Below are 144,179 nucleotides of genomic sequence, written 5' to 3'. Positions count from 1 at the left end.
AGGCATTGATCCTTATTTGGTTCACCAACAGTAGGCTATGACCTTTATTTGGATCAACTAAATGGTGACAAAGAAGTGAGCAAGCTTTTGAATTCTTTAGAACTCTTCAAAGTGGGCATCCAACATAAAAGCATAACAAAAATGATGGGGTAGAGTAAGGGCCATTACAGGACAAGATGAAAAAAGCTCCAACTTTATGCAAATGGTCATAATCTTACGTTTTTATATATTAATTACATTTCTATCCTGCCCGTCCCCCAAGGAGCTCAGTGTGGCATGCATGGTTTGTCCCCTCCCCAACTAACAACCCTGAGAGATAGGTCAGGCCAAGGTAGACTTCCCCAACCTGGTGCCTCCAGATGTTTTGGACTTCAACTCCCATCAGCCCTATCCAGCATGGCCAATGGTCAGGAATGCTGGGAGTTGTAGTCCAAAACATCTGGAGGGCACCTGGTTGGGGAAGGCTGGGCTAAGGCATAATGACTGGCCCAAGGTGGGATTCACAGCAGGGCAGGGGTTTGAACTTTTGTCTCCCCAGTGTCTGTCCAACACTCCAGCCATTACACCACATGGGAGACGTTGCACAGGCTTAATCAGGAAATGTTACGCTTAGCAAAAAAAATCTCGGGTTGCACCAAAGACTATAGGGATGGAGAAGCACGTTTGCTCTCCTGTTTGAAAAGCTTTAAAAAAAATGGCACTTACTCAGCTCTGACTCTAGCGCTAATTGAAATACATGGGATCCCTTGTGAAGAATTGATAGGGGCCCCATATACACGATGCCTTTACCCCAGGGCGGGTGCAAGTCGAGGTCCCTCGTGATAGATGACACAGCTGCGACTTCTGTTTGGGAAACGAACAGAACGAACTTGAACTCTTAATACAAGAGGGAAATTATGACTTGGTAGGTGTAACTGAGGCTGCGGTGGCTTAGTGGTTAAGACGCTGAACTGCAGACTGGAAGGTCGGCAGGCCAGCAGTTCGAGACCCGGGTGCCATGTGATGGAGTGAGCTCCTGTCTTCAGTCCCAGCTCCTGCTTTGGCGGGAAAGGTAACAGCATTCCGTGCACCTCGGTGTTCAGTCATGCTGGCCACATGACCACGGAAGCGTCTTCGGACAGCGCTGGCTCTTCGGCTTAGAAACGGGGATGAGCACCGCACCCTAGAGTCGGACACGACTGGTTGGGGACACCTTTACCTTTACCTTTAGGTGTAACTGAGACTTGGTGGGATGACTCTCATGACTGGAATACAGCAATTGAAGGATATAACTTGTTCAAAAAGAACAGGAGGAACAGAAGGGGAGGTGGGGTTGCACTATATGTGAAAAATACATATCTCTGCACAGAAAGACAGGAGGATGAGCTTGGTAGCCCCATCGAGAGCATCTGGATCAAAAGAAATGGAGCAAAGAATAGAACCTGGTGGTCGGAGTCTACTACCGGCCACCGAATCAAGGAGAAGATGAGGATGAAACTTTTGAAAAGCAAATAGCCAGTGTTTCAAGGAAGCATGATGTAGTAGTAATGGGAGACTTCAATTTCCCCGATATTTGTTGGGAGACAAATTCTGCAAAACATGGCCCCTCCAGGAAATTCCTGACTTGTGTGGCGGATAACTTCCTCCTACAGAAAGTAGAGGAAGGAACTAGAGGATCGGCTATCCTTGACTTGCTCCTAACCAACAGAGATGACTTAGTGGATAAAGTAGCAGTTACAGGAACTCTGTGGGAAAGCGACCATGTTATACTTGAGTTCTTGGTTCTAAGGGAAGCAAAAGCCGAGTGTAGTCAAACACGTACCCTGGATTTTAGGAAAGCTGATTTTAATAAACTCAGAACAATGATAAGTAAGGTCCCATGGCAAGCGACTCTTACGAGAAAAGCAGTCCAAGATGGGTGGGAGTTTTTAAAAAAGGAAATTCTCAAGGCACAATTACAAACAATTCCGACAAGGAGAAAATGAGAAAAGGAGGAAGACAACAGAAAAGCCAATGTGGCTTCACAAAAAGCTTAGAGATGACCTGAAAACAAAAAAGGACACATATAGGAAGTGGAGAGAAGGCCAAGCAAAGGAAGAGTACAGGCAGGTAGCACAGAATTGCAGGGATGGCGTCAGGAAGGCTAAAGCTGAGAACGAGCTGAGGTTAGCAAGGGTTGCTAAAAGTAACAAAAAGGCTTTCTTCAGATACGTGCATAGTAAAAGACAGAGGAAAGAAATGGTGGTTCAGCTATTAAATAAGGATGGCAAAATGATAACAGATGACAAAGAAAAGGCAGAAGTGCTCAATTCCTACTGTGGCTCAGTCTTCTCCCAAAAGAGGGTCTATGACACACCCCCCCCAGCAAAGGCGAAGTACAGGCTGAAGGGGCAGGATTGCAGCTTGAGATCGATAGGCATATGGTCAAGGAACACCTAATTACTTTGAATGAGTTCAAATCTCCAGGGCACCCTAGAGTAATAAAGGAACTGGCAGAAGAACTCTCAGAACCACTGTCTATTGTCTTTGAGAAATCATGGAGGACGGGTGAAGCCAGATGACTGTAGGAGGGCTAATGTTGTCCCTATCTTCAAAAAGGGTGAAAAGGAGGAACCTGGGAACTACAGACCAGTCAGTCTGACATCAATTCCTGGGAAAATTCTGGAGCAGATGATAAAGCAATCCATCTGTAACCACCTTGAAAACAATGCAGTGATGACTCGAAGCCAGCATGGATTTGTCAAGAACAAATCCTGCAAGACGATTCTGATCTCATTTTTTGATCAAGTAACCTCCCTTATGGACTGTGGGAATGCTGTAGCCATAATATATCTCGACTTCAGCAAAGCTTTTGACAAAGTGCCCCATGATATCCTGATGAGCAAACTAGCTCCAAGTGGGCTAGATGAAACAATGATCCAGTGGATCCACAGTTGGCTACAGAATCGGACTCAAAGAGTGGTTATCAATGGGACCTTCTCAAACTGGGGAGAGGTAACGAGTGGGGTACCACAGGGATCAGTCCTGAGCCCAGTGCTCTTCAACATTTTTATTAATGACTTGGAGAAGGAGGTGCAGGGAATGCTGATCAAATCTGCAGATGACACAAAATTGGGCGGGATAGCTAATACTTTGGAAGACAGAAACAAAATTCAAATTGATCTTGATAGGCTGGAGCGCTGGGCTGAAAACAACAGAATGACAGAATTTAATAGGGATAAATGCCAAGTTCTGCACCTAGGAAAAGGAAACCAAATGCACAGTTACAAGATGGGGAATACCTGGCTCAACAACACTACAAGCGAGAGGGATCTTGGAATTTTTGTCGATCACAAGCTGAATATAAGCTAACAATGTGATGTGGCTACAAAAAAGGCAAATGCTCTTTTGGGCTGCATTAATAGAAGCATAGCTTCCAAATCCCGGGAAGTACTAGTTCCCCTCTACTCAGCATTGGTTAGGCCTCATCTGGAGTACTGTGTCCAGTTCTGGGCAGTGCACTTTAAGAAGGATGCAGACAAACTCGAGAGGGTTTAGAGGAGGGCAGCAAAGATGATCAGGGGACTGGAAACAAAGCCCTCTGAAGAGAGACTGAGAGATCTGGGCATGTTTATCCTTGAGAAGAGAAGACTGAGGGGAGATATGATAGCACTCTTCAAGTACTTGAAAGGTTGTCACAGAGAGGAAGGCCAGGATCTCTTCTCGATCATGCCAGAGTGCAGGACACGGAATCATGGGCTCAAGTGACAGGAAGCCAGATTCCGGCTGAACATCAGGAAAAACTTCCTGACTGTTAGAGCAGTACGACAATGGAACCAATTACCTAGGGAGGTGGTGGGCTCTCCCACACTGGAGGCATTCAAGACGAGGCTGGACAGCCATCTGTCTGGGATGCTCTGACTTGGATTCCTGCATAGAGCAGGGGGTTGGACTCGATGGCCTTGTAGGCCCCTTCCAACCCTATTATTCTATGTTTCTATGATTATCCGTGGTTTGCGTCCAGAAAAAGCGGATTTCCAAGGAGTCATTTTACTGCGATTTTGGGGGTTTGCTGTGGGTTCCCCTGTGGTTGTGGGCTGTCTGTTCCTTCCCCAAACTGACTTCACATCTTACAGTGGGCTTGTTGTAGGTGTGCGTAGTGCCTGCGTCACTCTGTGATGCTCCTTTACTCCAGCTGCGCAGTTACAGAGGCACAGAGGGGCATTTTTATTTATTTAATCACATTTTTGCAGCTTCCTATCTTTGCAACGGTTGCTTTTGGACTCAGTACCCAAGGGCTGGGGAGGGTCTGGGGGGAGGAACAATATCGCTCCGGGCACCATTTCGGAGTGATGGCTAGGCACGTAGCAGTCACGCTTGTGAGTGCGGACCATCGCGAGAGTCTCAGGCTGGGGAACTGACAAACTGATGGTGTGGAAATGAAGGAGCACAAAACACCCAATTTTTATCTAAAACAGGGTCAGAAAGACACAGCAGAGCCCCTCAAATATAAAACAGTCACTGAAGTGTTGCCCCCCACACACACACTCTCATGGGACTGCACAGCTGCGCAATTCATTCGAAGGCAAAAAAAAGGGCACGGCAAGTCTCTTAGGGAAGCGCGCAATACATCGCGAGTGTATCGCAGGGCGTGGTGATTTGAAGCCACATTGCATTGCAGTTGCGACGGGGTGGGGGGTCAAAGCAGTGCTGTATAGATGGGGTCCAGGAAGAAAAGTAACTGTGGTAGCCGTTATATTAGCAAAGCAGGAGATTCATTTCTGGTAGTGCACTACATCTAAAACAAATAAAAGCCAAGCTAAGCAGTCTAGCCATATCTTCACCCTGGATTGTGCTAATATACCTGGAGGATTCCCTAAGAATGCAGAGGTCTATACAGTGAAATCCACGGTCGCTTGGGAACTATATAAAGTATTCTCACTGCTCCAAGGATCACATTATTTTTACTACTTACATTTTATTTGCTCCCTGTATTTTGCCCTTGGGAATGTCAGTACTGTACTGGAAGGAATTTGAAACACACCAGAATATATGCAACAGTTCTTCCAGTTCTTTTCTCTTTGGCTTGTAGGTGGCTTTCACACATCCTTCTCTGCTGTCCTTGTCTTCTTTGTCCCATGGCACTGAAAAGGAATAGAAGGGACAAACGCTTATGTGCATCAAAGCAGAGTTTCAGTGTGATGGTGCCACATGCCTTGGGTGAGGTGTTAGGATGAAGAACAGACCAAAAGATGGGACACAGGACAGCAGACTTTGGAGAACCAACATACACAAAAATAAGTAAATTTCTTTCTTAGCAGCAGAACCAGAAATTTTTGCTTCTATCCTTTAGAAAGATTTTCTAAATTTGAAAGCACCAAAATGCAAATGAACAACAGTGCTTCACAAAAACATATTGGTCCCTTCTGCTTCCATAAAAATTAAAAATTCAGTGGTGTTGGGTCAGTAGCCGTGGACAAACTATAAATGTGTGAAGTTTCACTTTCCTAGCTAATCTGCAAGATAGTTAGAATGTGGGTATATTGTCACATATAAGTAAGAAATCTATTTATTCATCTCATATAGTAGTGGGCAGAAGGTAGATCTCCAGATGTTTGGCCTTCATCTCCCAGAGGCCCCTGCCAGCATGGCCAATTGTGAGGAATGCTGGAAGATGAAGTCCAAAACATCTGAACCTCTACCTTCTGCCTGCCCTGATCTAATAGTCCAGAAGGAAGCAGAAGGTAGATCAGGATCTACTAGTAGACCGCTAGATTATTTCCAGTAGCTCTGCAAGCGATTCTTGACTGCCAGTTGTTTAACAAGAGTGACCATATATTTTCCTCTCTCTGGGCTAGGCTGTTAGCATCCCTGATCTGTAGTAACTCAGATGCAGATTTGTACTTGTGTATATACAGATCATGCTAGTCTATGTGTAATGAAGGAGTAATTGGCTGTGCCCCTTGATCCACCATTTTGCATCTGGCTCTCTGCCCCCAAGGCACTAATCCTGTTTGGTGGATCTTGGGGTTCCAGTAAAGGACACAGTGAGTTAATCTGGCTGTGAGCCTGAAGTCTGTTCACACCTGTAATAAGCAGTTCTCTACATTCTGTCCTTTTCTCATGCTCTAGGTCGGGTTGGGCCACTTGTAGATGTTTTGTCCTACAATTCCCTTCAGTCCTAGCCAGCACAACCAATAGTAAGGGATCTTAGGAGTTGTAGGCCAAAACAACTGGAGGGCTACAAGTTGCCCACCTCTGTGCTAGGTTGTGGGGCTAGAAATGCATCAAAGACCTAACTTGGGGGCGAGGAGGGGCTATGTATGGCTGACTCTTTCCCTCCAGTCTGGAAGCTGGGTTTGGGGATGAAGGCAACGTTATTTGGGAAGCTCCTGAACTGGTGAGGTTATTTTATTTTATTCCCAAAATGTGTATCCCACCTTCTGGCTACAAGAGCCCCCAAGGTGGTTTACAACATAGTTGTGCTTTCAAATGGGAGCATGTGGGCTCTGGTAGTGCCGCGTGGGGGTAGGGATTGAGCAGTGAGGATGATGAATGGGGAAGGCTAATGGGAATGAGGTCTCCATTCCTAATTAATGGGGGAAGCAATCCTATGCCCCCCAAACAGCATCTGGCGGGACATAGGATTGTTTGGTTTCCTGGCTTCAAGCTCGTAGTCAGGGCTCTGAGCTGAGAGCCAGGAAACTGCACTTCCCTCCCCCTCCCCCTCATAGCCGGTGTGGAGAGAACCGCGCCAGCTACCTCTCCTTGCTCTCAAACCAAGTGCAGAGATGGGGAACAGGAGGTATTCCTTGGGGCGGGAAGGGGAGGATGGGGACTTGGGGCTACGAGATATCCCCAGCCCCCTTCTGCCCCCAGCCCCCTTCCAGGACCCCTCCCTGAAGCCTCCCTAGACAGGCAGAATTGCCCATCTAGCCGAAACACAGAGCAGGAGGCACGAGGCACCTCCTGCTCTGTACTTGATACTCATCAGCCTACCGAGGGCAGATCCCACAGGGTTGCGCTGTAAGCCTATGTAATTGCACAGGACTCAACTAATTCCAGAAGAGTAGCTGTATTAGGGCCGCGGTGGCTTAGTGGTTAAGACGCTGAACTGCAGACCGGAAGGTCGACAGGACAGCAGTTCGAGACCCGAGTGCCGCGTGATGGAGTGGGCTCCCGTCTTCAGTCCCAGCTCCTGCCAACCTAGCAGTTCGAAAGCAAGAAATTGCAAGTAGATAAATAGGTACCGCCTCGGCGGGAAAGGTAACAGCTTTCCATGTACCTTGGTGTTCAGTCATGCCGGCCACATGACCACGGAAGCGTCTTCGGACAGCGCTGGCTCTTCGGCTTAGAAACGGGGATGAGCACCGCACCCTAGAGTCGGACACGACTGGTTGGGGACACCTTTACCTTTTTAGCTGTATTAGTCTGTTACAGGAAGCACACACAAAAAGAGTCCCGTGGGGCCCTAGAGACTACTGTGGCATAAACATTTGTGCACTGGAGCCCACTTCCTCTGATGCTTGATGTGTATTCCACAATTGGGACACACACACAGAGAGCAAGGGGCCCTGGTCCCTCGGGGGAAGGGCGGCAGGGACAGAATGGTAAACAGGGAGTCCAAAAGGCCATGGAATGCAAGAAGTAATGTCTGTGTCACTTCTATGCAAAGTTCGAAGGTTGTATATAATGCCAAGGAATCTATATGAGGTCCTCCTGAGGCCAATAGCACACTATATTTTTGCTACTAATGCTTTCTTCCCATTCACTGCTTGCAATTATCCCCCTGGGTCTCTCTTTTTAACAAAATCTCCCTTTCACTGGCTGCAAACTAATACAGCTTGGGAAAATGAAGTTGCAGTCTTTTGTTTCCATTGCACTAAAACCATGCCAGTATTTCCTAATCTCTCTCAGTTCATACATATTATTTGGCTGTCCTCACGGGTGTATCCAACACCTCCCAATTTAGTACCAGCCATAAGATTTACAGGCTTAGTTACGTGCCAGTTAACTTGGCTTTGAAGACCCTGATAAAGATACTAAGTAAAACTAGGCCTAACACCAGTCTGGGCAGCAGCCTCCTGTACACTCACACCCAAGGTCATTATCTGCCACTTAGCATTATCCTTCAGTTACAGCCCTTCAGCGTGTTTCTCGGTATATTCGGCAGCACTCATAAACATGGATGTGAGCTTTTGAGTTACATTTTGTGTGATGCTGCATACAAGTCAGCTGCTTCACAGTAATTGTGGTATTTCAGAGCACCTCAGAGATGGCAAGCCACTTTGGGACTGTTGATCAGCACATCTGCGGTATAGATTTATTATAGTTAAGCATCCTGCTTATTTCAGTGGATTTTTAAAAAATAAGAAGACAGGACTGATGGCTGCCATACTTTACAGTAGCAGTGCAGGAACCACTTTTTAAATTTTATCGCAATTCTAGGTTGGTCTACTCAGAAGTAAGTTCCATTGAGTTCAGTGGGACTTATTCTCAGGTAAGTATGCCTAGGGTTGCAGCCAAAGGAGGAAGGTAGAAGCTGGATTAAGGGTCTGGTGCAAGAAGACTTTTTAAAGTGTTGGCCAGGATGGGAGGGCATTTGGGCTTTGCTTTGAGGAAGGAAAATGTGTTGTGCCTGCACTGGATACCATTAAAAGCATAAAGAAATGGGGCAACCTCCTCAAAGGAATCATTGATGGCACCATGCAAAGATGCCTCGGGAGAGAGTTCCAGGCTGGATGCCACTGCAAAAGAGACCCCCTTGGTGGTAGCGACCACTTAGTTCTGAAGGCTAAGCCATTTTTCCATATGTTCATCCAGCGATTTTGCTATAGTGCTGCCTTCCCCAACCTGGTGCCCTCCAGATGTTTTGGATTACAATTCCAGGCATTCCTGACCATTAGCCGTCTTGGCTGGGCTGATGGGAGTTGAAGTCCAAAATATCTGGAGGACACCAGGTTCGGGAAGACTGCTATAATGGTTAAAGGCCCAGAACTACACAGGCTGGGCCAGCTGTGTGAGTCCTTATACAATTGTTACCCAGCCACAATCAGGAACAATTCTGTGATAAGCACCTGTATGATCGGTCCCAATCACATAGTGCAAGGCTTTTAAATGTTACAATAACACCATGCGATGAAACCTTGGAAAAGCAGTTCCCAAGGCACTTCCGTAACATCTAACAGGCACCAAAGAGAAGCAGCATCAGTATATCCACCTTGAAGAAACATCCTTATTTAAAAACAAACAAAACAGAGAGATGTCTTAGCATCAACTACTCCTTTGTACAATGGATATTACAGCATCTGAATTTTGCCTATCACAAAATGATTTTATTTATTTATTTATTTATTTATTTATTTTATTTCTATACCGCCCAATAGCCGAAGCTCTCTGGGCGGTTCACAAAAACTAAAACCAAACAACACACAATAAAACAATTTAAAATATATAGAACATTAAAACCACAATATAACAATACAACCACAATAAAACCTAGCAGCAGTACAGGAGTTTAAAATACAGATTTAAAACAGCAAAGATAAAAATTTAGAAAGCTAAAATGCCTGGGAAAATAAAAAGGTCTTCACCTGGCGCCGAAAGGAGTACAATGTAGGCGCCAGGCGAACCTCACTAGGGAGCTCATTCCAGAGCCGGGGTGCCACAGCAGAAAAAGCCCTCCTCCTAGTAGCCACCCGCCTCACTTCCTTTGGCAGGGGCTCACGGAGAAGGGCCGCTGATGATGACCTTAAGGTCCGGGCAGGCACATATGGGAGGAGGCGATCCTTCAGGTAACCTGGCCCCAAGCCGTTAAGGGCTTTGAATGTTAACACCAGCACTTTGAATCGGGCCCGGAAATGGACCGGCAGCCAGTGCAGCTGGAAAAGTACTGGCGTAATATGAGCTCGCAGGCCAGTCCCTGTTAACAATCTTGCTGCCCTATTTTGGACCAGCTGAAGTTTCCGGACCGTTTTCAAAGGCAGCCCCACGTATAACGCATTGCAGTAATCCAGACGAGAAGTTATCAGAGCATGGATAACTGTAGCTAGGCTATCTCTGTCCAGATAAGGGCGTAGTTGGTATACCAGCCTAAGCTGATAAAAAGTGCTCCGTGCCACTGAGTTCACCTGTGCCTCAAGTGACAGTTCTGGATCCAAGAGCACCCCCAAACTACGAACCTGATCCTTTAGGGGGAGTGCAACCCCCTCCAGAACAGGTTGATTATCACCTAGCCGGGCAGACGAACCACCCACTAACAGTACCTCCGTCTTGTCTGGATTGAGTTTCAGTTTATTGGCCCTCATCCAGTCCATTACCGTGCCGAGGCACTGGTTCAGAACAGCCACTGCCTCACCTGGTTTTGATGAGAAAGAGAGGTAGGGCTGGGTGTCATCCGCATATTGATGGCACCTCAGCCCACACCTCCGGATAACCTCCCCCAGCGGTTTCATGTAGATGTTAAACAGCATGGGGGATAGAATAGAGCCCTGTGGAACCCCATGGCACAATTGCCATGGCACAGAGCAATAATCCCCCAGCACCACCTTCTGGAATCGGCCATCCAAGTAGGAGCGGAACCACTGTAGTGCAGTGCCTCCAACTCCCAACCCAGACAACCTATCCAGAAGGATACCATGGTCGATGGTATCAAAAGCCGTTGAGAGGTCCAGGAGAATCAACAGGGTCGCACTCCCCCTGTCCCTCTCCCGGCAGAGGTCATCCCACAGGGCGACCAAGGCAGTTTCCGTTCCAAAACCAGGCCTGAAGCCCGATTGAAATGGATCTAGATAATCCATTTCATTCAAGAGTGCCTGGAGCTGTCCTACAACCACCCGCTCAAGCACCTTGCCCAGGAAGGGGATGTTGGCCACTGGCCTATAATTGTTAACATCCTCTGGGTCCAGGTTAGGCTTTTTCAGGAGTGGTCTAATTACTGCCTCTTTTAAAGCGGCAGGCACCACTCCCTCTCTCAAGGAGGAATTTACAACCTCTTGGACCCAGCTGGACAACCCCTCCTTGTTTGATTTAATAAGCCATGAAGGGCAAGGGTCAAGCACACAAGTGGTCGATCGGACTTGGCCAAGCACCTTGTCCGCATCCTCAGGCCTCAGTAACTGAAACTCATCCAATAAAACTGGACCAGACGGTGCTCTGAACGCCTCTACCAATGGAACTGCATTAATGGTGGTGTCCAATTCATGACGAATCTGAGAGACTTTATCCTCAAAGTGCCGCGCAAACCCGTCACAGCGTGCTACCGAGCGTTCCACCGTCTCTCTCCCTGGCCCAGAATGTAACAGGCCGCGAACCACTCGGAAAAGCTCCGCCGGGCGACACTGAGAAGATGCAATGCTGGTGGAAAAGAACTGCCTCTTTGCCACCCTCACCGCCACAGAGTAGGCTCGATAGTGGGCTCTTACCTGTGTTCGGTCAGACTCAGCACAAGTTTTCCTCCACCTGCGTTCTAGCCGTCTCCCCTCTTGCTTCATTGCCCTCAGCTCAGGTGTATACCAAAGAGCTGGCCGGGCTCTGCTCAGAGGGAGAGGGCGCTTGGGTGCGATCGTGTCAACCGCCCGAGTCATCTCTGCATTCCACAGAGCGACCTGGGCTTCAACAGGAGCACCAGCCATACCAGCAGGAAAATCCCCCAGAGCCCTCTGGAATCCAACGGAATCCATTAATCTCCGGGGGCGGGCCATTTTAATAGGTCCCCCACCCTTGCAGAGGGGAAAGGCTGCCAGAAGTCTAAACCTCAGCAGGAAGTGATCTGACCATGACAAAGGGACAGATGTTAATTCCTCTACTTTCAGATCACCATCCTCCTGCCCAGTCAAGAAAACCAGATCAAGCGTGTGTCCTTTTATATGCGTTGGGCCAATGACATGTTGGGACAGCCCCATGGTTGTCATGGCGGCCATGAAGTCCTGAGCTGCCCCGGATACAGCGGCCTCGGCATGGAAGTTGAGATCCCCCAGGACCATCATCCTGGGGGTCCTCAACACCAAGTCCGAGACCACCTCCGTCAGCTCAGGCAGGGAGTCTGATGGGCAGCGGGGTGGGCGGTACACCAACAGAATCCCTAATCTGTCCCGGGTACCCAACACAAGGTACAGACACTCAAGATCTGCACTCGAATGAGCAGGAAGCCTGGAGAGGGAGATTGAATTCCTATAGACCACGGCAACCCCCCCTCCCCGACCCTCAAGTCGGTGTTGGTGCTGTACCGAGTACCCAGGAGGGCACAGCTGGGAGACAGTGACCCCTCCCAGTTCCCCCACCCAGGTCTCAGTAATACATGCCAGGTCAGCCCCCTCATCCACAATCAAATCATGGATGAGGGAGGTCTTATTTTGGGCCGACCTGGCATTCAGCAGCAGCACCACCAGACCCGAGGGCAGACTGGTAAGGCTGCCAGGAACCATCAGGTTGGGGGAAGAACCAGAAGAGGGGACAGCTGTAAGGTGTCTAGCCCCTCTTCTCCTCAGCTGGCCTGTTAATCCCCCAACGCCATACCTCCCCCTGCCCGTGACCACAGTTATGGTGGCACCTCCCCCACCCCCTGAGTTGCCCAATAGTCCTCCCAGGCACATATTAAAATATTAAGATATAAAATATACAACAGTTTAAAAGCATATAAAAGAGATAAAAGAGAACAGCAGCTAAGAAGGAGCAGATAGTCCACGTTTGCCCCTTCCCCTGGTCTTTAAAGCTGCTGCCCTCTGCTGCTATTTGCTGCTGGTGTTGTGGCTGCTGGTGTCTCTGGAGAGGCAGGTGGGTAGATCTTGCGACTCCAAGTGCGACGCCGAGGCGCACGCCGAGGCGCTGCCTCTGGCAGCCCCGCCTTAAGTACCTGTGGGCGGGGGCAGAAGCAGGCTCAGGCTCAGGATCCACCTGGTGCAGCTGCTGGCTGGTCCTCCTTCCCCAGGCTCCTTCCCGAGCAGCCTCTGGCAGCCCCGCCTTAAGTACCTGTGGGCGGGGGCAGAAGCAGGCTCAGGCTCAGGATCCACCTGGTGCAGCTGCTGGCTGGTCCTCCTTCCCCAGGCTCCTTATTTTCACCACCCTCCCAAGTCAGGAGGTCTTGGGGGCAGATTCAAGTAGCCCCGTTTTCCCACTGCAGTGTGGAGAACTTCACTTTATAGTGGAGATCCATATGGAAAGGATCCAACATGCATTGAGACCTCAAAAATAAGGTTTTCCACACTCACTTTCCAGGCCATCTATTTTAGCATTTGTTGGGCCCAGACAGCAACCAAATGTGGGCCTGCACCATGAGGTGACTATGTGGTCGAAAGAAGGGCCACACATTATTTCCACTATACAAATAAGATCATACTAATCCTTAGTCCTATTTTGCAGGGTTGGCAACCTGGGGGGAGCGGGGAATAGTGCTAGCTTGTCAAGTTCTGCTATTTATATCACCGTTGATCCCATTTTAGGTAGGCCTCCAAGTTCAAAAGAAAAGAGTGAAAGACTCTTGGCTCCCCCAAGGCAGGGAACAGGAGTTCATACAAAAAGAGTTCTCTGAAACAGGGGATTACATGGATGAGATGGCCTGCCCAAGTCATCAGTGAGTTCTCATTTGCTATTCTTTGCTTGTCAAGATCACCACTTTGTCTGGAGCAAAGAGTAAAGGAGCATTGTGGCTCTCTCATTCAGCATGTGTGATAGCACAAATGAAAGGTCATTATGGCCATGAAAACCAAGAAAGGAAAACTTCCCTCCTGTGAAAGAAAGTAACAAAAGAGGCTTCATAGCTGGGTGATCTAAAAGAAGAGCACCATAGGCCAGGTTTTGATCTGCAACTCCCATCAGCCCCAGTCAGTATGGCCAACAGTAAGACATTATGGTAGTTGTCATCCAAACCATCAGGAGAGCACCTGGCATTTGGATTGCAACATCCAGACGTGTAGACTCCCACTTTCACATTAACTGCTTTAACTCACTCAAAGTTGTGTTCTCTTCCTCTGTTGGCCACTTTGCAACTGGGCTATTTTGAGGCCAGATTTCTTAAGTACAGGCAAGATGAACAAAGCCAGTGGGGAGTTGTGGCAACCTGAAGGAGGTCATAGCACAGTGAGGCATCGCAGATTGGCCATCCATCTACTCAAGCTATGCCTAACAGAATTTTAGGCACAAGAAAGGCTACTGAGAGATAGTACTTGTGATATGCTAAGAGTGGTGTTTTGATGCGTTTAAAAACAAACACAGGACTGCAAGTTAAAGCAGACCAGACCAAAACAGGAAATACCTCCCAACCCTTAGGAATATAGCAACACAAAAACTGGGTTGGGGTTACTGGTGATAATAACTATGTACAAGCAAAATCTAATGTTAATGTTTTTTTATCTATGTCGTTTAAAAATATACACCAAAACAATAAAAGAGAAAGCACTGTTATTGTGCTATAAAAATATATCAAAACATTAAGAGAGAATACAATGTGGTTGTGTTGTAAAGGCCTAACCATGCCAAAGATAACGAATACCAAATAAACCAAACATGTTTCGACGTACAGCTTTCCTCAGTGGTCTAGTGCAAGGGACATGGTCTAGTGTAGAAAATGTATGCCCAAAAGTAAACAAACATATGCATACAGACACATTGTATAGAACACATTCAGTACAATTACCAGCATAGGACACTGCAGTATTTAGACCAGTTTATAAATCTTACCAAACTTTCCCCTACCAGCAAAGGATTGTACATGTTGTGATAATGAGTAAACTGCAAGGGGGCCAAAGGCTCCACTATAAATGACTATTTTTGAGGATGGCATGGAACTGCAGTGGTCAAACGGTAGACTGATAAGATAGCATAGGCTGAATCTACACATAGCAGTTTTATACCATTATCATACCTATTGGTGCCCATTGGTGTCATGTGTACCAATAGTTACGATAACGGTATGGTAACAGTATAACTGCTATGTGTAGATTCAGCCAGAGTAGCTCTGAATGCTGCCCGCACAAGAGCCTTCAAGCTATCCTGCAAGTTTAAGCTGCCATTCTGTGCCCAATTTCCTGGAAGTAAGCCCCATTGAACTTACTTCTGAGGAGACATGAATAGGATGAAGCTGTTAAGCAGCTTCATGCTGATTAACGTGTGTGTGTGTGTGTGTGGGTGGGTGGATGGGAGAATATAAATAAATGAAGCTGAGATTAGATAAATAGGCTGATGAGGTTGAATGTAGATGAGGCATTTCTTTATCAAGGTGTTTTGACTGGGTTGTTCCACTTTGCTATACTGTAATGGAGTAATGTAATACTTTGTTCAGAGAGAAATTGCCTTTATCTGCTTCCATGCTTAGTTTTGTGGCAGTTTTTAAGCCTATTCAATGCCACTCCTTTTGAAGCAAAGTGCTATGGGGTGGTAATCATTTCTTCTTCACTATAATTCACTTTTTCTTGCTCTCTTTCTCCAGAGGTCAGTCTCCCTATTGAGCAAAAATGGGTGACTGGAGCTTCCTGGGAGAATTCCTGGAGGAAGTCCACAAGCATTCCACGGTGGTGGGGAAAGTGTGGTTGACTGTGCTCTTCATCTTCCGAATGCTTGTCCTGGGCACAGCAGCAGAGTCCTCCTGGGGAGACGAACAGTCTGACTTCATGTGCGACACCCGGCAGCCTGGTTGTGAGAACGTCTGCTATGACAAAGCTTTCCCCATCTCCCACATCAGGTACTGGGTCCTTCAGATTATCTTTGTCTCCACCCCTTCCCTGTTGTACATGGGCCATGCAATGCACACCGTGCGCATGGAGGAGAAGAGAAGACTTAAAGAGGCCAAAGAAGGATCCAAGGTGATCCAGAACAAGAGCGATGCTTTTCACCAGCAGGAGTACCCAGCGCCAGAGAAGGCTGAGCTGTCCTGCTGGGATGAGCCCAGTGGGAGGATCATTCTTCAAGGCACTTTGCTGAACACCTATGTCTGCAGCATTTTAATCCGCACCACCATGGAAGTAGCCTTCATTGTAGGGCAGTACATGCTCTATGGCATCTTCCTTGAGACCCTCTATGTTTGTAACCGGCAGCCCTGCCCTCAGCTAGTCAACTGCTATGTTTCTCGGCCGACAGAGAAGAACATCTTTATTGTCTTCATGCTTGCTGTGGCTGGCCTGTCCCTCTTCTTAAGCCTGGCTGAGCTATATCACTTGGGATGGAAAAAAGCCAAGCGGAAGTTCTCCCGCTCCTGTAAAAACAGCCAAAGCTCAGCCAGCAGCAAACTAGAGGCAGACTCCGAAGCCAAGGTAGAGCAAAGCTGCACCCCTCCTCCTGATTTTAATCAGTGTTTGGCCAACCCTGCAGGGAAATATATCAGCCCCTTCAATAACAAAATGGCCTCTCAGCAGAACACAGCCAACTTTGCTACCGAGATGGTTCACAACCAAGATGACGCCGTTGGAGAACGCCCATTTATCCAAGTTAACTATACACAGAATCCTGAGACCAACAATAGTTCTGCGCCCGGCCTGCTGCCCAATGGCTACTTCCATGAGAAATGCAGGCTCAGCAAAACCAGCCGCACCAGCAGTAAGGCTCGGTCAGATGACTTGTCAGTGTGACTTGTTTTCCGTGGGGGCAAGAGAAAGGGAAGATTCTCTGTTATGCCTAAGACCTGCAGTTGAGCTGTTGAAATCCTGTCAATCTGAGTTCTAGCTCATCCAGTTCAACTCATTTTTAAGTGAATGGCCTGACATGTCCTGAAGAGCTTCTTTCAAAGCTTCTTTCTTGCATTGAGTCCATTATCATTCAGGAAGGAGATTGCTCCATTTCAAAATAAACAATAAACAAGCTTTTGGCTACTTCCTGGCATTCTTTGGAAGAGCTGGAGGCTAAATCTAATCAAAGTATACCTAACCCTACACATTTAAACCTCATTTAATCATTATGACTTCTGCACAGAACCCTGGGATTTGTAGATTTGTGACAGTACCCTGAAGTCTTTGTCCCAAGCCTTTTCACTGATCTACATCTCCCAGGAATTCTTGATTGGACTTAGGGTGGATTCAGTTGGTGGTGGTTTAAACTGATCCTCCATTGCAAACTTGCCGACTCTAAGGCATTTGCTATTTAATAGGGGTGGTGCCACTGAGACATGTTATGACATCCATCATTGCTATCCTCTCAGATAAAGCTCAAGCACTGACTTGCTGAACTGAACGTCAAAGATGAGGCTGGTTCTCATTTGCGGCATTGACATGATGCCATTGGACTGTGCTTTTGCTACTCTGCTTCTCTTTTGGAATCATTTTCAGACATTCTGCAAGAGCACGAAGGGGCAGCTTCCCTCCTCCTCCTGGAAAAGTGAAATATTGTCTTTATTTATCCTCATCTCTCTTCGAGACCCCACAAACAATGCCAGCTTGCCATACTTATGCCAAGTAAATTGTGCAATGAATTCTACTTGAATTTTTGATACGTTTGTCTGTCTGTAACTGTTTTCGAATTCTCAATAGCCTTATAGTACTAACTCAGGCTCAGTAAGGCGGTAATTGAAGATACTTATTAGAGTTGTTTCAACAGAAGTATTTACTCGATGCAAATGGTATTTCTCATGGAAAAGAATACTCTCATGAAGCAACTCTGTGTGGGGAAGCACACTAATAAGTTGTGGGTTTTAAAATTTTGTACTCTTTAATCCATGATTAATTTTAAGGGTAGTGATGTTGGGTGTAACGAACCAAGCCACCTTGCAGGAATACACTCAGGAACAAAAAGGCGGATCAAGTATTGGGAGGACCATCCCAACATCAGTTCTAGAGAGTTCTGAACCTTCCAGGGCTCAAACCAGTTCATCTGGAAGCACTGGCAGGAGGAGATATGAACTGGGGATGGAACATCAGGCATAGCTGGGCAGTTAGAGAAGAAGACAAGGGAGTCCAATCATGGGAGCAGGGTTCAGGAATGGGGCCTGGCCTGGTCCAGCTTATTTATACACAGCATCTCCTTAACACAAGCTGAAGTCAAGTCAAAACTACAGGAAAGTCAGTTCTCATGTGATGGTTTGAATACTATGCTACTATGGCTTCCTTAGCTTTCTGGAGTTATTGTGAAGTGGAAACCTTCTGTCCTTCACATATCCGAGTTCATGCAGGGCCTAAAGCGTGAATTATATCTGTCTCGTAAATTCTCCTCAGTTTTGCTCTGTCATGACCTTTTAGAGTGGGAGTGCTATCTTGTCATGGAGTGTCCGGAATGACTGACACTGATTCCCAAAGAAACCTGGGGTGCTCCCAGACGGACAGCTCCTAGTTGTTGTTGTTCAGTCGTGTCCGACTCTTCGTGACCCCATGGACCATAGCACGCCAGGCCTTCCTGTCCTCCGCTCTCTCCCGGAGTGTGCTCAAGTTCATATTCATTGCATCGGTGATGCTATCTAGCCATTTCATCCTCTGCCGTCCCCTTCTCCTTTTGCCTTCAGTCTTTCCCAGCATCAGGGTCTTTTCCAGAGAGTTTTCTCTTCACATTAGGTGGCCAAAATATTTGAGCTTCAGCTTCAGTATCTGTCCTTCCAATGAGCACTCAGGGTTGATTTCCTTTAGGATTGACTGATTTGACCTCCTTGCAGTCCAGGGGACTCGTAAGAGTCTTCTCCAGCACCACAGTTCGAAAGCATCAATTCTTCAGCGCTCAGCCTTCCTTATAGTCCAGCTCTCACAGCCATACATTACTACTGGGAAAACCATAGCTTTGATTAGACGGACCTTTGTCGGCAAGGTGATGTCTCTGCTTCTTACTATGCTGTCTAGGTTGGCCATAGCTTTCCTCCCAAGGAGCAAGCGTCTTTTAATTTCATGGCTACAGTCACCGTCTGCGGTGATCTTGGAACCCAAGAAAGTAAAATCTGTCACTGCTTCCATTTCTTCCCCTTCTATATGCCAGGAAGTGATGAGGCCAGATGCCATGATCTTCGTTTTTTTAATGTTGAGTTTCAAACCAGCTTTTGCACTCTCCTCTTTCACCCTCAACAAGAGGCTCTTGAGATCCTCTTCACTTTCTGCCATTAGGGTGGTATCGTCTGCATATCGGAGGTTGTTGATAATTCTCCCAGCAATCTTAATTCCGACCTGTGATTCATCCAACCCTGCATTTCTCATGATGTACTCTGCATATAAGTTAAATAAGCAGGGTGACAATATGCAGCCTTGTTGTACTCCTTTCCCAATTTTGAACCACTCGGTTGTTCCATGTCTGGTTCTTACTGTTGCTTCTTGACCCTCGTACAGGTTTCTCAGGAGACAAGTAAGGTGGTCTGGTACTCCCATCACTTTAAGAATTTGCCAGAGTTTGTTGTTATCCACACAATCAAAGGCTTTAGCGTAGTCAATGAAGCAGAAATAGACGTTTTTCTGGAATTCTCTTGCTTTCTCCATGATCCAGCGAATGTTGGCGATTTGATCTGCCTCTTCGAAACCCAGCTTGTACTTCCGGTAGTTCTCGGTTCGCATACTGCTGAAGCCTAGCTTGTAGGATTTTGAGCATCACCTTGCTGGCATGTGAAATGAGCGCAATTGTGCAGTAGTTTGAACACTCTTTGGCGTTGCCCTTCTTTGGAATTGGAATGTAAACTGACCTTTTCCAGTCTTGCGGCCATTGTTGAGTGTTCCAAATTTGTTGTCATATTGAATGCAGCACTTTAACAGCATCATCTTTTAGGATTTTAAATAGCTCAGCTGGAATACTGTCATCTCCACTAGCTTTGTTGTTAGTAATGCTTCCTAAGGCCCACTTGACTTCACTTTCTAGGATGTCCGGCTCAAGTTCAGTGACCGCACTATCATGGCTATCAGGGACATTCAGATCTTTCCTGTATAGTTCTTCTGTGTATTCTTGCCACCTCTTCTTAATCTCATCTGCTTCTGTTAGGTCCCTGCCTTCTTTGTCCTTTATCATGCCAGTCTTTGCACAAAACGTTCCCTTGAGATCTCCGATTTTCTTGAAGAGATCTCTAGTCTTTCCCATTCTGTTGTTTTCCTCGATTTCTTTGCATTGTTCATTTAAGAAGGCCTTCTTGTATCTCCTTGCTATTCTCTGGAACTCTGCATTCAGTTGGATATATCTTCCCCTTTCTCCCTTGCTTTTCGCTTCTCTTCTTTCCTCAGCTACTTGTAAAGCCTCCTCAGACAGCCACTTGGCTTTCTTGCATTTCTTTTTCTTTGGGATGGATTTCGTTGCTGCCTCCTGAACAATGTTACGGACCTCCATCCATAGTTCCTCAGGCACTCTGTCTATCAGGTCTAATCCCTGAAATCTATTTCTCACCTCCACTGTATATTCATCAGGGATATGATTTAGGTCATACCTGAATGGTTTAGTGGTTTTCCCTACGTTCTTCAATTTAAGCCGAAATTTTGCAAGAAGCAGCTCATGATCTGAGCCACAGTCAGCTCCAGGTCTTGTTTTTACTGACTGTATGGAGCTTCTCCATCTTTGGCTGCAAAGGACATAATCAATCTGATTTCGATATTGACCATCTGGTGATGTCCATGTGTAGAGTCATCTCTTGTGCTGTTGGAAAAGAGTGTTTGCTATGATCAGCGTGTTCTCTTGGCAAAACTCTATTAGCCTTTGTCCTGCTTCATTTTGTACACCAAGGCCATGCTTGCCTGTTATCCCGGTGATTTCTTGACTTCCTACTTTAGCATTCCAATCCCCTATGATGAAGAGGACATCTTTTTTTGGTGTTAGTTCTAGAAGGTGTTGTAGGTCTTCATAGAACCGATCAACCTCAGCTTCTTCGGCATCAGTGGTTGGGGCATAGACTTGAATTACTGTGATGTTGAATGGTTTGCCTTGGATTCGTACTGAGATCATTCTATCGTTTTTAAGATTGTACCCCAGTACTGCTTTTCCCACCCTTTTGTTGACTATGAGTGCTACTCCATTTCTTCTAAGGGATTCTTGCCCACAATAGTAGATATGATGGTCACCTGAATTAAATTCGCCCATGCCTGTCCATTTTAGTTCACTGATTCCCAAGATGTCGATGTTCAATCTTGCCATCTCATGTTTGACCACCTCCAACTTACCTTGATTCATTGATCTGACATTCCAGGTTCCTAAACAATATTGTTCTTTACAGCATCGGATTTTCTTTTCACCCCCAGACACATCCACAGCTGAGTGTCCTTTCGGCTTTGGCCCAGCTGCTTCACTCTTTCTGGCACTACTTGGAAATACCCTCTGCTCTTCCCCAGTAGTATATTGGACACCTTCCGACCTGAGGGGCTCATCTTCCGGCGTCATCTCTTTTAGCCTTGTGTTACGTTCCATGGGGTTTTCTTGGCAAGAATACTGGAGTGGGTTGCCATTTCCTTCTCCAGTGGAACACATTTTGTCAGAACTCTCTGCCATGACCTGTCCGTCTTGGGTGGCCCTGCACGGCATAGCTTGTGGCTTCACTGAGTTACACAAGCCCCTTTGCCACAACAAGGCAGTGATCCATGAAGGGGCAGCTCCTAGTACTGCACAGCTATTCTGTATTTTACTCCTCAATATATTTTTTCTGATAAGAAAAAAAGACAGAAGCAGCAGCAGGCAAACACAGGAGAGTTATAAAGACATCATTGTCTGCCCCCCCCCCTAAAATTCCATGAATGAGGCTGGGCAATTGCACAATAAAAGTCTTGTATGGAAGCAACCCTGCAAATGTTAATTCCCCCACCCCACCACCACCGTAGAGTCTAGATCAGATGTCCAACTGATGGCAAATACCTCTAAAGAGATCTTGTAGACTGCTGAGATAACACAGGAATAAGTTGGGGATCAGTTTGTTTAGATAAGGGAATTCATTTTGTCTTCCTATTTTAGGAAGATCTAGTATCCAAATAGCAAATGTGTTCCACCTCCCTTTCCAAAACATTCTTTTAATTTGTTTTATATAATGTTATATATGGTGATCAAATGGGGGGAGAGGAAGGAAACAGGTGCCCTCACTGCTTTAAAGGGCTACCTTGCAAGTAGGAATTCCCGCCCCTTTCTTGTGCAGGGCAAGTAAGGGCAGTCTCTCTCACCCCTTCTGAGGAAATGGTAAAGGGGTGTGAGGAGAGGCAAAAGCCTGTGTTTTAAGTTTCCATTCTTTACAGCTCTCAGTTTCCCTGGAATTCAAGCACCAGGGTGGAAATATGCATGTCCTGTTTTCAAGACGTTTCAGATAATGTACTGTGCTTTGTATTGTCCTAATAAAAGTCTGGACTACAACTCCTCTCATTTGCATCTACTGATCTCAGCAACTCTACACCAGCCTAAAATCCCACATTTAAAACTGGGCTTTCTGCTTCCATTTTAAATACAGGATCACAACGGACTCCCTTTACACGCGTTTCCTTCCCCACCCTTTCCCCCTCTTCTCCCCCCTTATCTGGGTCTTTCATATGTTTCATTATACAGCCACTAGATGGCACTGTGGGCTAGCTCCTCTTATTACAGCGTTTCCTTTTTTCACAAGGGAACTCAAGCGCTGTAATTTGATAGCTCATTATCTCCAATCTTTTAAAAAATGGAATGAAGGTCATTTAGTGTGGGAGACACCCTGGAGGTTGATGACATCACCTAAAGGACCCACAAACGTCCGTGAGTAACCAATCTCAATAGAAGGATAAAAGCTCCTGCTATTGAAAAAGCCCATAGCCAAGACCAGGAAATGAAACTCCACATAGTAGGATACACACACCGGATAATTTGTGGTCCTAGATGCTAACCTTCACAAATCATAATGAATAGGAAGTCCTCATATTTGGAATGAGGAAATTCCAGAAGGATAGCCATGTTAATTTGATGCAACAACAGTAAAAACTCCCAGGGCACTTTAAAGGTAAATAAATGTGGCACAAGTTTGCATGGCCAGAGCCATCGTCTTTATGTCCATTTCTTTTTCTGGTTTCCTTCCTAAGCAGCTCTTGCATTTCTTTGCTTGCAAGCAGAAATGGGTCCAACTCCAACATTGTAGCAGTCTGAATATGTACCAGTCTAAAGCACAAGCTCATTGCCACAAGGTTAGATTCTTGTTTTATGCAATGGCTTAGGGGTGGGCATGCCTTACACATAAGAGTAAGGTAAATCATGATCTATGGTGATGCGTGGGTCCTCACTGCTAATGTGAGAGGTATTTTTGAACAGTTACAGGTTGTCCCCAAGGTGACCCACCTACTTAGTGGGATGCCTGGTGCTTTGTTATGCCCAGCCCAGCCCAGCCCAGTAAAATTGCTGGGGGGGGGAGAAAATTTTTAAAAAGATCAGGGGTGGGTATCATGCAGGCCCATATGCACCTCTCCTGGACATTTTTCTGGCCACTACCAGCACATCACTGCTACATTTGCCACCTTACCCCAAATCAGAGCCCCCCTCATGCCATATTCCTCTGCCCAGTTTTGAGAAATCCTCTCCCCAGATTGCCACCTCCCACCCCCGCACACAGATGCTGTTCAGGAGAGTCCCCCAACCCTCAAGTGAGGCTTTTTGAGGGGCAAAGGGCAAAGAAAGGACAGGAAAGATTCACTGCATGAATGTTCTTCTCACTCAACTTTAGATCCAACCCAACTGAAAAGATAAGTCTATTCCACATTAAAACACATAAACAGACACTCAGGAAACAGTGTGTGCCTTTCCCACACTAGTATATTCTAGCAGCAAAGAGTTGTGGTGTAAATGGGGCAGACCAGGCAGGTCTTACAGCACTCCCCTGAACGTGGGGAGTATGTGAAGATGAGGTGTGCTGCACAGATGCACCTGTTCCCTGAAATAACGGCAGAGGCAGTTAAACTGATGCGGTAAAGTAGCAATTTCCCCCAAATGCGTTTTGACCAGTGGCATTCCCCAGGGACAAAGGGTGTTTGTGTGTTTTATTCCAGTACACCCGTGAAAACAGGGTATTTAGACCCTTTCCCCTGATGATGACCACAAGTCAACATGAACAATGTTACTTTGAAGAAGCAGCTTGAGCCCTGACTTTTTCCCCTTCTCTGCCCTTTTTGGATGCTGTTCTTCTCTTCCTTTCCTGCAATAAGCACTATGGGGTGGTTCCAATGTTGTGCAAGTGGACTTCTGCTCGGGCAATGGGACTTCCACTTGCGCAAGGGCTTTGCTGTCCTCTCCTCCGCCCTGGAGCCCCCCACGTATGCCCCAAATCTGCTCTAGAAGGTCTCCAAACCCTCTGAAGCAGATTTGGGGCCATGAGGGGGCTGCAGGGGAGGGGAAATTCACTCTGCTTGCGGATGATCACCATTGGATCCAGGTTGCAATCCTTATGGGGGAGAAAGCCCAATTAAGCACAGACTTACATCTGAGCAAACATGCCTGAGTAAACATACATGGTCAATTCAGTAATAATCTGAAAGTTGCTGTTTGTCTTCACCCTACTGTCACTAGATCAAAACACAACTGTGGCACTCCTGATCACCTACTACAGCCTTCCCCAACCTGTTGCCCTCCAGATGTTTTGGGCTTCAACTCCCATCAACCCCAGCCAATATGGTCAATGGTCAGGAATGCTGTGAGCTTTACTCCAAAACATCTGGACAGCACCAGGTTGGGAAAGGCAGGCAGCCTTACAGTGTGCCTGTGGCTGTTCCTTTTTATTCCAATTAGCTGTGCCCCTCATCTGTTCCTATGCCTCTCTTTGCACAGTGGAGAGGGCAAGCTGGCATACCTCCGCACACATGCATTTACTCACAGATAAGCATTTCAAGTTTGCCCTGACAGGGACTTTGTGGGAAACTTCCTCCCAGAACAACTCAGAAGTGGAGCCTTCATCAGGAATCCCACTCAGAATAAGGCAGCCTTCCCCTATCTGACATCTTCCAGATGTGTTGGAGTACAACTCCCATTACTCCCACCCATGGGTGATGGGGTTGTAGTCCAACACATCTGGAAGGTGCCAGATAGGGGAAGGCTGAAATAAGGTGTAGATGGCATCAGCTGTTCTGGACACATCATAAGAAAAACAGCTGGTGAAGACATTCATGACAGTGAACAACATATGCTTTACTAAATGCTGCCTGAGCATGAATCTATACAGCTCCTCTACCTAGCAGCTAAATTCCAGTCAAAACTACAGGAAATTTAATTCTCATGTGATGGTTTGAATGCTGTGCTTCTATGGCTTCATTCGTTTTCTGGAGTGATTGTGAAGTAGAAACCCCTGTCTCTGTCCTTCACGTATCTGAGTTCACGCAGGGCCTAAAGCATGAGCACTCTCCTCTTAGTGTAAATTGGATATATCAGCATTTGTAGTCGGCTGACAGATTTTATGCTTACAGGTTTTAGAGTAATTAATGTCAAGGCTAATGAGCTTACAGTGTAAGTATTCACGTCTACCTCTCTACCTTTCAATCCCTGCTGTCCAAAAGAACAAGTGCTGTACCTAGTCCTAGGAGACTGGGTGGCCTTGAATCAGTTTAAATCCTCCAGCGTTAATCTGACTTTTTAGGCCTATTCTTTTTCAAGAAATATGAAAGCACCCAGAACACTTTTGTTCCAGAGAATACAGATATCTTCCCTCTAGGATGTGACTCCAGTGCAAGGAACCTAGCACTGAAAACAGAGTTTGATGTTGCAGGTCTAGGACTGGGTAGAATGGTCACGTAAGCATGGACAAAAAAGAGAAAATGCATCACCCCCTCCAGAAAAGGCCAAAGGAGGAAACAGATTTGCATAAAATGTGCATATGCTAATTTATGTGCATAAATGCCAATTTAGAAATAATGGCTATAATTTAAATAGACACATATTACATCTCGCCATAGTGGGGAAGACTATGACAGCACGTGACCTTGTGCTTGCCTGTTCAACCTGCTGTCCAGCTGCTCACAGCTGATGGACAACTTCAAGGGCTCTGCTGCTCTCCCTTCTTATGGTTCTTTATCTTTAAACTGGATGTGGACTGGACAGGCCTTCAAAAAGAGTCTGCCTCCCAATAGAGGACCGTCATCTACTGAAGACACTATAGAGGGCTCTCTATTGAGGACTCTGTAGAAAACTCTCCTCTAGAGGGCTCCTTTGACAGTCCTTCCAGTAGAAGACTGTTCTCTGTAAAGTAGGACACATGGCTGCCTTAGGCTTGGGATGCTTTTTTATTACATCATGGTGTTAAGTAAAAGCAATGGCAGGAGTGCGCCTCCCTTCATATGCACAAGTCAACGTCCCACACAGACACATTTGAAAGCAGGTAGGGACCTCCTGCTTTGCAACTCTCTCCAGAGAGGTCCTGTCCCAATCAAACTGCATGGCCCAACTGTGTTGGTGCCACAACTGAAAAGGCCCTGTTGTCATGCTGTCACTGCAGAACTAGGGCAAGTGCTAAGAGGAAAGCCACTGCTGTCACTTCTCAAAAGCTCTGGCTCTCTGGTCGGGAGGAGTTTCTATTTAATTAAACACTAGCTTAAAAAATGCCCCTGAAATTCGATTTGGGGGTGAGGACAGTGAGCCTCCATGCCTCTCCTCTCCACCAGCACTGTACCTTTTCTATACATACAAACTTCCCTGTAAACTTCCTGTGGCCATCTCCTATAGCTGGCTTCCAAATGGAGGTCTGGGGAGAGGAAGGCCATCCTTCTCTAAATTGCCAGGTGAGATGTCTCTGTCCTCCCTTACCCTGCCCATGCTGGGCTCAAAGCCAGAGCTAGAATGTGGAATGGCAAGCAGAGAGACCTGAGTTCCAATCCCAAATCACCTATCAAGCTCAGTGGGTGGGCTTGGGCCAGTCACTCTTTCAGCCTCACCTACTTCATAGGGTTGTTGGGAGGATAAAAGGGAGGTATGAAAAGAACCATGAATGCTACCCTGAGTCCTTGGAAGAAGTGTGGGGAAACACCAACAACACCATGTGGCAGATAGAAGTGAAAAACTGCCTTTCATATATTGCACTTTCTGCTTTGCCGTGACTATTCCTGTATTCCTTCTAACATGGAATGCCTGAACTATTTTGCAGCACTGATTCTAAAGCTGTTTGATGATCAGCTGTTGAGATCCAAATGTCATTGCCGAGTCTGACCTACACAAGTAAGGAATTCAGAATCAAGCCAAAGACTTCAAATAAAATCTATAAAAAGAATACACACACACACAGGTGTGCATGTACACGCACCAACACATAGTTATAAAGTAACTATGATACCATCCATTCAGCCATCCCAGCAATTATTCACATCCAACTAGACTTTATGTGGGAGTTCCTTGTATTTTTATTTCTCAGGAAGGAGTGTTGTTGTTGTTTATTTGGTCAGTAGCTTCCGACTCTTCGTGACTTCATGGACCAGCCCACGCCAGAGCTTCCTGTCAGCCGTCGCCACCCCCAGCTCCCCCCAGGTCAAGTCTGTCACCTCCAGAATATCATCCATCCATCTTGCCCTTGGTTGGCCCCTCTTCCTTTTGCCTTCCACTTTCCCTAGCATCAGCATCTTCTCCAGGGTATCCTGTCTTCTCATGATGTGGCCAAAGTACTTCAGTTTTGCCTTTAATATCATTCCCTCAAGTGAGCAGTCTGGCTTTATTTCCTGGAGTATGGACTGGGTTGATCTTCTTGCAGTCCAAGGCACTCTCAGAATTTTGCTCCAGTACCACAGTTCAAAAGCATCTATCTTCCTTTGCTCAGCCTTCCTTATGGTCCAGCTCTCACAGCCATAGGTTACTACAGAGAATACCACTGCTTGAATTATGCAGACCTTTGTTGTCAGTGTGATGTCTCTGCTCTTCACTATTTTATCAAGATTTGTCACTGCTGACCTCCCAAGAAGTAAACGTCTTCTGATTTCCTGGCTGCAGTCAGCGTCTGCAGTAATCCTTGCACCTAGACAGACAAAGTCTGTCACTGCCTCCACGTTTTCTCCCTCTATTTGCCAGTTCTCAATCAAGCTGGTTGCCATAATCTTGGTTTTTTTGAGGTTGAACTGCAACCCAGCTTTTGCACTTTCTTCTTTCACCTTCGTCATGAGGTTCCTCAGCTCTTCCTTGCTTTCAGCCATCAAAGTGGTATCATTTTCATATTGGAGATTGTTAATGTTTCTTCCAGCGATTTTAACTCCACCCTTGGCTTCATCAAGCCCAGCACATCATATGATGTGTTCTGCATACGAGTTGAATAGGTAGGGTGAGAGTATACAACCCTGCCGTACTCCTTTCCCAATCTTAAACCAGTCCGTTGTTCCGTGGTCTGTTCTTACCGTTGCTACTTGGTCGTTATACAGATTCCTCAGGAGGCAGACAAGATGACTCGGTATCCCCATACCACCAAGAACTTGCCACAATTTGTGATGATCCACACAGTCAAAGGCTTTAGCATAGTCAATAAAACAGAAATAGATGTTTTTCTGAAACTCCCTGGCTTTTTCCATTATCCAGCGGATATCGGCAATTTGGTCTCTAGCTCCTCTGCCTTTTCGAAACCCAGCTTGTACATCTGGCAATTCTCGTTCCATGAATTGCTGGAGTCTACCTTGCAAGATCTTGAGCATTACCTTACTGGAATGTGAAATAAGTGCCACTGTTCGATAGTTTGAACATTCTTTGGTGCTTCCCTTTTTTGGTATGGGGATATAAGTTGATTTTTTCCAATCTGTTGGCCATGCTTGTGTTTTCCAAATTTGCTGGCATATGGCATGCATCACCTTGACAGCACCAGCTTGCAAGATTTTAAACAGTTCAGCTGGGATACCATCATCTCCTGCTGCCTTGTTATTAGCAATGCTTCTTAAGACCCATTCAACCTCACTCTTCAGGATGTCTGGCTCTAGCTCACCGACCACACCGTCAAATCTATCCCCGATATTATTATCCTTCCTATACAGATCTTCCGTATATTTTTGCCACCTTTTCTTGCTCTCTTCTGCTTCTGTTAGGTCCTTGCCATCTTTGTTTTTGATCATACCTGTTTTTGCCTGGAATTTACCTCCAATGTTTCTAATTTTCTGGAAGAGGTCTCTTGTCCTTCCTATTCTATTATCTTCTTCCGCTTCCGCGCATTGCTTGTTTAAAAATAATTCCTTATCTCTTCTGGCTAACCTCTGGTATTTTGCATTTAATTGGACATATCTCCCCCTATCACTGTTGCCTTTTGCTTTCCTTCTTTCTTGGGCTGCTTCCAGTGTCTCAGCAGACAGCCATCTTGCCTTCTTGGTTTTCTTTTTCTTTGGGACGTTTTTTGTTGCCGCCTCCTGAACAATGTTGCGAACTTCTGTCCATAGTTCTTCTGGGACCCTATCTACTAAATCTAGTCCCTTAAATCTATTCTTCACCTCCACGGCATATTCATGAGGAATATTAGTGAGCTCATATCTAACTGATCTGTGGGTCTTCTCTATTCTCTTTAGTCTGATTCTAAATTGTGCAATAAGAAGTTCGTGATCTGAACTACAATCAGCTCCAGGTCTTGTTTCTACCAACTGCATAGATGTCCGCCACCTTTGGCTACAAAGGATGTAGTCAATCTGATTTCGGTGTCGACCGTCTAGTGAAGTCCATGTATAAAATCGTCTCTTAGGTTGTTGGAAGAGAGTGTTTGTTATGCACAGTGAGTTGTCTCGGCAAAATTCTATCAGCCTATGTCATACTTCATTTTGTTCTCCCAGACCATGCTTGCCTGTAATTCCAGGTGTCGTTTGACTACCCACCTTAGCATTCCAGTCTCCTATAATGAAAATAACATCTTTTTTTGGCGTACTATCCAGTAGGTGCTGCAGATCCTCATAGAACTGATCTACTTCTGCTTCTTCAGCATCTGTGGTTGGGGCATATATTATAGAATCATAGAATAGTAGGGCTGGAAGGGGCCTACAAGGCCATCGAGTCCAACCCCCTGCTCAATGCAGGAATCCAAGTCAGAGCATCCCTGACAAATGGCTGTCCAGCCTCGTCTTAAAGGCCTCCAGTGTGGGAGAGCCCACCACCTCCCCAGGTAATTGGTTCCATTGTCGTATTGCTCTTACAGTCAGGAAGTTTTTCCTGATGTTCAGCTGGAATCTGGCTTCCTGTAACTTGAGCCCATTATTCCGTGTCCTGCACTCTGGCATGATCAAGAAGAGATCCTGGCCTTCTTCTCTGTGACAACCTTTCAAGTACTTGAAGAGTGCTATCATATCTCCCCTCAGTCTTCTCTTCTCAAGGATAAACATGCCCAGTTCTTTCAGTGTCTCTTCATAGGGCTTTGTTTCCAGTCCCCTGATCATCTTTGTTGCCCTCCTCTGAACCCTCTCGAGTTTGTCTGCATCCTTCTTAAAGTGTGGTGCCCAGAACTGGATACAGTACTCCAGATGAGGCTTAACCAGTGCTGAGTAGAGGGGAACTAGTACTTCCCGGGATTTGGAAGCTATACTTCTATTAATACAGCCCAAAATAGCATTTGCCTTTTTTGCAGCCACATCACATTGTTGGCTCATATTCAGCTTGTGATCGACAACAATTCCAAGATCCTTCTCGCTTGTAGTGTGGTTGAGCCACATATTCCCCATCTTGTAACTGTGCATTTGGTTTCTTTTTCCTAGGTGCAGAACTTGGCATTTATCCCTATTAAATGTCATTCTGTTGTTTTCTGCCCAGCGCTCCAGTCTATCCAGATCACTTTGAATTTTGTTTCTTTCTTCCAAAGTATTAGCTATCCCGCCCAATTTTGTGTCATCTGCAAATCTGATCAGCATTCCCTGCACCTCCTCCTCCAAGTCATTAATAAAAATGTTGAAGAGCACTGGGCCCAGGACTGAGCCCTGCGGTACCCCACTCGTTACCTCTCCCCAGTTTGAGAAGGTCCCATTGATAACCACTCTTTGAGTCCGATTCTGTAGCCAACTGTGGATCCACCGGATCATTGTTTCATCTAGCCCACTTGGAGCTACTTTGCTCATCAGGATATCATGGGGCACTTTGTCGAAAGCTTTGCTGAAGTCGAGGTATATGATGTCTACAGCATTCCCACGGTCTACAAGGGAGGTTACTTGATCAAAAAATGAGATCAGATTTGTCTGGCAGGATCACTGTGATGTTAAATGGCTTACCCTGAATTTGAATTGAGATCATTCCGTCATTTTTTGGATCACATCCAAGCACTGCTTTAGCCACTTTATTATTAATTATGAAGGCTACTCCATTTCTTCTGTGGTCCTCTTGTCCACAGTAGTAGATTTGGTGGTCATTTGATGTGAAGTAGCCCATTCCAGTCCATTTCAGTTCACTGACACCCAAAATGTCTATATTTAATCTTGACATCTCCCCAATAACCACATCCAATTTGCCCTGGCTCATAGATCTTACATTCCAGGTTCCTATGGTATGTTGATCGTTAGAATATCGGATTCGTCCATCACCACCAGCACCATCGGCTGCTAGCTGTCCTTTCGGCTTTGAGCTATCTGCGTCATCACATCTGGGGCTAGTTGAACTTATCCTCTGTTCCTCCCCAGTAGCATTTTGACCATCTTCCGACCTGGGAGTCCCATCTTCCGATGGTATACCGACATATCTCTGGTTGTACTGATCCATTTAGTTTTCATGGCAAGAATACTGGGGTGGGTTGCCGTTTCCTTCCCCAGGGATCGTATTTAGGAGTGTTAATTTGGATCAAAACCACAGTACAAGGGTAGGGAGGTTTAACCCTCCGCCTCCATGCCAATTTCCTGACTTAACACACAAACACTCCACCAAGCTGCTATTTGCTGCAGAGGGGGGATCCTACAGGCAAAAAAAAGGCCTTACTTAAGGCCAGAACAGATATTACTTTAAATCTAGCATAGCATCTAGCAGGTTCTTCTTTCCCCCCCATTTGTATTCTAGTGTAGGCACAGGAGGCCTGATCCAGATCTTGAAAGCCCCCACCACTGGGACCCAATTCAGATCAGGCCCCCTGTGCCTGCACTAGATTTAAAATCAGGGGCAGCGGGAAAGACATAGCTGCTAAACACAGATTTAAACTAATGTCTGTTTTGGCCCTTAGCATGGCTACTGGAGGTCTTTTATAAAGGCCCAGGAACTGAGCTCTGGACCTTCCACATGTAAAGCATGTTCTGGCCTCCCTCGATATATTTGAGCTGAGATCCACAACCATTGGTGGGCCAGAACTGGCTTGTGGAGACATAAAAAGAGGCCAAGGTCTATGCAGACTTGGCATTCTCACCTCCAGTAATCCAGCTCATAGCTACACGGTCATCTCAGCCCAGATTCTCAAACTCGTAATTCCCCACAGTCCTCATCTCTATTGAATGATATAGAAAATAAACTATTTCCCTGTGTAGAATGTCTAAGGGACACAATGGTTTTGCAAATTGGACATGCAAAAAATGTGTATACTCTTTTGGATGATATCCAACTGGATATCAATGGCTTCTTTGTTCTGTAATTTGCGATGGCATATATTTCACTCAAATGTGTAAGGGCATGTTTACCCCAAGCTCTCTTAGGGCATTTCTGCTCCAGCCTAAAATCCTGCATTTAAAACAGGGCTTTCTGCTTCCATTTTAAATGCAGGATCACCACTGACTCCTTTTACATGTCCTTCCGTTCCCCTGCCCTTCTCCCCATATCTGAGGGTGTCTCTACATTAAGCAAAAAACCCACAAAAACCCACATCCTTTCCGGAGCTTCCTGCTTTCACTTTCTGTGTGGGATTAGGAAGGGCTCCTTTACATAGCAGCCACATCGCTTGAACTGAGGGGGTGCCTCCCTCCCTCCCTGGCATTTGTGCAAAGGCGGGGGGGGGGGGTCTTGTTTTTGTAGCTTAACTTCTGCTGTACTGTTTTCTCACAGCCCCAAGAAACCTCTGACTTACTTCTGAGTAGACATAAGATCACCCTGTAAGTCTGCAGCCCTTGGCACACTTACTTGGGAGTAAGCCCCACTGAACTTAATAGGGTGCTATGAAACAACAGAGGATGTTGTTTCTGAGCTTGGTGGGGTGGGGGATCGGATGCATCTCCCTTCATTGCAGGGAGGCATTTTACCCTCTTCTCCCTCCAATGGAGAAATGCGGAGGCAGGAGTCACAAGCCCTTAACGGCTTGGGGCCAGGTTACCTGAAGGATCGCCTCCTCCCATATGTGCCTGCCCGGACCTTAAGATCATCATCAGCGGCCCTTCTCCGTGAGCCCCTGCCAAAGGAAGTGAGGCGGGTGGCTACTAGGAGGAGGGCTTTTTCTGTTGTGGCACCCCGGCTCTGGAATGAGCTCCCTAGTGAGGTTTGCCTGGCACCTACATTGTACTCCTTTCGGCACCAGGTGAAGACCTTTTTATTTTCCCAGGCATTTTAGCTTTCTAAATTTTTATCTTTGCTGTTTTAAATCTGTATTTTAAATTCCTGTACTGCTGCTAGGTTTTATTGTGGTTGTATTGTTATATTGTGGTTTTAATGTTCTATATATTTTAAATTGTTTTATTGTGTGTTGTTTGGTTTTAATTTTTGTGAACCGCCCAGAGAGCTTCGGCTATTGGGCGGTATAGAAATAAATAAATAAATAAAAATAAATAAATAAATAAATAAATCGGCAGGCGATTCTTGCCCTTGCGCTTGTCAAATCTCACCCTGACCGCGCCTCCAACAACTGAAAACAAACGTCCACAGCAGGCAGACACAGTGGTTTCTTCCGCTATTGGAGAATTTCATGGGGAGATCATGGTGGTCCTGCTCCATGAGCTGGAAAGAACACCACATTTTTTGCATTTGGGGAAAACACGAGATAGGCTGGAGACACCCTGGAGGGTAACGCCGTCATCTAAAGAGCCTGCGCACTTCCGAGAGAGTGCCATCTCGATAGCAGGATAAAAGCTCCACGTGATGAACCCCTGAGTCTTCCATTAGCTTTCATTGATCTTGCTCCTCTTCTCGCCACTTTAATGCTTTTCACGGAGGAAACTGAAGCGGAACACAAGGGGGTGATTTGATAGCTCATTATCTGCAGTCTCTTTAAAAAACGAACAAGGGGCATTTAGTGCAGGAGGGTCATCATGGCAGGGGCACGGTGTCATGTAAAGAGCTCACAAACTTCAGTGAAGGAGCAATCTCAATCGCAGGATAAAAGTTTCTTGTGATGAAGCCCTTAATTTCAGCAGCATAATTAAGGGGAGGGAAGGAGACATCTTGTTGCTGCTTTTGTTAAACAACTGGGAATCAGAAATTCTTGCAGGGTAAATCACTCAGAGATTTACCGGTAAATCCAGATCTACCTTCTGCCCATGCTTTATTTTTTTTATTTTTTTTAAGGTGGTGGTGGTGAGAAACAGACGGATGGGAACAGAGAAGGATGGGTTGGACTGGGGAAGGAGGGAGGGAGAGGAAAAGCAGAACCTAGTGGAACTTAGCTGGCAACAAAAAAAATTGTATCTTTCCTATGTAGGGGCTAGAAAGAAAAAAATGGCTTTCTGTTTTCTACCACCTCCTGAGGGAGAAGACACCTAATTCTTTGAGGCAGGAACCACTCATTCCATCTCCAGGAAGATGAAGCTGGTGATATCTGCCTGTAAAGGACATACTTGAAAGCCTGCAGCATAAATGCTTGACTGATCAACTACAGCAGTCTCAGCTTAAGGTGTGGGGAACATGAGCCCCTCCAGGTGTGGCTGGACCCCAACTCCCAGCAGCCCTAGCAGCATAGCCAATGAGCAGGGATGATGGGAGTTGGAGTCCAGGAACACCTACAGAACCACAGGTTTCCACTCCATCTGTACCACCTGACCAGCATGCTGACAGGGGACATAAGAGTATTTTCAAGGTGGAGACTGACCTGCTGACCTGCAGCGGGAGAAATGTGCTTGACATTTTCTGATAACCATGTCATTTTATGGCATTGGCATTCAAAGTTTCAAAATCCCTGAGAGCTTCTGAAAATTTCATCTCAGCCCAGCAAACTCTTGGATGGCGACAAAACTCTTTGGATAGCGACAAAAAAATTGAGAAGTTAAGAGGGTACTTGTGAGCTACAAATAGAACAAGATATTATAAACCTTTCAATGACCCAGGAAAAAAAGAAAAAAGGAGATTTATAATGGAAACTCTGACAAACTTAACTACTCTTGCTTTCCAGCCAGACACCATTGCGATCCACAGCATCTTTAAAATCATTTGGAGCCATCATATATATACATACATACACACTAAAAATACATGCAGAAGTGGGGAAATAGACATTGTTAAGGAAGAAACAGGTGCCGCCTGGAAGCAAAATTTGAAAAGGGACATACCCGTGATTTAATACATTCTGATGGCCATTCATAAATGCAGTGTTTCTGAAGGCCATTTGGAAGGAAACAGAGCATTCCAATTGTCATTTACACTGCAATCTTATACATGTCTACTCTCAAATAGGCCCCATTGAGTTCTATGGGACTTACTCCCAGAAAAGTGTGCATAGGATTGTAGCTTCAGTGTTCTTTGTTTTAGTCTGTTGCTTTGAAAAATCCTGCACACATTTCGGATTTGCCCTCTCCCACCCAAATTATCGCCTTCACTCTTTTCTGCTAGGCATTGTTATCCTGCAGACTGAAATCAACTCTCCACAGTGTTCTTGTTTTGGGGACTCTGTCTCGAACTTTTGCACCTCAACTACCCAACATATTCACACAAATCCAACCCCAAGCCCCAGGGATTACTGAGTTTCTGAAAATAACATGCATGCAACAGCTGGGAAGACCAGCAATGTCTTGAATGCACATACCAGGATCCCTAAGACAAGGCTAAAGCCCCCTCTCTCCTTTCCATTGCCGGATTCCCCTACCCACATGAAACAGTGGGGTGGCAATTAAAATAGAAAGCAGTTCAGAGGGGGCTGAGAAAGAGGGTCTGCGCAAGAGCCATAAACTTATGCCAATTGCACATTAGATCAGTCTTATGGCAGCTAGTAAGTGATTAAGAGTGAACATGTTGTTTGTTACCTGTTCCCCACGTCCTTGAGCAATGAGAAATTGTTTTGGATGGCAGAGTACTAGAGACTTCAGGTGTCTTTGAAATATTTGCATTACTTATAAATATACACTCAGCACCTGATGAAAGCTCCTAAGAACTACAGGTTTCTCCACGAGAAACCAAGTGGAGCTGATTGAACAGGTGAACTCTGAGCAAAACAGAGGCAAGCATAGCTTGCCTCGAGTGGGCCTCCCACCTTGATTTTGCTCATGCGCAGAGCAGCACAGAACAAACAGTCCTCATTGCTCTTCTACTCTGGCCATGGGAGAGGGGACGTAGCAGGAGGTGGTGGGCTCTCCTTTGCTGAAGGTATTTCAGTATAAGCTGGATGGATGGACATCTGCCAGGGGTGCTGCAGTTGCATCCTGCATTGAGCAGGAAGCTGGATTAGATCAGGGGTCCAATCTGGGCTGGGAGCAGGAGTTGACAGCAGAATATTGGAAATAAGATGTAAATGAGGGAAAGAACAACAAAAACCGTGAGCCCTGAACTGGAGGGGTAAAAATGAAAATTCAAATTTATTTATTGAGGCTTTCCCTTGCTGCGGTGGTGGGGGTGGGGCCTTACCAGAGAGAGAGAGAGAGAGAGAGAGCGAGAGAGAGAGAGAGAGAGAGAGAGCATGTTCTGTACTTTTTTCCCTCCTTTAGAATGGGGGGGGGTGATTTGTGGCCCTCATCCTAATTTCAAAGTCCCTCTGCAAACATGCAGTTCAGTCCTCTGGCAAGAGCAATCCATTCCTCTCCCAGGAGCTCACTAGGTGGGGAGGAAGAGGGAGAGAGGAGAAAAGGAGTGCCAGAGAGAGAGAAGGGGGCAACAGAAACAGAGAGAAAGGAAAAAGGGGTGTTCTCACCCACCACCAGTATGAAGCCAAGATTTAGAAGAAAGATATGCTTCCTTGTGCTGGAAAACGGGCACACATAGCTTGCAAAGACCCCGCTTGTGAGTGTAGTGATGCCCACGGGTGTAGCATTGGAATCCCCTGTTTTATGTAAATCCCTCCAAGGCAATATTTCTTAAATGTTATGAACTTCCACATTCCTTCTAAAATAACTAAATCTCCTTCACTCTCTTTCTCACACATACACAGACTACCTAGCTCCCTTATACCCCTTTTTTCTGTTTATAGGCCATTTACTCCTAAATTATTAGCACTCTCACCATGCTTGATGAGTATCTACTATCCCTCTTTTTTTCTTATTCCCAGTTGTAGCTCTTTAAAGGAAACTGGGATTTTTTTTCTGCTCTGCACTGACAAAAGATTATTTACAAGAGAATCAACTGCTAAATCTTTTCTATGATTGCCTGTTGAAAAGAAGAAATATTATTTTCCTTATCCAGTTTCCCCCCCTGACCATTCCCTTTGGGTATACACACTTTATCTAGGGCATTCAATACAAACCCAGGATATTTTCTTTACACAACAGATTTTGCCTACGGCTTACAGGTATAGTTCATGAAATACCCAGCCTGAGTGGATGGGAAACACTGCTTTGCTTTCTCCCATATTAAAAGCTAAGAAACTAGTTTTTCCTCTTATTTTCTCTCCTCTTATTTTCTCTCCAACGCAAGGGGCTTTACCAAGCAATCCATTTCCAAATCCCACTATTGCTCTCTAGTGGACAAAAATATTACAAACATGTCATTATAACCATACTCTGGATTAATATTAAATACTGATGAAAGGCCCATCAAATTTGACTGATGGGGTAGAAAAAGGAGAGGGCTTTTTGTCAATATGCCCCGACCAGCAGCAGCAGCTTCTTGTCATTTACAGAAGGGAAAGGACAGAGAACAGATAAAGAGGTGGAGTGCTTTATGATTATTATTAATAATAATAATTTTATTTAGAATAGTTTATACCACTTAATATAATAAACTCTGTAAGCAATTTACAAACAAAATACTAAAAACCATAGTTAAAATAATATGTAATACAGTGCAATGATAAACAGTTCCACCTTGCAACAAAAATAAAAATAAAGAAGTAAAATTGAACAGTAGCATGGTTAAGTACAAGCCAGGGGAAAACTTGTGTGAGCAGGTATGGTTTCATACTGTGAGAGCGCGCTGCAGAAGCCTCAGGGCGATGATCTCTGCAGTGACAAGCCAAATAGGTTACAAGTATCCTGCCAGTGTCTTGTAGAGGCAAGCTGGCAGCAGTGTCCAGAGTGATCGGCTCCCCACTTCACAATTAACCCCGTGCAAGTCAGAGTGCTATGGGGAGGCTTAGTACAGTCAGGGCCAGAGATATTGGAGCAAGGAAAACTGTTTTGGCAGTTGGCCTCTGTACACCACCACATTGAAGTTGAAAGGAAACACACCCAGATGGGAGCGAAGGCAGGACTTTCAGCTGTAATTCAAGGGGTTTGACAAAAGTGGGCCACTAACCATTCAGGAAGGACAGCCAGTGGCATACACATACCCCCATTGTTGGGGGCTCATAAGTAATGGAACAAACCAACATCATTTCAAACTTAAGGATTGCCTTTAATACCTGGATGAAAATCCTTTGCAGTCAATGACTGCCTGAAGTCTGGAACCCATGGACAGGACCAAATGCTGAGTTTCCTCCCTCGAGATGCTTTGTTGTTGTTGTTGTTGTTGTTGTTGTTCAGTCGCTTTGCCAGGCCTTTACTGCAGCTGCCTTCAGCTGCTGCTTGCTTGTGGGTCTTTCTGCCTTCAGTCTTGTCTTCAGTAAGTGAAAGGCATGCTTGATTGGGTTGAGATCAGGTGTCTGTCTTGGCCATTGAAGAACATCCCACTTCTTTGCCTGGAGAAACTCTTGGGTAGCTTTTGCTGTATGTTTTGGGTCATTCTCCATCTGCAATATGAAGCGGCATCCTATCAGTTTGGCAGCATTCGGCTGAATCTGAGCAGAAAGTATAGCCCTATACACTTCAGAAGTCATCCTGCTGCTTTTATCAGCAGTCAGGTCATCAATAAACACCAGTGACCCGGTTCCATTGGCAGCCATACATGCCCATGCCATAGCACTGCCTCCACCACATTTGACAGTTGATGTGGTATGCTTTGGATCATGAGCGGTTCCTTTGCTTTTCCATACTTTTCTCTTCCCATCATTCTGGTACAAGTTAATCTTGGTTTCATCAGTCCCAAGAATCTTATTCCAGAACCGGGCAGGCTTTTTTAGGTGTTTGCTGGCAAAGGCTAATCTGGCCTTTTGGTTCTTGAGTGTTACCAGTGGTTTGCACCTTGTTGTGAAGTCTCTGTATTTACATTCATAAAGCCATCTCTTGACTGTAGATGTTGACAATGACATGACTACCTCCACAAGAGCGTTCTTGACCTGGCTAGATGTTGTGAAAGGGTTCCTTTTCACCATAAGCAGAATTCTGCGGTCATCCGCTGTAGTTGTCTTCTGTAGTCTTCCAGGCCTTTTGCTGTTGCTCAGCTTCTTTTTCGGGATGTTCCAGACTGTTGCATTGGCCACTCCCACTGTTTTTGCTATCTCTCTGATGGGTTTATTTTGATTCCTCAGCCTAATGATGGCTTCCTTCAGTCGCAAGGGCACCTCTTTGGACCTCATGTTGGGGGTTCCAGTGAACAGCTACCAAATGCAAATGTGACACTCAGAACCACCTCCAGGCCTTTTCTCTGCTTGACTGGTCATGGGGCACCCAGGAAACAGGACACACCTGGCCATGCAGCTGCTTGTCAGCCATTCGTTCCATTACTTATGAGCCACCAAGGATGGGTGTGTGTGTATGCCACTGGCTTTCCTTCCTGAATGGTTAGTGCCCCACTTTTGTCACACCCCTTGCATTACAGCTGAAAGTCCTGACTTCGCTCCCATCTGGGTGTGTTTCCTTTCAATTTCAATGTGGTGTACAGAGGCCAACTGCCAAAACAGTTATCCTTGTTCCAATATTTCTGGCCCTGACTGTATATAGTGGGGGCGGTAGGAGGTGAAGAAAAGGTTGTTCCAGCAAATGCCACCATACTATGGCTTGACAAGAATTTAGGTCACATTGGAAGTATATGTGTGCGCACACCTATCACAGAAGTTCAGCACAACCAAATTAAGAGAAGCCAGCAACATTATTTTATACAGATATTCCAGGGTCTCCAGTCCCTGGTGATCCCCAGTATCTAGAGCAGGGATAGGTAATGTGGCGCTTTCCAGATGTTTTGGACTACAACTGCCATAATCCGACCATTGGCCATGCTGGCTGGGCCTTATAAGAGTTGTAGTCCAAAACATCTAGAGGGCAACAAATTGCCTACTCTTGGAATAAACAATAATACAGGGCTAGATGAACCAATGGTATAAAACAGCTTTGTATGAGCACAGTGGCATCCAACCTGGACCGTTGGCTATGCTGGCTGGGGCTTATGGGAATTGTAGTTCAAAACATCTGGAGGCATCACATTGCCTACCCCTGATCTAGAGAGAGATGCAAGTTTTGTCTCCTCTCAACAGTGTCCCACGTAAGATTCCATTTATTTTGATCCATATAGGACAAGCCAGCTTCTCCTAAAATATTGAGAGAATGGCATGAAATGCTGGGAATGGCCTTTTTCTATACAAGTCAGGTGCCCATAAGGAATCATGATGGCCATTCAGAATAAACTTTTGGAAAATTGAGAAACTGTCCTGGGCACAGCCATAAAAAGGAAATCCGGTTATTTTGAAATCCGGTTTTTTTTGTTTTGTTTTTAAAGAATAACTGAATTATCACTTTTAAAAAACTATTCAGAGTTACTTAGGAGTAAACCTCATGGAAATAGGATTACAGTGTTAAAAACATCATTGATTTTTATCCACCGTGAGAATATGTAGCTACGCTTTATTTTTTCAACGCAGGGAAGGAAATAATGCAGGTGAGAGGATTTCCCCGTTTTACGGGCTGCCCAGAACGTAGGAGAGTGGGGGGAACTGGGGCAATTTACCCCAGGCTCCCGAAAAGCAAGGAGCTCCCTGCCAGCGTCCTGCGCGTACCAATTTACAGCACGAAGGGCAGCAAAAGCCAACATAAATCATACTTAGAGTAGACCCATTGAAATTAATGGGGCTTAGTCATGGCTACCTTAAATCCCATTCATTTCAGTGGGTCCACTCTAAGTGGAACTTATGTTGGGTTTTGCCCAAAATCGCCGCCAGGATTCACGAGATCTCACGCCCGCGCTCCGCGCTTATCCCCGACTCAACACCCAGGGAGGCGACAGGCAGCAGGCACAGCCCTGCGCACGAGGCCCGCCGCCCCCGCTGCGCGGGCCTCCACTCGTCGGGCCAGAGGCATCCCCGCCTCTTTTCCCACGCCGAGCACATGACCGGCTGGGAAAGAACGGCGCAGCTCCCACCCGGGGATGCTACGTCCCCGGGCCCTCTGGGACGTGTAGTCCTCGAGCCCCGCCTTGCCGGGGGAAAAGAAGCGAGCAGCGAAGGAACAAGGAGACTTCATTTCCCATGATCCACCTCTGCCTCGTAGGGATCCGGGATTCCGCCCGGGGCGAGTCGTAGCGGGACCTGGTCTCACCTGCAGCCTTCCCACGCTCTTGCTCCGCGCTGGGATTCCCGAGCACCGGCGGCGAGCGAGGAGGGCCGGCTGGCTCTGCTTCCAGGAGCAGCGCCTCGGTTCTCCGGTCGGCTGCCGCCGGCTCTGCCCGGCTCCCCCGCTCTGGGTTTCCGCGTTGTCTGCAGCGGGCGGGCGGCCGGGCTGCGTCCGGCGAGGGCTCCGGGCTGCCTCGCGGGCCTTCCCTTAGCATGAGTCTGTGGGCCCGAGCAGGCATCTTGGGCACCCTGGCTTACTGCGTGCACAGCAAGGGCAGAGCCCTGGCCGAGCCGAAGAGGGGCAGGACGCCCGGCGGCGGCGACAGCAGTGGCCGGCTGGACCTGAAACTGGTGCTGGTTCTGTTCCGGCACGGAGCCCGCACCCCTCTCCGACCCATCCCCGACGTAGAGCAGGTGAGGCGCGGGCTGGGGCGGGGCGGGGCGGGGCGGGGCGGGGGCCGGGACCATCACCCGCGCGCCTCTGCCTTCTTCCCCTGCCGCTGGGACAGAGTGAGACGGGAGCCGCGTTGGGAAGGGGCGGCCTGAGGGGACGTCGAGGGGAACGGCAGCTGCAGCATCGCCCAGCTAGTCGAAAGTGCTGGGTGGGGCGATAAAAGGAAACAGCAGCGCCTTCCTTTATATAGCGCTTTTGAAGGTTCAAAGCGCCTCGGATACATTCAGTGATCTTTGTAGCAACCACCGTGTAAGCTAGACCATGATTTTTCCATAGAAAGAACTATTTACCGATATGCCCCCTGTTGCAAATGCGGGCTGAGGCAAGAGTGCGCCTAAATATTACCTAGTGAATTCGTGCAGATAGGCCTTCTTTGAACAGGGGACTCCCTGGTTTTGGAAATTCCTGAAGCAAACGGCAGCTAATGTCCCTCCTGAACATGCCGTAGTTTTCCAGCTGAGCTAAAAGCCAGTTACTACGAGAGGTGCACGCTAAAGGGAACAGAAGTTTTGTGAGGAGCAGCAGAGGTCACTGAGGTCGCAATCCTATGCCCCCCCCCTGCCTAGGAGGAAGCCCCCACTGAATTCAGTGCTTCAGTGCATACAATGGCACTGTGAGCCTACTTGTCCTCCCTTGACAGTGCATGCCTCGCCACAGCCATGGCATGTGGGACTGAAGTATACATTGACTCGAAGGTTTGCTTTGCTCATGTGTTGATAACACATGGCAAAGTACAAAAAATATAGCAATGCCACACCTTCCTACAGCAGATCTACAGTCTCTGATAAAGGTCCACATTTTTCCCAGAAGGCCAAAGTAAAATGTAGAGAACATGGAAGCAAACTTATAGATGGTGTGTAAGGTTAAGAAAACATAGAGTGTTGCAGAGCTAAGAAAATGAGCTCTGTGTGAGATCAGCTGAATTGTGCCTGCAATGCAACGTTGCAAGAGTGCGTTTCCTGTCCTACTGGACAGGACATGACGACAGAGAGTGGTGCAGTGCTTCTTCCCTCATTCCTCGTTGTGTGCTGCAGCATCAACCTGTGAGCACTGGAAGTTATTGCCTAAGCCAGACTTTCCCAACTGGTACCCTCGAGATGTGTTGGACTGCAGCTCCCATAATTCCCAGCCAGCGTGGCTATAGCTTCCTAATCGAGCTCCTTTCCCCTTGTATTTTGAAAAGGTGGAGTGGAATCCTGCTCTTCTGGAGACCCCTGCTCAAACGGAATTTGACTACACAGTCACTGATCTCTCTGGTGGGCCAAGACCTTATTCTCCTTATGAAGAAAACTACAAAAAAATTACACTGAAGGTGGCACAATGTATTTTCCTTCCAAAACTTGCCTTTCTGCCTGCCGCCTTAACAACAAATTTAAATAGAATTTTTCTGTTCCCAGGGTGGTGCAATTGCAGGGCAGCTGACAAAAGTAGGCATGCAGCAAATGTTTGCACTGGGAAAACGGCTAAGGAGACGTTACATCGAAGAGCTCAATTTCTTGTCACCAGCATTCAGGCCTTCTGAGGTCTTGTGAGTCTCTAAATATTCCAATTTCCTTCCTAACAGCTGTTTGCTCTTTCTGCTAACTCTCTTCCCCCTCCCAATGTCGCATTATAAGCCTCAGCAGACTTCCTGTCAGGTCCTAGTTGTTTTCCTTCTACACAGGTTTAGTTCAATGCTAAGAATCTCCAGCTAGCCCTGAGAAGTGGGCATCTGGTGGTTTCGCATGTGTCCAAGAGGGTGTTCTACAGACCTTGGCATAGTCAGGTGGTTCCTGGAACTGCTGGTGGTCCATGGACTAGTGAACTCCTCATGTCTTCCCCTTGCCGGTTTGTTCAAGAAGCGGCAGCCACCTGTTTGCTCCTTTTCATTGGCTACCTTCTGTCTTTCAGTGTTCGTTCCACTAATATTGTTCGGAATCTGGAGTCAACACGGTGCTTGCTAGCTGGGCTGTTCCAACAGCAGAAAGAAGGTTAGCGATGAAGGGGAGCTTCTCACTGCTCTCTCCTCTGTCCTGCCTTACATGGTCCCCTGTCACTGGGATCCTCACTTTTTGTGCCACTTGTTCTTTTTCTAGATGACCTTCCCTCTGTTCATCCCTATCTACCCTTCCACACCCTGATGCATTCTGTTAGTCTCCACCTACACGGTAAATGAGGAGGAATTGCAGTGGTGACTTGTCTGCAAAGGAGTTCTGGGTCTCCTTGCTGTAACTCCCAGGGAAGAAGCTGTAGTGTGCAAGGTTTTGCAGCATACACGTTTCATATTTTGCTCAGTACTCCTGAGTGGGTGCCCCTCCTTGAGTTCATGCTACTGGAGGTTTAGTCTTGGTTTGATTTTTGGTTTGAAAAGCGGGCAGTGAGAAGGCAGGTTCCTTATCTGTAACTGTAGTTCTTCGCATGCGCATCTGTGCCGTCACCCAGGGGTTCTGTGCCTATATGGAGCAATATTTGGAACCTTCTAGAGCAGCCTTCCCCAACCTGGTGACCTTCAGATGTTTTGGACTTCCAACTTTCATCAGCCCCAGCCAGCATAGCCTATCGTCAGGAATGCTAGGAGGTGTAGTCCAAAACATTTGGTTGGCACCAGGTTGGGGAAGGCTGTTCTAGAGAATATTTGGAATCTTCTAGACAGGTGTGCTCAACACATGGCCAGAGGAAGCTGCCAAGGCACCTCCTCTAACCCAGGAGACAGTAGCATTGCTGGTGGCGCTGAGAATGTGCACAGTGGTATAGCTGACCTCAGAGGGTTTGGGGCCTTTGCCTTGGCTGTCGAGAGGGCTCATTCCCACAACATTGCTCTAAGGTGAGTCGACCTGTTGCGGTACATCTGCTTCATGAAGCTTTGGCAATCCAGGCAGGTATTCACTGTGACTCCTTTCACCTAGGCAGAGCAAACAATAGTCATGGCTGTCTGATAGGAGGTAAGTGGAATGTGGCGGAGGGGTGAGGGGGAAGCGTACCCCACAAACGGCACATCTCTTGAATAATGACCATTGTGCCATAAGCACCTGGCTGGCCTTGGCAAACTGAACTGAAGGGGAAACACAACGTTCACAGAAATGAAAGAAAGGGGAAGGGAGAAAACAACAAAGGAAAAGAAGTCCCTTAGCTGTCATGAGGGGAAGTTCACAATGAACTGTGCTGGCCAGAAAGGAACTAGGTGGGAAGGCTGTGGCCATGTCACTAGGAGTATCTGCCCTAAAGGAGTATGAGCCTGGGGGCAGGGGGTTGCTGCTGCCGCAAAAATGTTTATTATTTAGCTCTAGAAGATTCCAGATGATTCACTGTGGAGGCACAGAACCCATACATGGGACTGCACAGAGACCCAGAAATAACCAAACAAACATCAAATGAAACTTTGAAAGGTATGATACCAGGATGAAGTAACACACTAAATATATGTGCATTCTGCTACCCATGGGGAATTTGTTTGGAATCAACCTTTCTTGCAGCAGCTCAGTGCTTATAAAACTTGATCAATGTGGAACTGTTAGGAGGGGCGGAAGCTTCTGAGTTTAACGCTGGTTCCATAAAGCCCAGCATTTATAACAGCTGTTGTTATTAACTGTTTTGATTAAGATAATGGCATGCTGTGGTGTAAATTAATTTACAAGTAAGAGAATCCTATGGTGTAAGTTGTTATATGTAAGAGCTGAATATATCACCAGCAAGTATTTGAAGGCCTGTGTTAATTAGTAGTAATCTTTACTTAGCATTTAGCACAGTGGGCCTTATTAGTTTATAGGCATGATTTAAGGTTGGCTTGGAGCAAAAATGTAATTGGAGTAGAGACATGTATGTGTTCAAGTGCAGAGGAAGTTCCCTAATGAGGTTTGCACAGATCATGGCAGAGATGGGTAGGAGGCTGTCCTAACACCTAAAATCCAAAATGTGGCTCTAAGATTATACATGATTTTACATTGGTATGAAGTGCAAGATGAGATTTAATTCTAATATCTTAACGCTTTAAAAACAGTTCTAAGTGTATGAGAACTAGACATTTTTGTCTGTCACGCAGGACCTATTACCATAGTTACAGATGAAGCAGAATCCGAAATCCTTTATCCCAATACGCTGAACTGCCAACGGCTGAAACGTGTAAACAGGTAAGTTGCCACAGTTTTTCTGACTGTTCGGTGCCATTGTGCAGACAGAAGGTGCAGTGGCAAGCTGGAACTTAATTGGCATGATGTTTTCAGAAGGCAATGACCTATATTATATGCAAAAGCCTCTTGCAAATAACGCCAGGTTTTGTCATAGCCCAAAAGCTGCTGCAGTAAGATTGAGAGACCAGTGCAAAACATTCAAACAAAAAAGAAAAAAAGCAAAGTGTGCTCCTGTTGTATGGTAGAATGCTTGCCTTACTGTGTTACGGATGAATATGTTTAAACTAACACACCTATATTGTATCAATAGCAGGAAAAAAGGAAATCCAGCAAATAATTCGACATACCTTGGCTTTTTTTTTTTTTTTTACATTTGAATATTTCATTGGTAAGTTATAGCGGCATGGTGGTATGTCGGTTTCACCAAATTTATAGTGCCGTTCCCAGGCAGCTATTATGGAGTATCCCATGCCTGAGCCAAATGAATTTTAGGGAATAGATAATGTGCTTGCTGTAGGATCCTTAGGGATTAAAATGGAGGAGGCTTTCTAATACGGTGCTGCACCAGTGCCCAGTTCAACCCCCCCAAGTATTACCAGCTTGCATTAAAAGCCCATGGGGTAAGGAGAAAACACCAGTCTGCACTTTCCTGGTACAGCCAATACACCATCTAAAACTATCTCCCTGGACTATCCTACTTCTGTAAGAAATATGATTGGATCCAGGTTTAGGCATGTGTAACTGGGCTGGTGGAATCAGACGTCCACTCCCCTCTTCCTTGCAGCAGCCTCTCCAGCCCCCTGAAAATGGGGGGTGGAGTGGCGGACCCTGCTGAATGGGGTGAGCTGTGGTGCGGGAGGGTGGGCATCCCTGAAAAATTGGGAAGACCTTCTATGAGCAGAGCCCTTCCATTTGTGGAAGGTAGAGCCTAGATCCAATCCCAAATTTATAGTTTCCTTTTAAATTCCTTTTAAATTTATAGTTTCCTTAAGCTTGGCAAATGTAGAGATTTTGGGAGATGGCAGTAGGCTAAACTCCAGTGTTGCAACAGCTATTTAGTGATTTCTGCTGAAAGATTTCCTGCTTCTGAGCTGCTTGAGATGTGAAATTTTCACATCCTCCTCAGCAGCTCTTGCTTTTTTGTAATTCTGAATCTCAAGATCTGAACTTCCTGTGTGAATCTGTACTGGCTAAATCCATCACTTCAAACCTAACTGCCCTGCAGTCCTCGTCCTCTCTTGAGGGAGTCCAAGTGCACAAGATCACCATGCAGTGAGGGCAGCTTACTTTGCTGCCATTGTGTTCACACAGAATAGATGCTTTTCCATGCTGTGCAAAGCCGCCTTTGCCAGGTTACTGGAGAGATAGAGCCTGGAAAAGACAGGATACTTGCTGTGAACAACCTGCTTCGTTCTTTGCAGATAAAGTAGCTTGGATCTGCCTTAGTTTGGGTCTAACATCAAGGCAGGGCAGGTGGATGTAACCTTGGCAACCGCTTGTCCAGGTGTTTTGGGTACTTTTCAGGTGTCTTGAGAGGAGAGGGTGGAGTACCTGTGTACTCCACCCTTGCCCTTTCTGGATGATTAAATTGGCAAAGGTGGGACTGGCCTTATGGTTAAAGGAAATGATTATGGCCTCCTTGTGGGAGGGATGTGATCTCTCTCACTTAAAGGAGGCAGCAATGAGACCTTCATTTATTTAACCTCTCTTGACGGAGCAGACTTAGGAAATTATAGGCCTGTCTCAAATGCACCATTCTTGTCCAAGCGGATGAAGGTGGTAGCATTACAACTCAGGCATATCTGGGTGATACTGATTATCTGGACCCATTTCAATTGGGATTTCAGATGGGATATGGGACTTGAGACTGCTTTGGTCACCTTGGTGGATGATCTGCACTGGGAGCTTGATTGGGGGCAGGTGAGTGCGGCCCTATTGGTTCTCTGGGAGTTCTCAGCAGCTTTCAACATTGGTATCCTTCTGGACAGCCTAGCAAGGTTGGGACAGTGTTACAGTGATTCTAATCCTTTGTCACGTTGTGTCCAGAAGGTAGTGTTGGAGGCCTCCTGTTCAGCACTATGGCCATTGGCTTATGGTTGCCCTCAGGGTTCTGTCTTGTTCCCTATGCTTAATATATACATGAAACCACTGGGAAAGGTTATCTGCAGCTCTGGAATTAGGCGCCATCATTAGCTGATAACACCTGGCAATACAGTTCTTTGTTGCCTGCATCCAAGGAAATGGTTGATGCTCTTGAATGTTGCCTAGGTTCGATAATGGATAAAGGGGAACACACCGAGATTAAATCCAGACACGATGGAGGTGCTGCTTGTCAGTAGAAAGCTTGGTTCATAGGTTGGTGTTCAACCTGTTCAGGAAGGGGTAGCACACGCATACATATATGCGCGCGCGCACCCCCCCCCCCCAAAAGGTCAGGTTTGTACATTGTCCCTGGATGTTCAGGTGGCAAAGACTGTTGGCACAGCTACATTTAGTGAACTACCTATAACCATTCCTGAATCAGTTGATCTGGCAACAGTTATCCATGCTTTGGTCGCATTGCAGTTAGGCTATTGCAGTCTGTGTAGGGCTAGTTTTGAAGAACATCCACAAGCTTCAGTTGGTGTAAATTGCAGCATCTAGGTTGCTAACCCGTGTATGGTATCATGATCATATCTCCCCTATGTTGAAAGATCTGCACTGGTTCCAGTTGTTTCTGGGCTCAATTCATGGTGTCATCTTAACCTTTAAAGTTTGAAAAGGCTTAAGGCTTGGCTATTTGAGAACTGCCTGTCTCGTTATGAACCTGTCTGGTTATTAAGATCTGCAGGAGAGCCCTTTTGAGAACCCTCTGCTACTCACAGAGGCCTGTTCAGCGTGCATGCATGAAAAGGCTTTCTTTTCCATTGCTCCCAAATTGTGGGATAATCTCTCTCCAGAGCGAAGATTGGTCCCCATGATCTCAGATTTTTGGAAAAGCTTTTGGCTTTCTAAATTATGAGTAGTGTTTTTAATGTTTAAATGTTTTCATATAGTTCTATTGTTTTTATGCATGTATTTTTATTTGTATTGTGTACACTGCCGTGATGACATTTGTAGAATAGCAGTATATATCAATCAGTCAGGTTCTTCTCCCTCCCAGGCCTACTTCTCAACTGTAAATTGAAACATTTCCTTGTCCTTGACAGAGCTAGGTTGGCCAGTATGCATTTGCAGCCAGGCATCTCCGACGATCTGAAGACTGTTAAACAGAGCATGGGCATTGGCAGTGAGAAGGCAGTGGATTTCTTACTCCTCTTTGACAACATCTTTGCAGAACAGGTATGCTGCATCTTCATAGAAACAACCTCTGTTTTCTTTGGCTATTCAAAGAATGCGCACAAGCAGGTGGGAGAAGCTGCATGGAAGGCAGTATAGTTAAGTGACCATTCAGCTGAACAGCCCTCATTGAAGAAGTAGGAAAATGGCCGAGGCTCCTCTAGCAAGTTAGAGAGCCGCCTCTCTCCCTTCACAGCCCTTCTGAAAAACTTATGTTTTTTTGTAAGGCCTTCGGCTTCACCTTTTTAAGTTTGCATGATTGCACTTAGTCACGTTCATCTTGTTCGTTCTCTCTCTCTCTCTCTCTCTCTCTCTCATATTCTCCCATGTGTTGTCTTTTCCTTTGCCTATTTTATAAGATTGTAAGCCCATTTTGCTTATGAAACTCCACAGAGTACCACTTACACTAATCCTATGGGAATGGCTGTAAGCCACCGAATTCGGAGCTGTATAGCCATCCAAAGCAGAGCGGGAGGTGCAGTGCCTCCGTGCTCCTCCTGCTCTGAATTTTCACTAGACAGGCATTTTTTGCCATCTAGCAGAGGTGTTAGGGAGGGAAGGAGGCCTGGGGATATGATATAATCCCTCCCCTCCCACCACCACACCCCTTTTCCCTTTGCAACCTCAGGGAGGCAGCCAGCACGGTTCTCTCTGTGCCTGCTGCAAGGGGGAGGGGAGTTCAGACCCCTGGGCCTGAGGTCTGAGTGCTGTTTCCGACCTCAGGTCCAGGAATTTGAACTAGCCTATGCCTACCCCCACCACCCCCATCAGATTGCTCTTTTTGAAACATTTATTCCCTTGGTCCATATGGCTTCCCTTTACAGGTATTACCTGTGCAATATGGGACCAAATCACGCACAAGCAGTTCCCATGATGTGATGCATGAACTGGGCCTATAGTTCACTCAAAGTGTATCTGTGCTCTCCCCTTCGCCTGCTCCGAAAAATACTGATTCGGCACTAAACCTTAAACGGTGAGGAGGAGAAGAGTCTTAAGTTGAAACATCTTTGGAGTTGATAGCTGTAGAAGCAAAGACTTAATGTGAATAAATGTCCACATTTATAAATGGCAGTCAGTAAAAACAAAGCACTTAAAAGTAGCATTTCTCAATAACTTAACTCAAAATGTCCTTTCCCACTCCCCCCCCCCCAAGTCTGACTTTCAAAGTTTTTATATTCAGTGCTCCCTCTCTGTGTCTATTTGCCTGACAAACCACCTGCGCATGCCAAAAATTTGGAGGCACACTCTTAGTTCATGTGGGGTATCGGCCAGGCTTCTGGCACCTCCACTGCCCTGCATACACCACAAATGCAGCTTAAAACACACTCAGCTTGAGCAGTGCAAGGCAGAGGAAGATCAGCAGTACTGGGTAAGCTGTCTTTGTAGGAAGCTTGTCTGTCATTGAGAAGCTTCCAAGAACCCAGAATTCCCTGCAACATTGTTCAAAAACCACTCTTGCAGCATGCAACACAGCAGATCCATAAACTGTACTCCACGCTGGCACTTCGCCTTTTATGAAATAATACAAACCCAGTCACCTCATTCTAAACTACCCCTGGGCATCATCTCCAAGCAGGTTCTCTGCACATCCTGCTGCTGTAACCCTGATCCACTCACACTTGCTTATTAAAACAGTAACATAATTCTATTCATATAGCCATTTGTTCATACTACAGGGCGAGGTGGTCTTAATGTATAGCTTTAGACAAGGACATAAGCCATTCCCCTGACACCAGTTGCTCATCCAGGTTAGTACTAAACACAGACCTCAAGACACCCAGTCATGAATGCATGGATGTTGTTCATGCTTGATCTTGGTTTGCTTGTCATTGCAAGCTTACAGGCTTGTATTTTGTTTAATTCATACTATGCTGTCTTTTAGACACATGATCTTCCGAGTTGCCCTGTTCTGAAGAGTTTTCTGCAAATGATTGAGCAGAGGGCTGTGGACTCACTCCTTTATGTTACAGATCACAATTTAAGGTGAGCAGCCACAGGGCTGGTGAGGGAGGACTGAGTGGTAGGTAAGTGGGAGGATTTATATGCTTACACCTACAGTAAAGCACAGCACCAGTTAGCATTACAAAGTTAGCTTCTTGCATAAGCTAGTAACACATGCTCCTCCTAGCTACTAATCCCTTTTACTTTTAAACTACTTCTGTTCCTCTTAGCAGTTAAGCTTATCTAGAACTGTTAAAGATGTTGCAATGTGTCCTCTCTTTTTTTCCTTATAGGGAGACTCTTCCGATGGCTGTCGGTCCACTTCTAAGTGCAATAGAGAAGAACATTAAGGAAGCAATAGAGCCTTCCTCTCCTGCTGTCAAGGACAGGTACACAGATTACTGATATTTATAGCCTCTTCCTAACTTCACTTGCAAAGTTTATGCATTCAGAGTTGACATGGGTCATCCCACTGAGTACCGCATGCTGACAGAAACCCTGTGTGAGAAATGGGACAAAGCAGGTATGGGAGAAGGCCTTGAGTAAAAGGGTGGGATGGAGGTGGGGACAGGTGGCATGTTAACATTTTTCCTATGGAATTCTGGGGAGATCAGAGAGTCATGACAGTTCTAATAGCCAGGATTTGCCTTGAGATACTTACAAATTTGACAAAGGTCCCTTGTAAAGAACCCAAGTTAAACATGCATGTCCTGAACTTAGCTCACACAGGAAGTTTCAGATGAACAAGTAGAATGAGGTGCTTGCATGAAAAATGCAGATAGGAGAAACTCCACTAGGCTGAAGCTTTCGTGATTTAGTTAATACAGTCACCTTTGCCAGCAAGAACAGACACTAGCAACACAGTTGATACCCCATGTGAATGGAAAAGGTAGCTCAAAAGACTCATTGGTTATACAGTGAATATATGTCAGTGCTACTGTAAGACTGAGTGACATTCATTTTGTGTTTTCCTTTAGGAAGCTCATTCTATATGCTGTTCACGATGTTACCCTCTTCCCGTTGCTGATGGCTCTGGGTGTTTTTAATTCTAAGTGGCCTCCATATGCTTCAGACATGACACTGGAGCTCTACCAGCATTCCAAGGACTGGTTTATGCGGCTGACTTACAATGGAGAGGTAGGGATTCCATGCTGATGCTGCTACACATGCGCGCGTGCGTACACACACGCACAGCCTTGAGTGAGATCTGGGTGAAGTGCAAGCCAGAGTTTGGCATTCATCTGAATACTCGAGCAGCTTACTAAAGCTGGCACATAGGATCTCTTAATACCTGCTTCAGGCTCTCTAACCTAACTTTTGTCTATTTTTTTTAAGCAACTTGGTTTTCTTTACAAGACAGTATTGACGCTGTACAAGATGGTTTAACTTTTTCTCCCAAGGTGCTCTGGTAATGCCAAGGAGTGGTAACTTTAGATATTTTGGTTTGTTTTTCTGCAGGAACTGGTTCCAAGAGGATGCAGAACTGGTCTCTGTCCATTGGAGGACTTTCTGAATGTTCTTTCAACTTATAGTACAACACCGGAGGAATATAAAAAGCTTTGTTCCCAGACAGAAGAGGCACTTTAACAGATAATTGATAATTAAGAATCACTATGTTACAACTTCCTCTTCCTAATACCATAAAAGCAAGGCATTATTCACTTGTGGTCTAACTTGGCAGTTTGAGTAGTGTGGTGGCAAACAGCTTGCTACAGTAACTAAGGTGAACACTGCTTCCCTATTTTGGAAATAGATTTAAGTATCTGAATGAAAGTTTGCATCACTCCCCAAGGCAAGAGTTGGTGGTGGTTATCCAAAGTGTTAGTTACTGTGTAGTACACAATTCTCCTTGAAGAGAATTGTAGGTGTCTTTTAGGAAATTATGCATTTAGTACCTTCCTTCCTTTTAAGCTCTAGTGTACACTTACAAGAGTGTAGTCTTTCTTTAGGAGTTTAAAGGTGCAATCCTATGCATGGCTGCGGCATGCTTGGGAGTTGTAGGACTTTCTTCTGTCTAAACATGCATAGGATTGCGTCCTATGTGGATTTTGACTTGTGCTGAATCTATTCCTGACCTTTCTAAAGAAACAGACTGATACTGGATTTTCTAACCATCCCTTAAGACGTTAATCTGAAAGACTGTTACTCTTACAAAAATCTCCAGACGAAAGAGTGTTTGTTATAACTACAAGACTAATGATCCTTCACACAAATTCTTAATTTAACTTCCTTTGGTTTTAGAATTCCCATGTACACTCACTGCTGTTAGATGTTGCAGTCATTAGCAGGGCAAAGTCTCTTACCTTGAACCTTCTAGTCGCTACCTTATTATAAAAGGTGGGGAACAGCTAGCATTCCTAGGCTTTTAAAACATAGCTTAATTATTGGCTCATGCCGATAGGTTAGAGCTGAGCTTGCAGTGTTAAAATAAAACAATTGTGGAAGAGTGTCATTGGCTAAAATGTAAAAGGAAGTGTGGATGCTAGCTGTTGTAAGCCTGGGAAAATGTAATGGGATGCAAGCAGTTTTAAAAACACACAACTGGATGCACTTATCAGTAACCACCAACCCAAAGCTGTTAAGAGTTTAAAAACAGGTGAAGACTCACTGGGGATTACAAATGGCTGCTACCTGAAGTGACAGCAGCACTTGTGTTAAGCAATTTGTTTCAGACTGGGTTTCTGGTGTGCAAGTTACACCAATCCAAATCGACTACTGGAATTGATACAATGCTATAGCAATTTCTCTACCTAAACAAGGATGCTAGCATTAAGCCCTATACTAGTTTGAGCATCTCTCTCCACCCACCCCACTCCCTGTTTAGTATAACCGTGTTACAAAGAGCAGTCAGGACCTCTGTTTTGTGTAGCAGAAGGTGAGGAACAACTCTGAACACATAGCTTGGGAATTGATTAAGGGACCTTCCACAGCAATGTGGGATAAGGATGTTCATACAGAGGAAGCAGTTGTCCTTGCTCCTCATCTTCTCTGATGGATGTAAACAGATGCTGGGCCCATAAGTGTTCATGTGCTCACTTGATAAAGTTGCAGAAATGATTATATTACAACTGATACCAGGATTTCTCTCAGGAAATGGGAGCCAGGCACAGGTTGCTCAGAACAATGTATTAAAGAAGGACTTTTCATATAAAGATCTTGGCTTGAATTCCCCCAGCAGAGAAAAAATCCCTGGTCTAAATTACTGGTTATAAATATTTGAGAATGCTATTCATTTACCAGCCAAGAAAGAGGACAAAGTCCAGGCGATTCTCCAATGCTCTCAGAGTCTGAGAGGGCTCTTACTCTAGAAAACACACTTCAGTGTGACTGGAGTACAACGTAAGCCCTAGGCACTCATGCATAGGAGCATGGCTGTGCTGCTAGCTCTGACCCCTGCACATTCAGTGTGGCAGTTTAAAGAGGAACCCCCATGTGTGAACAGCTGCTGATGGGTAGGGGATTCTTCACCCATATTGTCATGTCCATCCACATGACAAAGGCTGGCTAGCAGCAGGCCTTCTATGCACGAGTGCTCTATGCCCAAGTAACATATGAATAGAGCCTGAATTTACTAAACTGTGCCAAGGCTGAAGATGCCTCTTACCAGGCATGTAGGGCAAAACTTAACTTGGAAGGAAATGCTCTAGAACAAACTCAGAAGTATCCAAACACTTTAACCAGCTACAGGAGGCAGGTTTAGAAATAACCCAAAGACAGAACACTGTATTTTGGCAAAGGAGAAAGGGACTGGTTCGTTATTTTTTTTTTTTTTGTAAGAAACAATATATTTTATTTTTCTGACACCACAGCCCTGGCAAGTGGTTTTGTACCAAATTTAATGGAGGTTACACATAACGTTTTACGCTGGGGAACAAAAAAAAAGATAGCCACAAAAAAAGTCAGGATAACTTTTAGTGTCTGTTCCACTCCCACATTAATAAAGTCACTTGGGGGGGGTGTTCTAAGAAAAGGAGAATAAGAAACAGTAAGACTACTGTAGAATGTAACAGTGTCCAAGTCCAGCCTCTTCCTGAAAGTGGCAACACTCCCAGCATGAGAAGGGGCTCTCCTAGATATACTCCCTAAAATAATACAATGTATTGCAGCTGCCAGAGGAGACAGTAAAGGGGTAGGGAGGACCAAGATGCTTTTTTTTATTTAAAGAGTGGGAGGGAGAGACAAAAAGGTGCTGGACAGCACTCCATAATTTGAAAAATATGTCCTTAACTTATTTTTTTAAAAGATTCCCCCTCACTGAACTTAAGTTCCTTTTGTGCTTTTCATTAATACTCTGCTCTGAGGTCGTAGTTTGGTTTTTCTATACATTGGAGTTGAAGGAAAATAGTCCAAAGTTCTGAAGATGGATTTTCCACCTAAAAGTAAACAGCCTCTCACCCCAAAGACTAAAGTCTCTGCTAAAATCCCTTTTACAATATAGTACAGTACACAAAAATAACCCCCCCAAAATAACTGAGTCCTGGGAGAAGCCAGTCCAAAGGACGTAAACATACAGAGAATGGTGCAACTTGTGACAAATGGCAATTCTCAAAATACAGCTACAGATTCTCAAAGCAGGTGCCATCACAGGATACCCAAGTACACAAAAATAATTTTTAAAAAATAAATCTTAAAAAAACAACCTGTTAAAATGAATTATTTGTTTTCAGGTAATTCCATACATTCGAGATTTCCCAAAGCATCCTCTGGTCTATTTTCACCTATTGCATGGCCAAACTGTGCTCCTGGAGCTCTCAGGACCTGGAATCTCATCTCAATGAGGATTGGAACCATCCAGTCTTTATGTAGCAGCTTAAAACATCATGTTCCCTGGGTTTCCAGGTCCTTGGCTAAATCCTCCCATTCCTACATCAGCAGCCATACCCCGGGGTCTCATCTGTGGGGGAATCATGATGTTCTGTTGGGGTCCTATCATGCCCTGCATTGACATCATCATACCAGGTGAACCCACAGGTCCTGGGTGGCCATACAGCCCAGCAGGAGCGCGATCCTTGCCTGGAATCATGCCTACTGGATTGCTCATTAGAGTGGGTTGGCCAGGCATTGTTGTTTGTGCTGGTGACATCATCCGATGGTGAGGTCCCATCATGCCTTGTTGCAGAAAGGCAGGTGGTCTCATTGGGTTATGGCCTGGCATGGATGATGCTGTTCCAAGGGGGATATCAGGTGTGCCCACTGGCCCTCCCATGCCAGGTAATGCCAGGCCCATTCTTGGATTCTGTTCTCCCATCATTCCCTGCATGTGAGAAAAACCAGGCCCAACACCCTGTGGCTGCTTGCGGCCTGGCACTTCCCCACGAGGGAAATACTGTAGTGTCTGGCTAGGCTTCTCAGATGGAATAATCCTGGACAGGTCAAATTCTGGTATTCCAGTGGCTCCAGGGCGAATCACTTCCTGCAACTCTGGATCAGTAAAAACCGAAGGCATGTTGTTTCCTAGGACAGTAAAAGAGTCTGGTCCCCCCGGACCTCCAGACTTGCAAAGTGCTGGATCTGTTGAACTTTGGGGCATGCTGGTGGGACGCCCCAGAGGTCCTTCACCATGGAAGCTCATTCCAGCTGGGAAGTTGCCTTGTCCTCCACTGGGTCCATTATGTGGAAATGGCACCTGCTGGGGAGGGGACTGTACTGGAGGAAACCCCTGTGGGAAGCCAAGGCGTCCTTGAGGTACCAATGGTGGATCTTGGGAACCATGGCTCATCATTGGGTTGTGTGACATCAGGCCAGGTCCCACAGGGACCCCATGAGGAGGTATACTGGGTCCCATAGCATTTGGAGAGGGCATCTGGTTACTGTGAGTTAGAGGCTGAGTCATTCCCATTGGGCTAAGAGTTGGCATCGGACCCGTCTGGTTGGGACCTGAAACGCGAGGATTCTGGGGATTAATGCCCATTCCTGGAGAGAATAGGGGGGGAAATGTAGAAGATTAGAACAAAGGAAGTGAAAACACAAAAACTTTTTGTTAATGGAGTACAAATGCCTTTTCTTCAGGAATCCTAGCTATCCATAGATGCCTCGCTACTGCACTAGCAGTCCTGCTTATAGCATCCTGTCAAAATACTCCAATGCACCCAGTTTCTTTTGCTTTTCACATATTAGTTTTCTTCCAGACCATTTGTATTTAGAGATTCTTATTTTCTACTAAGACAAACACAAAAGTGGAAGTCTGCTGATTAAAGTACCCCAAGAGCTGCTCAAGTGAGGGAACCCTTTCAGTTGCTGACTTCTCTTCCAAGGGTATTCTATACTGTAAAGAAAGGGTAGGCAACCTGCAGCCTTAGTGCTGCATGCAGCCATCAACCCAATTTCAAAAGCCGCCTGCATTCAATCAGCTCAGACTTCTGGCAACAGCGATCTGTTCCTTTCCTGGCAACTTGCTGCAAGGAATGGAAGAGAGAAACAGATAAAAGGAGGTAGCAAGGAGGAGGAAAAATAGGGGTGACCCACCCGCTTTTGGCTCTGGCTGTACCCACCACTGGCTCAAGAAAACCACCACCACTTCCTTCTTGCTGTGCATGGCAAGGTAAATCAGAATTAGTAATCAAGCTTCAAAGATCAGGGAAGACAGATTGCCATTACTGCTATTTTCAGAGAGGAAAACCCAGGGTTCCACAGAACAGTTTGAAAACCACCAATGTAATACAGCAGCAGAAAATTAAATTCAATCCTGTTCTAAAAGAATAATTATGCTAACTTATTCTCGATCCTTTTGCAAGAAGTCACAAGGAAGTGGTATTTGTAAGCAAGGTCTCCAGAAATAACATCACCTCCAAGAGTAGGGAGTCCAGAGCAGAAGTAGAGCCTGTCATTCTGGAGTTGCTTGGCAAAGGTCCAGCTCCTACTCCCAGAGCAGCAAAGCTCAATGTTAGCCACAACAGCCTCACTTAACTTTACTGCTGCAGGATTGTATTCACATGAACCTCTCTCTCTCATCATTTCCACCTCACTGGATAAAGAGGAAGGGGTGCCTTCAAAATAAAAGTAGTATCACAAGTCTAAGCATCTTGGAACCTCAATTAAGAACATGCACACTTTCAAGCCAAGCCCCACCATGTTATACTGTAGAAGAGAAGCTCTCACTATTCAAGTCAGTTTGACATAGCTCAACAGCTTTAAAAATTCTTAGTACCCAGAAACAAGTCCTGCAATGGGAAATTAGTAGGTGACAATTTTATTTGAATCTCTGATGAGAGTACCAACGTTACCAGTCCCAAATGCAGCAACCCGTATTTACTCACAGTAACCCAGTTTGTGCATCATGCTCAATTTCTGGGTTAAAGAACCCAGGAATTGGTGTAGCTGCATGGGAGCATGCTGCCTCCCGCATGCTTGCCACTTCTACTTTCTGGAACAACCCAGGAATGCCCCATTATTGGGTTGTTTCATGATGTCCAAACCCAGCAACTCTGGGTTGTTTTGGGATTAACCCAAAGTTAATCCAACAATCACCCATGGTTTGTTGTTGTTAGGTCTGGGCTGTTTAACCCATAAACAACCCAGTGTTTCTGGCTTCAGGAGTCACAAAACAACCCAGGAAAAGGGCATTCCTGGGTTGTTTCAGAAAGCAAAAGTGGTGAATGCATGGGAGGCAGTGCACTCGAACTCCCACAAAGCCACACTAATTCCTCTGGGTTGTTTAACCCAGGAATTGAATGTGATGTGTGAGCTGGTTCACTGGATCAACATTAGAACACTTTTTGGATTGAGAACTAGTTCTCGCTCATCTATGATAAAAGTTCTCAGGTGAAACACGACCACTTGAGAGAGTCGAGGGAAGAGAATCTCTAGTTCTTGTTGTTGGGGTTTTTTTTGCAACCCCACTTAACACACTGTAAACCCAAGCCTGCTCCATTTTAAGCAAACAGCTCCTGACACCTCAATTTTAGTGAAGTTAGTTCAGTCTTGTGAATTTTGCACGTTCACAAGACTGTTTTGCCACGTGTGAATTACATTTTCATCACATTCTCCCTATGATATTCTCCTCTCCAGACACTGCAACAGCAGAACCAGATGCTACCAGGCACCGCATGCCCAGGGCACTAGTTTCTTACCCGAAAGATTGTTCATTGGCGGTAAGTTTGGGGAACGTGCTGGAGGAGAGTCATCATCTGAGGAGGCTACGGTCTTGATAGCATCGTGGTAGAGCGGTGTAGAACTGGGCATTGCAAACTTGGACATCCGGGACATCATAATGGAGAGAGGATTTTGAGACAGGGTGGGCTCTGGGGGCATTGTGTATGGACTGCTAGAAGGAAGATTTCCAGGAAGAGTCACAGGAACAGCCTGGCTAACCGTTGAAGGGGGTGCACCACCTAAACAAACAGATAAATGCAAGTTAACTAATTGCCAAAGCCTATTTTACCTAGAGCGCTCTGGGAATTTCACTAAAAGTATATGCATTCAAGAGCTTCAAGTGGTCCAGGTTGGATGCCACTGTGCTCATATGAAGCTGCTTTATCCCACTGGTTCAGCTAGCCCTGTATCATTGTCTATTCCAAGGGTAGGCAATTTGTTGCCCTGCTGATTCTTTGACTACAACTCCCATAAGCCCTTGCCAACATGGCTAATGGTTAGGGATTGTGGGAGCTGTAGTCCAAACCTACATCACATTGATGTAGGTTTGATGATGAAGGGCATCACATTGCCTATCCCTCTATTCTGACTGGCAAAGAGATATTTCCCAGCACTGCTACTCAAAATCCTTTTAAACAGAGATGCTGGGGCAGCCTTCCCCAACCTTACGCCTTTCAGATGTGTGGCTGGGGATGCTGGGAGTTGTAATCCAACACATCTGAAAGGCGCTCGGTTGGGGAAGGCTGTACTATGGACTGAACCCGTGACCATCTGTATGCAGAATGATGCGCTCCTACTGAGCTATAGCCCTCCCAAACCACACATACGCACACACACAATTGTACGTGAAGAGCGTTTGAAAGATAATGAGGGAATTGCTTCAGAATCAGGTTGTCTACAAATGATTTAGCATCACATTCTCCATGAACATGCAGTACAGTACAAGCAAGAGTCCACTGCTTTTGATCACACTCTGCTGCAGAGAGGTACAACTCTCTGCAGCAGACCACAAAGCCGAGCTATCCAAAGCCAACCAAAGCTTCCAAGTGTTTTGGCATTCTTACACTGGGAGGGAGGAAGGGGAGAGGATTTCGACTTAAGGGGCATTTTCTCATAGTCTCACAGATAGCAACGTTGCCCCACTGGCTTCTCTACCAATATACTAAATGCTCTGTAGAAAAAGCACATGGCCCTGGAAGAGGCAGACTCTATTTGTCTCTCCCATTCTGCCTTCTATAAGGTATCTCTGAGCTGACAGCCAGCCATGACCACTACATAGCCCTGTCAGCCAATGGACATGGAACTAGCACGGGCTGAAGCTTGACTGCAAGACTAAATCTGCTGAATAAGGTCTCTGGGGGTGGCTTCTCAATACAAGGACTATAACACTGGTTCCGCGAGTAGTTAATAGGATGGTACCGTAGTTTGAAGTTATGCCTGAAATAAGATTTTAGCCCATGTGGTTTCTAAATAGATACAGATGTGAATCTAGGTTTTCAGACTAACCAATCAAGAGTTCTAACTGGGAAAAGAACAGCATGGCAGGGGCATAGGACAGAATGTATTTCTGTATACAATACATTGTATGTCTGCCTTGATAAGCCTGAAGACAGTTTACCACAGTAAGGCTTGAAAGTCCACTGAATAGCCTGCCTCACAGTTACAGGACCACTCAACTGTTTAAAAAAGCAGGCATGCCATTGTAGTGATTACTCTGAAACACCAGAGGGCAATGTAACCAAACAGTTGATTTGATTGCCTTCCTAATTCCTGGAATAATGTGATTTCACAGACTGAAGAGCTCCCAAGGCTGGCTACATCAAACAACTGCATGCAAACACTGTACACTGGGGACTTGCTTCATTAGAACCTTGCAGGATGAGAACAGCCAGTTGCCTTTAAGCTATAAATCTGGAGGATTTAAATGGGTCTTGCAATTCTGCAGGGCAAACAAGACCGCGTGAATTAACCTGGGGGGTTGGGGGGAACATTTCGCGGAATGGCAAAATCCATGAAGAATTCAACTGGCATCTGCCTAACAATTCACAACAGAACCAAATCCGTGACCCAATGTTAAAGTAACTTCCTCCGGGCAGGGATCTGTGAAGCCAAGCAAGACACAGCCAGTTTAGCAAATTCCGTTTACCGTCTAAACTGTTTTAACAAGAATATTCCTCTGCCCCGTTTACAAATTTCCTTATTACAAGACATTATTTATACAGTACTCTCTACAGCACAAAAATGCTGCAAGAATCAGCCTATGAAAGCCTGTTCTAAATTTTCCTGTGAAGAATGATCATAGCCTCAACAATAGTGCTTAGGAATTAAGCAAAGTATTCTATGCCCCACTTCAACATACTATAATCAGTACTCCCTCCAGGACAACTGCTTCAGACTAGATGGGATCCCTTAGCGTAGCCTATATGCAACGGGTTTATGTTTTTAGCAAGATTGTGTTTGATCAGCTCATGCACCAATCACTTCACAGTTTAACACACCCATACATCAGCCAGTTCTGTTACCACCATTCTTACCCCACTCCTGTGCCTTTAATAGAAGCCGCACACACAGAAGATCTGGAGCTGCAAGTTTCCCCCAAACTTCTCTCTCTAACAGAAACAGGTTGACCTGCTCAATTTCTGTGCATCAGGCTGCTGTTAAAGACACTGAAGCAGAGCCAGTTTAAGAGAAAGGTTTTTAAAAAAACCTCCCACCAACCAGAAAGATAAGAGTTTGGGGAGCGGGGGACACTGACCTGATTCAACATTTCCCATCATGGCTGGTGAAGACATGGCGAGAGACGCTTTGTGGTTGGGCGGGATTCCAGGACTCTGTAATGGGGGCTTTGGAGATGAAGTCCATCCGGGAGAAGGTGCAGGGAGGGACGGAGACTTGAGATGAACAGGAGAAGCGGCAGCAGAACCCATAACAGGGGGAGATTTGATTGAAGCAGCAGCAGCTGCAGCAGTCGGACCTGCAAGTATCCCTGCCAGCTGGGATGGAGTCTGGGGAGACTTGAGGTTCCCAGAGGGAGAACCCAGCATAGGAGACTGGACCTGGCGCATTGTGGGGGACTTCAGTGGATTTATGCCTGGAGAGTGAACCTGGCTGGCACCAACAGAAACATCCAAGGGTTTGCGTCCAAGGTTGCGCTGAACTGGAGGAGCTGTGTTGAGGCTGTTTGGGTTACTGGAGGGATTCAGAGGTAGTGGTGGCATGTGGCTAAGTCGGTTATTAGTCCTTTGGTCAGGCCCTATTTGCTCTCTGTGATTCCGGAGACCAACACCTGGGCCCTGAGACATAGGGTGGAAAGGTCTCGGGCCCATTCCATAGTCCTGCTGGGGATGCTCACCAAATGGCAAGGGCACCATTTTCTGCTGTGAGGGGAGCATTTCTGAGATACCTGGGCGCATTTTCATCATTTCCTCTGGGCCCACTCCAGCTTCCCTCATTTTTTGAGGTATCATTGGTGGATTGGAACTCATGTTGACATTCAGATTCACATCCCCCTTCATGCTACTGGGGCCCATCCCAAATTCCATCTCCCGACCAGCAGCCATCTGAGGCGGCATTCCTTTTGAGAAGTCTCCCCTGGAGGGGCTCATGGATCCTTCAAGTGGCATACGTGGAAAGATGGGGTTACTGCCAGGCTCCATGTGTCTTTGAGGGGGAATCATCCTGTTCATCTCCATGCCAGGCCTGATTCCTTCTATGCTCATGCCAGGGGGAAGCCCTAGCTGTTTTTCTGCTAACTGCTGTTGAAACATATCCTCAGGCAAACCCTGAGGATTTGGAAACCTCTCCCCTCGCCCAGGGCCACTGAAGACACCCTGCCCAGGAGGGAAGTTTCGACCATCTGGAATTTTGGGCACATCTTCTTGCCAAGGGACACCTGAAAGCCCAGGTCTAGATGTGGTGTTTGGGACGTTGGGGCCCTCTAGATCAGGGTTTATCATTCCAGCAAATCCGGGCAGCCGCATCTGACTGCCAGGTACATTGGGATGGGGGGCCATGCCCCTTGGGGGCAGTGAATGGGACATAGTCATGCTTTCAGAAAAGGGTTCTGGGCCCCCAGGCCCCCAGCCCTCACCTGGGGTCATCTGGTATGGAGGTGGGGGGCCTCTGACCAATCCTCGAGGCCCATGCTGGTGAACCATCATGTCCTGTAAAGAACACTGCTGCACAACCTGCTCTTGCTTTCTCCTCTTTTCCTCATAGAACTCCTGTTGCAGCTTCAGCCAGGCCACCTGTTCAGGAGTCACGTGATCCAGGTGGTCTGGTCCTATAGGACCAGACTGAGAGTTTATGGATGGTGGCCCAACTTCATCTGGTGAGAATGGCATATCTCTGTGCCCCTGGGGGCCAAAGGGAGCCCCTCCTTCTGTCCGGGGTCCAGGCCCTTTACCTAAACTTTGGGATTGAGCCATCATTGCCTGTATTGGCCCTTCAGATTTCTTTTGGGAACCATCCAACACCCCAGAATTTGACTGAGGCCCCCCAGTTTGCCCTCCAGCAAACTCTTTCTCATCTGGGAAAAGCATACGCTGAATATCTCGTAAAGTCTGCAGTGAACGCTCTCTATGTTCCAGCTGTTCCTGGGACAATCCGTCTGGATTTTCACCCATATTTGGTGGGTCCCCTCCAGATACCTGCTGGCTGGGACCTTTAGGGTCTGCAGTGGAACTATTACTCCCTTGGGAGACTGGACTAACTGCTCGATTATTGGGGGTTGAAGTTTGCCCAAATCCTTCAGTTTGCAGTGGGGTGGAGTTTGCAGGACTTCCTGTAGACATCACTTTACTTTCTAACCCAGGATTGTCCTGGTCAATAGGGCAAGGAGGGCCAGTAGATTTGGGTGCTGGTGCTGGCACTGGAATGGGTGGAGTCTGCTGCATTTTGGCGTTCTGGGGAGGAGTCTGCTCTTGGGAAGCAGGGAGCTGTGATGGCGCTTGGGGCTTTGTATCATTTCGGAGCGGTGGAATTTGAGTGTTCTGAAGAAAACAAAAAAACAAAAATGTTTTAAAGCAGCTCGGACTGAGAAGAAATTGGACGATAAGAAAGTCCAAATTCTGAGGCTACCTTTGACCTCTCCAGATTAACCTCTGGAGCTAGAGCATGCATTTCAGGGTGACAGCATTCTCACCCAAGCCACCAGCAGTCAGCTCCTCACCTGCCAAATTCTCTTCTTCACCTGTAAAGTTACTTACCAAAGGTACAGTGCTCCGTTCTGCCTTGTTAGAGACGTTCTGAATGTGAAAGGAGACAATGGTTTCCACATGTCCCTTCAGCACAGCTTCCGCAGCCCTAAGAGGACGAACAGATGCAGCTAAGACGTCGCTGAGCATGCCGGTCTCTCAGTCACAGAAAGTTGAGGCTCTTTACAGCAGCTGAGGACATACAGTCCGGAAGGCCAAGTGATAAAAAACCCTTCATTTATATAAGCTCTAGGATGTGGTTTGCTGGGGAAAGCAAAGTCGTACGAACCTTAATGTGAAGTTGAGCTTGGTGGGCGATAAGGACCTATTGATAGGAGGCTGCAAATGGTGCAGCCCTTGCACTTCCCCATACCTGTCTGGAAATCAAAAACTGAAAAGCGGAAGTGCTGCAGAAGACTAGGTAATTCAGAGCCACGAAATCAGGGGAGAAATGTGGAGAAACAGGTTTATGCAAGCATCCTTCGAGATTATATGTTGTACTCTTTGGATGATAGAAGTTACTTCCTAAGGTGATCCGTTAGAGCAGGGGTAGGGTCCAAATCCAGCCCTCCTGTGGTCTCAGTTTGGTACTCTGGGGTTCCTCAGATGGCCATGTTCTCTCCCCCTTGATTCCCTCAACCACAAATTATTTGATGGTTTCCCAGCCACTGTGCAGTCCCCCCACCCCATTCTAAAAGGTTCGAATGCCTCTCAAAAGGCTTTGTTACTGGTCGAGCTTTATGCTACTTATATCTTTTGTATTTTTGGCCCTGCCCCCTTGCCTTTGGAACCACCCACCATTGGAATGTAGTCCCTCCCCAGAGCTTCTGTAAAATGTTATTTGGCCCTTGGACTAAAAGAGGTTCCCTACGCTTCTGTTAGAGTTCCAAGAAAAAGAACATTTCAGGCACACATGAGAGTTCCTTCTGACATTCCTAAAACGTCTCTTGACCTGTTAAACTCCATGAGAACATAAGAAGAGCCATGCTGGTACAGACCAAGGGGCCATCTAGTCCAGTATTCCATTCACACAGTGGCCAACTAGCTGTCGACCAGGAACCCACAAGCAGGGCATGAGCGCAACAGCACTCTCCCACCCATGTTCCCCAGCAACTGGTGTACATAGGCTCACTGCCTCTGGTACTGGAGGTAGCACACAGCCATCAGACTAGTAGCCATCAATAGCCTTCTCCTCCAGGAATTTGTCCAACCCCCTTTTAAAGCCATCCAAATGGGTGGCCATCACTACATCCTGTGGTAGTGAGTTCCATAGTTTAACTCTGTGCTGTGTGAAGAAGTCCTTCCTTTTATCTGTCCTGAATCTCCCACCAATCTGCTTCATTGGATGACCCTGGGTTCTAGTAAGCAAACGTATCAGGCATGCCCTTCCTCATGTGATGTGATGGTAGTACAGGTATCTATTCCACCAGATATACTTGCAAAAGGAAGCCACGATTGTCCATACTTTCTCATCAGGTATAAGTAGCAAAAATGTCCCACTGTGATACAAGACTGCAACAGCCATGTAGGGAAATCATCCTGTGTGAAGATATCCTGTCTCACATCATGAGCTAAACCTGTAGTTGTAGATACATGCCATGGAGTCAGAGATTCACTTACTTATTAGCCATCTCTGTTGAAAAGACATAGACCACTTTGGATGGAGTCTTCTGCATGCTACCTGGCTCTGTAGTGGCGGCCTGACCATGGGAAGGCGTGGAAGATCGTGGGGCTGAGGCATTTGAAGGAGCCATGGAGTGTGCAGTATGCTGGGAATCTTGTGATTTTGCATGATCAGCAGAGCCAAGTTCTGGAAGGGAAGAATTTGAGAGGCCTCAGTCTCAAAGAGGTGCAAGAATTCCACTCCCACTTCTCCGATCACTCATGCTTAGTCCCACATTCACTTTAGATGCAGTGAAACCACTACAAGAGGAATTTTATTTTGTCATTCCCATTGGGCAATATTTCTTATGAATGCCCATCCATTACTACTTCTGGCTATTTTCACCTTAATGTGCACCACGACTTCCACTATTACACTTTACAGGCTTTAAAAAAACTAACAGCATACAGTGTATACTATACTATGGATGACATTGGGTCCAGATAATCAGTTTCCTCCAAGAATGTCTGGTGGCTGGGCAGCTTCAGATGCTCTTGGACGAAACTGAATATCTCAACCCATTTCAGTCTGGTTTCAGGCCAGGGTACGGCACTAAAACGGCCTTGGTCGCTCTGATGACCTACTCCAGGTGAAAGACAGGGGGAGTGCTACCCTGTTGATTTCCCTGGATCTTGCAGCAGCTTTTTATACCATTGATCAGAGTATCTTACTGGATCGGCTCTGCAGGATGGGAGTTGGGGCACTGTGCTACAGTGGTTCTGCTTCTACCTGCACGGCCAATTCCAGAGAGTGGTATTGGGGGATTCCTGTTCTACCCCATGGCTATTAAGCTGTGGGGCGCCACACAGTTTCGTTCTATCCCCCATGCTGTTCGACATCTATATGAAGACAATGGGACAGGTCATTAGGAGTTTTGGGGTGGGGTGTCACCAGTACACAGATGATACTCAGCTCTATTTCTCCTTGTTGTCAGAGTCAGCTGAGCAGGTGAAGGTGCTGGACCAGTGCCTGGAGGCTATAATGGGCTGGATGAGGGCCAATAAACTGAAGCTAAATCCTGACAAGACAGAAGCTCTGTGGATTGGTGGTTCCTGAGTCCAGGAACTGGGTAAGCGACCTATCCCAGATGGGGTTGCACTCCCCCTGAAGGAGCAGGTGCGTAACTTGGGAGTACTCCTAGATCCATCCCTGTCACTGGAGCCCCAGGTGGACTCCATGGCTCGGAGTACTTGGGGCCAGCCTTGGCTGATCCACCAGCTACGGCCTTTCCTGGACAGGGATAAGCTAGCCACAGTAGTGCACACGCTGGTAACTTCCCAATTAGATTACTGCAATGCATTTTACGTGGGGCTGTCCTTGAAGATAACTCTGAAGTGGCCACTAGTAAAAAATGCAGAAGCTAGACTGCTGATCGGAACATCTCATAAAGATCATATAACACCAGTTTTAAAGGAATTGCACTGGCTGCCAATACATGTCCGGTCGGAATTCAAGGTTCTGGTGATGACATTTAAAGCCCTAAGCGGCTTCAGACCTTGGTATTTGAGGGAGTACCTCTCCCTATATATGCCTGCCGGAGGACTGAGATATGTTGGAGGGACCCTCCTGCATTCCACCAGTGCGAGACATACACTATGGTGGGACGTGGGAGAGGGCCTTCTCTGCTGTGGCATCCCGGTTGTGGAATGCCTTTCCCTTGGAGGCCCAGTTGACGCATACATTGGTTTCATTTTGGCGCAAAGTAAAAACGTAACTTTTTACCAAAGCCTTTGAGGGCTAAATGCATTCCCTAAAGTAGCACACTGTTTTAACTGTTTTATTGTTTTAGATTTTAATTGGTATTAGCTTGTTTAATGGTTTAATGTGTTTTTAGCCATTTAAATTATTTATTGTTTTATACTATTTAAATTGATTTTATCTGTATGCCACCCTTAGATCTTAATGATATAGGATGGGATACAAATGTTTTAAATAAATCAATAAAAAAATTTTTTTGTCAGTCTTCACACATCCTACAAGAAAGAGTCCTATAGATCCGGTTTGCCAGGACCTAAGCAAGTATGTATGAAACCTTACCACTGGCAAAGCTACTGAATCTTTTACATTATTTAGCTACATGAAATGCTTTTCCATAGTTCGCATCAGTTAACCAAACTGAGTTGGCCTGTCCATAGAAATCTGTATATACTAAGTTTAAGAAACAATTTATTCAGAAATTCTGACCAATGTAAAGCTAACCCCATGCAAATCACTACCATCTTGTCACATCAAGAGTGACAACAGTACGTAGGAGAAGTGTTCTAAGTAGTTTTACATATTAACTGCCTTCCCCAAGAAATACAAGAGTCAAACCCTGGGGATTTTAAAAAACACAATACAAATCTCATATTTAAGCAATGTATCAGCAGACACAAACATTCTGGTTGCTTGGATTTTCCTCATCATTTTTAGTGTAACATTTGCATATTTAAATAGCTGGTCCCCTCCGCTTAAGGCAGGCCTGGGGAACCTGTGCCCCTGCAGATGTTGTTGGACTCCAACTCCCATCCAGCATGGCCAATGGTCAGAGATTACGGGAGTTGTACTGCAACATCATCTAGAGGGCTATAGGTTCCTCACCCCTGGTTTAAGAAATGGGGGTTAGTTCAAAGACTAGGAGACAGATAATTTCTGAAATCCTTTAAGAGAGACAACAACTCCACACAGTAATACAGTTTAAGGCTTTTAAGGGAAAAGAACAGTCCCACATCTGGAGGTGCAAACTTTTCCTTTGCAAAAACGTTAAGAGCCAGATAAGATAAGAAACCTGCTTCCTGACCTCATCAGCAACTCAAGTGCCAGTCACCACACCCAACTTTTTTTGAAGTGTCACTGGGTACCTGGATTCTGCACCCCCAGTAATGCTGTATAAAAGAAACACAGAATGTATAACAGGAGTTTTTTAATTTTTTTTTTTTTACTAAGTACAAAAGAGGTTCCTGGCCTATCCAAAAATTGAACACTTGAGCACAGGTGCTCAGACTCGTGTCAAAAAGGGCTGATGATGAAACAAAAAGCTACCAATAATTATGAAACCATAATGATCAAAGAACCTAAAATTACAAGGAGCTGCACAAAAATTAAACAAACAACAAGGGTCTCATATACAATCTAAAGGTAAAGGAAAGAAAGTAAAGGAGAAGGAAGGTCAACTGGGAAAACCCAGGATGAACAGATGTAATTGCATGCTTTAGCTTGGTTTACTACAGCTGGTAGCTCCCATGAGTGTCTTGAGCTTGCACAGGGCCAGCAGGTTTATTGCCAAGCAGAACTAAAGCGGACATGCTCTTTGTGTGAATGTGAAGACTGTGACTATGGAGAGTGCTGGCAGTGATCATGCAAATCATGTCAGCCACTTAAGAATGTGGAGGCACACGAGGTTCACACAAACAACACTTGCACAAGCCCAAGAGCAGCGCTCCTAAGACTAGTGTGAACTGTCCCTATGACACTCCGGGCAAAACCTTTGAGACAGTCAGATTTAGACCTGTATACACCTCAATCAAGGCTGCATTTCATGTATATAGCAATGATGGTCATTTATTAAAGGTAAAGGTGCCCCCAACCAGTCATGTCCGACTCTAGGGTGTGGTGCTCATCCCCGTTTCTAAGCCGAAGAGCCAGCGCCGTCCGAAGACGCTTCCGTGGTCATGTGGCCGGCATGACTGAACACTGAGGTGCACGGAACGCTGTTACCTTTCCCGCCGAGGCGGTACCTATTTATCTACTTGCAATTTCTTGCTTTCGAACTGCTAGGTTGGCAGAGGCTGGGACTGAAGACGGGAGCTCACTCCGTCACGCGGCACTCGGGTCTCGAACTGCTGTCCTGCCGACCTTCCAGTCTGCAGTTCAGCATCTTAACCACTAAGCCACCGCGACCCCATGGTCATTTATTACCAGCTGAGAAAATCTCCAACTACAAATGAACTAGTCTCACTAAGTTCATTTATTTATTAAAATATTTCTAAACTGCCCTAGATCTACCGATCTCAGGGAAGGATACAATAATAAAAACAATTCAACATAAAACCACAGTCAGGCATAAAATCAGCATTAATATCCAAGCAACAGATCAAAACTTTGCTACCGTCAACAAGACCCAAACACTTGGTTAAAAAGCCAGGTCTTCAGGTGGTACCGAAACATGGCCAATGTTGGCTCCAGCCATGCCTCCGAAGGGAAGGCATTCCATCACACAGGTGACACAGCCAAGAAGAGGGCCTCTTACATCTCCAGATAATGTATAGCTCCCAACTGTGTGATGCAGGGGACAGCCCCCCTTGGCAGATCTTAATACTCGGGCAGCAGGTGGTGTATCCAGAGAGGGGTGCTTCCTCAAATATTGAGTTCCCAAGTTGTCATCACTTCCACCTTGAACTCAGACCAGAAGTGTATTGGCAGGCTGTACAGTTCCTTTAAAACCACCATTATGTGGTTTCTATAAGCTGTTCTCTACAGCAATCTAGCCGCCACATTCCACATTAGCAGCAGTTTCCATGTAATCTCCAAGGGCTACCCCATGTACAGCACATTGCAGTAGTCTAAACGGGAAGTTACCAGTGCATGAACTACCAGGTCATCCTGGTCCAGGTTATCCTGCTCCAGGAATAGCTGAAGCTGGCCAAGGGCACTCTGAGCCACCGTGGCTACCTGAACTTCTAGTGACAAAGATGAATCTAGAATTACTCATAAGCTATGCACCTGCTCCTTAAGGGAGAGGGTAACCCCATCCAGGCCAGTTCCTGGACTTGGGAACCTTCAGTCCACAGAGTGTCTGTCTTGTCAGGATTCCATTTTGAGTTTTGTGGCCCTCATCCAGCTCATTACAGTGTCCAGACACCAGTCCAGTTGTTCAAGTTGGTACACACAGCACAGGAATTCCTCACTAGAGGAAAAGGGAGGTGAAGCTCCCCTTACCACTCTCATCATGTCCTGACTGTGTCAGGAAGCACAGTATAAACCCATTTCTTCCCAGACCACGAAGCACAGACAACATATCCCCCCTTCCCCCAGTATGTTGTAAGGGCTAGGATAAGGGGTCCAAAGAGCAACCCTTTTGTTTTGCAAGCTTTCCCCTTTCTTATGATACTTCTCCAAGGGAACTTATATTTTTTTATTGTAACTTTACCCACTCTATCTCAAAGATCACAGCAAATACCACCACATTAACAAATCAACTCCCCTCCCACATACACAAATTCATTGAAATAACAAAACAAATGACCATGCCTCACTTGAAAAGCTAAACTAAACAAGTTTTTAACACTTGCAGAAAAATGGACTCAGACTTCAATGGCTGCTCCTTAGGACATAATTCTGTAATCCACTAGAAATACGCAAGCACAAAAAACACGCATATTATTAATTCACTCACGTGTTTAAAGTGTGGTTTTTCCTTATAGAAGCAGAAGTCTGTTCCTCCTCCACACAATGAGAAAACTGGTCCTTAGTTTCCTGGGAAAAAGAGGCCCACCTAGGCAGCTATTGAGACTGCTCACAGCATGTTGTTGGTGGGATCTGCCTTCTGACCAGGCATAACAAAATACTCTTAAGAGGCAAACAACTTCTCTTTTGTAGAACTAAGTTGCACTGTTTAAATTTAATGACTCAGAAGGGCTCATTATGACAAGTTTTAAGAGACCTTATTTCAGGGGGTGGCCTACTTTTACTAAATGTAGTGGCCCCTGTCTGTGGAATGCAGGGAAATCTGCCTGGTGTCTTCACTGTATACATTTAGACGCAAGGTTAAGAACTTCTTCTTCCACCAGGCACTTAATTTCTAATCTGGTACTCTGGTCAATAGGGTGGTTCTTTAATATTTTTAATATTTTCATATTTTAATTCTATATTTATTGTTTTGGTTTTTAATTAATTGTTTGGGAGTTTTTAAAATGATTGTAAACTGCCCCGAGAGCATCCATCAGTTGAAGAGTATATAAGTTGAATAAAGAACTGTTCAAATGCAATTTTAGGTAACCATCTTCCTTCACGTCAATGTAGCCTACATTATTTCTAGAGCTCAGAGCAAGTCAAAAGATTACAGACAAGGAGAGGAATCCCTTACAGATGCTCTCAGCCCAAACTGACACCCACTCACATTTCTGCCCCTCCACACGTCAACATACCTTTGATTTCAGATTCATCACTGGGAGTTCCAGCATCTCGCTGTTCAAATGAGTCTGCTGAAATGCTCCTCTCTCTCTTTCCTTTCCCTTTTGAACCATTGCCAGCCCCATTCTTCAACCCCATGCTTCCTCCTTGTCCTGGGATCACTTTAGGTGTGTGGCCCCCGCTCTTGGGGTCGCAGGGAGAGGGCTGGGATTGGCCTGTTGAGCCCCCCTGTTTACCCTGGTTGGAGAATTTAGAGTCCAGCTGGGGGTTGCCAGATGGGGACATCACTGTAGGGGGACGGACCATCACCTCCTGCTTTGATTTGGGACTACTAGAAAGGAAAGAGGAGGAAAAGAGTAATTTGTAACAAAAATAAAAGAATGCCAATTTACTCAGCAGTTGCTACCAACTCAACCCCTTTAGAGAGTGTGACAGGCATCAATAAGTTAATTCATCTGTGGGCTTATCATCCAGCTGCTATTTCAGAAATGCCTTGAAAGAGTTATTATTAAGCTCAAGGTATTACTACTTGAGCAAAGAGAGCAAGGCAGCAACCACCCAGATCCTAGGAACCAGTCAGTCACATGGGGATGTACCTCTTTGACTTCTGTCAATAAAGACAATGGTTTCTATGTACAGAGACGTGCCTCACACTAAGACCAGCACAAAGTAAATAAGCAGGGCACCATAAAGTTCACAATGCCACCCATCTGGATTCAAACAACACAGTTCAACTATCAGAGAAAAGCTAATCCATAAAAGATCAGTCTGCTTAGAAGACAACTGAATTTATGCCCAACTATGAATGTTTATCCTAAATTACCAGCCCTGAAACAACGCCAATTAAAAATGACCAACTGCCTTTTCAACCGATACACAAAACTCATGTCTTTGAAAGTAAGTATAAAAGCAAATAATAAAATTGGTTGAACTCAATTTCCTATTTTGTACAGTTTCAGCTCTGAAAGGGTGGAGAGAATACACAAGAGCTGAATCTCAAGAGGTGATTCATAATTATATTCAGCAGTCACTACATACATTTAGCAACTCGCTTGAAAAGGAATGTCCATGATACCCCAAATCAAGGGGAGACTTCCTGGATAACAGAAGCTGAGCTGGGGTCATGCAAGTTCTCTCTATTACAATGCTCATGTGAGTAGACCACTTGTAGGAGCTGTAAAATACATTCAGTGATTGACTTTAAGAAGTCTATTGGTTCTCATGTGATGCACTTAGGACCAGTTATAAGGCAGAGAAGGCCACACACACACACACAGCCCTGTCTATTTCTGCCCACCCCCCGAGACACCCGTTTACTTCAGGCAAAATAGCTACATCTTCCAATAAAATTTATCTGTGTTCTAAGGATGCTTCTCTTTACCCTTTATTCTGTGTTGGTTTTTTTTTTTAGTTTTTGAATAGTCTGTGTTCCATCTGATGTGAAAGATTAGTTTTCCCCTCAACACCAAGTCACAGAACTGATATAGGAGCACTTGCTCTGTGCACCAGTATTTACTTTCCCCATAAAACAGAAGTAGCAGCATAGTGTGCTGTCAAGCAGGCTGGTCAAATCTGCCACTCCTCTCAAAGGCTGTTCTATCAAATCAGAAGATTGTGCCAGAGATTCTCAATGCAATAAAAAAAAGTCAAGGAGTATGCAGCATTAATAATTTCCCTGCCAAATGAATTCAAAACAGAGGCAGAAAAGCTTTGCTGTGTAAAGTAAAAATTATGTACCTCTGGAGAGTTTGCAAAAACAGGCCGTGCTGATGCAATAGCACATAACGCACTGAGAAAGGACCAGCATGTGAACAAATTTCTCCATATCTCACAGAGCTCAACGAGTACTCAGAATATGAAGCATGACAGGAGTCTCCAATTATTTAAATTACCGAAGGCAAACAATCTTTTGTATCCTCCTTCTTTGAAACCTCTGGGGGAGAATGAATACTACTTACCTCTGGGCATTTCCTGATGGGGAATTTCTCACTTTGGGGTTACTGGAATGCATTGACAGAAATCCTAAGCACACAACCACACACACTGACAGGCTCGTGTCAAGTTCCTCTGTTGCTGCTGGCAGTTCTGAAGCACTTTCTGTCCCGTGCTTTCCTCAGTGCCGTCGGTCTGCTTGTCTTTTTCCTCTTTGCTTCTCTCTGCTGTTGCACTGGGCCTTTCCCTCTTGCAGCTCCAGCATTCTCCAAATGAGTGACTCCTGCTGTTGTGAGGAAGTCTCGCATCTCCAGGGCACGCTGCATCAAACAAACAAAAAAGGCCAGTTTTTTTTAAAAAATGAAAAGTCTAGAACTAAATGAGATCTATCAGTACATGGCCATTCTCCCACCTATTGATTGAAAGGGTTTATATGAGAACGGTTCAGCCAGATGGAAGCTGAATGTATATTCCTATCTGAAGTACATGTTTTTCAGATATTAGCTACATAAGAAACAACCAGGTGTGCTAGATCTAACAGATTGGGGGAGGAGGGAGTTTCTCTGTAGTTAAATCCAAGATCATGTGCAAACACATTATCTATATCTTGTCTCATATCACTTTAAGCCTTTTCAAAATACTACACAGGCCACAGTACTAAAAAGTATAGCAATAGATTTACAAGATCAAAGTACTGGCTCGTATCACCTTAAAGTATGCAACCTAGTGAAACACATGGCAACAAAAGAAGGAAAAGAAGTAGGGGTGAGGGTGGGGAATCTTCCTGTCAACTTCTTAATAATCAATGTTCACCCACAATCATAGTACTCAGTTACTCTAGTGTGGTCAAAAGTTCACCTCTTGTACTGAAAGTCCTACCCAGAGTTGCTAAATCCAATTGCCCAAGCTACTATGAACACCAGGCATCTTGCTGCTTGGGGAGATTTTAATTAAAAAATTGTTACTACTATCAGTATTATTACTAAAGGAATATAAAAAGTGTTTGTCCTTTAGGCTAAAGGGCTTTGGAACAAGTCTGTATCCGATTTCAAATCAAAAGTAGATTTTACTGCCAACATATCACTAACTAAACTAAATATTATGCAAACCAAGTATTCCTTCCCCCCACCCCCAAAATTCAGAAGACAGTTTGGCAGGTTCCTACATGCTATAAAGAAGCTAGCATTTCAAGAAAACAGTATTTAGTGGACACATATTTGTTTTAAACACACCAATGCCTTTGGAAGGCTAAAGAAATATCTGGCACTGCAGGAACATACTGCAAGTGACAAGATCTGCTAGGTATGACAGTAACTCGTCAATACTGAATTTTGTTGCTCTCCATGACATAGCATCAACATATTTTGATGAGATAACTCAAGATAGCATCAGGACATCACATCATAATTATTTTGGTGCTTTTCTTCAGCCTATCATTATTCCTACCAGAGCTTCCAAGTCTCTGAAGCAAGAGACCTATTTAATAGCCCCTAAAAATTAGGCAAAGAATTGCCATACTAGATGTAAGGCAACAACTATGAAGAGTCATCATTTACTCGTTGCAAAGAGAGGAATGTGCCAGTCAAATTTCAGATAAGTCACAAGAGAGCTATCACTAATTTTGATGTTCAAGAAGTTACAAGAAATACAATCCCATCTGTGGCACTAGAGTGTTTTACATGGGCGGCATATACAGAGTTGCTGATATAGAGTAGTTGCAAGATCTTGTTCTCACAAGCACAATTACCCGGAGGCCTCTCTTGCTCATTCTGCCTGAGAGAATATGCTAATGACCATAGACTGGTTGAAAATTGTGACTTTTAGAGGCATTTTTAACAGAAGTGGGCAGACATTCTTTTTATATGTTTTGGGTGTGCAGAGCTCAAATCTGCTGTATGCAAAGATGTATTTCTACCCCTTCACCCTGAATGCTCTAAAATACAAAATGGTGGCATGCTTTCATAGAGAATGAAAGACCAGGGCAAACTACAAGGAATATGATGCCGAAAATAATAATGTGCAGGGTCTACACCATCTATGAAACAGACACCATGGATTATGTCTAAAAAACTATATCCCAAGACAAATGTCCTCCTACAAGTGACATCATATCATTTCTTCACATAAGAGATGTTGCTCTCAAACAGCTGTAGTCAGACAGGTAGACATCAGGTATCAAACCCTGGTACAAATGGTTGGAAATACAAAGACAATAATAACACTGTACTAGTCTTCATGTTTCTCCCACCTATGCCTAAAGCCAAGTTAGCCACAACTTCACATGACCGCACTACCACATGGAGTTAGAGGATGAGTGAACAGTTTGGGTACTGAGCACCTCTTCTTCTTGTAAACACATCTTAGAACCACTGAATGTGAATAATTTACACGGAATGTTTTACATACAACATGTACTTGTTTATGTTACATTTTTATGTAACATTTTTATGTCACCCTAAGTGAAAACTACAAGACCAGCTGATAACCCCAGCTGCATTTTCATTAACCCAGAAATAAAAGTTGTCCAGTCCCCAAATTGGGAGCATGGTAAGTGAAATTGGTGGCTGTGCTGAATCCAGTATGGTGCCTGCACATCATGTTGATATTCCTAAACATGAACTATTTTATGCTGGGATGATTTGCAGAAGATTTACATGTTTAAAATTCATTTTCAGCATCATGATCCTCGTAGTCTGCTCTGGTCTTTCATTCTCAGTGAAAGCATGCTACCATGTCAGTTTTGTTGTTTAGTTTAGAGTTTTCATGGTGAAGGGGCAGAAAGGCAACCTAGCATACAGCAGATTTGGATTCAGCATGCCCAACATAAAAAAGTGTATCTGCCTACTTCTACTCAAAAATGCCTCTATAATTTTTTTTTTAACCACAAAATTCAAATTTCTTACCAATCTCAATGATGTGAACTTTAGCTTGTTGCCCCCATAACTATTGAGAAGAAATCCATAATTTACCAAAACCTCAACAGAGTGCTGCAAGACAAACTATAGCAAGGAGCAGCAGTGCCAATGCCAAAATGAAAATGACTTTTGCATCATATACTTCTTACTTTTGTTTTTGTTTCTAATTAAAGTCAAAATTGTAATACTGACCTTCATACTACATAGATTTGTCTTTATATAGCCAGAATCAGATATGAATATCTGGTGCATTTTAAAAGTGTAATGTATGCAGATAGTACATACTATCTATCATCCATCTACATAGACTGATAGATGATAGTGTATGAAAAAAGGCATTTCATAAAGTTTAAAAGTAAAAGTCTTCGACAGCTATCCAGAAAGTGTAAAATAGGTTACAAGTATCCTGCCAGTGTCTTGTAGAGGCAAGCTGGCAGCAGTGTCCAGAGTGATCGGCTCCCCACTTCACAATTAACCCCGTGCAAGTCAGAGTGCTATGGGGAGGCTTAGTACAGTCAGGGCCAGAGATATTGGAGCAAGGAAAACTGTTTTGGCAGTTGGCCTCTGTACAACACCACATTGAAGTTGAAAGGAAACACACCCAGATGGGAGCGAAGTCAGGACTTTCAGCTGTAATTCAAGGGGTTTGACAAAAGTGGGGCACTAACCATTCAGGAAGGACAGCCAGTGGCATACACACACACCCATCGTTGGTGGCTCGTAAGTAATGGAACAAACCAACATCATCTCAAACCTAAGGATCGCCTTTAATACCTGGATGAAAATCCTTAGCAGACAATGAATGCCTGAAGTCTGGAACCCATGGACATGACCAAATGCTGAGTTTCCTCCCTCGAGATGCTTTGCCAGGCCTTTACTGCAGCTGCCTTCAGCTGCTGCTTGTTTGTGGGTCTTTCTGCCTTTAGTCTTGTCTTCTGGAAGTGAAAAGCATGCTTGATTGGGCTGAGATAAGGTGACTGACTTGACCATTGAAGAACATCCCACTTCTTTGCCTGGAGAAACTCTTAGGTAGCTTTTGCTGTATGTTTTGGGTTGTTATCCATCTGCAATATGAAGTGGCGTCCTATCAGTTAGGCAGCATTCGGTTGAATCTCAGCAGAAAGTATAGCCCTATACACTTCAGAATTCATCCTGCTGCTTTTATCAGCAGTCAGGTCATCAATAAACACCAGTGACCCGGTTCCATTGGCAGCCATACATGCCCATGCCATAACACTGCCTCCACCATGTTTGACAGATGATGTGGTATGCTTTGGATCATGAGCTGCTCCTTTCCTTCTCCATACTTTTCTCTTCCCATCATTCTGGTACAAGTTAATCTTGGTTTCATCAGTCCAAAGGATCTTATTCCAGAACCGGGCAGGCTTTTTTAGGTGTTTGCTGGCAAAAGCTAATCTGGCCTTTCTGTTCTTGAGCGTTACCAGTGGTTTGCACCTTGTTGTGAAGCCTCTGAATTTACATTCATATGCCGTCTCTTGCCCCTTCATGGATCACTGCCTTGTTGTGGCGAAGGAGCTTGCGTAACTCAATGAAGCCATAAGCTATGCCGTGAAGGGCCACCCAAGACGGACAGGTCATGGCAGAGAGTTCTGACAAAATGTGGTCCACTGGAGAAGGAAATGGCAACCCACTCCAGTATTCTTGCCAAGAAAACCGATGTTGACAATGAGGTGCCTACCTCCTCAAGAGTGTTCTTGACCTGGCTACATGTTGTGAAAGGGTTCCTCTTCACCATTAGCAGAATTCTGCAGCCATCCACTTTAGTTGTCTTCCGTGGCCTTCCAGGCCTTTTGCTGTTGCTTAGCTTGCCAGTTAATTCCTTCGTTTTCAGGATGTCCCAAACTGGCCACTCCCACTGTTTTTGCTATCTCTCTGATGGGTTTGTTTTGTTTCCTCAGCCTAATGATGGCCTCCTTCATTCACATGGGCACCTCTTTGGACCTCATGTTGGGAGTTCCAGTGAACAGCTACCAAATGCAAATGTGACACTCGGAACCACCTCCAGGCCTTTTATCTGCTTGACTGGTCATGGGGCACCCAGGAAACAGGACACACCTGGCCATGCAGCTGCTTGCCAGCCATTCGTTCCATTACTTATGAGCCACCAATGATGGGGGTGTGTATATGCCACTGGCTGTACTTCCTGAATGGTTAGTGCCCCACTTTTGTCAAACCCCTTGAAGTACAGCTGAAAGTCCTGACTTCACTCCCATCTGGGTGTGTTTCCTTTCAACTTCAATGTACAGAGGCCAACTGTCAAAACAGTTATCCTTGTTCCGATATTTCTGGTCCTGACTGTATATATCCAAGCACTTTACATTCTGACAAACCCAAGTCCTATTCCTTTCTTCTCCTCTAAAAAAATAAAAATAGGTTAAGAGTTACTTAATACACAAGTCACTGTTTGGGTCATGTTGGATAGGGCACATGTCTGATGTTATAACTAGCGTCTCTAGCCTTCTTTCTGTTCATGCTATCATCTCACATGAGACAACCCACAGAAGTTGCCTTCAGCCCAAGGTGCTAAGTTCTTTGCCTCAGGATATCAATGCTCCTTCCCAGTTGCATTATCCTTATTCTACAGCCACACATTATGATTAAACAAAGTGATTTCAGCAACTAATTATTCAATACAGCATAGGCAGAGCCTGTGTTTTTGCAAGCCATTCGCTCTCTTCCCTCCACTACTAGGGAGCTTACCAGAACTCCAGCGTCACAACATTTTGCTGATCATCCTGGCGGTGGGTTCAGAAGCCCTTTGCTCACAAATAAAGATCACCTGAAATAAGACAAAAGTTTCATTAAGGAGAATCCACAACACAATGAGTGTTTTGGCCAAAGCAAGTTCGATACAAGACTTGCACTAGTTGAGCCCTGGAAATGGAGCAGCTGGATGCATATTTGCCCTGCCATTTTAAAAGACTAGGAGGAAAGTTGTGTTACAAAAGGCCAGCTAAGGAGGCAGTTGCCCAACAAGTTGCAGCATCTCATCCAAATGACAGACTGAAAGAGGGACACAATCATCCCAATTAACCGTACAGTGGAAAGTTATGAAGGCTCAAACGTAGAGACTAGCGTACTGCCTTCAGCAGAAGTTGTTCCAACAGACATGGTACTCTCTAGTCAGATCTATTCTGCTCTTCACCTGGCACAGCATGTCACCCAAAATTCTTTCATATTCTCTTTAATGATCCACTGAAACCCAAACTCTGGGATTCTCTGTCCTAGGCCTGGAGACACAATGACCACTGCCATCTTGTGACAACCAGGAAGGAGGCCTTCTCCGTGGTGGGGCCCACCTCATGGAATGCCCTCTCCCCTGGTATTTTGGAGGTGCTGATTGTGGCATGTTTTAGGCACCAATTAAAGACCCATCTCTTTACCCAGGCCTTCCCTGATTAATTATGTTGCCCAGTTAGTTTATTAAGGTGTTCCAAGTATTTGGTTTTAATGTTTTTATAAATTTTTATACAAATGTTTTTGTATTTATTAATTTCTTTGTAAACTGCTTAGAGATATTGTTCAGATGTGGAAAACGGTATATAAATCTATTAGATAAAGTAATAAATAATAAACAGAAAACTTAATAAAATGTAAATTAAAAAAGAGATACAAGAGATGGAATCTAGAGATTGCAAATCAATGAAAGGTAAGAGAGAAATGCCAGAACTCACCCCTACCCACCCCCAAATAAAAGGTACTTTTTTACACAGAAAAAACACAGCTCCAGAGGATTGAAGCACATCCTGACAAATATGGCAACCCATTTCTATTTCACGAAAAGTGTCTCAACAGAAGATGAGAGCAGCGCTTGGCACAGCTAACAAAGGTATCTGTACCAACAAGGAATGCTGCTTTCCATCCTGATAGTAATTAGACACCTGGTTCACACGACAGCCCGTGGGATGCGGAACATGTCATACGAACCTGGACTGCTGGGTTGTTTAGGGGCTAAACAACTCTGTGGTTAACCATGATTTGTTGAGCCCCTAAACAACCCAGCAGTCTGGGTTTGGACGACATGCTCAGCACTCATGGGTTGCTGTTTAAAAGTGGAAGTGACACATGCACGGGAGGCAGTGCACCTACTCTCTCCCACTCATTTAACCCATGGGCTGTCATGTCATGTGAACCAGCCATGTACTGTGCTTTTAATCAAGGTTTTAATTTGCTACTGCTATTTATTCTTTAAATCTTACTGGGTTTTTATACAAATAATTTATGTACTGAATATTGTTCCAGGGTTGTTTTTTCCCCCAATAATTTATGTACTGAATATTGTTCCAGGGTTTGATTATGTATTTTGTGGTTCCAATTAAGTCATAACCCACTTTGTGAGAGTTTTTATCCTGAAAACCAGGCTACGAATCTACTAAACAAACAACAACAGTAAATAATCACATTATTCAAGTAGAGCAAACTGGCTCTGCATGACAAGGTGAACATCCACTCAGGACCCCAAGTAGACACACAGAATATTAGAAAAGTTGAGATCTGGAAAATGCAAGTTAGGAGCCTGCAAGAAATTGAGAGGGGGAAAATAAATTAGGAAATGACATGACTGATGAGTTTTTTGTTCACTTACCCGCGAACCTCAGCAGCCTAGTGCTATAGTATAACTGCCCTACAACACTAATTGCTGAGATTTGGGATTAGGTAAGTACAAAGATGCTCATCTAGCCCTGAACTTAAAGAGGGTAGGGAGGATATATATTTCCTCTCCCTTCCTGCACTATATGGGAGAGTTTGGGTGGAAACTTTGCATCAGAGCAAGTGCATGAATGCATCTTGTAGGGACGAGAAGGCATCCAAAGAAGTGTACAACAGAATCCTGTATCTCCCAGTATTCTAATTCTCCAGTTAAAAAAAAGAGGTGGGTGGTATCTGTACTAAGCGTCTCCTCTCGTAAACCCCAGTTCACTGCAGGAAAAAAAACTTATCAAGGCTCTATGGCACACCAAGAGAATAAATCAGCTGTTAAACTCATTGACAAACCCTAAGATCTTTCATCTCTTTTCTATCCCAGATGCTTTATTGTTTGTTTTTGGCTTGAGCACTTGTCTGTGTTTGGCACCGAATAGCCAAGTGTAGAAACTTCTCAAATATACTGTCGTATGAGAAAGATGCACGTATGCCAATAGAACAGCTTCTCTAAAACTGCACTGTTGGCATGCCTTCCCACCCCCACTTTATTGCAAATGCAAAAAGTCCACATTAAGTAATTTATAGCTCTTCAGCATCCACAGATATATACATTTCAGGCAGCTGGCCTTGTTTGGCATCTTACAAGTATGTAGTACTGAATTGCTTCTGGAACAGAGACATTTCTTCCAGAAGACATCGACACATTTCTAATAGTGACTGTCCCTTAAAACTTCCATCGAATGTGGTCTTGTTTCTGTAAGTACAAGTCATATTATCTCAATTATAGAATGCTTCAGAAAGAATAAAGACCAGGACAGAAGATAAGAGTAGTAGTGTTTTAATTTTTTTTTTTTTTTAAGTTTCAACAGATGAAAATTGTAGAAACAGGGGAAAATGCAACAGGTTTCTTTTCATCTTGGCAGCTCACTAGGTTTCAACATAAAAGATACATGCAACAGGTACCTTAAGTCTAAAGCTAGAATCTTGTCTGTTCCCACAAGATGGATATTGCAAACACTAGAAGGCAATTTTATAAAAAGAGTATGCAAGCATTCCTAGTTACAATATGTGTTACACAATATAAAGGTAGCTAATTTTCAGATTTTTAATATATCAGAAATAGATGTCAGCATGGTGAAAGAACCTCTTCCAAGAAAAACACAAGCGCTGTAGGGAGCAGACACAGCCATTTCTGACAGTGCACCCTTATGCTCCACTTGTGCCCACTTGTGTGTGTGGGGAGTGTCTTTGGGTACCTCTGTGCTAGTAGATCTTGAAGAAATGCTGGCATCGGGAATGCTATGCTGGTGTAATCCCACTGCCAACAACTCTGCCAGTGTGTGTGTGTGTGGGGGGGGGGGGTATGTTAGGGGAAAAGCAGAACATATTTGGGGTCCTAATCTCCCTCAGATCTTACGTCCTATTCCCTATGGCAGTGCCTCCAACACAGGAGACGAGGACAAGCAAGAACTGTGTGGAGGTCATGAACCCACTCATACACGAGTTCTGTTGATGGAATACCAGTCACTTCACTCCAGCCATTGGTATTGCTAGCTGCACATTCATGATCCCTTCTGTTGCAGGAACAGAGCCTGGCTTCATGGAACAGAAACAAACTACAGGCAGAGTTCTACTGCAACTTCTTACACGGGGTAGGTATTGCCTCAATGATCAGCATCATCCTTCAGCAGGTTCATCTTCTGATAGACATCAGAAGCGCTGCCAATGGGGGAGGCTGAGACACGAACACAAGTGATGCCTCTTCTTCTCCCTCACTCAGCATTTGCCTCAAGGCTACGATGTGGCTGTTGAACATTCCTCATTACTATCTCCATCCAGGGCCAGCCTTAGGGGAGGGCGAGCTGGGCAGTCGCCAAGCTAAGTTGTAAATTTTTAATATAGCGTCTGCAGCAAGCTAGGGTGGCAAAAAGCAAGTGTCTAACCTTTTTTTCAAGGTTCTACAGGTTGTTTGGGTACTAACTACAAAAATGATCTTCCTTCAATTAGCTTTAAATTATGTTTCTTTTAAAATTTCCACTTCAATGTCATTTGCACTAGGTAAAAATCAGTGGAACGCAGCTTTACTCTGAGGCAACATTACTGAGCACTCAGCACTTCAAATATTATAAACTCTATAAGCACTATATAAATAATAATAAAATAAAGCTGTAAGCTGTAAGAGGTCAACTGGATGCCTTTTTGATTTATTGCTTTCCATTTTTAAAGAGAAAAATAATGGACATTCTAAAATAAAGAATGCTTACTGAAAGACAGGAACTGCTACAAAACAAAAAATATTAAAAGTAAAACTTGTGGTAGTTCTGCTGTGTTAGTGAAATACCACTGCTCAGAATGTGGCTTTTTGAGCTTTGGCTTGTACAAACTGTATAGCGCAGCGTCTGAGAGATCAAGTCTTTGAGCAATGTCATTCTCAATGGATCTTCATACTATCTGCATCTTTCCGCGACCGGCTCTGCTGCTGTGCTTTGCATTTTCTGTTCTGAGCCCCAGACAACTTTTTACGAAGATATTTTCACAAAAACCCCAGTCAAGACACTTCTTTATATCCCACATCAGTAGGTGGTACGGTGGTATTAGTCTCACTTGTGCTACAAAACTGGTTGGCATACAAGGCAGTTGCTAGGCTTCATCATGTGGTTACTACAGCTCTATATTTTGGGGCAATGGTAATTTTCAAAGTTAAAAAAATAGCAGCAAGGGAAGAAGACTGAAGTGACAGCCTGGGAGACTGTAGTATATGGTGATACTATCCCTTGAAGACTAGTTGTACCAGTCCAACAGGGGGCCTATTTCTTGTAGGTGAGGAGGGAACGCTGGAGCTCATGGGAGGAGAGCTTGCAGCAGGAGCCATTTTGTGTGTGTGCTGGACATTAGGAATATAGGCCTACAACTCCATGAGAGTCATCTTTTGACAGCTACCCATACCACATGACAAAGACTTCATTGGGATCATAGAACTGGAGCAGGGGCGCACTGAAAGCAGAGCAGCAAATAAAAGGTAGCTCACTCTGTGCCGTTTTCATACACTGCTGGGGGAAAGTATGGGAGAAGCAGGGCCTGTTACACTGCTATGTTTTGCAATCATGCACAAGCCATACAACTGAAGACACTGAATTTTAACGTGTAATTGTAACATAATGGGACCTCTCCCCAGCCATGATGAAGTAAATATTTTACATAGTTGCGTATGAAACAGAATAGATGCTAATTTGAGTTTTAAACTGGCTGTAAACCGTATCCTTGGGAGGCTGGGAGGGAGGGGCCTGTTTATTAGCTAGGTTTGTAGCCCAACTGTAAGGGAGTCTAAACCAATCACAGTAAGGTGAAATCTTTATGTCTGGGCAGCAACAGAGATAAGATTGGTCAGGCAGGCTTATGATTTGCCCCAGGCAAAGTATGTTGCCCTGTGCCATGGAGACCACAGGCACAAACATGGTCCCAGGGCACATGGTACAACCATCCTGCTGAATCTAGATCAGTGCCTGGAGGAGAGAACACCTAGGAACCCTGTGCATGCTACCCTGACTTCCATGATAGAAGAGGTAAAATGCACATAAATCTACATAATCTAGTGAACTCCTGTACTTTTGCAAGCTCTTTGATCAACAGTTATGTAACAGGTATAGCCATATCCAGCACGGGGATGGGGCAGTGGTGAAAAAGCTATGCCTGTTTCTCTGTTATCTGTCATGCAGCTTTCAAAGACACAAGAACCCTGCTGGAATAGGAAGGTTGTCAACCCCATGTATGTATGTGCCTTGCTTTCAGAAGTCACTCCATCTCAGCTGTGCAATGAAAATTCTCACTTTTACAGCTGCTTGTAAATCCCACCTCGCTACTCCTCTCCTCTTGCTCGCTTCAGCTACCTAAAAGATGGGACGCAGAAGTGGAGCTAACCCTAGGGTTTTCCCCACTACCAGGCTCAGTGTCTTCCATCTTCTCCACCCTCTGGCCATGACTTCCTATAAGGGACAGGTGTCTCATAGCAGACAATTCCCCCTGGTTATGGCTGGTGCGAAAGCCTACACAGCTGGTAGTCAAACCAATGAGCATGGGGGTGACAGAGCTAAATGGAACAAAAGCCATACTGAGCTACGTGAGAGGCTGGCAATTACCTAAACTGCCTACTTCATCTATACTCCAAACCCTCTACGCTACTGCATATGTGGGGTGGGGACACACAGACCCTCCTACTATGGTGCTGCATCCAGAGCTCAGACCTGAGGCATCTATGATAAACCTCCACTCTTCCACTCAGGTATACCACCTTTTTATAGCCACCTTCGTTCTTGTGTACATGGTGGAGTTTGGGGGCTGAGAGGTGGGGATGACTAATGGTCCATGGTGTGCCATTCTCTCACCTGCTCCTTTGGCTGTGTGGTTAGAACTGTTCTGTGGAGTATCAAGAGTGGGTTCTAGTTCAGTCTGCTTTCCCTTTAACCAGCAATGTGGATGTTACTGCCCAAACATGCAAAAGGAGAATTTTGTCTTAATTCCACAATGCCCTCTGGCAGAACTTAAAATTTCCATCACCCATTTCAGCTGACCCCCAGCTCAGGTCTCTCTCCCAGTAAACTAACAAGGTTTGTTCCTGTAAGCGCTCAGTAGTAGCTTTTATTATTACTTGTACTTGATTCTTTGTTTCCCTCCCTTCCAAAAAGCTCCTTCTCTTCACAAGGGTATTGTTCCGCCAATGGGGTTGAAGCTGTGTTTCAGGTATTACCGTTATTCTAGGTAAGCTGTCTGGCTGTTCTTCTAGACCAAACTTTCCTCAACCTGGTGCCCTCTAGATGTTTTAGACTTCAATTCCCATCAGCTCCAGACAGCATGGCCAATGGTCAGGAATGCTGGGAGTTGTACTCCAACATAGAGGGTACCAGGTTATTCTAGACTGTGGGCAGAATCTAACAAGGCGTTTACATCTCCGCTGATTCCCTATGCCCCACCAATTCCCATCCACAAGTGGGGCCCACCGCTTGCAGAAGGAAGTTTTAGCGCTTCAGGGGCAACCAGAATTGAGCAAAACACTTGTTTCTGGAATGGGGCAGGTTGGCAAAGCTCGCATATGCTCATTTCTAGGCTTCTTCTGGGAAGCGCTATATCACTGTTCCTTACGTGGTGGGTCCTGCTCGCTCAACAGCATTGGTGGGACCTACCACTTGGGCAACAGAATCAGCGGGATGCAAGAGAATCAGCGGATGTGTAAGCACCCCATTGAATTCTGCTCTGTCAGTCTTTCCTTCCCAGAGTGTTAACCCTGTCAAAAGGGTAGTTATTTGCAGGCTCTGTGTGAGTAGTATTGAGGTTTGAATCCATCCATAGAGATCCCTGCAGAGTATCAGCTGCTGGACTCATGCAGTCTGCAACACACTAGCTGACCCTGCTAAGTGCACTGTGGTGCCCTTATGGTAGCAGGTTATGTCTTTTGTGGGCAGTAGGGCAATTTCATGGCAGTGTTTCCCCATCACTGTTTACAAATTGGTTCCTTCCATTTGATTACCATGGGGGTAGGGCTGGTTTCCTACTCCATGATTGGAGCATGCCAGCAGCATTACCATGGATGGTGGGTGAGTGCCTGTCAAGAGTTGCTACGTTCTCTTATCTGAATTACTCTCATTTTTTCCCAAATTTGCTATGCTGATGTTATACCCACATTAGCTGGTAAATGGTGTAGTGGGGCTGTTAGATTGCTCTGTGAATCACCAAACCAGTCAGCTCCAAGAAAATAAATATGAATAGTAAACAGCTTGTGACCCAGTTTATCAGGTGCTCATTACATTCTAGAGTTAGAGAGTTGCTTACTCTCAAGGAATACTTTTTTAAAAAAGGGATTGTCCAAGACTGCAGAATTGCAAGGATACAAGGTGATACTGATTCTGCATGAAAATATGTACTGCACTGAAAATATTGGTGTTCAAAGTTGTAGCCTTATTCCTTATGTGTATCCATTATGACGCAATAGTAGAAAGTTAAACCATTTCTGAAGATTTTGTTGAGAAAATCTTGTAAGGTACAGGTCTTTACAAACAGCAGCGTATAGTACCGACAAACTGATATGACACTTTATTTATTTTTATTTATTTATTGCATTTATACCCCGCCTTTTTTCCTCTTGCAAGGAACCCAAGGCGGCTTACATGATCCTCCTCTCCATTTTATCCTCACAACAACAACCCTGTGAGGTGGATTGGGCTGAGAGTCTGTGACTGTCCCAAAGTCACCCAGTTGAGCTTCCATGGCCAAGTGGGGACTAGAACCCGGATCTCCCAGATCCTAGCCCAACACGCTTGCTACTATACCACTTCTCATAGCCATGTGAAAGCCTGCAGTTCCAGAGTTTTATTTTTCCTTCCTCTCTGCACACTCCTAATCTTAAACATTACAGAGTCAGAACTATTTATCAAGAATCGTGAAACATATCAACACTACATATCCTATAAGATATATCATATTTTAGGTCTTAGCTACACTAAATGGCTTGTTTCTTAACACAGCTGATCATCGTATTTATTTTTATGCTGCTTTTCCAAATTATGCTTAAAGCAGCTCACATGTAAACAAATCAATATATCAGTACAAAAATACATATAAGAATCATAACTATATCAAACACATCTTTTATTATACCCACATTAGCAAGCTAATGCGCTGCTATTAAAATTTCCCTAAATATATTAGGACACATTTCTTTCATAAACATTTACCACAAATATCTACATTTAACTAACAACCCCTTCAGTAATTAATCCAAATCAGCAATGGCATGTTTAACATAGCTGAAAATCTTGACTTCAAGCATAACTCTGATCCCCAGAAATTAACTGTCAGGTAATTGCTATCATCTGAGTAAGCCATTTTTTGAGCCATCACTACTATGTCTTAACAGTTTCCTATGTTTGGAAAAGGACAGCAAGTTACAAACATAGTTTGAAAACATGCTCTGTTCTTCCCCATCGTAGTCAAAACACATTTTGATTTACCTTTCAACTACCCCAGAAGTCATCCTGTGGAAAACATAAAAACCTTTTAAAAACACCTATCTCAATAGAGCTTTACATATGAATGCTGCCCTAAATTTGCTATTTTTTTCAACTACTATGCAAACATCCCTTTTTCTGGAGAACAGGAACAAACACCAGGTTTGATGTAAGCAATTGCAATGATAGGGACTTGCTTAAACAACAGAGCCAAGAATGACTTGCACGGGTGCAGCTGAAGTGTGATCCAATGCCTGGAAAGTTAGAAAAGAGCTGAATGGACAAATTTGAAGGCCAATCTGAAAATAAGGGGTCAGAAAAAAAACAAAACAGTGATTTTTCTAAATCTTCTGCTGGCTACAGTAACTGAAGCCTTTTCGTAAAACTTTGGAAACCATCCCCACCCACTGGTACATTGCTCTAGTACTCTGCACACATATTTAATTAAAATTTCTAGAATTTGGATTTGTGGAGCAAAATTTCCCATTAAGTCAATAGAATATAGTTTTATTGTAGTGCAGTGGCGCCTTCTGAAAGGTCTTACTTAAAACATCATAGAGCCCATCAAAAATACTCTCCTCTGAATATTTAGTGTAAATTCAGGAAAAAGCTGGTTTTGTCTGGTAAAGGATAAACTGAAGAGATTTTCAAAACTAGATGTTAGAACACTAAGGGTGCAATCCTATGCAAGTTTAGACAAAAATAATCCTACAATTCCCAGCATGCCCCAGCCAGCATGGCTGGCTGGAGGGATGCTAGGAGTCGTAAAACTTTTTTTCTGTCTAAATATGCATATGATTGTGCCCTAATGTAAGTAAGATCAGTAGTATGAACAGGTAGATACTTTGACAACTTTAGCCATGATCTGCTTCAAACAAGCCCCCTAGAACTAGAAACTTTAAAGTTGAATTATTTTACATACTTGCGACACTAGCCAGTAGTGAATCTCAATAGTGTGAAGGTAGATAAGTAGACTGGGTTTTTTTTATGGTTCTGTGGGAGATATTGCAGCAAACACTGAAGTATAAGTGCATACAATAATAAATTGATGAGACTCAGTAAGGCCAATAAAGGGGAATGTTGCACATTCAACCACTTCTTAAGAAGGCAGGATTAAAACTATTAAGATATGAAATTAAGTAATCTAATTAAGAGTGATTTGCAGGCTCTCTTCTGAGCTTTGAACATAAGCACATTTCAGAGTTTGCAAACCGAGTGCAGTGTTTCCCCCCATTGTTATCATAGTTGTTTCCACTGGTGGAATATCCAGTCACTTGCCTCACCATAACATATATATGCTAAGGATGTGTCCAACAGCTTCCCACACTGCTGCTGAATTAGTGTTAAAGATAAACAAGGGCTACCAATTAGCAAGCTAGCTGGTGCAACAATCCTGAGGGAATCTGTGGTTTAAACCTTACCACCTGTGCCAATCCTATCAATTCCCCAGTCGACCATTTGAACTGATCAGCACAGTTCCCCATTTGATTTGTGGGATTTGGACCAGCATGTTTGACATTAAAAAAAAAAGTCCTCCAACTGCTTCCAACCCAACTTCTAGCCTGAGGGGTGTGCAATATCACACAGTGGTTATGCTTTCTATTCCTGTTCTGTTTGTACATAATTTAAAGCACCCATGGAAGAAAAATGGAAGACATATCAAACATCTCAAACCATCAACCAGTCTTCTCATGTGCATTTTAGGGCTGTCAGTAGGAATTCCCATTTACTTCCTACTCAGACGGCATATTCAATACCCAGCTAGTTTTTAGTCCGAACACCCAGATTACCACAGGGTACTTTTAACATGGATATTTAAGCATGTGATTTCTGTGATTAAGGTTCAGGTGCCCAAAACCTCACATTAACCAAGGAAATGCATACAAGATCCATACCAAAGATGAAGCCATACGGCAAAAACCTGTAACCTCAAAGCAAATATTAACTAACCTAACACCTAAAGAAAATACTGTCTTAAGAGCTACTGCTGTCATCAAATCTTGAAACCCGATTAGGAAACCTTATCAAACCACTAACAGGATGAGCTGTGTCATGACAACATTTGTATTGTTCCCTTTGTCAGAGGCTTCCAGTTTCTTCACTAAGGAAATTTAACAGCAGAATGTTACCTTTGCAGCCAATGAGTGGACCACACACACATAAATCCTAATATTTTAGTGCCATCCTATCTTCAAATGCATTTACAACTATCCTTGAGTAAAAGGCGTCTCTGTGCCCATAGACCTACAGCTCTTGTTTATGTCTGCTTAAACTATTCAGAGTAGCAAGATGAATTTGAGACAGCTTTGGGGGCAAACATCTGGCTTAAGTCACACCTTTACCATATTGGTTTTTACTGCGCCTCTCAGCAGTGCTTGATACCACTGACCGACCATACAATGGTTTGTGCTTCCCTGCCACCAGCAGAAGACATGCAGTTCTTCCTTTCTTTTCTACCCAAAGATCCCGGGGAGGCTGTGGAACTCTTGAACAGGTGTCTGAATACAGTACTGGGATAGATGAGAGTATAAATTGAAACTTAATCCAGGAAAGAGAGGCGCTGTGGGTGGGAAGTCAGCCGATCTGGACTGTGGTGAGAATTGTACACCCCTTGAAAGACGAAGTGGGCAGCTTCGGGGTGCTTCTGGACTTGTCACTGTCTGGAACTGCAGGTTGCAGCAGTGCCTAGAGGTGTTTTTTTTACAACCTCTGGCTTGTACGCCATTAGCAGCCCTACCTGGAGCAGGTGGGCCTGGGCTGGCTACCAATTCTGGGCCCACTTCAAAGTGCTGTTTTTCACCTTTAAAACCCTAAACTACTTGAGACCAAGTTATCTGAAGGACTGCCTTCACCCATATAATCCTGCCCATTCAGTAAAACCTACCTCTGGTACACTTCTTGAGTGCCCACTGTTAAGATCAGTTAGGATGGCATGCACATGAGACAGAGCATTCTAGGTGGTGGCCCTAAAACTGCAGAATTCCCTTCCAATAGACTTATGCCTTGCCCCTTCTGTATAGGCATTTAGGCAAGCCTTAAAGATGTCTCTCTTCACTGCTGCCTTTAATCACAAATACCTTGCATTTACAGATTCCGTTGCAGTGGTATCTAGTATATTTGTTGCACCATATTTCACTTCTTTTTTGTGAGGGCGTAACTCTAAAAACCTGGGGTCTCCTGCATGTAAACCACGTGCTCCCAGTTTACACATGACTTTGGAAATCTTGGGTTGATTAACCCATGATTTGCCATAGCGCATGCCTAGCACATGACATTGCTGCTTTGCATAATCAACCTCTGATCAGCCTAATCAGAGGTTGCTTCATGATGTGCGAGCCCAGACACTATGAGTTATTGGTGGGTTAAACAACCCACAGTTAACCTAAGAACTAATCACACCTTATCTGTGGGTTCTTTAACCCATTAATTAACCCTACGATTTGCCACTGTTGCGTTTGAACATTATTTGCTAATAGAAAGCATGCGTACCAACTGTAGTACACAGTTAGTACACAAGAATGAGTACTAACCAAGTATGAAGACCAAGCATGAGTACTAACTGTACAGGCACTGGCAGAATCATGTTAGATCTCACCAATTTTCTTAACATTCATTAGTGTTTCCCCAAAACAGAAGAACCTGGAAACAAAGCACAGTGATCAGGAGCAGAGTGCTTTTGCACCAGGTTAACTATTTGAGTTACTACACATGATAACATTAGCATGTCAAGGACATTTTGGGGGGAAACAGATTTGTAGAATTCAAGATCTGAAATGCTACAAGAAGGAAAGCTTACCATGATCAGAATAGTATACAAATTACAGCATCAGTTCTTTGGACAGTTTGGCTGACAAACACCTCCAGGATTCAGTAGTCTAGGAAAGAAAGATGTAGGAATGTAGCCTTTCTACTGAACCCAGAACTGTATGAAGTAGACACAAAGTTCCTTCTCAAAGTAGATTAATTTAAGTGCAATATTCTGCTCACATTACTGCAATCAGGAATCCAAAATCTTTACTGGAAATAACTTGGAAAGATTAAGTCAAGTAGGTCCGGTTAGCTTTATTGTACGTAGGAAGGAATATGGATTTTTTTGGTAATGACTTTAAATAGTTAAGAGAAGCAAGCATTTTCAAGTTCTCGGCACCAGCATGATGTTTCAGCAGCCCAGCAAAAAAAAAGTGCCCATTTATTTTTCCAGCCATAGAATTTAAGGGACATTATTTGTAAAACCAAAAGGCATTAAACAGTCAGAGATCATCCCTGCAGCTCTGCTTGGCTTCAGAACTGAACAGAACACTATCAGAAGCCCAGCACAACTTCTGGGACAATCCCACTCCCCTCAGAGAGTTAGTATGGTATAGTGGTTAGTATCAGGCTACGACTGGGGAGGCCCAGGATCAAATCCCCATTCAGCCATGAAAGTCACTGGATGACATTGGGGTAGTAACTTTTTCTCAAGCTAGCCACCTTTTTGCAAAGGATAAAGGTGAGGGGAAAGAATTCATTCACTATGCCCTTCAGGCTCCTTGGAAAAACAGTAAGTAAGTAAGAAATATTCTAGAGTGGAGGGCTGGGGCTTGTTTTGGCATTAAGAGCACTTCACACCCCAGTGGCAAAGAAACAAACCCAAACCTTCCTCTCTGGTGCTGGATAATTATCCCCATAGCTGCACTGTGCTTCCATACTGCTCCATGCATCTTCGAAGTCCAGCACAATTGCAGAGATGAACCCTGTCTTCCCTGCAGGTCCAAAGGTAGGAGGCAGGCTGGGACTTGCCACACCCTCCAGAGGGTGATGGAACATTCCCCATGAGCAACAGGAATATGGTCCCTTGCATACACAATATACCAGAGTTCTCAAGGCAGTTTACATAAACCTCAGCAATTAAGACCTTACCCCCCGCCAAAAAAAACTAAGCACAAGTAACAGTAGAAAGATTTTTTTAAAAAAATCCAGCTCCCAGACATTCAATGGAATAAGAATATTTTCATAAGAGGAGACAAGTCCCCAGAGGGAGTGATCCTGGGGGTGTCACAGAAGCCCTGCTACTAGCCAGGCATCCACAAAGGATGGAGCATGGCCTCATGGGCACATTTAAAAACTCAGAGGGAATCATATGGGACTATCATAACTTGGACCTTTACAACTGAGGGTTTTAAAAGTTAGAACCAGCACCAAGAATTGAGCTTGAAAACATTAACAAATGAAGTCATTTTAAAGTTGTTGAAATTTTTGTGGTAGGCTTACTCCCACCAATAATTGGGCACCATCTGTGTTGGAAGTTATGGACCATCTTCAAGATCAGGACCCCATGAACTGCATTACTGTAATCAGGATGTTACCATGACACAGATGGCAGTAGCCAAGTCTACATTTTCCAGCAGTACATGTAGCTGGTGGAACAACTGAAGCTCATAAAATGCACTCCAGGCTACAGTTGCCACTTGAGCATCTATGAACAATGTTGAGTCCAGAAGTATCCTCAGACTAAGAACCTGCCCCTTCAAGTAGAACCCATCCAGGACAGACATGCCCCCAGGTAGGTAATCCTCTGATTCCTTTATCGTTAGCTCTGTAAGCCTGTATTTTAAAAAGTCATTCACTCTCATCCAGACATTCATTGCTCTCAAATTCAAGAAAGCCACTGTCACACCAGAATCTGATGAAGAAGAGAGAGTTGGGGGTCATCTGCACAGTGATAGCACCCACTTTATAACTCAAAATAACCTCACCCAAGGGCTTTAAGTTGATGTTCAAGACCAGGAAGTAAACTTTGAGGAACCATCTGAACCTTGAGGAACCATCTACAACAATTATCACAGGGTAGAACAATTATCACGGGGTAGAACAACAGTCTCCAAGTATCTGCCCTGGAGAAAGGAATAGAATCCCCACAAAGTGATTCCCCACCCCACACTCCTAGCTTGGAGAGGCAGTCCAGAAGGAAACCATGGTCAAGAAACTGCTGAGAGGACCAGAAGAATCCACAGGGTCATGTTCCCCTCTCTCTACTGGTATAGACTGCCCATCAGGACAACCAAGGTGGGTTTTTTGTCCCAAACATGGTTGAAAACCAGAATGCATATTGATATTGCTCTAGATCAGAGGTGGGCAACTTGTGGCCTTCCAGATGTTTTGGCCTTCAACTCTCCTCTGCCCTAGCCAGCACAGCCAATGGTGAGGGATGATGGCGGCTGTGGGCCTCCAAATCTTTTGGCTTACAATTGCCCACCTAATTTTTCATTCTAGAATGTTTGGAGGTGCCCAGCCGGTACTTCAACTGAAGTGCTTTAGCCAAAAAGGCAAGTTGGAGATTGCCCCATTGTTGTTAAAAAATCTGCAAGGTCTAAAGACTAACAAAAACACACAACAGGGACCTCACCATCATCTCCTTCAAGACAGCAGAAAGGTCCTGCTTCCTTCAGGAGGCATTAAGTCCCCTTTGGCTAGATTTTACCATCCAAGGGGGTAAGAATTGAGCACGCACATCATGGCTCAGACCTCTCCAAGCACCTTATCAGTATCCTCTGGAAAGAGCAACATTCAAGTTCACTCAAGCAACCATAATGCACACAGGCCAATGGACATCAAATACAGATCCTGAAAGCTGTGTTTGGTCAGATATGTCCCACATTTTTCACCATTATCCCAATTGCTTCATGAGAGCTAGCTCATAGCTAGTCAGTGGGAAATGGCATCAAAGTCCAATTGTATCAAGCACCCTGGTCAATTTCTTTTTCCACGAATTGACTAACAGGAAGTCAGCTGGCGATACTCCAAGGGCAGACTGAAAACCTATAGAAGTTATGGCCAGACAATTTCAACTGCCGCCCCCCACCTCTGCTGAGGCTACAGACTCCTACAATTTTGATCCTGACAAAAATGGTTACTAAAGGCTCTCTCCCAAACCACAAACCACCCTCTTCTCAACCAGTGTCAAATCAGGAGTATGGCCCATTACTCAGAAAATTAGCCTAAGGGCACATCATGAAACCATCTTTCTGGTCTGGTGACTGCCTGGAAACCTCATGTATGCTGCCTTGAGTTCCATCATGGGAGAAAGGTGGGTTAGAAATGATTTTTTTTTTTAAAAAAAAATCTCTATGTCATCCTTAAGGGCAACAACACAAATATACAACTCAATATCAAGACAACAAAAGCAGTAATCAGACCAATCAATAGGATTAAAACCTGCTTATATCACATGCTGGAATGCCTGCGCCATGGGGCCACAATTTTTGGTTGGCCTTGCCAGCCAAGCCAAAAAGAAAGTGTTCGCTATGTTCCCTCCCTCCCCACCCCCAGTTGACTGGAGATAACTGCCTCTGCAACAGCAAATACATCTGTACCAGCCCTTCCTGCAAATAAGGTTGGTGAGAGTATTCCAGCTCCAGTTGCTGCTCAGCAGAGGTGCTCGGAGCCCCAAGCAGCAGCTAAAGGAGCCTCCCCTACTGGTGTCTCTTTCTTACAGAAGAGAATGGTGGGACAAGTGCAGGTTTCAGCCAATATTCAAGCCCCAACACCAGGCAGCAGCTGAAAGCCTTGTTCCTCATCACACTCTCTAGAGGGTTATGGTGGGCATGACAAGTGTATCTGTTGAAGCCTGGCCTGAGCAAATAAAAGTCTTTGCCTGACTCTAGAATGCAATACACTGGGACCATAGCTGTCAGGGAAGCCATGAAGTCCCAAGTCACACCTGGCAAGGATTCAGCATGGAAGCTGAAGTCCAAGAGTAGCAGCCTTGGGATTTCCAACACTACACTCGAGACCATCTCTGTAAGCTCAGCCAAGGAATGTGTCAGGCAGTAGTAGATGACAATGGTTTATCAACACTACCCCTAATCTGTCTGTAGAAGTCAATATCAGTAACACAGACAGAATAAAAGTAGTTTCTCCAGACAGGTCAACTGGTAAGCAAGACAATGTGGTTCATGGTAACGCTTCATCCTCACCCTTCCACCCTGTGCCAACACAGTGCAAAGTACCCAGCAACTCCAACCAAGTTGGTGATACAAGGAAGGTTGACCTTTTCATCAAGTCCTGGGCTTTAGATATTTTATTGAAAACTGAGTGACATTAATTAGTCATAGCTGAAGGAAACAGAAGTATGGGAAACTAGGACCATGTTCCTAGGACAGAAGGGGGGGGAGAGATGACTGAAGGAGAGGCACTAACTGCCTCACCCTTCTTCCCCTGTCTTGTGCATGACATCTTCTCCCCCCAACACAGGTGATTGTGACCCCCAGATCAATCCATGTTTGTTGTTCTGCAAAACCAAAATGAAAGATCTCCTTTGCTTCTCTTTGGGAAGAGAATGAAACCTTTGCGCCCGAATTAAACAACATTCCCCCACAGCCATCCTCTGAAAGGAATAAGACTCATATAGCCAATATGCAACCCCTCAAGTAAATGAAAGGGAAAAACTGGCCTCTCTCACTGACCATCCCTCTAAAAGAGATTAGAAATTCCTCTTTCTTCCATGCATGTTCATTTGGAAATCCTGACCCTCACTTGCACAGTATCTGTGTCGAAGTCACAAGTAGACCCCTCTAAGCATTGCCACCACCAGCAAATATCAGCTACCACCCAGAAATATCCTCCACAGATCAGTCCAAGCAGCAAGCCAGTTCTCTTCTAGGATATGGGTAAGGTTGGTGCACTGACTGACCGACCGACCACCTATTATTTGACCACAGTCAAATATTGTCAATATTCCATGAAGCCATGAGACCTGCTGCCTATTTAGCGTAGCCACCTTACTAATTTTTGTTTTTTAAAAATATTTTCTTTTGTTGCTTGGTTTCATTTCCGTTCTTATTTTTTCTGTTTCACCAACTATAGGCCTACTGTTCCAGAAAAGGCAAAAGGAAGAACTGTTTGGTTAATAGTGTCCCTTTATTTTCACAGGCATGGCTAGTTGGGGCACAGGACAGGGCCTTTTCAGTAGTGGTGCCAAGGCTGTGGAATGCTCTTCCTTGGGAAGCTCAGTTGGCTTCCACTTTTAGGTGAATGATCAAGACATTCCTAATTTACCTGGCTTTAGGATTTTTTAAAAGTTTGCACCCAGCTGCTACTGAGGGCAGTATCCTCTGCTGCCCACATGCCAGTGGGATCCACCGCTAACGAAACAGAGTTAGTGGTCATTAATGAGCGGAAATGCTCATTTCCCTTGTGTGAGCTCCGCTGACCTCACCTGATCTGGAAATGAGAATTTTCAGCTCCCCATTGCACAAGTGGTGGATCCCACTGGTGCAACCCAATCAGTGGGAGCACAGTGGCCCCACTGCATACTGCCTAAATCGTTTAGTGTTGCTCTGGTTTGAACTCTCAATTCTTTATTTTATTGCAATATTATCTTATATATATTTTAAGCCATCTGGCAGGCTCTTATAAACAAACAAGATATAAATCTTCGAAACAAATCAAACATGACAACCACAATCCTGTTCTCAAGCTTGGACTGAAGAGGGGGTAGGTGATTGTCCCAGCAGCTGCATAGCACTTCAGAGGTGCTCCCCACAAATCCTCAGGCCTCCTTTCCCAGCTCTGAACTGGGGATTGCAACTATGTGCTAGGTTTGAGGCAGATAAGACCCCACACTTGAGGCAGCAGCAGAGAATTGGTGACCACAACTGACTGGTTGGCTACCAAGGCAAGACAAAATTTGTGGACCTGTGCCAGTAAGTCAACTAATTTGTTTTTGTAATTAGCATTAAGTCTCAATTGTATTGATGATTAAATTGTTGTATTAAAGTAACTTTTTAAAATAATCAATTTGACTACTTTTCACCATTTTTTTTTTAAATGGTCAGAGGCCCACTGTAATCATGGATGAACCCTACAATGCTGGTGACAAAGAACAAGCAATGGCTGCAGGCTACCTACCAACGATGACACCATTCCTGAACTCCACAGCAAACTCCTCCATGGAAGTGAAATGGCAAACATGCTAATGTCAAGTGCAGTAGCAAAAAACAATCATACCCCCTCCATTCTAACACACGTAGTCAGCTAAGAAAGCAATATAAACAGCACTAATGTGGCTGCTCCCCCCTTATCACCACCTATTGCCCATGAGCCATTTTATTTCACTCAGATACGGTCCCTGGTAGTCACTTCTATTTGGCTTACAATCATGGGTTATGTTCACAAAAATCACAAGCTGCTTTATTTACGAGTACTAGTATTAGTTTTAAAAAACTTAACTAAGACAAGTAAAGGCAGCACACATTCACTGTGTTTCAACACACATGATTTGTGAGCTTTTGTTTATAATGATGCAGAGTAAATGCAACATATCTGACTGTAATCTGACACCTAAGTTATTTGCCAAAATACATTGATTACATTTCACTAAAATGTGAAAGTTAAAATGCAACCCTTCTGCTGGATTTTTTTTACAGCATATACTGGCCCTAGTTTAAACTAAGCAAGATGAAATAGGCACACAAGGAAAAGCATGGCCATGTGGATGGTGCTGGATTTAGCTTATATTTGAAATCCATCACCCACCACATTTACCTGGCACCTTTGAGCAAAATTCATTTACTAACTAATTTCATATTCTAACTGACTGAATTTCATACATTTGCAAATAGAATGGAAGAATCACATTAATCAGACCATATATGCCATTTTAAAGTGGCTATTTTCACATTTTGTTGAAACACTAAACAGAGACAATAGTGTTCAGAATGCTGGCATCACTTGTGAAAGTGCTCTCAATTTCCCTTAGACAGAAAACACTGAGGAGCTATCTCCTGGAACTGTTACAAGGATTACAAACAATTGTGCACACTTATAGTGCTCTATGAATTTAAAAATAAAGCCAAATGGAAGCAAATTATATTGTGGATGATACAATGTGCCCACGCTACTATCCTCCAATGTATTTCTAAAAGCTACTTTTATACATTTTCTAGCTCACTACCATTTTATATGTTAAGGTAAGTCGAGATTTCAGTGTTGACTAAACAAGACATTTTTCCTCATCTATTAACTCAGTGCAAATTAATGCACTGCATTTTAGTCAGCTTTCTCTGATATTTACAAGGGTCTTTAATTTGATAGGAAAAAATGGAATGCAGTGAAGTGAATTGAACTGAACAGAAGACGACCTGCCAATCCCAGATCAAGATAGAGTATCACACACCAAAGCATTTAGCATTTCAAGGAAATCAAAATCCCCTTTATATACTGCCCCTTCCATCTTACATCACCCCTTCGCCATTTACATTTGAGTGATCTGAAAAACCAGACTGAAGAAAAGCAAGGTGAAAAAGGTTGCACTGCATGCGTGTGACCTCTCCTACCTAATTCAGCTTTGAAACTTATTAACTCCACAAAGCAGTGGCTGCTTGTAGGTCAAAACCCTGGAGAAAGCTTGACTTCTCCCTTAACAAAAAGAGTTTTTGAACGTACAATTAGTCCATTACCTTAAGACCAATGCAGTTATCTCTATACTACTTACTATACAATTTAAGTGCAAAACTCCAAGATCAGCAGAAACTCCACTGATTTACCCCTTCTACCTACTATTCACCAATGCTGTTAGCAGTTAGGCAAACATGGACCAACCTATATTTGCAGCGCTGAATAAAAGACTTGACAGTCTTTTATTCAGCGCTGCAAATAGAGGTTGGTCCATGTTTTGGTCCATGCCCCTGATTTGTTCAGAGCTTCACCTCCCTTTAATTACCAGTGCTGATATTCATTACATATGCGGCTTCTCCAACCCCATCACTCTGACCTGCACGGAGGGAGCACTATGGTCTAGCCATGTACTCAAGGTCCTTAAATGTATATCCAATGCAGAATGTCTACACACTGCTTCCTTAACAGCACCATGGAGCATCACCTATTAGTTCCCACACACACACTCTCATTCCTGTTGTTGTCACCCACTGGGTTCAGAAACCATATTCTTTCACCCCTGTACTTTTACTCTTCCAATCTGTCCTGAGGCCCAGCTGCCTACAAACTGACACATACATCACAACATCCCCCTCCCCTAGAGCATTAAGAAGCTCCTCACCCCCAAAAGCATCTGCAAGAGGATCCTCATCCCCTTTCAGAGTCTACCCACAATAACAAATCACACTATTTAATAATAGGATGGGAGAGAAGGAGCAGAAATGCTCCTCACCCCCAATTCTTAGGCACACTCCGAGGTGTACTTCGTTTCTTTCAGCCCTTTCTCTCGAATAAGCCTTCGCCCCTTTGTATCCCCCCTCCCAATATTGGCATCTTTTACTCACCCAGTCTCCCATCCCCAATTCCACCCAAACACACACACAAGCTACTCAATGTACACAGATCCCCCCCCTTTCCCAGGCTCAACGCCCCCCCCCCGCCCGTTTGTTCTTCCCCACATGCAACGGACACGCCTCCTCCCTCCAGCCGCCTCTCAGCTTTCCTTCCTCCACCCCCCGCCCCCCACCGCACGCTCCGGGCGACTAATCGGAGCTGCCCCCACCCCAGCCTCGCTTTGCCAAACACCGACCCCTCCCGCCCCACGGAGCCTGCCCGCCCGCCCGCCTCCATCCCCCCACGCACTCCCCGCGCCCGCCCGCACCAGGTTTTTTGACCAGCCCCAAACTCTGAAACTTTCCCCCGAACAGGCAGGCAGTTACCCAGCGGCCCCCTCTGCCTTTGCCACCGCGCTGCCTCCCTCCTCACAGCCCGCCCTCCTCACCTCCCCGTGGCCCGCAGCTTCCACGGGTGCGGGCACCATGCGGAGCCTCCTCTCTGCCCCTCCTCACGCTCGCCGCTCTCTCGAGCAAGGGCGGGGGGGCTGGCCCGGCCGGGGGCAGCTCTCAGCCCCGGGCAGGAGGGGGCGGCGCAGCGTCTCCCCGCGGCGACCGTGAATTCGCTCCCTTCCCGCAAACACACACAGGCTCCATTGTCCGCCAACCAGCCTCCCTCCTCCTCCTCTCCCACATGGTGCCGCCCATCGCCCCTCTACCTCTTTCTCCCCCCACTTTAACGAATGAAGCCGCCTATCGTGCACTCCCCCGCCCCACCCCATCAATGGAACGTCCCCTACTCACTCACGAGCTGACTTTGACTCCTCAAGCCATCGGGCCGCCTCTCCTCGCAGCAACGGGAATGGTATTGTCCCAAAGGAGAAAGGCGGAGTGGAGGGGAAGATCTGCCTCCCTTTCCTCTCTCTCTAATGGTATCAACTGGTTCCTTAAAGAGACAGGCCTGAATACATGGGCCCTTCCTCCCCTGTAAGCAGTACCGCCCTTACCTCCCTCCATTCATCCCGGCACCGCCTCCTCAATTAGCATAGACCAACCCCATACCTCAAGGTAGTTTTCTTTCCACCGCCTCTTCCTTTTAAAGATGCAGCCACCCAATTGCACTTCTTAAAGCGACAGACATCCCTTTTTATCCCACCCAGCCACCCCCAGCCTATCTCCTATCAGGAACTCCTCAGAATCACCCTAAGCGCTGGCATAAAAGTCTCTGGCGAGGCCAGGTCTGCTGTAGCAATTCACGGTTCCCTCAGCTGGAGGAGGGCAGGGAAGAGGGGGAAAGGGAAAGAAAAGGCACATCCCCAGCCTGCGCCACACCCAGGCAGGGTACACACCATGCATAGTTCCCACACCTCAGGGCCTCTCTGCTCACAGGTACGACGGCCACATCGCACCCTGCTCCCCCCCCCCGCTCCCCTCCAAAGACACCTCACTACGATGAGATGTGTAAGCCCGAAGCAGGCTCTTGCTAAAATCAGGGAAAGGGCGAGTGAGGTAGGAAGTCCCGCAGCAGCAGCAGCAGCACAATGCGGCCACCCGTTCTCTTCCCGGGGTCCCCCGCCCCAATATAGCAGGCACCGAATTAAAGGCAATGTCCACACAATCCCATCTCAGTTGTGGGCGGAGACTGGAATTTACAGAATTAAGCCGAACCCTCTGGCTACATGAAGGGAAGGGTGTGTGTCGTATGAATTCAGGGTTTGCATTCCGTCTATTTGAATCTAACCCCCACCCCATGGATGTACTACACTCCCAAATCAATTCCTGCCTTCTTTTACGCTTCACCCGTCTGCAAACTCCACCCCGCCCGGCCTGTGCCTTATTACATAATCCTGCGGGCTATCAACAAAACCAAATACATTTATTGTTTCATTTCAGAGGATGCACTTCGGCTCCATTAAAATCAATGTGAATGATGCCATTAGTTTCGATAGGCATGCGGATTGCACCCACTGACACTTTATTGGTGGAACAAGTACAGAAAAGCTAAAAGAAAAAGAAATGCTGTCCATATTGATTTAATATATCCGCTGTTGGCCTGTGGATTGTGGCTAGCTACAGGGATCCACAAACCACAATGGTTATAATGAATTTTCTAGGGTTAGCTTCCAACATTTATAATTTCCACACATCTCACCAATTAAGTGGCAATGGGCTGAAATGAAATATTATGGCCCTTTTTCTACAAGGCATGAGACATTTCCCTCTCCACCCTGCACTCTTAAAGTTCAAGTCTCCAGCCTAACCCTTAAGGCATTTCCTCCTGTTTCCTTCCTTCACCCTCATCTTCTAGTGGGGATTTTCCACCTTACATTTGCCCATTTCCCCCTCCCACAGCCTAACAAATGGCTGACAGCAGAATTTGCACACACTTTGCTGGTATAGTTTTCCACTTTGAGCCCAAGGTAATTCAGTGGGGCAAATCCACACTGTTCTATTTCAGACCACAAGTACTCATCAAAGGTAATAGAAATAGCCAGTCCTTTCAACTCCCTTTTTAGCTGAAATTAAGTTGGGACACACAAACACACATGAAAATAAGGGTATTAGTTAAAACTGCGCATGCTTCTCTAGCAAAATCATATGGAATATCATTATAAAGTGTATATGTTCACACCTTTATTAGTTTTAATCTTTACCTATTCTATGCCATATTCACTCTCTGATGTCCTCACCACATGTCCCAGCTTCCTACTTTTGCCCTTGAAGGTGAAAGGGTTGCCCTTTAGTACCAAAAGATTCCCTCCCTGCAAAAATAAAATAGGTGCAAAGTGGTTTGGGGGAACACTCCACTGGCCATCGTGTCTTAGGTCATATAAAAGGGCAGTGGTTTCTGTTAACACATGTTCTCAATCACAGTTATGCATATGCACACATGTATTTGACTGCCAGATATTTTTTGGATCTTGGGCCAAGAGTCATGACACCACATGGAGTGGTTACCCTTTACACTTGTATCAGAAGGAAATCAGCAATAGAACACAAGCCAAAGCTTAGAAAGAAAGAAAGAATACGTATTTAATTACAGAACATAAAGATTAATATGCAGCTTTGTTGACAATATACTTGAATAATATTGATTATTCAAGTATTGCTCATCATGGACCAGCAGCTTATCCAATGGAGACTCCTAAGAGGAGGGGGCAGAGGAAGATCTGGTGAACCAGATACATACAAACATAGAAGAGAGGAGGAACCTATCACCAAATAAGATAGTGCTAGAGAAACAAATGGATACCCAGAAGGCCAAAGCACAACAGGGCAACTCAAAATATTGGTGACATAAGACTTGGGGAAGTGCTGTAGGGAAGGCTTTAAAGGTGCAATCCTATGCATGTTTAGACAGAAAAAAAGTCCTACAACACCCAGCATGGTTGGCTGAGGAATGCTGGGAGTTATGGGACTTTTTTCTGTCTAAACATGCATAGGGTTGCACCCTAAGTTGCAGAGGCAAGAAATGGAGAGGACAAACAGTAACGCAAGAACCTAAAGCACAGATATTACCTCTCCTAAAGCGCAGGACACAAAAGGGTTCTTCTTTATGGATCAGGAAGCCTTCTTTGGTTCCAGGACACTGGGGTGGCTGGAGTAGTCTGTGATGGGGAACGGGGAGAAAACTGAGCTCTGCTGGTTCCTGGAGCTTTTATGTTACAAGGCTGCCTTGCGTATAGACTTGGAGGGGATCACGAAGACATGTGTTCTGTTAGGTCTCTAACTGAACTGAGGGCAAAATAAGAATGGAGAAGAGGGAAGGAGAATTAAAGAGGAGGGGCCACAAACCTAGTCACAGCAGGCAGCCAAACTGTGCTGAAATTCCTGGGACAAAGCAGAAGAAAAGAACAGCTCTTCCCATACCCTAACAAAATTGCCTTCGGTTTTAGGGGAGGTTTTTTTCCCCAGAATAACGGGGATCTAGGTAAAGAGTGAACCATTAAGGAAGTGCTGTGTGCAAAACTGAAAGGAAGATGTAGGTTCATCAACCCAGAGTTCCATGTGCAAATGTTGGGTGGTGGTTCCTAATCTTTTCTCATGCTAATAACTACTAATTGATTTAACCAGTGGAAACCATACTTGCTGGAATGCTGCTTTTCCCTCCCCGGGGGCTCTAGTTGGTCAACTGAAGGCTGTGTCCAGGGTGGCTGTGTGCAAAAGGAGCTAGATATAGAATAATATATATTAATAAATACCCAGAAATTCCTATACATATTAGAGGCAAATCCCACCTGTTGTTTACCAAAGAAAGATAGCATACACTTCTGTTTTTGTATCTTATAGGTCTAACTCTCTGCTTGACATACCTTACTCAGGCACATTAGATTTTAGTGTGACAAAATGTTAGGGGTATACTTAAAATGGCAGCAAGACTGAGCTGCTTAGAGCGCAATCCTAACTAGATAGGTGGCCGCCTTTGACCTTGGAGGCAACCACCTATCCAAAGCAAGGCAGGAGAGGCACGGGGGGGGGGGGGTCATTCCCTCCGTGCCTCTCCTGCCTTGCTATTTTTTGCTAGACAGCTGTTTTCGGCTGTCTAGCAGCAGGGGAGCCAACCAGGAGAGGAAGCTGCCATACAACATATTGGATGTGTCGTACACACAGCTCCTCTCTCCCCGCCCTGGAACGCCCCCTGGAACACCCCTTTTCAGTCGTTCCACGCTCCTCTTCCAAACGCAGAGGATGGGGCTTCTCCACGCTGCCTCGGAAGCAGTGTGGATAAGGGGGGCAGTCAGTTCCTGGAAATGAACATATCCTATGGCCCTCTAGACACTGTCTAGTGGCCATAGGATTGCTCTTTTAGTAACATTTCACTTTCATCCCTTCTGGTAGGCCTGTGGTATGTCAAGATTCTACCAAAGTACAGAAAAAGCACAGAATGTGGGATTGGGTACTGGGAATTCAGCTTCCTAAGAATCCTGACTTTCTTTTTCTTTTTAAAGTGAACTGCTAGCCCTAACGGTTGCAAAAATATACTTGAAAAAGCATACAGAATGCCTGTTGAAATCTCAGACACCAACTACGCAAGGTATTGTTGGCAGGGAGAAAGAGTTCTGTGCTGCTCTTTTTTAAAGGGCTATAGGAGTGTCCATACGGTCATGTGGATACGAACTCGTGCTTTTGTGTACTAAAAACAAAAGTGTATTGTCATTGTGAATATCTTCTACTAGGTACTCATGAAAGTCAGACCAAAACATACAGATCAGTTATAGCAGTCACGGAGGGGGGGGGGGTAGTTTCAGCTTTCCAAGGTAGAATTTTAAGCATTTTGAAACCTTCCAAACTGGTTTGCCCAGAGACCTTGGTGTGACATAAAGAGTGAATGTGTATACCATGGGCTATGACAGGTCTGCAGTATCACTTTCAAGCTCTGAAAAGCCAAGATCTGTACACAGTCTATATTTCACAACATTTTTTAGCATCTAGTAGATGCTAAAAAAAAATCTTACACATTGAGCTAAAAGAGCAGTACCCATCATCCACCCACTTAAGAATCTATGTCTATTGGTGGAGGAGGAAATGATTTAACAAAAATGCTTTGACCTGGTTTGCACAGCATGCCATGGCTCACCGCAGATTATTTAACCCATTACAAGCCCATAGGCACCATTTTACATATTCAACCCCTGATTGGGGGTTGTCATGTTGTGCAAACCTGGCCACTCTGGGTTATGTGAGTGTTAAACAACCCTCCTATAACCCACAGTGGTGAGATTCACTCAACACAACAACCCCCAGTCAGGTTGAATGTGCAAAACAGTGGCCAGCATGTACCACAGCCTCACTGCGGGTTAAACAACCCACAGTAGGCTGTCGTGTCGTGCAAACTGGCCCGAAGTAAAAGATCCAACTAAAACCTGAAGGCTTTATGGGAGAACTGATATTTGGCCCTCAAAGTATGTTTAGAGTACAATCTTATGCACACTTACCTGGGAATAAGCCCATTGAACACAGTGGGACTCGCTTCTGAGTAAACACGCAGTGTGCTGTTAGTCAAAACTGCACAGTGTACAAATAGGAGTCTCTGTCTCCAGCAAGTATAATACTAAGCAGCTGCTGTAGTAATAATACTTAGCATTTATGCTGCACATTAGAATGTTCCAAGCACTTCTGCAGTTCTTGTCAGATCAGTATTATTATTTCCATATTGCAGTATGAGGCCAAGGCAGTGGCTTGCCTACTATCATCCACTGAATTTGCAGCTGAGGCAAGATTTCAACCATGGACTTCCCACCACACAGCTCACACTCTTAGCCACTACATGATACAAGTGTTCCTATAATAAAAAGACACTGTAGAGTTGGAAAAGGTGCAGAAAAGGACAACCAAAATTATGAAGGGCTTGGAGTATCTTCTTTCTCAGGAAAGGCTAACTTTTTGGAATTATCAGCTTATGGGTTCAAGGGGGAGATGACTAAGGAGGAATATTATGGAGTTTTAAGAAACTGTGCATGTTGTGGAGAAAATGGTTAGAAGATTTTTTTTTCCCCCTCCTTCTCTCATAACACTATATATTTGGGACCATCCAATGAAATTGAATGGCAGTAGACTTGGGACAGACAAGAGAAAGTCCTTGTTCACACCATGCATAATTTAATTTATGGAATTCACCACCACATGATATGGTTATGGCCACAGGAACTGTCAGGTTCAGAGGAGGCATTTCTTTGAATACCAGCTGCTGAAGAGCAAGCAAAGAGCAGGAGAGGTGTGTTGCTTTCATGCCCTGATATGGTATTCCCAGAGGGATCTGGTTGGCCACTGTTGGAAACAGGATGCTAAACTAGATGGACCCTTGGTCTGACCCATCAGGACTCTTCGTATGATCTTAAAACCAGCCCAAGAAGTAAAGCTAATATGTTTGCAGCCAAATCTGCTCAGACTCGTCATACAGCGACTCACAGCTTAAGGATCTAAATCAGGCATTTCTCAGACTAAAATACCCACCCGCCCAAAGTAAAAAACAACAAAAAATCAAATAGACTGAGCCAGGCTGGTCCTCAGGAATAATCTACTACAGGATAGACCTGGAAGAGAAAACAACAGAACACTACTTGTCACCTAAAGTTCCCAGCTCAGATCATTCAAATGTATCATCAGTGATCTACAACCAGTTTTGGACAATGACATTTCCCTCTCACAGGTCTTGTGTGGTAGTCCTGAACTTGCTTACAGATAGCTACCCAACCTAAAAAGGATACTCATTACAACCAAAAGACCTCACACAGCGAACCCAGACCCTGTGGCACACACAGATGCCAACTCTGTCCCCATATCTCCCCTGGCAACACTATTACAGGACCTAATAATGCCATTCACAACATCAGGGGTTCACACACCTGCTCATCTTCCAATGTGATATATGCCATCATTTTCCAGCAATGCCCTTTTGCATTCTACATAGGACAAACAGACCAGTCTCTACACAAAGAATAAATGGACAGAAATCTGACATTAGGAATGGCAGTGTTCAGAAATCAGTCGGAGAACATTTCAACCTCCCAGAACATTCTATCTATGACCTTAAGGTGGCCATTCTTAAACAAAGGAATTTCAAAGGCAGAAATTGCTGAAGTACAATTCATCAAGAAATTAAACTCTCTTTCCTGTGCTTTGGATAAGGACGTTTTTCTTTTCTTTTTAAGTCACACTATATATGTTAATAGGCTCACCACTGCAATGATGTCTGTGTTTTTTGTGAATGGCAACTGTTAAGGTAATCATCACTGTTTGTACATTTTGCATTACAGTTCCTTCTGGCAACACAGTTTACATCTTCCTGCTCCCTCTCCCCAGCATGTGTACATAAATCTAACATATTACCAACAAAGACTCTTGTGGCACCTTAAAGACTAACAAATTTATTTAGGCATAAGCTTTTGTGGACACTGTCTACTTCATCAGATGCATGAATGTTAATCTCAAATTGGCAGTTTTCTATTTACTGGGAGCTGTATTTTATTTTTTAATGTGTGGAAGGCCTAAAGAAATGGTATTCTCTACCTGCAGTCTACCAGTTCATTCCCACCTCATTTTGCTGAATGTTTATAGGCCCTTTGCAGTGGTAGCACCCCATCTCTGGAATGCCCATCTCAGAGAGGTTCACCTGGTGCAGATGCTGTTATATTTTCAATGCCTGGTGAAGACCATTTCATTTGCCCAGGTAAATCATTTTAGGTGCTTTTAGATACTTTGAGGTGCTGTTTTAACAAATAGTTTCCCATTCTTTTTGGCTCTGGTTAATTTTGGTTTATTGTGCTCCCTTTATAGTTATTTGGTATATTGGTGATTTTATATTGTTTTAATCTTGTGTTTTGTGAACTGCTTTGTGAACTCTTTGGGGCTGAAGAGTTGGATAGAAATGTATTAAATGAATGAATAAAATGTGTAGAGCCAGCCATAAGGGCACATTAAATGTCTGACATAGAATGTGCTCCAAGGTCTCTTTGTTGTTTTTGCCACCTTAGACTGCAATCCTATGCACACTTACTTGGGAATAAGCACCACCAAACTCAGTAAGTCTTACTTCTGAGTATACATGTATAGGACTGTGCTGTTCATACATTTTCATCCCACGGCAATGTATCTGGGACAAATGGATTGTGCTGCAGCACAATTTATTGCCTCCTGTTAGTTCACAACCACCTTTTCATGTTCAAAAGCAAATTCAGTGTGCCGTACTGTTCAATTTACTGCATTGACTTTATATACAATAACAATGTGACTTTATTTGTAATTGTAATTTTGGCATGAAATTCATGTTTCTGATGGTGCAAGAAATTAACTTCACAAGACAGTTCAGTTTATGCAGAGCACTTTGCTGACATTGGCAACAAAGTTTGTTTTTGAAGCCTAAATATTCACTGAAGCTACTATTTATCTCTGGGGTCAAGGCTGCATCTTTAAAGGTCCAAGGATATATCCTTCAGTTCCATCCCAAATTGAAGCTAGAGCTCTGATTCAGAAATAGCTATGACTTCTATGGCATTTTAAACTGGCTATGTATGGTTCCATATTAGCATTAAATCACCATTTTGCTTTACAATAAAGTACTATGAAGTAATTCAACCACTGAAAATTTTTATCTTAAATCTTTCTCTGTTTTTCATTAAAATAGAGCTCTTTTCATTGATGTCTAAACCCATTACCTGAAATTTTGAGAATGAATGGTTTTCAAAAAATTCCAAGATTACAGACAGAAACAGATGAATGATATTTTGATGAGTACAGGACTTCACTTAACTTGGCAATAGAATCACAGATTAGTAGGGTTGGAAGGGGCCTATAAGACCATCGAGTCCAACCCTCAATAAATTAAAGTAGATAAATATAGTTTATATTTACTAGATTTCAATTTTCCCTTAACATAAAGAAAGTTGAAATTTGGTTCATGAAAGGGATGTTACAATCACCATATCCTTTCAAAGAAACTTTGTACCAAAAACTCAATGAGATCACAGTTTCGCTACCTCTACCAGTGGTTTGCACATGGCAACCCAGGGCTGCATGAATGCACTAATATTTCTGGCTTAAAGGCACAATCCTATTCATGTTTAAACAGAAAAAAGTCCTACAGCTCCCAGCATTCTCCAGGCATCTTTTTTTTTTCTGTCCAAACATGCATAGAATTGCACCTAAATCTTCTATTCTTCCTAAGCTATTTCCAGCTAATGAACAAGTATGTTTGTTTAAGGAACAGAGGAGGGAAAGGTCTGAGAGTTAGACCTGGTTCAGATGATACAACAGCTCTCTATGGGTTAATTAACCCTAGGGTGCTGCAATGCGTCTGTCATAATGAATATGCAAGCCCAGGTTGCCTGGCTTGTCGTGTCATGCAAACCCGGCCAGACGGGGTTATTTGAGGGTTAAACAACCCTCACAGAACCCATGGTCTGTTTGGGGGTTGTATGAAGGTTCTTTAACTCTCAGATAACCCCTGCCAGTCAGGTTCACATGACACGACAAGCCACAACAACCCCTGGCTGGGGCTTGCATATTCATAATGGCAGCCGGCACGTTCCACAGCTCCTCATGGGTAAATTAACTCACAGTGGGCTGTCATGTCATGCAAACTGGCCCTTAGAATAAAAGGACTGGTAGATTCAAAGCTGGAAAATGCAGAAAAGACATGTAGCAAAGAATGAGGAATCCTGAAAGTTCATGACATGTGCATATGTAGCATGAAAACCATTATCTATATTTCTCAGTATTTTCTACATGTAAATTGCCTCTCCATAATTAAACACCCAAATCATTCTGATCATTTCTCCTCAGCCTCATAGTTTGTTGCCCTTCTTTTTGTATAAAATATCTATGTTATGCAGGTGTGCAACACTGCTGGTAGGATAGTTTAGCATAATAATTTTTACCAAGCACTAAATTCTGAGTGTGGGTTTTTCATATCATTTTTAACTGCCACGTTATCTGTGGGGTCTGTGGGTTTTATCCTTGTGGTTTTACTGTTGTTTAATATTGTATTGTTATTGGATTGTTCTAAGACACATTGAAGTCACTTGCAGCAAAAGGTAGGTATATAAATTATATTAGGAAATAATTAAATTTCAGCTAGAAGCCACCTTGTCTCTAAAATCCAAAATAGTATAAATCAATGGTAAAAAAAAATACATGATCAAAGACTCCTTGAATTTCCCAACCCAATGCATTCCACACATGTTGGAGTACAACTCCCATCATCCCCATAGCCATGTTGCCTGAGGATTATGGAAGTTTTGATCCAAATCATCTGGAAGGTACCAGGTTGGGGAAAGCTGATCTAAATCAAAATGGTTCTTGTAACTGAAAAACTTATTATTATTGCTCCTGTATTGCTCCTACCCCACATATGAAAAATCTCCTACTTCAGCCATAATTATTAGCCATAGCAGGAATGTTATAAGGCAAACCAAGGAGTATCTAAACCCAACAAAACCCCACAAGCTACCCTGTACCAACCTCTGTTTAGCAAAGTTTGTTCAGTGGAAGTCAGTATTCACTCATAGTGAGTTTATTCATGTGTTTCTCCTGGGTGATTTGAACATTGAGATGACTTTACAGAAGACAGTGGGTGAAATCTTAGGACAGTCTTTCTTGACAGCAGCCCTCACAGTCAGTGGTGGTATCCTACAGAGTTGAAAATTCATTCCTAAAGACAATTCACCTCACAAGAACTAGGTATTTCCATGAAGTCACTCTCCTGACCATTCACAACATCTAGAAGAATGCTTTCCTGCTTTCCAGAGGTTCCAATAACACATCCTCTATGGAAGTGCAGGGGAATGACATGCAGCAGAAGAGTCCTGCTTTCATGTTCTGGGAACTTGTTCAACAGTATGAGACACTCATTCTGATCTTCATCAAAGAGCACAAACAGATGAAAGATTTCTGCTATATAATGAAGCCTTGGAGGAGCTAACATCTCTGCCTTGTACCATGTGCAAAGTGGATGTCAAATACATATCTGAGAGATGAAATAATTTCTGGTTCCAACCACTGAGTCATTTACAGCAAGGGTAGGCAACCTGATGCCCTCCAGATGTCTTGGACTAACATTCCCAACTACCCCAACCAGCATGGCTAATGGTCAGGGATGATGGGAGCTGTAGTCCAACATATCTGGAGGTTTAGAGAATCAGCATCATTGGCTCCTTAGTAAGACAAGAAACAAATTATCTGCACTCAAAACTGATCAAGCTCATGAGGGAAAAATAGGATTGCCAAGGGATTTGGGGGTGCAGTTGGACTTAACTGAAATGCCACTGCTTTCAGATGCTCTCTGGCCCTCCTCTACCATCCTTTTGAAATGGTTGAGAAAGAGTGGCCCAGACATCCCCCCAACCTTCCTGTGTCACAAATAAGGGTATTTAAACTAACTGAACTTTCAGAGACAAGTCAGAAGCCTATTTCAGACTATAGAAACTATGGGAAATCCATTCCTGGATGACGTCCCAGACTTAGTAATACTTGACAGATGGAACTCTGCCGATGATTCAATTGTTGATTCACTTCACAAACTAGAAGATAAAGGCAAAAAGCAGTACCAGGATTTCCAGAAGAAAAGCATTGAAAAATGCACACATAGTATCCATGATATTATCAGAAAGAACTTCCTTGCTCTTTTCAGCAGCCCACAATCCAAGGCAAAGACAAAGACTTTACTGTAAGTGCAGGATTATGCCATCATTATTCATCAGCACATAGACATTTGATAACTATGCAGATTAGAGTTTTATACCATACATGGACAAGGAATTACAACATGCCAAGACGGTGGGCATCAGAACACATACATTTTAGACAGTTTGTATGTTCATACAGGAGGGAAAAAAGGGAAAGGGGTACACAGAAAAATGTAAGATCAAGCACCTGGGAACTTCCTTCATGGCCTTGTTCAGACGTAATGCTAAGCTACAGCTCAGCAATACGTGAACGAGCCTTGACTTCATCATTGCTCTCCTCCCCTTCTCCTGTGTAGCTGCAAGCAGGCCAAGGACCAGGGACTGGCATGGCTGAGCAGCTGCCAAGGACCCACAGACTCCGAAGATGTCCCTGGCTGTACCAACATCACAGGTGGTAGTGTTCTGAATGAGAGTGAAGCCAGCACTTGGCTCTGCACTGGCTGTCCATCATCTTAGATTACTCCAAACACAACGCTGGGCATTGTATTTGGGGTAATATAAGATGACAGACAGTAGGCAAGGAGTGGAACTGAGTGGCAGCTCAGTCCATTCAGAAGTACCACCATCCACTGCTGCAGCCTCTAATCCTCACCCCCAACAAGTTTCCCAGGTGGGCAGCAGCACTTCTGAATGGGAACCGAGTTGGTGCTCGGCTCCACTCCACAACAGTTGGCATGTTAGATTACCCTAAATGCAATACCAGACATCTAACATGGGAGGCAGCTGGCATGGAGCAGAGCATCGGCTTGGCTCCCATTCAGGCGAGCTTGGCAATCGTATGAAGCGGCTGCAGAGACATTTGCCTTCATCAGTTACCACTGCAAAAATGTTTATTATGTAGAATGTAAGTTTGTGAATAATTAGTGCCTGAATTTGTTTGTTTCCCCATTTCCTTCTCATCCCATTTTCCTCTTGTGTAGTATCTATTAGATTGTGAGCCTGCAGTCAAGAACTGTGCTGTTTTTAATCATTGTACAGCAGCTAGAAACTTTAGGTGCAAGATTTAAACTTGGCCTGTCATCTCTTTGAAATGCTATGTGGGTAGCTTGATCCCACTTTGTTCAATGGAACTTACTTCTAAGCAAGTATGCATAGGACTGCAGCCTCAGACTCCCATAACGTCCAAAATATTTTTATCATGTTTGATGAAACAAGTCCACTCAACTTTGTGAGTGAAGCCAGAATGGATCTCTTCTGTCAGAAGCATCAACCCATGGGCAGATTTCTACCCACTCAGGAAGCTCTATTTCAACATGTTTGACAGGTTGCCTACCCAGGCCGGAATTTGGGTCACAAATGCATCACAGCCACTGACTCCTTCTTCAGAGGGCTTTAGCCACATCTTGAATACTCAAAAACTGCATGGCACACTGTGGCTTAGACAACACATGGTCAGCTGCCACGATCATGCAAACAGATTTGGGGGGGGGGTGTTTCAAAATGGGCTTTCAGACTTGAATACTGTCAAAAAATTCGGAACCTTGAGCAGGTTTTCAGCCTGATCCTACACTTATTTACTCAGAAACGTTGCACTGAGTTCACTGGGGTTTGCTCCCAAGTAAGGGCTAAAAGAGACATGACATTAGGGATGCAATCCTATGCATGTTTAGATAGGAAAAAGTCCTACAACTCCCAGCATTACCTAGCCATCCATGCTAAATGTGACACCCTAAATGTGACAGTGCATTTAACAAGACTGTTTTTTTCTTTTCTTTTTGCAACAGCAGCTGGGGAGGGGGGAGCAGAATCAGGACCATAGCTCATGGCATGTGTTTTTTTCTCCAAAAGCTAATAGCATCTTTGGGGGAGGGGGATTTTTGGCAGGACTGCAGGTTTTGGCAAGATAACACCTGCCCCCTCCATATGCCGCAGTGCTGATCCTGCTCAGGTTCCTCTGCAGTAACTCTTGTAAAAAGAAAAAAAAACCAGCATGTGAAATGCATTTAGTTATTTAACATCAGGTCTGTTCTGGGCCCAAGTGTTCATGGGACTGTTCTGAGCCCAAGTGTTCATATAGTAACAGCCTTAAGTTACTACACCAAAAATAAGGCACTGGGTACCTGGGCTAGTTCAAAAGAACTATGTGAGTGCCACAATCCAGAAGAGCAACCATTTCATGGTATCCTCGTGTTAATTGATACCACTTTTTTTTTACCACTCTCCCCCACTCCACCCTAAACATACACATTTCAGGTTTACCATTAAAACACTGAACTGAACATGACAGAAACTGTGGTCTGGAAAAATCTTTGTTCACCTTTCTTTATTGTCACCTCAAATCTCCTTTGCCTTTCCATTTTGGATGCTCCTGAAAGAAATGTCACAGCACTTTCCTCATTTTTGAAGGTATGTTGGTATGTAGCCTTGTCAACTGTGGGAATCTGCTGTAGCAACTGCCTAGGGGGGAATGAATTCCCAGGGCAGGGATTCTCATAACAGAAATCCCTGCTGAGACATTTCACCATGGGAGCAAACAGCAGTGCATCTTGGCTGAGCTAAATTGCGGCTTAACTGGGGGAACGCAGAGAACCAGGCTCAGGTGGGGAGAACCCAGAATATTCAGGAATTTAGCAACCATTGACAACAACTTGAACTGGACTCTGAAAGGAGGACTTTACTGTATAAATAATACAACACCCCCATCTCTTTAGACTACTGCAGCAAATCCACTACTAGCTAGAAACACCATCACTGCAGACACAGCTCTGTGTACCACAACCAAGAAGATATTTCAAAGTCTGAGGTGTTGGCATCAGTTCTTTTAGGTCTTTAGGTTCTAGCCCTAAACCTGGCTAACTAAACAGTTCAAATTCCTAGGTGCCAGCATTTAACTTCTAATAATAACACTTACCATTTATATGGTATTTAAAGTGTCCAAAGCACTTCACATCCATTACTTCAATGATACAGAATACTTCTAGGTACTCAGGCAACCCAGCACATGGGAGCTTCCCACCCTTTTTATATATACATTCTGCAAATATCCACTTGGAAGCTGAAGTATTTATTGCAGTGTGTCTCTGGAGCAGATAGCCAGAACTATTTAGATTACAGTGCCAGGAGAAAACAAACTATATGTTCATTAACCCAATGGATATATATTAATACCAATAATTGTACCAGTTTGTATTGTATTGTTTGCCAGTTTCAATACATCCCAAGTTTCCTGTCCCTTTAAAAGTTGTGTAGAGTTTTGGCAATTGCAGCTTCTCCTTCCATAATGGAGTGGTAGAAGAAGCCCTATCTGTGAAATTCTTCACCCTCACAAGTGCTGAATTATATATTACATGCAGTTCAACAACTTTTCTTTAAAGAAAAGGAACCAAAAGGAGATTCTACTCTTGAATGGGGTACTGGGGAGGCAAGGAGTTACTTAATTTCCCCTCATGCCATTTTCCTACTCAGCTTCCCAAGCTGCTGTTCTGTCCTTGTGGGGAAAGATATAGGCTTAAATCCAACGCAGAAATGGACTTACACTCATGCAGTGGGACTTCCCCTTGATCTCCTCTGCCCTGCAGCCCCCCAAATCTGCTCTGGTGGGTGGTGTCCCACCCCCGCAGAGGGCTATAGGAAAGAGGGGGAAACCATTTCTCCAATGCTTTCCTTTCCAGTGGCAGACAGCCAATGTTGGATACAATCAATACGGATCTCGATATGTTCACACGCAATCCTATCCAGATAGGCAGCCGCCTCGGAAATTGGAGGCGACCACCTATCCAAAGCAGGGCAGGAGAAGCACGGAGGGGATCATTCCCTCTGACCTTCTCCTGCCCTGCATTTTCGGCTAAACAGCCAATTGTGGCTGTCTAGCTGCGGGAGGGCTGAGAGGGGGAGGAGGCTGCTGTACGACACACTGGATGTGTTGTACAGGCATTTCCGCCCTCCCCACCCTGGAACACCCTCAGCCATGCCCTTTTTTGGCCAGTCCGCACTCCTCTTGCGAGCGCGGAGGACAGGACTATTCTGCACTGCCTCCGAGGCAGCACAGAACTGCAGGGAGGTTGGTTCTCCAGGAACCAATCTCAGACCGCGGGCTCCGAGCTCAGTTCCTGGATAACATGATATCCTATGGCTGTCTAGCTGCTGTCTAGCACCCATAGGATTGCTCCCTCAGAGGGGCAAGTTGAGCAGGGAAATGAGAAACAGGGAAAGAGTTAAGCACCTCTCTACCTTTTGCTTCTGCAGTCTCAATTGCCCCCTCCAGAACTGACCTTTCCTGTTTCAAAGTGACTTTCAGGATATGTATATGCATAACAACATGTCATTTTGGGTATCATCTTAAGTTAGGGCAGCAACATGATTGCTACTGAAAAAAATGTTTCTGTAGGCAGGGTCTCTTTGTAGATGCCATAATACAACAGTTGATCAAACAGACTCATAATGTATATCAGTGCTACTGCATGGGAACTGCTCCTAAGAAGGAGCTTATTTGTTTGGAGATTTTTCATAGAATGGTGCTGCTGATCTACATGTGAAGTCCCTCCTTGAAGAAGTATGGGGGGCGGGGAGTGCAACCATGCTGCAGCCATAAGATTTGCATGAAGCAGCTCTGGAGGAGGTCTCAACACATATACCGGTTGGAGCAGAAATAGGTTATTAAAGAGTCTGTTCCAACACCAACAGATTACACAATTAAAAATAAAACTACACTGGCATGCTTAATTTGACCTGTTCTTCAGACCTGTTCTGAATGAAAGGACTTAGCTTTGCAAACTGCAACTGCATAGATTGCTTAAATGACCCAAGACACGTGTAGTTTACACTCCTGCATCAGCACTCAAGTGCCAGATGTATTGTAAGGTGTGACTCTAATGGCCTATGTGTATACATTTCACTTAAAGTCGAATTCATCCAAGAGCTGTGACACTGACCTGGTATCTTTAATCTAATAAAAATAATAAAATCTTGCACGTGAATGAACAATCAATGTCCCAGAACAGCAGAAACCGGAAGAGTAAAAAAAGATGATGTGCTTCGAGAGTTAAATTCCTTGCCAGGAATATGTAGGCGTTGTTGTCTGTTTTGCAGGGCAGAAATCAATATTCCCGCCTCTTCTCCTTCTGTTATTTCACCTTGAGATACTTGTGCTCAGACAGATGAGTTTTGAATCTTATTCTCTGTTACTACAACTTATTTCCTTCTAACAATTCACAGGGTCACAGATGTTCATGGAGCATTAACATGCCTGTAATTTGCTTCCCAACTCTCTAAACGGAATGCCATTAGTGCTTCAGCTACAGTTACTCTTTCCGCACATCACAGACCTACAGCTACTTAGCTGTGTCTATGTTCCTGCACTCTCTGTCCCAATCATCTCATCCACTTAGTGACCCAGTAACTAATTTTCTCTGATGCAGCATGTTTTTTCTTTCTTTTATCATCATGTATCATCCAGCCTCTGCCATTAAGTAGCAGTTACACAAAATATACACTTTACTAGGCCACATATTCTTTGGTATCTTATTTACCGGCTTTTCTCATTATCCTCTTTCCAAACTATTTTGCCTGAGACTGAACATGGATAAAAGCTAGTTAAATGATGCTGAGTCCAGTTAACATTATTCCACCTAAGTCTGCCACCATCGCTCCTGACAAAGGTTTGGGACCATTAACAGCTTTACAACAGACAGAAATTCAATAGGTATAGTTTCCCCCATCACTATGTCTCCATACTGGGAAATGCTATGCCTGTTGCATTTCTGCTTATACCTGCATTTGTGCCTGTATCTGTTGTGTTTCTGTCATGTAGCTTGCAAAAAAACCAGAGTTATGTTCAGAGTTGACAGTAATAAGCCTACTGTCAACACTGCTATTCTGCTCCCCTCACGTCCTATTCATCTTATGCTAGGATTCAAAGCATGCTAATTTGGAAGCATGTTGTAATTCAGTCTTTAAGACAATATTGAGCGCCAGCTTATCACAGGGTATGGGATTTTACCATGAGTTTTTTTGGTCATTTGTATTACTACTAACACAGTAGATTTGTTTTTTCTGCAACACATTCTAATGTGCTGTAAAGGTTGGGGTCTTTACCAAGCGGTATGACATTCTTTACATTCTCCATGTGGCATGTAATTCATGTTGAATGGGGAAGGTATCCCATGAGCTACAGTTTCATGGTTAGCCTGTTCTTTTAAAAATACACTTCCCTATTCATTCTTCATGGTTAGCCTATTCTTTTAAAAATACACTTCCCTATTCATTCTTCATGGTTTTCTCTATCTACTTAGAAAGATTTAAAGTGCAATCCTATACCTGTCTACTCAGGTGTAAGGTTTTTAAAAAATTATTTAATAGACTTATATACCGCTTACTGTATTTAAAAAAAAATCTCTAAACTGTTTACAAGGAGATTAAAATACATTAAAACAGAATACAAAAACATATGAAACATTTATAAAAACATTAAAACCAATACTCACAACACCAGCAAACTAGGCAGCACACTCATTCTTTAACTGGTGCCTAAAGCATGCCACAGTTGGAACACCTGAATACCAGTAGGTTCCATTGAGTTCAATAGAGCTTACTCCCACCTAAGTGGATATAGGATGGCAGCCTTAAATACTTGCAGTTCTAATTGGTTTTTAAATTTTCATTTCTGTTTTGATGTGTTTGAGAGGATTCTTTGTTTTGACATGGTGTAAAAAATATAATGTAATACAGTATTCCACAACCTGGCGCCTTCCAGATGTATTGGACTACTACTCCCATCATCCTGAGCCAGCATGGCCAATGCTGGCTGGGGATGATGGGTGTCCAACACTTCTGGAGGGCACCAGGTTGCAGAAGGCTGCTGTATTATCTTTGGAGACATGTTTGTTCATGTGTTGTGTGATAAGAGGTTGGAGTGTGTGTGTGTGTGTGTGTGTGTGTATAAGATTAATTGTATAGTGAACTTTGGGGGGACCTTTCTGTTTAAAAAATAATTTCATAGGGGTTGCGCACATGTGCACATATAATGGATAATCCGTTAAAAAAATAAAAAGGAAAAAACTTTTTAAAATACTATAAACATTTGTATTTGGAAACGAGCGCAAGCAGCACTATTATCAGTATGAGTTAACTTTTAAGACTATAGGAACAGAATAAAACATCTACTTCCACAAAGAAAGATCTAGGAAACAGTACATGGAGGGATAGGTAGAACTGACAATTTCACTCCCTAGCAACAGAACAAGTCAGTAACTAAGGGTGGAACAACAGCATCCACAAAATACTACAAATCAGCCATAGGTCATCTGTATTTTTGTACTTGAGCACGCATTTAAGAAATGAGCAAACTTCTCCACACTTCCTGCACAGTAAGCTGGTGGACATATTCACCTTTATTTGTAAGTGAATGTGATCAGAAACAATATGCCAGTCTGTACATTTTCTGTATGATTTTATTAGCATTTGCCAAATGTAAGTAGCAGCAGCAAGCAAGACAAGTGGGGTTAGCTGGAAGAATGATATAGTGCATGTTGCATCAGAAGATATGAATATCTATTCCTTTAGCAAGGGCAACTATTCAATATGTTAGAGCTAAGGAAGTTTGAATTTACAAGTTCAGAAGTCTCCCCTACTCAACCAGAATCAACAATCACTATGGCCACAAACTTGAAGCCATCTGTCTTGATTGGATTTGTGTTCAGCAATGCCTCTGTGAGCGCAAGGGTAGGATATAATGTACTCCACCCTAAATTTGTGGCTTTCATACACCTTTTTTAGGCATGCTCATTAATGGGATTTTGTATTTGCATAGAACACTATTACCTAAGGCCAGGAAATATCCCTCCAAAAGCTCTTTTTGAAACAACCCTATCAGGAACTCCCCCGCCCACCAGCAGGTTTGTGTAACACACTGATGGGTCTTCCTGACCCACCCTTGATTAGAAATCAGTGTCTCAAACTGACCCATAAAGGGGGTCAACTGAGAGTAAAGTTCAACAACCCATTATGTTAAGCTGTACATCCTCCTCCTCCACTTTAGTCAACATGTGATGTGACTCATACTCCAAACCCTGACCAGCTATACTACATACTTTCAGGCAAGATGAAAAGCATGGCTTTTGAGCTATAATCTCTTACCTGATCTTCAGCTGGCCTTCTCTTATACTGTATTGCTCAGAGGAAAATCAGTGCATATCTCCCTTGATGAGCCGACTTCATTCCTTTGGAATTCAGGAATGTTCTACTCTAATTCAAATTATCACATGTGCGCTACCACTCTGTATTTTCTCCTGTCCTATTCCAATGGTGTTGTGCTACCTGAGAATATGGCCCTACAAACACCCAAAAAAAAAAAAAAATAGTATAGAAGTTGAGGACATCTCAGGTAAGCAACTCACAAGAAGCAAGTTGTGCAATATAAGGACACTTGGTAAGGTGCTTCAGATATGAAGGAGCTTGGGTTGTTTCCTCAGAATTGCAGCATGAAGGAATTGACTCAGAATCAATCTTAAATTGCATTCTTAAATGTGTGTCATTGAGATCTCTTTGGGCTACCATCCAGCTATAATCTTCCAATCTTCCAACAGGATTTCCATTTCTCTTCCTTCTCATGGTTAATCCTCTACACTTTCTTATCACACTCGCCTTCTGCTCATCCACTTGCTTTGGTTTTATGTTTGTCCTCATATCCTATCTTACAAGTGCCTTCTACCACTACTTATTCCAATCTTTCTCTCTTTCCTGTCATTCTCAGGCAATGTTGGCAAAAGGAAGCAGAAGCAGGGAAATAGTTTCAGGGATTCTTTTGCTGGTAAACAGCACTAAGTACTGTACAAAGGCTATTTGGGAAGCCTTGCCTTATTTCTATACAGAACCAGTGAGGCATAGTGGATAGAGTGTTGGATTTTAATGGTTCAATTGTCTGATTGTTGAAATCCTTGCTCAGTAAAAAAAGAAAACCTCATTGGGTGACCATCTCTCAACCTACCCTACCTTACAGAGTTACTCTGAGGGTATAAAGGGTACCATCTTGAGCTCCTTGGATAAAAATATAGTAATTTAGGCTGCGATCTCATAACCACTTACCTGGAAGTAAGCCCCATTGAACTCAATGGGACTTCTTAGTAGACATGTATAGGATTGCACTGAAAGTCTGTACTCTTCCTATCTGGTTTACATACAGAATAAGTGGTTTTTTCTCAATAAGAAGGATGATGAACCAAGTTACTTAACTTTGTCCCAGAGTTTCTGCTCTCTTTTCTTATTTCAACTGACAAAGTCTTCTTGCCTTTAGAGACTGTAGGGCAGGCAGACATTCAACAGATATACCTTTCTCCAGCATGAGGAAAGCTGTGCCAGTTGAATCTGTCTGTCATGCAGCTGATAAAGCCATAGTGCCTTTGTAATGGAAAAGGGAGTTGCAATCCTGCACAAGCTCAATTAAAAGGGAGAGGCTATGAATTTACTCTCCCCGGTAAAAAGGATAGATTGAGGCAACCCTGGTCTCTCTAGTTTGTGGCATGTAAGTCTATAGTTGCAATAGCCAAGTGGAACTGTCCAGCAACTCGTAGAACAAAGCCTCTCCTTCAGTAGCACAGAACACGAATCCCCACAATGCCAATGCCAGGCCAGGCCAGGAAATTGTCAAACCTCCAGAACAAAGCAGAGTCATTTAGGCAACATACCCCCAAACTCCAATGTGTAAGATTCATTATGGAAATCTGTATGCCACAAAAAGTGTACATGAAAAACCTGGTGTAAAAGAAGAATGTCTACAGGATTTCAGATGCTGATTCCTGCAGAAATGACCACTGGCTTAGCTCCCATTCAGAAGCGCTGCCACCTGCCACTACATTCACTAACCTTCACACACTCACACCCAACAAATTTCCCCATTGAGTGGCACGGCTTCTGTACTGGAGCTGAATTGGTGCTCAGCTCCATGCTGGCCAGCTGCCATGTTAGATTACCTGAAATGCAATGCCCGACATCTGATACGGTAAGCAGCTGGAACAGAGTGCTGGCTCAACTCCCATTCAGACACAACACTGCTGCCCACTGTAAAAATGTGTCCACTTCATGGGGTGAGAATAGTCAATGATGGCAGTGGCAGCAGGAAGACTGGGGTGTGATAGCAGTCAGGGTCCCCCACCGCCATAGGGGTGTCTACTGGCAGCACCATGCTTGAAGGCCACCTGAAGTCTGGCACCAACCATGTGTTCTACCATGTTTATCAGAATGGAACACAAAATTTCAGAATCAGTGGTTCTTCTGAAGTTATATGTAGAGAAATAGCCTAAGCCCTAACATGTTTGTTCCTTTACGAATTCCTACCTTTGCTCCCAAACTGCCCCTTCCATTATAGGGAAGTGGACAAGGTATGTATTCTCTACTCTTTCACCTTGAATCCACAGAATGAGGTAAAAAAAAGCCACTAAATCTATCTTTGGCAGAAGGAAAATGGCACCCCATTTCTTTCTTTTTTTTCTTCCTGTCCTGGAAAGCCACAAGCACCCTTTATCACCCATCTCATAGGCACACCAGCAAACATCAAGTTCACACCAAACACTCCTTGCTAACTCTCAACAGGTGGATTCTCTTCAGCTGTCACTCATTCCCCTCCCGGATACCAAGTATAAAAATGCAGTGACTTTCCACTGACCGGGTTCACTAACCCATGGTTTGTTGCCTGGCAGACAATCAAACAAACTGTGGTTTGTTTTCTGAATCCCTGGGTTGTTTCCTTCCTTCCTCTTTCTCCCCCTCCCTATATCACAAATGCCTTTTTTATTATTTATTATTACATTGATATCCTGCCTTTTTTCCTCTTGCAAGGAGTCCACGGCAGCTTACATAGTCCTCATTTTCATTTTATCCTCACAACAACCCTGTGAAATACGTTAGGCTGAGAGTCAGTGACTGGCCCAAAATCACCCAGCCAGCTTCAAGGCTGAGTGGGGACTAGAACTCAGATCTCCCGAGTCCCAGTCCAATATTCTAACCATTACACCACACTGGCTACACTATACCACCCTTTGTGGTGCTGTAGTACTGGGATGTAGAACAGCTGGGTTTGTCTACAATTCTTGCCCATCAGCTCTGTAGCCTGATGAAATTAACGATGAACAACCCACAGTTCTGGGTCCACACATAATGACAACCCCTGGTTTAACAACCCAGAGTTCACAACTCAACAACAAACCATGGGTTCTCTTTCTGGGTTGTTCATGGTTAACAAGCCATGGTTTGCTAGTGCAGCCACATTCACACATCACAACAACCCAGAATTCAACAACCCATACCATGGGTTAGCATTATGTGTGAACTAGGCCTACGTCTTTGTCTCCAATTGTCCTCAGCTGGACATCCATGAAGACATTTGGGTTGATTAAATTGCCCAACTTTATAGTGATACCATGTAGGCTATGTAGAAATCTATTTGTTCTTGTACCTTACTGATTTTCTCTGTGTGCTCTCCCTTTCTCTCTAAAGTTAATAAAACCTTTCTAAATTGAATTCTTGGTGTTGGCTGTCTCCCTTAATGACCCAAAGAGTAATGTCCCATGTATCAGACCATTTGGTCAATTTGGCTACACACTCATTTGAGAGGCAAGGGAGTCATGGGGTGAAACTTGAACAGGGGCATCTGTTAGGCTACAGCTAGCAGCAGAGCAAATTCTGAGATGCCTTTCTGTTCAGGAGTAAAAGGAGATAGGAAGGTGATGGCAGTGGTAACATGGTACACACTCCACACCTTAGAGCTAATAAGAGCTATCTTCACAGTATATTTCCAGAATTTTGCAAGACATTAAAAAAAGTTATTTTATTGTTTTTTGGAATCACGCAATTGGAGTTTGTTTGTTTTTAGAAAACCCCTTTTTATACTTAAGTATGGGAATGGTTTTATTTTTAAAAAAATCTTTCCCAATTTTGTTTAAAATACCTTCCTAGAAGAGTGGGGGATTTTTTTGCTTTTAAAATTATTATTGCGAGGGTGCAGACACATAATGGAACTCACATTCCAAAATCCACAATTCCTGCTGGAATTCAAATGGAGTGGAACCCAGGGGATATCAAAATGTTGGAACAGTAATGGAGTGGAACTAAAGGAATCCACTTATCCCTAGTAAAAATGCAGGATAAAGACAAGGAGTGCCTATGTGCATACAGCTTTGCATAGGTTTGTACAGAAGAGCTGATCAACCATGGAGGGCCAATGGGCATGATACTGCTCCCGCCTTCCATGCATTAATTTTCCATGCTCTTCATTCTGTACAGGACTAAAGGTTCCTGCCTTTGCTGTCAGATGAAACTATGATACAGTTCAGTAATTCTTAAACTGTGGTTTGTGAAGTGCTTTCAGGCAGTCCATGAGAAGCAGCAAAAATGAGGGACATTAATGCCTTTTGCAGAAAAGTGTCAAACTGCATGTTAAAACTCAACTCCTTCCATACTCTGATGCTGCTGCACAGAATGCACAGAGTGAAAGGAAAGGGGATGTATTGCATTTGTTCCAACTGTCCCTATTAACCAGGGACAGTCCCTATTTTCTGGCACCTGCTCCTGGTAAATCAGCAAGTCACTGTATATTTTGCCTTTGGGAGAGATGTTCGGAATGCCTTTACAAATTTTTTGCTAGTGTGCACCAACTGTATACTATAGTTCTTCATGTTTCACCTATCTCCCATAGATGTTAGATATCTGAATGGAAGGGCAGATGTGACCTCATTATAATACCAATGCACTAAATGCACACCCATGGACACGAAGACCAGCACCCTTCTTTCCTTCCGTACACACACACATGCTTAACTGCCCATCCAGTAAATCACCCTTCCCAACCTGGTGCCCTTCAAATGTGTTGTATTAAAACTCCTATCATGATTTGGTTGGGCACCAGTTTGGGGAAAAGCGGCAGTAAATGAATGAATGTGTTTGAGTTGCAGCTAATTTGTAATAACTTCAGTCAGATCAAACATCTTTAATTTTTTTAAAAAAGCAAACTATTGCAGTAACTTTATGAATATACCCTGCTTCACATGCCAGTGAAGGAAAAGCATTTGCAAGATAAATGAATGTACTGTACAGAGTACAACAGGCCAAGAGACTCACTACAGAAGAGACTTCTGTAGTGGGTCATGGCAGGCATTCAGATAGTGATCCCTGGTATGAGAGTAAGACCCAAACTATGATGAATCCATGGCCACCAGTGACCCATGCCCCTGCCAACATTTAGTTAAAGGAGACATGTGACTAAATGTCATTGTGCTCAGTGTTCCCTCACACATAAGCAGTAGCCACGGTGAAGTGGAGCAGGAATGGGAAAATGCTATGCGTAATGACCATGTCAGTCCATGCATCTTCTTTAATCAAATTGTAGTTTAGGCTCAGTGTTACAGCTACAAAAATGTCTCTGTTTTTCACCTCTGAAATAAGCCAGCACAGGAGACACCAGATTGGGGAAGGCTGAGGTAAGTAGTCAAGTAGGCAGCAGGAAAACTCTCCACGCTATGGGTTTCCAGGCCTTAACTTGTCTATTGAGCCTGTACCTTTAAAAGCTCTGAGGCACTGAGAAGAGGGTGCAATTGCTGTAACCTTTGCCCCACTTGTCCTTCACCTGCCTTCCTCCGCTACCTGCTGTGAGGCAAAACTCGGGTCCTATTTGCTACAGCAAGCAACAAGGTGGTGGAAAAAGGAACTGGTAGAGCAGCGGAGTGGGATAAATAGAAAACAATCCTCTCTCAGGCTTCCAGAGGAGGCTTTTATTGTGCAATCACCCTGCCTCCTCCATGGAATTTTACCTGGGGGGGGGGGTCCAGAAGTTGACTTCCATTTGTAATCCTCCTGAGTTTTCCAACCTCTTCGTCAGTCTTTTTTTCTTACCACAAAATTAATGAGAGAAAGACAGAATAGCTGCATGATGCCTTTTGACTGGTGGTACTAGAAGCTGTTTGTCTAAAGCACTCTCAGTGAAACAGAGCACTACCAACCTGGCAACAGTAACACACTAGTAACACTTTCCCTTCTCTTCACCCTGCACATCCCTTCTTTTTTGTTGAAATACAAGTACAGCTATATCAGAAAGCAGAAAGAGATGGGCTTTAATCTCAAAGCCTTTAAACCTTTAAGTGGCAACCACATGCAAGAAATTGGGCAGAAGAAAGACTAAGCAAGTCAGAACGGTGGTCCACTAATACAATCAAAGAATAGCTGATATGGCTGAAAGGTATTTCATCCCTAAATTAAGTGAAAATATAAATATTTTTATGACCACATGATAAATTGCTCACTTTCCTGATCTTAAGTATATATATATTGGTCTCTTTCTCTTCAATTTAACATATCATAGGTATTATTACAACACCCAGACAAGTTGGGAATTAGGAAAGATGTGATTTATCTAAAAGGAATGACCAAGTATCAACCCCAGCATTCCTAAACCCTGCTGTGCATCACACTTGTGCACAGTGCCAGTGAAAGTACTAACTTGATGAGACAATGGTCTGGTTTGCCCATAATGCTAACCCATCCATGGCTTAGTGTTATTTAATCATAGTTTGTTGCCCGATCCAGGGTTTGTCTGGCAAACAATTGAAACTGTGGTTTGTTTTTTCAATTCCTGGGCTGTTTCTCCTTCAACTGCCCCCTCCCTGTATCCCAGATGCCTTTGTGGTGCTGTATTACTGGGATGTAGAACAGCTGGATTTTTTACCACTAGTGCCTGCCACCTCTGCAGCCTGATGAAAATATCCATGAACAAAGCATGATTGTGGGTTTGCATGTAACAGCAACCCATGGTTTAAACAACCCAGAGTTCACAACTCAACAACAAAGCACGGGTTCTATTTCTTGGTGTTTGTAGTTAACAAACCATGGCTTGTTCATGCAGCTGCATTCACACATCACGACAATCCAGACTTCAAGAACTCATACCATGGGTTAGTGTTATATGTGAACCAGGCCAATATCTTCCTGTTCAATTCCTGCTCACTGATCTTGTGTGGATACTAGAACACAACAAACCTAGAGAATAAGAGCATGCTCAGAAAAAAGGCAAGTTGTGGACACAAGAGGCTAAGAGAGGCCAGACACTGAAATTCAGCACCCTAAAGTCCCTATGAGCCCATCTATATATCATAATGAATGAACAGATAGACTCAGAGTCAAACTAGACATGCCTTTATCTGCATGTTTTCTTTGTGGGACAAACACAACTTGGTGCTACATTTAATCCTCTGTCAATAGAAAAAATAACTGTACCAATGTGGTATTGGGGTCAAATGTATTCCAAAAAAAGTCATACAAATAAAATACCTGGTGGAAGTGATTAAGGATGACACCACTCACAAGTTAAAAAAAAATCATGGCTTGAGACCTTCCCTTTTCCAGTAAAACAATATAGTTGGACATGAGTCAGTGGGGTCAATAATATCCACAATGTAAAGTACAAAAATCTATATTAATTGTATGCTGGAGCTAACTGACCCCACAATTTTTTAAACATAAAAAACATATTGTGCCATAACATACATATAATAAAGTTAAAACAGTTATACAGGTATAGCAATGCAATAATCATGAGCTGTGAATTACCAGTAATAACAACAAATGTCACAGATCTTGCAACCATAGAACATGCTACATGAACAGCCTATGCACAATCACCACATTTCACAACTACATGAGTAGGACAGACTAAATGATTACATGAAGCATATCATTGCTGCAGTGTTCTGCCACTGCATCAACCACAGAGATGACACCTGCTCCTTCTCTTGATATCATCAGTGGCAGGACCTATCCGTTCTGAGGCTGCCTCTCTATGTCCTTAGGTTCAACCCAGGTGTTGATCAACTCTAGGCCCACCTCTGCTAGGAAGAGAAACCTTTTGGGATGTTCACACCATAATGGGTTGTTTAGCTTCCAAAGCATACAGACTTTTAAACAGGCAGTATCCACTATATTTGGGAATGGGGACATATACAGTTTCTTTTTATATTTACTGCAATCCACTCAACTTCCTGTTATGGAGTGGCATACAAATATCATTCATTAATTAATGTGTATGAAACTGTATGTGGAAACCATCTGGTCACAGCTGTCTACACCAACTTTAGTCTTATCATAATAATGAATGATCTCAGGCTTGGATTTGTTGTAGCAATTTAAGAAATTGCTGTGCATAGAAGAAAGGAGATTCACTATCATTTCTTTGGTACATAGCAAGTATCCAATATTTTTAGAACTAAAAATGCTGCTGTTCACACATCTAGATTTATGGGCAAGGTAGGCTGGGGGGGGGGATTTCTGGTTTCTCTGCTCTTTTTCAATGTGCCAGCCAGAGTCAGGCTTCTCTTAGCTGGTTCTTGGCTAGTGGCACACTGGTGAAAAAGTTATCAGTTATTATAGTTCATTTGGAACCTTGTAAATATGATGTTCATTTATCCACCACTGTTTGACCTAAATGTTGAACTGCTGGGGCACCCTTATATATGTCACCATCAAAAACATATGATATTTTGGAATCACAACACAGCCAGAATGTTATGTCGTATTTTGCTGCTTCAGATGGCATTTAGACACCTTCTGCTGAATGGCATTAATTGTTCATCAACTGTAACATTCTTCTATGGTAAGAAGCACTGTGGGAGGGTCTCACAGTTGGGGCCAAAATAATCCCAAAAGCCAGATTAGTAAATTTTGTGCAAAATGGAAAATACAAGTTTTGATGCAAAAGAGAAGTTTTGCTAGGTCACAAGGATGGTTCTAGCTGGAAAAAAAAATGTTTTACAAATCAGTTTTGTAAAACGATTTTGTAAACCTGTGGGGTACAATCGACCCCTGAAACCATTTCTGGTGATGTTAAAGAAAGTGAGCAATTTGCCTATTATGAAAATAGACCAAAATCTATATTTTCACCCTCTGTGTTCCTTTCTCAAGTGAAATAGACAGAACAGGTTCTGCGTTAAGTATCTGTAGACCTGACGAGTAACTAATAACTTTAAACAGCATTTGGCAGGGTCACTTTGACTCTTATTGTCTTATGTGCATACTTTTTCAGTTGTCTCAGTCATTCCAATAGGGTTAGTATTGATCCCAAAAGCCGTAAAAGTAAAAATATTGATTTTTCACTAAATTAAGGAGAGCGCCCAGTGGAGCACCACATGAAATTCACACCTCATCATGGTTGAGGTTTACTTGGATGTATCAAGAAGAATCCTTCCAATGTTTCTTTTATCTTGAAATGCATTTCAACACAGAAGAAATACTGTAAGGATTCTTTTTGATAGATTGGAAGAAAGATAAACAGCCCCTGACACAGGAAATTTCCAAAACATGTTGGGCAGAATTTTTTTTTTCCAGGCACTTGAAAACTCTTTTTCTCTTCTGTTTTGTGACACATAAGTGCTTTCCCCTCTTGCTGTTTCCCTGAGGTCTACTTGGAACATGGAGTTGTAGAATGACATGAATTATTTCCCATGCTGTCAGGGTGTGTTTGACCACACCTGTTGCCAGAGAATTAAACCATTATGATATCTGTATGTTTCACCATGTGAGGCAAATAGTTGGCAGGGGGAAAGCAGCATGGAAGGGAATCATTTAACCTCTCTCCCCCACCCCATCAACACCAAGATCTTGGTCCAAACCAAGGAAGGGGCCTCACAGCCACATATGCCTTTTCAAAAAACTGCAGGGCATCCAATCACATATCTCCGTGTATGAACATTATTTTTGCCCTATGTTGTTAGAATTCTCCACTCTGCCACTTCAAACTGCAGGGACTGCACCTCTTTTCATTTTGAATGCTCCCCTTTACACACAATAATCCTGCACATAGGGAGAAAGGTTTGTGTAGCCCCTCTCCCTGATGTGTTATTCCGTGCACTGTGGATACAGTTAGTGAGCAGGAGGCAGTCTGTGGCACACCGGTTTTGTGGGATTGGTTCCAGCTTCTTCCTTCTGATGAAGCGGACAAGGTGCTTTCATCTGTAAGGCCGACCACCTGCTTACTTGATCCTTGCCCATCTTGGCTCATTATGAGCTGCAGAGAGAGGCTGGGTGAGGGGATCAAGGTGGTGGTGAACGCCTCCCTTGAGGAGGGAGTGATGCCATCAGCCCTCAAGGAGGCAGTGATAAGACCGTTTTTTAAAAAGCCCTCCTTGGATCCCCAAGTTCTGAACAACTTTCGCCCAGTCTCGAATCTGCCTTTTTTGGGCAAGGTGATTGAGCGGGTGGTGGCAATGCAGTTGAAGGCACACTTGGAAGAAGCCCATTATCTAGACCCATTTCAGTTGGGCTTCAGGCTTGGGCATGGGACAGAAACGGCCTTGGTCGCCTTGGTAGATGATATGAGGAGGGCTCTGGATAGGGGTGAATGCTCCTTCCTTGTTCTCCTCGACCTCTCAGCGGCTTTTGATACCATTGACCATGGTATCCTCCTGGACCGCCTGGAGGGGTTGGGCATTGGAGACACCATATTGTGGTGGTTCCGGTCCTTCCTCTCTGGCAGGTACCGGGGGTAGCACTGTGAGAGGAGGTTTCAGACCCGTGGCTGCTCACTTGTGGGGTGCCACAGAGTTCCATCCTCTCTTCAATGCTATTTAACTTCTATGTGAAGCTGCTGGGGGCTATCATCAGGAGGTTTGGGGTGCGGTGTCATCAGTATGCGGATGACACACAGCTCTACCTCTCGTTCAAATCTTCACCAGTTTGGCCATAGAATCCCTGTCCAAATGTCTGGAGATGGTGAGTGGCTGGATGGGGAGGAACAAGCTGAAGCTGAACCCTGACAAGACTGAGGTACTTTTGGGGGGAGACAAGAGGAGGTTGGGGGATGTTGACCTGGTGTTGAATGGGGTATGGCTACCCTTGAAAGACCAGGTCCGCAGCTTGGGGGTCATCTTAGACTCCCAGCTGTCCATGGAGGCTCAGGTGTCAGCTGTGAGCTGGACAGCGCTGTACCAACTCCAAATTATATGGCGGCTGCACCCCTACCTTCCCGACCATCTGCTCCCATCGATAGTACATGCCCTGGTCTCCTCTCGTTTAGACTACTGTAATGTGCTCTACGTGGGGTTACCCTTGACGATGGTTCGGAAGCTGCAGCTGGTAGAGAACGCGGCGGCTCGCCTGATTAAAGGCAGCCGCTGGTGAGATCACATCACTCCAGTGCTGAAGGAGTTGCACTGGTTACCAGTTGTTTTCCGGGCCAAATTCAAGGTGTTGGTTTTGACCTTTAAAACCCTATATGGTTCCGGCCCAGCCTATCTTAAGGAGCGCCTCCAGCAACACCAGACAGGCCGCTTAACAAGATCAGCCTCTGATGGCCTTCTCTCTGTCCCATCAGCCAGGACAGCTAGGCTGGTGAGGACGAGGGAGAGGGCCTTTTCTGTGGTGGCCCCCACTCTGTGGAACTTCCTCCCTAGGGAACTCTGCCATGCCCCCTCTTTAATGAGCTTCCGCCATGCATTAAAAACATGGTTTTTCAGGCAGGCATTTGGGGTGGGCTAGGGTAATTTTAGAAATGTGATGTTTTTAATGTTGAATTTTATTGTATGAACTGTTTTTGTTGTTGTACATCGCCCAGGGAGGCTGGGTGACCGGCCAGATGGGCGATTAATAAAAATAAAAATAAATTTTATTTATTTTAAATAAATAAAATAAATGTGCTAATGTACAACACACACAACATGCACAGAGCTTGTTACATGGGAAAACACCAACTCTGTATTGATCCTGAGTCCCCCTTTTGCTTGGATTTTCTTTTGCTTGATCATAGAGATGGAAGGAAAGGGGTTAGCAAACACCAAGTTCCTCCATCTCTTGCTCAGCCTTGTCTCCCAGCAGTGGAGTAATCCCTGAGATATCTCATCTTTAGCCTCCAACCTGTGTATGTCATACAGCCCACTCTGGGTTAATTAACACTCGGGGGCCCATGGTGCAGGCCATCCGCCATTAAACAATATTTACAGAACCCATGGTCTGTTTTAGTGTTCTGTGAGTGTTGTTTAACCCTCAAATAACTCCCGCCGGGCAGGATCACATGATACGACAAGCCACAGTAATCTCCAGCCGGGCTTGCATTTTCATAATGGCAGCCAGCACATGCCACAGCTCCTCATGGGTAAATTAATCTGCTAAGGCCTGTCATGTCATGCAAACTGGCCCACAGTAATGCAACCAGCACAATCTTCCTGGATTTCCTATACCTGGAGTCACAATGGCCAATGGCCATGCTGGTTGTAGACAACTGGAGTTGTAGTCCAAAACATCTGGAGTACACTAGGAAGATTGCTCCTTAAAGGGGCCATACACTTATTCCCCAACCAAGGGTATTTTGTTTCTCTACCTGAGATGACAGTCAAACAGGACAGAGAATGTTATTTATTATTCATTTAAAATAGTTAGGCAGCCTTTTAGGACAAACCTCCCCACAAAGCAGCTCCCATAAAGTAACAATATTTCAGTTGCAAACACCATAGATACATAGTATCATACTGTTATTAAAAACAATAAAATCTAATAACTGTAACAATGACCATAGCAGCAATCTGGAAATGGGATCTAGTAGACTCACAGAGGAGATAAAGGCACAATCCCAGATAGATCCTTCACCTACAATCTGAAATAATACAAAGTAGAATTCCACCACTTCATTCTTCATAATGCGTAGATTGAATCTATGTAGAAATCTTGCTGTGTCTTCTTTTCAGGCTTTGTCTTTCCTGCCTTCCCAGGCAGAAGCTATGAAAATATGTGTAAATATGTGTCTATGGCCTCATCGACCTTTACAAATTCTTCCACTTCCAAGAAGTACAACACAGACTAGCAGTGTAATCCTATTCCTGGGTAATACACATTAGATGGGTATAGGATTGCTACTAAATTGGCCTGCACTGGTGGAGCCTGAAAATATGCTGCTGTTGTGAATTTACACTAGTGTAGTGACATTGTTGTGCTAGAGGTACCTATTACCTCTATTTAAGATAAAGAAAGAACAGACAACACTTTTATTCACAGAAGTCTTAAGAGATACTTGGCCTCAATAACTCCAGATACTAATACCCACTAGAAATCTCAGCTTCAGGGTACTACAGATCTTTTAACCAGGTGAGCACATTTGTGAGAGAGACAGTGAGCTCAGTCTTACTGCTAGCACAAGGGAGACAAAGTGGGTAGAATCATAGAATAGTAGGGTTGGAAGGGGCCTACAAGGCCATCGAGTCCAACCCCCTGCTCAATGCAGGACTCCAAGTCAGAGCATCCCTGACAGATAGCTGTCCAGCCTCGTCCTGAATGCCTCCAGTGTGGGAGAGCCCACCACCTCCCTAGGTAATTGGTTCCATTGTCGTATTGCTCTAACAGTCAGGAAGTTTTTCCTGACGTTCAGCCAGAATCTGGCTTCCTGTAATTTGAGCCCATGATTCCGTGTCCTGCACTCTGGCATGATCGAGAAGAAATCCTGGTCTTCCTCTCTGTGACAACCTTTCAAGTACTTGAAGAGTGCTATCATATCTCCTCTCAGTCTTCTCTTCTCAAGGATAAACATGCCCAGTTCTTTCAGTCTCTCTTCAGAGGGCTCTGTTTCCAGTCCCCTGATCATCTCTGTTGCCCTCCTCTGAACCCTCTCCAGTTTGTCTGCATCCTTCTTAAAATGTGGTGCCCTGAACTAGACACAGTACTCCAGATGAGGCCTAACCAGTGCTGGGTAGAGGGGAACTAGTACTTCCTGGGATTTGGAAGCTATACTTCTATTAATGCAGCCCCAAATAGCATTTGCCTTTTTTGCAGCCACATCACATTGTCGGCTCATATTCAGCTTGTGATCGACAACAATTCCAAGATCCTTCTCGCTTGTAGTGTTGTTGAGCCACATATCCCCCATCTTGCAACTATGCATTTGGTTTCTTTTTCCTAGGTACAGAACTTGGCATTTATCCCTATTAAATTTCATTCTGTTGTTTTCTGCCCAGTGCTCCAGCCTATGGAGATCACTTTGAATTTTGTTTCTTTCTTCCAAAGTATTAGCTATCCCGCCCAATTTTGTGTCATCTGCAAATTTGATCAGCATTCCCTGCACCTCCTCCTCCAAGTCATTAATAACAATGTTGAAGAGCACTGGGCCCAGGACTGAGCCCTGCGGTACCCCGCTCGTTACCTCTCCCCAGGTTGAGAAGATCCCATTGATAAGCACTCTTTGAGCCCAATTCTGTAGCCAACTGTGGATCCACTGGATTGTTGTTTCATTTAGCCCACTTTGAGCTAGTTTGCTCATCATGAGATCATGGGGCACTTTGTCAAAAGTTTTGCTGAAGTTGAGGTATATTATGTCTACAGCATTCCCACAGTCCACAAGGGAGGTTACTTGATCAAAAAATGAGATCAGATTTGTCTGGCAGGATTTGTTCTTGACAAATCCATGTTGGCTTTGAGTAATCACTGCATTGTTTTCAAGGTGCTTACAGATGCAGAGCTTTATCATCTGCTCCAGAATTTTCCCAGGGATTGATGTCAGACTGACTGACTTGTCTGTAGTTCCCAGGTTCCTCCTTTTTACCCTTTTTGAAGATAGGGACAACATTAGCCCTCCTCCAGTCATCTGGCATTTCACCCGTCCTCCATGATAAGGGTAGGATGGGTAGAACAACATGAGTCAACCTCCATGATAAGAGTAGAATGGGTAGAACTCTTTGAGGAATCCTAGGCTCCTGTAAGGCTCATTCAAGACTTCTGTGATGGGGACTGGAATGAGTTTCAGAGAGCATATCTTATGGCAACAAAAGAGTTGGTGTAAGTTAAAACTTGTCAATGGAAAACCCAGGTGCCAGCCCTCCACCCCTCTTCTACTCTCCACTCCCACACCAAAATGGAGGATAGCATTTTGACTAACTCTGCATCCAGTCACAGCACACCATTCGGAATATATAAGACCTAGCAAGAGAACACAGGTCTCATATATCAACACATGTGGCTACAGCACTCTGCACACATATCTTTAGAACTCTCAGAACATAAGTAAGGACTCTGGTGATGGGGCACTTTGCACAGAGGGAGCATTTTGTACAAAGAACAGCCAGGGAGAACAATAAACAAACCTGCCTCAGGATTCCAGGCACTAATACCCACTAGGAATCTCAGTTTCAGGGGATCCACAAATACATGCATCAGTAGCAAGTATATCTTCTAACGTGGTTGAACATTAGCATGCACTGGACTTCAAAGGCACTTAGAAGCTGTTATACTTACTGATACTTCAAAATGCCTCTAAATCAGCACATCTGAAGGGCACCAGGTTGGGGAAGTCTGTTCTAAATCCCACATCCAGGAGAAGAAGAGGCTCAGCCCTGCAGCTGAACTGAAGCAGTGAGACCTGCTGCTTTTGAGCACCTATGAAGCTCACAACCATAGGCATGACCCACACCCTGCTGTCTGTCCTTCTCACAGGCATGGAAGATGAGAGGGGGCTCATGCCTGCAGTTGTACTGAGTTTTGAAGGTGCCCGTAGGTAGCAAGACTTCTTGCTGACTGCAAGCACTCCTGAAATCCAGCACCATGTCGGAAATGGAACCCTATCCCTCTTGAGTTGGGGAAAGGACAGGATTGGTGGCAAACTGTGGGGAAGTTCAAGACTAGTGTGTGATATAACATGGAAGACAGCTGACCAAAGGGGGAGGCTCAAGCATGCTACTAGGATAACTCAAGCCCCTTGCAGAAGCCTAATCAGCTCTTGAGGTCCTGGCTTTGTTTTCTAGGATCCTTTTTCATCCCATTATAAACTTCATGTTCTGTTTCTTTTTATGTTCAAGGTGGCTTTAAAATCTTGGTATTACATATTGGGCAAGTTTTATGCATTCTGGAGAAATTAGAAGGATATTGTATAAGGGCCTAATATACCTCTTGTACAAGGAAAAACAACTGAATTGAGAGGAATTGCATTTTCCATCCTATAGCGCCCCAGTAGATTAAGCAAAATATTGTAATCCAGTGAGTCTGATGTTACACTATCTAGGAAACTGGTATATTATGAATGTGTACTGTGAACTACAGCCCAAACATAAAACTTCAGATTTTTCTGTGTGAGGTTTTGTTCAAACTAAAATAGCTCCTGAATGGTTGTTTTTAATTTGGGAAATTAATCATAGTTCTTAAGCGTGAAACTAATTGCTATATCTATTGAATCTTAGCTCCCAGTGTTCCCTTCAGTAACAAGAACACTGCTGTCTCAAGTAGCAGTTTGATGAACCTCCATACAATGAAACTTTCAGATCGTCTGCCTTATGAAAACATTAATGTCTTGCAAATGGCTAGTGCAGTCATGGATAATGCATTTGATACAAAGCAAACATACAGTGGCGGCTGGTGGGGCAGAGGTGGAGCCAAGGGGTCACAAGAGGAAAAGGGCTGGGAGGTGTCCGTAATTCATAAAACTCCACCAGAAATCATTCCTTTGAGCCCACATTATCCTGCTCCACCAGCTGCAAGCCATTGAACAGGATCCAAAAGCTATCTCTTCACACAAGCATCTCCACCACTTTAAGACCATGAGTGCAAGGAGGAGAGGGGGGATTCACACAGCCACACAAAAGCACTTCTTTGGACCCACATTCTCCTGTTCCAGCAACAACTCCCGTTGCACAGAGAATCAAGTGCCTCTAACATCATGAGTGCAAAACAGTGTGGGAGAATCTACACAGTGACACAAGATGCTGATAATGATGATGATATCCTCAAGAGCCACACAGAAAAGCAGACTTTGGAACACAGGAGCAACTCATTGCAAAAGGGGACACTGAGAGATGATGATGATGATGATATCCCCAGGGTCACACAAAGAAACATCCAGAATGCTAGTTAGCATGGCAAGCAAGCACGTTCTGAGGCTCCAGGCATACATCTCAGCCAATCCCTCAAGCAACAGCAGAATGCAATACACACACTATAAAAATAAATCCATCTGATAAATGCCTACTCTAAAGCCAAAAGGACTGGATTACTCAGGATTAAGCATGGCCAGAAAATTCTGAGCATCCAAACATACATCACTTTGCATGAGTATCCCCACAGTCACCCGTCTCCAGAACTCATCAGAAGTAAGCAGCACAGTAAAAACAAAAACAAAAAAACTTAAGTATATGGGTCTCTCATTGTACAAAGGGTTGGATTACATGGGAGCAAGCATCTCCAGCAAGTTCTAAGCATTTGAAGCAGCCCAGAGGTAGTTACCCCAGCCCAGTCCCCCCATATTCAAGCCAGAAATAGTTTCTTGCAGAAACCTTGCAGCAACCAAAACTTTAAATTAATGCGGCCAAAGAGAAAAAATCACATTTGTAAATTACCCTCTCTCCCCGGCCCCCTATATTCAAGCCAGAAATCCACCCCAGATTGATCTTGGGGGCCATCTACATGGCACCACATTCAACCTTCACTCTGTCATAACTGCGCAGCATTGCAGCTGTGAATTAGCTTCTGCTGCAGTACACGCACGTTTTACTGCAGACTTCTCCAACAGGAAAATCCTCTGTGCCTTGACACATAGCTGTTGAAGAGAAGTAAACTGTGGCAGTCGTGCTGCCCTTTTTTTTCACCATTATATTTAAATGCGCAGCTACGCAGGCATGTGAGGGTGGGGGGGTGCGACACTTTGGGTTTTAGTGGCTGTTTTGTGTTTTAGGGGTTCTTTTGTGTCTGTCCATTCCTCATTTCTCCAGTCCAAGACTCTCACGATGGTTCGTGAAGGCGGATGCCCTTGAGAGGTACGTGCCCACCCGTCATTCCGAAATGGTGGCTGGAGCAAAGTCGGTCCAGGACCTTCTGCTCCCCTGAGACCCCCTGGCCCTTGGTCACTAACTCCAAAGCTGTCACTGTGAAGATACGAAGCTGTGAAGGTGCACAAAAGTGTGGCTGAAGAAATGAGCATGCTTCCCCGCGCCTCTGTAACTGTGCAGCCACGGAGGAATGGAGAGGAGTGAAGGGGTGTCACAGAGTGACACAAGCACTAGGCATGCCTACCACACACCCACCACAAAATGCGAAGGAGGTTCGGGGAAGAGACAGACAGCTCACAACTGTGGGAAACCTGCAGTAAACCAAAAACATCGCAGCAAAACGCATCTTTGGAAATCCTCATTTTCCAGGTGAAAACCACAGTTAGGCTGCAAAGCAGTGACTGCACCATATGTCCCAAAGGACCTCAAATCGCAGTGACCCCGGAGCAAATGGCTCATGTAGATAGGACCCCGGACATCTATGATTCAAATGTAAGTAATTCCCCAACACCAGAAGTATAAGTTGTTTAAAAAATATTAAGTAAAGCAACAGCAATCATCAACCAGAGGGGGAAAAAAATCATGTATAAATCCATCCTTAAATATGTAGCAAGAGAACACAACAAAATCCACCTTCAAGTAAGTTTATGGTTTAAAAAGTTAATGGCAAGTTAATGGTTACAAAAAATAGCAAGTTAGGACACAATCCTATGCATGTTTAGACAAGAAAAGGCAATGCTGGGAGTTGTAGGACTTTTTTCTGTCTAAATATGCATAGGATTATACCCTTATTGGTTTAAAAAAAATTAAGGCTGCAATCCTATACACACTTACCTGGGAGTAAGACCCATTCACTTAAGGGAACTTATTTCTTAGGCATGCAGCAGCAATAATAAAACAGAGAGAAATCATGCTTTTTATTTAAAATCCATCTTTAAATAAATAGCAAGAGAACTCCCCCTCTCCCTCTCCTCACAAAGGAAGCAAAGAACTTGTTATTGGTTGGATTGCTGTACAGGCCTGGCTGGCTCCCCAGGAAAGCAAACGCCACAAAAAGCACACAGAGACACACACAAACTCTCACACATACTCTATCCTTTTTCCCTCTTCAAATAAATCAAGAAATTATAGTTATTACCTCAGCCATGCTGCATGCTCTCCGCTCACTGACTCTGGACCAAACAAAATGTTGTTTTCCCTACTCTCCTGATCTGGATCAGGACCACAACGCTTCAGGAGAGGAGGGTTTAACCTTCCCACATGCACACACATACATATACTTTTCCTGAAATACATCCCATCCTCATGAGGCAGGCAGGAGTTAATCTAAAGAGAAAAGGCTTAATTGGAATCAATGGAATCTTTTCTCTCTCTTTTTGTTTTTTCTCCCATCGAGGAAATGGGTAGGGGAAGCTGAACCCTCCTCTCCCAAAGCATCACAGTCCAGTCAGAACCTCATGCGCGCACACTGTTAAGAAAACTAGCACCCTAAGCCACACTGACCTGATTAATAGAACATTAGTTTGGCCCTGCTGCAGGTCTTCAGTCTACTTCCCCTTCAGGTCAGTCTCAGAAGAACAGTAGACATGGCTCTCTCACACATGACAGCAAAACAAGAGATCAAGCACCACCCACCCACCGCACTGGGCATGCTCAGGCACACCCAATTTCTACTGGGCACTGGTTCAGGGGGCTGGCTGCCAACTGCAAAAGGGATTCGCCCATGTGACCTCACTACTGCCCATTTTACCACCTCATCTCAAGTCTGATTCTGTTGGCTACTGCTGCTGGCATGGGGCTTTTTGTTCTATATTTTTGTGCACTTCCAGCCCTGTTTACTGTGTGCAGGACCAGTTGTCCTCTACAAACCCTTCTCCTATGTCAAAAGTAGGAAAGGTAAGTTCCACACATGTGCAACACACACATTGAAACAAGAGATGCCCACGCTAGTCAGCGCTGCCAGAAAACAAGTAGAACGGGATGGGGGATGGGCCCCATGAACGCAGCAGTTAGGGGAGGTGTAATTCTAAAACATTTGTTTCTTTCTGTGGGGGATGGGGTCAGTGACCCACTCTCCGCTTAGCATCGCCCATGCATATATATAGATACAAAAGCAAACATCCTCTCAATTTTATGTTCATTTTCCCCTCAACCTTTTCAAATTGGCAGCTATTTAAACACCTCTCTTTCAAGCAAACTGTTAATTGCCAGCATATTGTTGGCATTTCTGGAGCAGTGCTGGAGGGAACTGAAAGCTGAGTGCAAGATGACACTGTATTTGATACACATCAGGTAGACAAACAATTATCAATGCACCACTGCAGCAGATGCACAATTAGAACAGACAAATTATCATATATGAAGTGGAATGAATCTTTGTATTCCCATTTCTCCCTATGACCTAGTGACCTACAGGAACTGTCAACAGACAGTCTGTGGTGGAACTGGCCACCTGCCACTACATGAATTAGCTGAGTGACTGACAACCATGAGTGGTGAATTGGACACCATAAGTAACATCACTTCTGGCTCTTGATGTTAGAGGAGTCAAGTATGGATGGAGAACGGTTTCTGTAAGAAAGGTAAGATGTTGGCACAGGCACAGGACACAAAAGGCCCTACCTATGGAATGGACGATGAGCCTCTGTAAGATTTGGGGAGCCCCTCCTGACTGGCCTCTAGACTTCCCTAAGAATTGAATGCAATTTGGCAGTGCCCCATATTACGCCAAGTTTGGTCTATTCTGGAACATACGTTAAATATTCCCCCCTTACCTGGACATGGAGGGAAGGTCTCTGAATGCCTAGACAGAAAGCCTTTTCTGTCATGTGAACCCAGGGCCAGGTGTAGCCATGCCAAAAGCAGCATCTGGTTTTCCCCCCATTCCTCAAGACATGCTACTCAAAACTCTATCCCATTTCTGCTCACCCACTCAAATCCATTCTACAATTTGATCTCAAGCTCCCTACCACATCTACTACCAAATCCATCCACCATTCTCTTTATATAAAAGAGTACTCTGAATGTGTAAAAAAATGTTTCTCTGGAGAAGCATAATGACCACAACTATGAGCTGTGATTCACAACGTGCCCATCATCAATCACAAACTGGACAAGGTGACCTTAGACAATTTCAGATTTTTCTGTTTCAGTATTAAAGACCTTGTCCAGGATCCAAACATCTGTGAAACTAGTTCTGTAAGTCTCAAAGGATTTTAGGCTTATTTTCTTCAAGCCTTGGCCAATGCTGCATGGCAAACTGCTTTTGAAACTGAGGGGAATTTCAAAAGCAGTTTGTTGATAAGGCATGAGGACCATGTGTCCAAAGAAAATATGTCAGCTCTTCCACTTGGAAAGCTCAAATCTGTTACATGAACTTAAGCAGTTCCCTGATCTTTGTGTATGGGTCAATCAGAAGAACCTAACAATACCAAGGAGGCAACAATACTAACAGACAGATTCCCATACATGAGCTTCCTGCAACATGGTACCCTCTAAATATTTTGGACTACAACTCCTATCATGCCCACCAAGCATGGCCAATGGCCAGGGATGATGGGAGTTATGTCCCAAACATCTGGAGGTCATTGGGGAAGGTTTATATTGTGATGATGTCACAATGTAGAGCAAACCAAATCATTTTTCAAATAAGTTAAGTAATAGCTACTCATATAATGTTACAACGTCTGGAAGAAGCAGCAGGAGAACATTGTGATGAATCTTAAAATGGCAGTTTGAATATTGTTACCAGGGTTATACAGTCAAATAAAAGGAATTCTTCAAGGAAGAGTGCTAATTGAAGACTTCTGGTTCACATTCTGCTTGATGAGGAGATCTCTTGGGTCTATCTGCAGAACTCTCTGAAGATTCTACAGCCAATTGATTCTGCAAGCTCTGTATCTGAAGCAGATAAAGCAATTTTGCCATACATTCCTCAGCTTGTGGCCCCTTTACTATTACTTTTTCCTTTCTGGGAAAAGAGGGAAATGACTGAAGATACACATTTTAAATAGATCTTCAACAGTGTAACTGTATATTACAATAAAATCTTGATTTCAACAGGACTCCCTCCCTCCCTCCCTCCCAGGTTAGTGTATACAGCCTTCTTCAACCTCCAGATGTTTTAGAACTCCCATCAGCCCCAGCTAGCATGGTCAATGGTCAGGATTCCTGGGAGTTGTAGTTCAAACAATCTTGAAGGGCACCAGGCTGGGGAAGACTGGTTTATAGGATTGAAGCCTAAGAACCAACCACATATTATATTATTCATATAAACCACATATTATATTATTCATATAAAATAATATTATTATTATTTTAAAAAAGCATGCTTAGACTGGGCACTTTTCTGATGGAGAATTTCTAATGGAGAAAAAAATAGCTGCAGGGCCTGGTCCAAAATATACTCCCAATCCAGAACGGAACCCTGTACCACTTTCCTGCTGTTATTCCTCCCCCAGCTGTTATTTGTCTCCAAAGGTGCTGTTTGCAGTAACCAGCAGTTTCAGAGGCAAATAGCGGATAGAGGAATATCATAATGTGTCATTTGGCGATACGTTTCTCTGTCAAAATTGCATCTGATGCTTTGCACATGACTAACAATGCAATCCTATGCAGGTTTACTCAGAAGTAAATCAATGAGGCTTACTTCCTTGTAAGAGTGCATAGAATTGCAACCTAAAACACCTATCTTTAGCTAATGTTTTCCCACTTCCCTATATATGTATAGTGTCTGGAAAAAAAAAAGTTTTCAAAAAGGGGAAACTTTAGGGTCAAAGACCCTCTTGTCCAGTAAGTTGAGACTTTCACTTAAATCCAGAAGTTCCCACTTCCAGTCTCAGCTCAAACAATGAGGGTAGATCCAGCACAGCCAATGATCCAAGATGTTGGACTCGATGGTCTTGTAGGCCCCTTCCAACCCTACTATTCTATGATTCTATGATGTCTGCCTGGAACCCAATGAGTAAGAGTTCAGTCTTTGTTCTTTAGCCTGGTGGAAAAGCCTATGAAGAACATAAGAGTTTCCTTGCTAGATTTGAGAAAGATCCATTAAGGACACAATCCTATGCATATTTAGACATGCTGCCTGGGGTGTGCTGGGAGTTGTAGGACTTTTTCTGTCTAAACATGCATAACATTGCACCCTCAAAGTGCAATCCTATCCATGTGTTCTCAGTACTACATTCCATTGAAACACAAAGAGTCTTGTGGCAGCTTAAAAACTAACAATTTATTCTGGCATAAGCTTTTGTGGACTATAACTGACTTCATCAGATACAAGGAGTATTATGGAGAGTTTCAGGTTTATATGATGGGGGGAGG

The 144,179-nt window shown here is 44.3% G+C and overlaps 4 protein-coding genes and 1 non-coding gene across 7 annotated transcripts; 3 read left to right on the top strand and 2 right to left on the bottom strand.

Annotated features, from left to right (window-relative positions):
- The first annotated feature begins 15,407 nt into the window (after positions 1–15,407).
- On the top strand, positions 15,408–16,517 carry GJA5 (gap junction protein alpha 5). The gene has a single exon (XM_084841694.1). The coding sequence runs from the start codon at positions 15,408–15,410 to the stop codon at positions 16,515–16,517; it is 1,110 nt and encodes a 369-aa protein (XP_084697820.1).
- Positions 16,518–22,987: 6,470 nt separating this feature from the next.
- On the top strand, positions 22,988–23,136 carry LOC146349776 (U12 minor spliceosomal RNA). Its single transcript, XR_014789687.1, has one exon. It is a non-coding gene; the product is annotated as a U12 minor spliceosomal RNA (small nuclear RNA).
- An 18,158-nt stretch (positions 23,137–41,294) lies between these two features.
- Positions 41,295–52,818, top strand: ACP6 (acid phosphatase 6, lysophosphatidic). 2 transcript variants are annotated; one of them, XM_084843478.1, is made up of 11 exons: positions 41,295–41,752; positions 42,976–43,104; positions 43,190–43,320; positions 43,683–43,762; positions 43,868–43,939; positions 45,811–45,898; positions 49,087–49,219; positions 51,099–51,199; positions 51,451–51,546; positions 52,135–52,294; positions 52,616–52,818. In XM_084843478.1, the coding sequence occupies exons 1-11, from the start codon at positions 41,552–41,554 to the stop codon at positions 52,742–52,744; spliced, it is 1,320 nt and encodes a 439-aa protein (XP_084699604.1). In that variant the 5' UTR covers positions 41,295–41,551; the 3' UTR covers positions 52,745–52,818. The 2 variants fall into 2 exon arrangements, with proteins under 2 accessions (XP_084699604.1, XP_084699605.1); XM_084843479.1 differs by lacking the exon at positions 43,868–43,939.
- Positions 51,911–101,655, bottom strand: BCL9 (BCL9 transcription coactivator). Of its 2 annotated transcripts, XM_084843475.1 has the most exons (10): positions 101,425–101,655; positions 79,786–79,864; positions 74,176–74,469; positions 72,232–72,548; positions 66,064–66,253; positions 64,456–64,552; positions 62,004–64,239; positions 59,227–59,487; positions 57,943–58,143; positions 51,911–57,070 (listed from the first exon to the last, which is right to left on the bottom strand). In XM_084843475.1, exons 3-10 carry the CDS (start codon positions 74,226–74,228, stop codon positions 55,968–55,970), a joined length of 4,458 nt encoding a protein of 1,485 aa, XP_084699601.1. In that variant the 5' UTR covers positions 74,229–74,469; positions 79,786–79,864; positions 101,425–101,655; the 3' UTR covers positions 51,911–55,967. The 2 variants fall into 2 exon arrangements, with proteins under 2 accessions (XP_084699601.1, XP_084699602.1); XM_084843476.1 differs by lacking the exons at positions 57,943–58,143; positions 101,425–101,655.
- LOC146349774 (uncharacterized) lies at positions 74,275–74,457 on the bottom strand. The gene has a single exon (XM_084843480.1). It carries the CDS (start codon positions 74,455–74,457, stop codon positions 74,275–74,277), a length of 183 nt encoding a protein of 60 aa, XP_084699606.1.
- Positions 101,656–144,179: the final 42,524 nt, after the last annotated feature.

Source organism: Heloderma suspectum, chromosome 3 (assembly GCF_057233095.1).
Source record: "Heloderma suspectum isolate Gila_16-S chromosome 3, 16-S_ref, whole genome shotgun sequence".
In the NCBI taxonomy this organism is placed as follows: domain Eukaryota; kingdom Metazoa; phylum Chordata; class Lepidosauria; order Squamata; family Helodermatidae; genus Heloderma; species Heloderma suspectum.
The sequence above is the reverse complement of the archived record's forward strand: the minus strand, read 5'-3'. Positions and strand labels throughout refer to the sequence as shown.

Bases quoted from the DNA above. Each gene is read 5' to 3' on its own strand.
- GJA5 (XM_084841694.1), top strand. From the start codon at position 15,408: ATGGGTGACTGGAGCTTCCTGGGAGAATTCCTGGAGGAAGTCCACAAG.
- ACP6 (XM_084843478.1), top strand. From the start codon at position 41,552: ATGAGTCTGTGGGCCCGAGCAGGCATCTTGGGCACCCTGGCTTACTGC. The intron at 43,763-43,867 runs GTTAGCGATGAA...TTCTTTTTCTAG, and splicing joins GTTCCAACAGCAGAAAGAAG to ATGACCTTCCCTCTGTTCAT. The intron at 51,547-52,134 runs GTACACAGATTA...GTTTTCCTTTAG, and splicing joins TCTCCTGCTGTCAAGGACAG to GAAGCTCATTCTATATGCTG.
- BCL9 (XM_084843475.1), bottom strand. From the start codon at position 74,228: ATGCATTCCAGTAACCCCAAAGTGAGAAATTCCCCATCAGGAAATGCC. The intron at 72,549-74,175 runs GTAAGTAGTATT...TTTCCTTTCTAG, and splicing joins CCATCAGGAAATGCCCAGAG to TAGTCCCAAATCAAAGCAGG. The intron at 58,144-59,226 runs GTAAGAAACTAG...TTTATTTTGAAG, and splicing joins GCCAATGAACAATCTTTCGG to GCACCCCTTCCTCTTTATCC.
- LOC146349774 (XM_084843480.1), bottom strand. From the start codon at position 74,457: ATGCGAGACTTCCTCACAACAGCAGGAGTCACTCATTTGGAGAATGCT.